The sequence below is a fragment of the Lithobates pipiens genome, unplaced genomic scaffold (genome assembly GCF_037356315.1).
Source record: "Lithobates pipiens isolate NorthernLeopardFrog02 unplaced genomic scaffold, aLitPip1_a1.2 Scaffold_22, whole genome shotgun sequence".
NCBI lineage: Eukaryota > Metazoa > Chordata > Amphibia > Anura > Ranidae > Lithobates > Lithobates pipiens.
The window spans coordinates 10,494,341-10,626,666 of record NW_027507784.1 but is presented as its reverse complement, the minus strand read 5'-3'; the positions used below and the strand labels follow the sequence as shown (position 1 = coordinate 10,626,666).

The 132,326-nt window shown below is 44.6% G+C and overlaps 1 protein-coding gene across 2 annotated transcripts; it reads left to right on the top strand.

The window, feature by feature from the left end:
* The first annotated feature begins 30,641 nt into the window (after positions 1–30,641).
* On the top strand, positions 30,642–131,014 carry LOC144000364 (uromodulin-like). 2 transcript variants are annotated; one of them, XM_077494158.1, is made up of 18 exons: positions 30,642–30,797; positions 36,148–36,177; positions 44,324–44,467; positions 59,060–59,319; positions 60,457–60,582; positions 75,296–75,485; positions 92,624–92,800; positions 100,567–100,581; positions 106,077–106,904; positions 107,002–107,115; positions 112,713–112,915; positions 114,852–115,006; positions 117,128–117,376; positions 119,076–119,238; positions 121,445–121,523; positions 125,278–125,298; positions 125,718–125,738; positions 130,020–131,014. In XM_077494158.1, the coding sequence occupies exons 1-18, from the start codon at positions 30,734–30,736 to the stop codon at positions 130,082–130,084; spliced, it is 2,904 nt and encodes a 967-aa protein (XP_077350284.1). In that variant the 5' UTR covers positions 30,642–30,733; the 3' UTR covers positions 130,085–131,014. The 2 variants fall into 2 exon arrangements, with proteins under 2 accessions (XP_077350284.1, XP_077350285.1); XM_077494159.1 differs by lacking the exon at positions 100,567–100,581.
* The last annotated feature ends 1,312 nt before the right edge of the window (positions 131,015–132,326 follow it).

The following is a 132,326-nucleotide window of genomic DNA, read 5'->3' as shown; positions in this document are numbered from 1 at the left end:
TGGGTCCGACGGATATTCCGACGGAAACAGTCCGATGCATACCACACACAGTCGGATTATCCGACAAACCAGTCCGATAGGACACATTCCCACGGATTCTCCGACCGTGTGTACAAGGGCTTAGACTTTAACGCAGTGATGGACGAAGTATTGGACGGATTCTCGTCACAGCCTATTGGCGGCACACCCTTTCATGTGGCCCATTCCCTTTTGCTAAACTGATGTATGAACTTGGCTTGTGAGATGTATGGAGGGACAAAAATCCCAACCTACAATGCTTTTCATGCTATTCGGTCTCATACAAAGATTAGTCACCCATAGAGCTGGGTCTGGGAAATCCGGATGCACAGGGTAGGATTGTCTCTGCAGTTTATGCTCCCCGGAATATTTCTGACCACCCCCCACTTATCATTGGAATTAGTCTCTCTGAGGTTTTTAAAGGTTAAACTTTGGATAGTTAATCCCTTTTGGTTCACATTATTCCCATCACTAGATCCCATCCCAAAAGTGGTTGCAGAATTTTTACAATTCAACCGAGGTACAGCTAGCCCCACGGTGGTGTGGGATGCCCTCGAGGCTCATATGCGAGCACTTATCATTAGACAGATTTCAGCCATAAAAAACGAAGGAATGGGAGATTCTTGTGCTAGTGAAGCAGAAGTCATGTATGTAAAAGCACCTACAGCAGACTCGGAGTGTAGAAGGTTAGAAGCCCAGTCATTGAATCAACAGGTGTCTATCAATGCAGCTCAAAATAAAATATTCTTCATCAAACACAATTATTTTAATGAAAGGGGAAAACACAGGCCATTTACTTGCAGTGATAGCTCCAGCACAGCAGGGTAAAACGCATATAGACACCATACAAACCCCACTTGGTGACACAGTCAGGGATCAGTACCAAATTGCTTCAGTGTATACGAACTTCTTTAAGCATGTATATACTTCTAAAGTGAACCCTATGGAGGAAGTACAAGCAGTATAGTGATACCCTTTGTCCCCTCAATGAGGCATCCGAGACTGGTTGTCTATCTGTGTCCATGGGTGAGGCTGTCATAGTGGTGCTCCCTAAACTGGTTAAGGACCCTCTGCAGCCTGACTCCTACAGACCCATCTCGCTACACAACACAGATGCCAAGCTATTGGCCCGAGTACTGGCAACTAGATTGGCAAAGATTATTTCTGGACTGGTACATACTGACCGGTCTTGCTTCATCCCATCACAATATATGGCATTGAATGTTAGGAAGCTCTTCCTGAATATTCAAGTCCCAGTAGAGAAACTGGGAAACAGACATTGTTTTCTCTCAACACTGCGAAAGCCTTCAATGGCGTGGAGTGGAAGTACCTGTGGGCAGTCCTGAAAAGATTTGGAATGGGAGAAGGGTTTATTTCCTGGGTAAGACTTCTACATGCAGCACCAAAAGCAAGGATAAGAATTAATGATTCCCTATCAGAGGCCTTTCCATTATTTTGGGGCACTAGGCAGGGGTGCCCGTTGTCACCCCTGCTCTTTGCCCTGGCATTGGAGCCCCTTGCGGCTATGATAAGGGCAGCACCAGATATTGTGGGGCTCAGGCGGGGACAAAGTAAAGACAAGATTTCACTTTATACCGATGAGGTGCTGTTGTATCTGGGTGACACTGCAGGTTCTCTAACAGCTGTGATGCAGCTCATCGAGCGGTTTGGCGAATACTCAATACTGGTTTTGTCATTAATTAATTGGCACAAATCGGTTCTCCTCCTGCTAGATACATTACCTGCAGCTCTGCCTGACTGTGTGTCCCACATACAGGTAGTCACATCTTTTAGGTATCTGGGCATTGTAGTAACAAGGGACCCTAAGGACTATATAAATTTTAATCTGAAGCCGCTATTACAGAAATTCAAACATAAGTGTGAGGCTTGGTGCAAATTACTACTGATGGTTAACTCCAAATAAAACACCAGGAATGAATGGCCTCCCAGATGAGTGGTATGGCATGTATACCGAAAGCCTAGCACCTAAATTACTGGAAATGTACAAGGATGCATATGATAGCGGTATAATTCCCAAGTCTATGAGAGAGGCACTGATAGTGCTGATTCCTAAGCCGCAAAAGGACCATGACCTATGTGAATCATACAGGCCAATATCCCTTATTAATGTTGATGCAAAAATGTTAGCGAAAATTTCTGGCCAAGTGATTAAATAAGGTGATCGCCTCTGTTATCCACCATTATCAGACAGGCTTCATTCCTGAGAGGTCGACTGCCATAAATTTGCGTCACCTCTTCACTATTGTGCAGTTGGAAGACCCCAACCCGGACACTCGGGTGGTGGTGTCACTTGATACGCACAAAGTGTTCGACTCTATAGAATGGCCATACCTAATAGCGGTCCTTGAGCAGTTGGGTTTCGGCCCTAGATTTATAACATGGGTTAAACTTTTATATGCAGAACCAAGAGCCAGACTTAGGGTTAACAATACTATTACAAACCCATTTAACATAGCTAGGGGCACACGGCAAGGGTGCCCCTTTGTTTGCCATGGTTATAGAGCCACTGGTGAGCGGATGAAAATATCAGGGGTTGTAGGGTTTAGAGGGAAGAGAAAACCTCTCTATACGCCAATGACATGTTCCTGTATCTGGATGAGGCAGAGGGCTCGTTGACCACTGCCCTGGACAGAATCTTAGAATTCTGGAAATATTCTGGATTCAAAGTAAAGTGGAAGAAATCCGTAATTTTCCCCTTTCACTCTGATTATGCCCCGAGATTGCCCCCAGAGGTCCCACTGAAGATAGTCTCCAAGTTTCGTTACTTGGGGGGGTCAAGATCCAGCTGCCATTAAGTACATACATATCCAATAATCTGTCTCCCCTAAAGCGACATCTAAAGGAAAGTGCGCAAGTATGGGCTAAGCTGCCTCTCTGCCTCCTTGGGCGAATTAACATGTTCAAAATGATTTACCTGAAATTTGTACCTTCCTACTCGCCAAATTGTTTCCGCAATTGTGGTGAAAAGGGCACCCATCTACATATTTGGTGGACCTGTCCGGTGGTACAATGTTTTTGGGCAAATATTTTACAAATTCTATCCACTTTGATTCGTGAACCATTGGACCCTGACCCAACCCTAGCCCTCTTAAACTCCTATCCAAATTCCTACACTAAAGCGCAAATGTGCCTCTCTCTGCAATTCACTACGGCCGCCAAACAAACGATCGCCAAGGTCTGGAAAACCCTCACCTTACACGTTGCTGAAGTTAAAAATAGGGTTACACAAGCAATGATCCACAGCAGAATTGAAGCGACTGTTCAAGACACTATTCCCCGGCACTCTAAAATCTGGCAGCCATGGGTTGACCACTTTTTACCACCAAATTTTGATTGGAACCTGTTGGAACCATAGACACATATATCCCCCTACACAGCCGCTGGCTGCTGGTCCCTGAATATTTAATGTGAGCCGGCCGACCCCCCACCTCACCCCCCTCTCTTCCCCTCCCCTCTATTCTCTCCCCCCCTCTCTTCTCCGGTTCTCTCCTTCTTCTCCTTCTCCTTTTACTCCAACTTCCTCACCTTTTACCTTACTGTTTCTTTCCCTCTTGTACTCCCATGCTGTTTATGGCCACCTCCGAGGTGACATGTGGCTACACTAGTTATGGTCTAATTATCATGAGACTTCTCACAAGCTGAATGCTAGCTACCCTGTTCAGTTGAACACGATAGTGTCCTAACCCCAACGTGCACCACACATTTCTGGATGTACGATTTGGAGTGAAGACCTGGTATCGGTTAGGTTACAGATTTATCTACCCAGTACTATTATACTGTTTTATTATATGATAACCTGACTTGGTTTGGAGTACATTTTGTTCTCATTTCTTTTATCTTGTACAAGACAAACTGTTGATTTTTCTGTACTTTCTGTATTTGTTACCAATAAAAAATTTTGAATGCAAAATGATTTACCTGCCCAGGTTTCTATACCTGTTCTGGCATTCCCTGATTTATATCCCTAAGAAATGGTTTATAGGCATCAATAACATACTCTCCTCCTTTATTTGGGGACCTAAGCCAGCTAGGGTATCCCTGGAAACACTTTATTTGCTGATAAGGTCGGGAGGATTAGCATTACCAAACTTGCAGTGTTACTACTGGGCAGCCCAATTGACACATGTGCATTGGTGGGGCTTCCCGCAAATGAATATCACCTCAGGGGCAACCGAGGCGGCTCAGGTCCATTCATTTTAAGTGCTGATCAATGTCCTTTATAGGAATGGTCCATATCCAGAGCAGGGGGTGGATATATTGAAATTGTCACACAAAATACTTGATGTGTGTAATGCTAGAACAAGCGGCACTAGCCTGGTTGACTTTCCTAATGCCCCACTGTGGTATAATTCCCAGCTTAAAGAGATAGCCAAGGTACCTAATATGGATATGGGCATCCCCTATTACCCTATAGTTTGTCTATTAAAAAGTATTAAGCAGAGAATAATGCCGCGTACACACGACCGGACATTTTCGATGGAGTAGGTCAGACGGTCTTTCCGACAGACTTTTGATGGAGGTCCAACGGACTTTCCGAACTAACGAACTTGTCCACACACGAATGTACTAAGCCCAGTAGAAAGTCCATTAATTTTGAACGTGATGACTTGAACGGGACTAAACAAGGAAGTTCAATAGCCAGTAGCCAATAGCTGCCCTAGGATCGTATTTGGTCGGACCAGCACACAGCAGATGAATGGTTTTCCCGATTTTTAGTCCATCGGACTTGAGTCCGTCGAATAGATTTGAAACATGTTCTATTTCTAGGTCCATCTGATTTTTTTTTTAAACGGTCGGACTAGCCCATACATGATTGGATTGTCGGACGGACCGATCCAGTTGGACCTAGTCTGCCGGAAAGTCCGGTCATGTTACGTGGCATAAGAATAAATGGCTTCCTTTCCAGCACACCTGTATGGCAGAATAGATTTTACATGGAGATAGCCAAACTCAGTGGTCACACATGGCGGGAGGCAGCAGGAGTCAAATATCTGTATCAAATTTTTTGATAATTAAAGACTTAAATCTTACGCAAAGAGGAATTTCTGCTATTGGGGAATTTTTCTTATGAGTATATTCAGCTGCGTTGCCCTATTAGATGTCAGAGGAACTATTTGTCTCTGCGTCTAGCGATGTCCTCTTTTTTTGCAATCTATATATGAGGAAACAGAAAAAAAGGGTATTATCTCTAGAACCTATACACAGCCGCTAACTCATCTACAGGCCCCTGATCGTCTTCCTTTCTGAAAAAAGTGGGAAAGAGACATCGGCCCTATTGACAGAGAGAAAAATGGGAACGAATACTTGAAGCTGGACCCTTAGTGTCAGTGTCTGAGGCACAAAAAATCATTGCATCTGTTTATATTACATAGAGTATATAGGACTCCGGTAAAACGGCACGACTGGGGTAGAAGAGATTCATCCATGTGCCCTAGATGTCAGGCTCACCCAGGAGACCTTATCCATATGTTGTGGAGATGTCCCAAACTTGTTAGATATTGGAGCAGTGTAAAAAATTGTGTAGAGAGTAGTAAAAACTACATACTCTACATTTCCTAGTAAAATACATTTTACTCTAGTATTCTACTATACTCACAGGGGCATTTCTGAATGAATAGCAAAGTCGTTGTGTAATATGTGAATCAGTATCCCTTCATCTAAAGGGTGTGTAGCGGAGATATGTATGTCTTCTTCCAAGGCCGCATTTCCAACGTACTTTCAGGAGTAGAAATTGAAGAATCCTTTGTTCGTTCAATACTTCGACAATAGTTGTTTTATTGTTCAGAAAGATAAGCAAAGACAAGACTGACATCTGGTAACATATGGCATGGTGTTGGCTTCTAAGGTAGAACTTCTGGTGTTACATTTTCCAAAGTGTAGAGTTCCTTCTCTTCCCACCGATCTACCCTCACTCTCATAATCCTACTCCATTCTTATGCTGTTTCATGATGTTGAGGGTGGCACAGTGGTGTAGTGGTTAGCACTCTCGCCTAGCAGTAAAAAGGGTCGCTGGTTCGTATCCCAACCATGACAATACCTGCCTGGAGTTTGCATGTTCTCCCTGTGCCCGCGTGGGTTTCCTCCCACACTCCAAAGACATGCAGGTAGGTTAATTGGCTTCTGTCCAAAAATTGGCCCTAGTATATGAATGGGGACCTTGGATTGTGGGCTCCTTGAGGGTAGGGACCGATGTGAGTGTGCACTGTACAGGGATGGGGACAATTGTAGACACTCACTCAGGTTGAACTTGATGGACTGGTGTCTTTATTCAACCTTACTAACTATGCAACTATGTTATGTCAGCATATCCTAATAACACCCATATTTGCATATATACCTAATATGGTTCAGTCTATAGATAAGTAGCATAACTCCACCCATTGTCCTGACATAGTGACTCAAATATAGATGTACCTACTCAGCAAAACCACTCCTCCCTGTACTCTGTGTTGTTCTGTGACCTTCCGAGACCATCCCTTATTACCATACATATAACTTATATTTTCAGAAACGTTTATCATTTAAAATATTAATTAACTCAAAAACTTCTAACAAGCAGCGTCATCACGGTCATTAGAAATGTATGTCAGGTTCAGCTGTCATTGGATCCATTGATATTCTTACTGGGAAGTCTAGGCAAGGAATTCTATTCTCCTCTTGTTTATTCTGCTCTTCTTAGGCAACTTTGTTTGGCTAGAAAACTCATAGCGAGGTATTGGTTATCTACCCAGGCTCCGACAAGTAAGCAATAGGTCCAAGCAGGGCTGGACTGGGACAAACAATTGGCCCTGGACTTCATCCAGACCAGCCCACTTTAATTTTGCAAACAAGCACAAAAACAGTATATAAAACTATACGTAATTGGGCAAAAAAACATAAGTAGCATAACATAAGGAGTCCTCACTAACCTCTTTTATTATTTCACTTATTCTCCTCTGAATTTTTCTCATCTTTCTCACATCACTGCGTGAAGTTGAGGGCAAGCCATTACTTTGTCACTGAAACCGGCCCACTGAGCCATCGGCCCACCGGGAAACTCCCTGTAGTCCCAATGGCCAGTACATGCCTGGATCCAAGCAGTTAATAACATTCTTATTCATGAAAGAAATACCTATTATCATAGGAAATCTCCTACGAAGTTTGAAAAGACCTGGCAATGCTGGTTGGATGCACCAGGGGTCGCTCCTCCACACCTTGTTCTCAACAGGTTACTGCAATGTTAATGGGTTTAGAAAGTTGGATTTAAGACATATTAATATTCTACGACCAAGCTACTTTTATTGTTGTGTACATGGGTATGGTGTAATATTCCAGAAGAATACATTGTTATTGTTTGTTTGTACTGTTCTTTCTCAGTTGTCAGCAAAAGGCAACATAGCAGGTCGTACTCTAAATTTATTTAAGACAAAGTATACAGATGATGTGAACACTCCTAGTCTTTGTACATTGTTTCTATTTGTGTATATGGATTGTATCTCTATACCCCCTTCCCACCGAGTGTAAGCAGATGTGCGGCCTCGGCTTTTCGGGGGTTATACTGGATGATGCCCGCAGCTGCAGGCATCATCCCAGTACCGTTTTTTTAGAGCGGCCGATCGGCTATCAAGGGATAACAACCGATGCGGCTAAAAGCCGCTCGGCTGTTATCCCGGAGGAGCGGGAGGGGACATCCCCTCCTCCCGCCGCCTCCTGCCGCTTTGAACGGGCCTCCAGTCCCACCGGGAGACCCGATCCATGATCCACCACTTACGATGGCTAGGAACTTACTGGCACAAAGCTGGAAATGGCTTTCTTCCAGTCTCATGATTGTAAACACGGAAGTGACGTCACAACGTCACTTCCTGTTTACTTGCCTGCCAATGACGCCAATTTTAAAAAAAATATACAGTATTCAGAATTGCTGAAAATGGCAATCCGAATACTTTGAAGTACAAAGGAGGGATTGGGGGGTCTTTTAGAAATACATAAACATAAAGAGTACCTGTCACCACCTATTACTATCACAAGGGGGTGTTTACATTCCTTGTGACAGCAATAAAAGTGATCAATTTTTTTTTTAACACAATTTAATAATATAAAAATAAATAAAATAAATAAGATTTTTTTTTTAAAGCTGCCCTGTCGCCGCGAGCTCGCGCAGCAAAGAAAACACATACAGAAGTCGCACCCGCATATGTAAACGGTGTTCAAATCTCACATGTGAGGTATTGCCACGATTGTCAGAGCGAGAGCAATAATTCTAGCACTAGACCTCCTTTGTAACTCTAATCGAGTAACCGTAAAAAAAAAAAAAAATGAAAGCATCGCCTATGGAGATTTTTAGGTACCGTAGTTTGTCGCCATTCAATGAGTGCGTGCAATTATAAAGCGTGACATGTTTGGTATTTATTTACTTTCATCTTTCACATTATACAAAAAAACTGGGCTAATTTTACTGCTTATTTTTTTTAAATCCATGAAAGTGTCCCTTTTCCCAAAAGTTGCGCTTAAAACACCACTGCACAAATACCGTGTGTCATAAAATATTGCAACAATCACCATTTTATATTTTATTCTCTAGATTCTGTGCTAAAATATATATATATATATATATAATGTTTGGGGGCTCTAAGTAATTTTCTAGCAAAAAATACGGATTTTAACTTGTAAACACCAAATGTCAGAAATAGGCTTAGTCATGAAAGGGTTAAACCTGCATATCTGTATTGGAAGTGCCTTTGGCTTTGGTTTCAATAAAATATTACTTGATTAAAAAAAAAAAAAAACACAGGGAGATAGGTACTGTGGGCAGCACAAGGCTGCACCTAGTTTATAGTCTGAGAAACTGTGTCTAGTAAATGGCTAAGTTGGAAATGATTTATTTTCATGCTTCTTTTTTTGTTTTACTGTTCTTTTTCCATTGTATATAGTGTAAATAAACCACGCCTTTGATTTTTCAACTTCACTGCTCTTTGTTGTGCCTAATTTTATGTAGTGAACTCATCCAGGGGGGTCACACACACCCGCTGCCGATCTAACCCCCTCACAATATATATATATATATATATATATATATATATATATATATATATATATATATATATACACACATACACAATGCACACAGATGAAAACATAACGAAAACACATAAGATGTTCAAAAGTCCTGATCTGAAGCCCTCAAGGAAGGTCCTATAAATAACACCATTTAGTCCCGGAGGTAGTTTGTTCCAGTTGCCTCCTCTGGGGTCCGAAGGTACTACATTCAGAGCCCAGAAGAGGAGAGAAGAAACATGCTAGTTGTGTGAATTCACATAAGGCGGGGCTGGCTCTGGGGACTTCCATATTTTGATAACCCTCTTCACCTGCAGACCCCCACAACCACCACCCAGGGTTGTGGGGAAGAGGCCCTCGTCCCCATCAACATGGGGACAAGGTGCTTTTGGGTGGGAGGGGCAGAGCCCACCTCCCCGAAGCACCCCCTCATGTTGAGGGCATGTGGCCTGATATGGTTGGGGGGGTATTTGCTCACCCCCTCCCTTTCCTGACCTACCTGGCTACATGCTCGGCTGGGGTCTTTTTTTTTTTCATTGGGGGGGTGACCCCATGCTGTTTTTTTTTTTTAATTGCCAGTATGTTTTTTTTACATGTAACTGTCAGCAGGTAACCCCGCCTGCTTCTTAGCAGTCAGCTATTGGGGGGGGGGGGGCACACTGTTTCCGTCAAATACCGCAAGTGATACTGCCAGAAAAACCCTGGTGATAAATATCACATTTTTTTTTTTACTCTCTGTTCCATTTGTGAATTGAACTTAAGAGCTTACCACATGTTTTTTTGATGATACTTACCGGCACATTTCTCTTTTGCGCTAAATACAGCATAATCCCATTTTTTTTTTTTTTTTCTGAATTGGATTTTTTTACCAAATGCGATAATTTATGAAAATGAACCACGTGACCGCATTATCACACATGGTAGTGAATTGACCCCAATGTATCTACAAAAAATCCACTTTCAAAAATAATATTGCTCCGTTTACAAACAATGTACCCATAATAATTCATAAATCCAAAAATCGAAATACAAGTTCATAGCTCTTGTACACACGGTCGGAGATTCCGACAACCAAATCCGTCGGATTTTGTCCGAAACTGTTGCATACACACGGTCGGACAAAGTTGTCGGAAAATCCGATCTTTCAGAACGTGATGACGTTATTTCGTTACGACGGGACTACGTTCAGGCTAGTAGCCAATAGCTTTGGTGTAGGAATTTGATCTGAGCATGGATATTCCGACGGAAACAGTCCGATGGAGACCACACACAGTCGGAATATGCGACAAAACGCTCCGATCGGACACATTCCGCCGAAATCTTCGACCGTGTGTACAAGGGCTTAGTGTTCGCCTTCAAGTGCGATGTGTGCAAACATTTTATTTTAGTTTTTTTTATAAAAGACAATAAAATTGTAAAACAATCCTCTTTCCTTCAAAATTGTGATATCAAAACACCCAGGGTCCTTCACCTCTTCAGGTAAATGATTCACCACTTTACAAAAAAGAAAAATAAATACTTTTAAGAGGTGTCATACACTTACAATTAGGGGCACATTTTCTTCAGGCCGAAACACTTTAGTGGCACAGTTTTTTTTTGGAGTATAAACTATAGGATTGTAAAAGACCTGGGACACCTTTAAGTGCCTCAATGAGAGTAGTAATGCAGCACACTAAGGCCGCGTACACACGGGCGGACTGTTCGCCCAACTTTGTCCGCTGAACAGTGTTTCAGCGGACAGTCCGCTCGTGTGTGGGCTTCAGCGGACAGTTTCAGCGGACTGTCTGAAGAACAAAGTCTTACGGAATTTCCGTAAAACTGTCCGCTGAAACTTGGTTTCAGCGAACAGTCCGCCCGTGTGTGTGCCAGTCCGCTGTACTTTCGAAATGAGCGAACTGTTCCCTCCCGGAGAAAAGTCTGCCCATTTCGAGCGCGTCTCCAGGTAGGTGGGGCCCGCAAAGGAGTCGTTGCGGGCCCCGCCACCTGGTATGAACTTAAAGGGGAACCCCAACGCCGAAAAAAATCGGCGTGGGGGTTCCCCCAAAGTCCACAACAGACCCTTGTTCGAGCACGCTAGCCGGCCGGCCAGGAAAGGGGGGCGAGCGACCGCGCCCCCCCTCCTGAGCCGTACCAGGCCACGTGCCCTCAACATAGGGGGTGCCTAGGGGAAGGGGGGGCCGCGCGGCCCCCCCAAACCCCAAAGCACCTTGTTCCCATGTTGATGAGGACAAGGGCCTCTTCCCGACAACCCTGGCCGTTGGTTGTCGGGGTCTGCGGGCGGGGGGCTTATCGGAATCCGGGAGCCCCCTTTAATAAGGGGGCCCCCGGATACCGGCCCCCCCACCCTATGTGAATGAGTATGGGGTACAATGTACCCCTACCCATTCACCTGTAAAATAAAAGTACCCAAAAAAACACAACACACGAGATAAAATATTTTATTGCACAGCTCCGGGGGTCTTCCGTCTTCGGGGGTCTTCTCGCCGGACTCCTCTGCTATCTTCTTGTAGCTCTTTTGCTAGCGGAGGAGTTCGGCTTTCTTCTTCCCCGCCGCCGGCCTCTTCTCCCGACTTCGGGGGTCTTGTCCCTCTCTTCGGTTCTTCTGCCGGGCCACCACGCCTTCTTATAGCTCTTTTACAGGCAGTGGCCCGGTCTTCTGTCGCCGCTGTCGCCGCCTTCCGTTCTTCTTCTTCTTCTTCTTCTTCTTCTCCAGGAGATGTTGACACGACGCTCTCTCCGGCCGGAATGCCAGAGCCGCGCTGCGCTGCCACTTATATAGTGGCAATGGGGCGGTGTCGCATGGTATATGTCACATGGGTTGGTCACATGGTGACCCCGCCCCCTTACGATGTCATAGTCCCCATGTGACATCAACCCATGTGACCAACCCATGTGACATATACCATGTGACACTGCCCCATTGTCACTATATAAGTGGCAGCGCAGCGCGGCTCTGGCATTCCGGCCGGAGAGAGCGTCGTGTCAACATCTCCTGGAGAAGAAGAAGAAGAAGAACGGAAGGCGGCGACGGCGACAGCGGCGACAGAAGACCGGGCCACCACCTGTAAAAGAGCTATATGAAGGCGCGGTGGTCCGGCAGAAGAAACGAAGAGGGGGACAAGACCCCCGAAGTCGGGAGAAGAGGCCGGCGGCGGGGAGGAAGAAAGCCGGACTCCTCCGCTAGCAAAAGAGCTAAAAGAGATAGCGGAGGAGTCCGGCGAGAAGACCCCCGAAGACAGAAGACCCCCGGAGCTGTGCAATAAAATATTTTATCTCGTGTGTTGTGGTTTTTTTTGGGTACTTTTATTTTACAGGTGAATGGGTAGGGGTACATTGTACCTCATACTCATCCACATAGGGTGGGGGGCCGGTATCCGGGGGCCCCCTTATTAAAGGGGGCTCCCGGATTCCGATAAGTCCCCCGCCCGCAGACCCCGACAACCAACGGCCAGGGTTGTCGGGAAGAGGCCCTTGTCCTCATCAACATGGGGACAAGGTGCTTTGGGGTTTGGGGGGCCGCGCGGCCCCCCCTTCCCCAAGGCACCCCCCATGTTGAGGGCACGCGGACTGGTACGGCTCAGGAGGGGGGGCGCGCTCGCTCGCCCCCCTTTCCTGGCCGGCCGGCTAGCGTGCTCGAACAAGGGTCTGTTGTGTACTTTGGGGCAACCCCCACGCCGATTTTTTTTCGGCGTTTGGGTTCCCCTTTAAGTTCATTCCAGGCGGCGGAGCCCGCGACGTCTCCGTCGCGGGCCCCGCATACCTTGACACGCGCTCGAAATGAGCGGACTGTCCTCTGCGTGTGTGGGCGAGTCCGTTCATTTCAAAAGTTTGAGCGGACTGTTTGACGAACTTAGTTTGCCGTATTAGTCCGCTCAAAAAGTGCCGTGTGTGGGCAAGTTCGTTCATTCAAAAGTTTGAGCGGACTGTTTGACGAACTTAGTTTGGGCAGACAGTCTGCCCGTGTGTACGCGGCCTAAGCGTACCACGGTGAACAGTGAGGCCGCGTACACACGGGCGGACTGTCTGCCAAAACTAAGTTCGTCAAACAGTCCGCTCAAACTTTTGAATGAACGAACTTGCCCACACACGGCACTTTTTGAGCGGACTAATACGGCAAACTAAGTTCGTCAAACAGTCCGCTCAAACTTTTGAAATGAACGGACTCGCCCACACACGCAGAGGACAGTCCGCTCATTTCGAGCGCGTGTCAAGGTAGGCGGGGACCGCGACGGAGACGTCGCGGGCTCCGCCGCCTGGAATGAACTTAAAGGGGAACCCAAACGCAGAAAAAAAAATCGGCGTGGGGGTTCCCCCAAAGTACACAACAGACCCTTGTTCGAGCACGCTAGCCGGCCGGCCAGGAAAGGGGGGCGAGCGAGCGCGCGCCCCCTCCTGAGCCGTACCAGGCCGCGTGCCCTCAACATGGGGGGTGCCTTGGGGAAGGGGGGGCCGCGCGCCCCCCCCAAACCCCAAAGCACCTTGTCCCCATGTTGATGAGGACAAGGGCCTCTTCCCGACAACCCTGGCCGTTGGTTGTCGGGGTCTGCGGGCGGGGGGCTTATCGGAATCCGGGAGCCCCCTTTAATATTTTTTTCGGCGTTGGGGTTCCCCTTTAAGTCCATACCAGGTGGCGGGGCCAGCGAGGTATCCTTCGCGGGCCCCGCCTACCTGGAGACGCGCTCGAAATGACCAGACTTTTCTCCTGGAGGGAACAGTTCGCTCATTTCGAAAGTACAGCGGACTGGCACACACACGGGCGGACTGTCCGCTGAAACCAAGTTTCAGCGGACAGTTTTACGGAAATTCCGTAAGACTTTGTTCGTCAGACAGTCCGCTGAAACTGTCCGCTGAAGCCCACACACGAGCGGACTGTCCGCTGAAACACTGTTCAGCGGACAAAGTTTGGCGAACAGTCCGCCCGTGTGTACGCGGCCTGAGTGTTTACCAAATTGCATTGGGTGGAGCTGAAAGGGGCATTGTTAAATAAAACAAAAGCATTCTTGTACCCATAAAATCTGCTTCAATTAACCACGTAACAACCGGCCCATAGCTGAATGACGGCTACAGGAAGGTTGCTTAACTCTGAGAGGCCGTCATATGACGTCCTCACAGAATTCCGCTCTCACGTGCCCCCTGGGGAGCACACTCGAGAGCATCCGTGACCAACGGAGCGATCACTTGTAAACAAACCGATATAACCCCTTAATCTCACCCATATGGCTGGGCATATAAATTATAGATAAGGGATAACATCTTGTATAGTGGACACAGTACATCTAACGATATCTAATGAGGAGAGCAAAAAAGAAAGATTTACCATAGCTTTATCATAGAAATAAAAAGAGTGTATTGCAGAGTCTTTTCTCTGCTTTGTAATTTTTTTGCAAAAAGATTTAATACATATTACCTGATTCAAAAAAGAAGCAATAAGATGGAAATGGGATGGTAAAGAAAGAAAATAGAAAGAAAGCTACGGTAATTGTTTTGTATTATGGTCAGCAAGCTACCATATTTGTATTACTAAATGGGTCTTGATGACTGCCTTACTACTCCCCCCATGTTCTCTTTACGCCCCCCTCCCTACTGCGTACCGCACGGCAGGAGATTCCGTTTTCTTTTCCCGGCCGGCCGGAGAGAAAGGAAGTGAGCACTCAGCAAGTGCACTTCCTGTCAGTCTGGCCAGGAACAGGAAACTGAATCTCCTGTACCGTGCGGACTGCAGGAGGAAGGAAGAGGATCTCGGCCACGCTACAGGCTGCCTGCAGCTCACAGGGAACGGTGGCCGGCGGCACGGCTGGGGCCCCAGGCCAGCTCATGGCCCCAAGCAATTGCTTGTTTTGCCTGTCCTGTCACGATGGGCCTGAGTATCAGTCCCTAGAGCACTGGACAGTGTTAGTAGGGCAGCGGATGGTGTGTGGACATGTCAGTGGGGCAGTGGGCAGTGTCAGTAGAGCAGTGGGCAGTGTCAGTAGGGCAGAGGTCGGTGTCAGTAGGGCAGAGGTTGGTGTCAGTGGGCAGTATCAGAAGGGCAGAGGTTTATGTCAGTGGGGAAGTGGGCAGTGTCAGTAGGGCAGAGGTTGGTATCAGTAGGGCAGAGGCTGGGGGCAGTGATCGGTGTCAGTAGGGCAGTGGTTGGTCTCAGGAGGGCAGAGGTTGGTGTCAGTGGGCTAATGGGCGGTGTCAGTAGGGCAGAGGTTGGTGTCAGTGGGGCAGTGGGCGGTGTCAGTAGGTCAGAGGACAGTGTCAGTGGGTGGTGTCAGTAGGTCAGAGATTGGTGTCAGTGGGGCAGTGGACAGTGTCAGTATTTTTTCCAATCTATTTATTTTTACATTTCTAAAAGCCCCATTGTGGAGCTTTAGTGAAATATCAGGGGTTTAAATAGACTCCTGATAACAACTTTTTTCAGCCTCAGTTACACTGGACAGTGAATGAATAGGGCATGTTGAGGGCATGTGGCCTGGTGCGGTTCGGGGGGGGGCGCTTGTCCCCACCCCCTTTCCTGACCGGCCGGGCTGCATGCTCGGATAAGGGTCTGGTATGGACTTTGGGGGGACCCCCACACCGTTTTTTCGGCTTAGGGGGTTACCCTTAAAATCCATACCAGGTGACGGGGCTTGCAAGGTTTCAATCTCGCCGATGAAAGTGAGATTGAGATTGACTTCCTTCTCTAGTCTCATCGTACCTGGAGTCACGTTCAAAATGAATGGACTTTAGTCCGTGTGTGGGCAAGTTCGTTCATTTGGAAAGTCCATCGGACCTAGTCCACTGGAAAGTCCGTTCAGGTGTGTGCAAGTCTGCTCGTTCGGAAAGTCCAGCGGACCTCCACTGCAAAGTCCGACGGATTGTCCGCCGGACCAAGTCTGCTGGGAAGTCTGATCGTGTGTACGTGGCATAACAGGTTTTCTTCTAGGATTGTCCTATATTTGGCTCCATCCATCTTCCCATCAACTCTGACCAGCTTCCCTGACATCAAAGAAGCAGCCCGTGATGTCATGGAAAAGAAAAAACAAAGAGAAGCCTTGTAAATTAAAGGGGTTGTAAAGGTAAATGTTTTTTTCACCTTAATGCATTCTATGTACCTGCGGGAGGAAGCAGAGACAGCCGCCGAGGGACCCCAGAAGAGCAGGTTCGGGGGTACTCTGTGCAAAACAAGCTGCACAGTGGAGGTAAGTATAACATGTTTGTTATTTTAAGAAAATTTTTTTTTTACTTTACAATCCCTTTAAGCACATTCCACAGCCCGGCCGGGACTCCAGAGAAGCAGCATGGCTCCGGCTCCCGTTCCTCACAGCAAAGGAATGCAGGCTGATCAGCGTGAAGGAGGAGGGATGAGGGAGTGAGCACATTTCAACAGGCAGCCTCACAGCTCTGACCCAGCTAATGCAGATATCAACAGTCCACTAAGGCAAAGAAGAAAACTTTCTGATGCTGAAAGTTATGTAAGTGACTCTCACCCAAATCTACTACATTCACAAGCAATCCTTATAATGAAAGGCTTAATGCATTCCCCGCTTCTTTTTTTACTTTTACTGAAACCCACAATGACTTAGTGGATTCACATGTAGATCTGGATGGTGAAATTAATCATCTAGAATCGAAAGGTTTCCAATTTAGAGGAAAGATCCAGACGCAACAATATAAAATTCAGAGGCGTCCCTGAAAATAAAATAAAAATTCTAATCTGGAATTTTTTTTATACTGAATGATGTCTGATCTGATACCTACAATATCTCATTGAGAACTGGAAATAGATGGAGAGCACAGGATGCCTAAGCCCCTTCCACTTCCTGGAAAAGTTGCCTAGGGATGTAATTGCGAAAATACCTTTTTATCATGTGAAAGATCGTTTGATGCAACTTGCGAGACAACATTCTCCGCTACCAGATCCTTATGTAGGCATTCAGCTATACTCGGATTTGTCGCAAGCAACCATTTTGAATTTAATAACCAAAATCCTCCACCGCTATAACATTGTGTATAAAGGGGGGTTTCCCACTAAACTGATAGTAGAGAGGGATAGCATCTCCTACTCTATTTACTCGCTAGAATTTTCCACAAGTAGAGCTTTCTTTTGGTGGTATTTGATCACCTCTGGATTATATTGTTTGCAATATAAGCGAAAAAATTAAAATTTTGAAAAAACAAAAAACAAATTTACTACTTTTTGTTCTAAAAAAAAATACAATAAACACAAATTTAGTCATACATGTAGGCCTACATGTATTCAGCCACATGTCTTGGGTAAAAAAAAAAAATCGGGGGGCGGGGCCTGGACGGAGACCGTGATGGACGCCTAACTGGTGAGCTCCTGCGTTCCGGGGATACTTTACCTGCCCATACGGGAGCCTACCTCCTTTCCCTGCTATGCACAGGTCTACCAGGAGCTCGTCCACCTCCCGCACCCCTAAGGAGTCCAAGACCGCACAGGGGAGGCACATCCCGGATATTTTCCGGTCGCAGCGATACCAGGCCCACGAGCCTTCGCGGGCCCAATCCCCGACCTCGCCTGACGGACCCTTGCCTGCCCACATGCCTGGGACATCTGTACCTGGCTCTGGGGGAGCCCAGCCTCCGAGCCTCCTTGACCTGGAAAAAGTCGCTCAAGACATTAAATGCACGGTGACTGCAGCAATCGCGGACCTTAAGGCGGACCTGTTGGCAGTTGCCCACCGCATGGACAGTGTGGAGCAGACCACCCAGACCCACGCAGCGGCCATTCGCCAAGTGCAATCCGCATATGATTCCCAGCTTTCTCAGGTCTTCGAGCTGCATAGACACGTCGAGGACCTGGACAACCGTGGACGGCGGCACAACATACGGGTCCGGGGTGTCCCCGAAACCATCGAGCCGGACGCCATTCAACCGACCCTGTGCGCCATATTCAATGACCTCATGGAGTGCCCTGCGGACTCCCCCATTGACATGGAAAGGGCTCATCGTGCCCTCCGCCCCCCACCCAGGGACTCCGAGCCACCCAGGGACATCATCTGTGCTATTGTCAATTTTCCTTTGAAGGAAGAAATTCTTCGAAAGGCGCGCATGAAGGGCCGTATTATGTTTAATGGGGCAGACGTGAAACTCTTTCAGGATCTCTCACAGATCACTCTCCAGAACAGGAAGGCGCTCCGTCCGCTACTAGAGGCCCTACGCTCCAGGAATATCCAATACCGCTGGAGGTTCCCTTTTGGCTTATCTGCTTCCGCCAGAGGGCGCTCTGCCCTTCTCCGCACCCCAGAGGACCTTCCAGCCTTTTGCGACCAACTTGACTTGCCACTTATCGAGCTTCCGGACTGGTATACGACCTTCTTTCCGACGGAACCCTGGCGTCCTGTGTCTCTTAATCCATCACCGAAAGCCGCACGTCAACGTTCTCGACATCGTCGTCCGGATCCGAGGTCTCCTAACGATCGTCCGTTGTGCCATGAACTGCGCCAACGAAGCCCCTCACCCCCGTTAGCACGAGGCGGGGCCCTGGAGGACTGAGCGGAGCTGTAGCTGTTGGAGTCCCGCTCTGAGTGAGTACCCTGCCCCGCTTTCCCCCCTGCCCCCCCCCCCCGAGACTTCTTTGCCTACCTTGCCTACTTTCCCTCCCCATGCTTCCTCAACCACTTACCTTTTGCAACCATCCACCATGCTCTGTTGTGATCTTCACGGCCCTCATGTGTTACCTCGGCCGCCCCTCACCTCACTGTTTCGGCACTCCTCACCCCCGGAGTGAGGGTCTCTCTCTCTGATAAGACTCCCTCTAGCCCAGCTATCGTCTGGACACGGACTCTCCCAGCCTGGAATTCACCGATTATCTACCGTATTTGCTTCTAACCCCCGGTGACTGTTACCCTCCCTGTTCCGAATTTCCCACCTGAAGACCCCTTCATCAGTTGGATGGGTGAGAGGTCGACACGGACTTATGCTTGCAATGTTCGCTCTTCTTTTATCTGTCATTATTTGTCATTGTCTAGATGTGTGGGGGGAAGAGGGGAGGGAAAGAGAAGATTTTGGGTTTCTTTTTTCTCCTTTTATTTCTTTCTCTCTTTTTGTGCTGATAACCTGCCCCCCGAGGCTGTTTTCTTTTTTTTGTACTTGCTGCCCTTCCCCTCCTTTCCATTCCCCTCCCTCCCCCTCCTATCCTCCTTCCCTCCCCTCCCTCCCACCTCTCCCCCCCCTCCCTCTCACCTCCCCCCCCCTCCCTCTCAATTTCCCACCTCCCAATTTCCCCCCCTCCAACCTTCCCCCCCCAATCCTAACCCCCTTGTCACCCCTTGACCAAGTTCAAAGCACACTTTATGTTCCTGCAGGAGACGCATTTTCGTTCTGACGCTATCCCTAAACTCTCGAACCATATCTATAAGACGGCCTTCCATGCCACCAATCCTGCAGCAAAAACGAAGGGTGTGTCCGTCCTTGTCTCCAGGCACGCTAACTTTCATCTTGCCGACTCCCTGATAGACCCGGAGGGCAGGTATGTCTTTCTTAAGGGCACTTACGCTTCTACACCGATTACGTTGGCCAACATCTATTGCCCTAACGAACATCAGGTTACCTTTTTCCGCACGACCTGCGCCCTTTTGTCCTCCTTCCAGAGCGGACTGCTTCTTCTAGCCGGGGACTTTAACGTCCCTCTGAATCCCCTACTTGATACGTCCACTGGGACGTCCTCGCTGACTTACAAAGCCCTTCGCCAGATTAAATCACAGCTCCAAGCTCTATCACTTCACGACGCCTGGCGTACTCTCCACCCCTCCTCCAAGGACTATACCTTCTACTCGGCCCCCCACCAAAAATATTCCAGAATAGATTTTTTCTTTTTGTCCCAGAGAGACCTCCCTCTCCTTCAGCACTCATCCATTGAGCCCGTGTTCCTCTCTGACCATCACCCTATCACCATCACACTTTCCTTCCCCGATTCCTGTCCCAAAACTAAAATTTGGCGCTTTAACCCATCCTTGCTCAAAGACTCCCTCGCTCTAGAGCGTATTCGCTCGAGTATCCGACTGTTCTTCCAGGAGAACTCGGGGTCCGTTGCTTCCCCGGTTTCTCTCTGGGAGGCCCACAAATGCGTGATTAGGGGGAGCTGATGGCTCTATCCTCCCAAGCCAAAAAACTACACCAGGAGCGCGTGTCTTCCCTTCTGACAAGGCTGAAGACGTTGGAAACGTCTCACAAACTATCTCAGGCCCAGGCTACCCTCCAAGAGCTGATACACACCCGTACTTTGCTCACAGATGAGCTGGGCAAACGTACCAAGAGGCGCTATGTACTAGGCCAAAGGGTCTTCTACGAACACGGCAACAAGTGTGGCCGCCTCCTGGCTCCTTAGGCTCAATCAGCTAAATTATCTCCCACTGTTCATAACCTGCGGCATCCCTCGGGATCCTTGCTTACCAAAAACGAAGATATTGCGAAGGAATTCGAAAAATTTTATACCAAACTTTACAACCTCCAGCCTCCTCCCCATTCCCAGACCGCACGAGCAGCCCGGGATGCTCTCATCGTGGGTTTTCTTTCATCACACAGCCCCAGGCCCATCTCTCCTCTGTGTGCTCAATCCTTGGAGGCACGGCTCTCCCCCCTTGAACTAGATACCGCGCTGAAGCAGATGAAGGTCGGCAAAAGCCCGGGACCGGATGGCTTTTCCCTCCAATACTACAAATCCTTCCTGGACACCCTCTCCCCTCACCTCCTACTCACTTTCAATGCCCTCGCAGACCCCCAGGTGCGATCAGACCAGATGCTAAAGGCCCACATAGCCGTAATACCAAAGGAGGGCAAGGATTCCCTCCTGGCAGCAAACTATAGGCCAATTTCACTGTTGAATGTCGATATCAAAATTTATGCCAAAATCTTAGCCAACAGACTGCTTCCCTTGATCCCTAGTCTAATACCCAATGACCAGGTGGGCTTTGTCCCGGGCAGGGAGGCCCGGGACAACACCATCCGCGCCTTGAACCTTCACCATTGGCTCACTTCTTCCAAAACTCCTGGCTTTCTTCTCTCCCTAGACGCCGAGAAGGCGTTCGATAGAGTGGCCTGGTACTACATGCGCGCAGTCTTAGCAGCGGTGGGCCTAGGTGACCGCATGCTAGCCTCTATAATGGCCTACTGCGGCGGTGAGGGTCAACGGCCACCTATCGGACGCCTTCCCTATTAGCAACGGCACTTGTCAGGGTTGCCCCCTCTCCCCACTGATATACATCCTTACTCTGGAGCCCCTCTTGAATAAACTTAGAACAAACCCGGATATCAGGGGGATCTTGATGAAGGAGAGGGAGCTCAAGGTTTCGGCCTTTGCAGACGACATCTTGCTCTCCCTGACCGCGCCGCGCATTTCTCTCCCATCACTACTTCGAGACTTGGAGGTTTTTGGTCAGATTTCCAACCTGAAGATCAACTACTCCAAGTCCCAAGCCCTAAGTGTCACCCTGCCCCCCCAGGAAGTGTCCCACTGCCAGGCAGCGTTTCCCTTTCATTGGGAACGCACCGCTATCTCGTACCTGGGCATCAAAATCCCTCACCACCTTTCTGACCTTTATTCCCTTAACTTCCACGCGGCTCTGGCCCACACCCAAACCTATCTTAAAGACTGGAACCACCTCAACGTGTCTTGGTTCGGACGAGCGGCCTTACTTAAAATGATCGTCTTGCCTCGTTTCTTATATCTGATCCAGACCATCCCTATGGCCTTGCCCTGCAGTTTCTTTTCCTTCTATCGGAAGGTCTGCTCGTCCTTTCTGTGGAGAGACTCCCCCCGAGGATCAAGTATTCCAGACTCACGCTGCCCAAATCTAAAGGGGGGATTGCCCTCCCGGACCTATACAAGTACTACGTCGCCTGCCACCTTACTAGGATAGCGGACTGGAATATCCACTCTCTGGACAAATTGTGGGTCTCTCTAGAAAACGCCTTCTCTCCTGTTCCTATTCATCTCCTCCCCTGGTTGCTCCCGAAACAATGGCCCCAATCTCTTGCCGCACACCCATTTATCCACACTTCTTTGATGCTATGCAGAAAAACTTCCGCCTCCGCTCCTATTGCGCCGTCCCCAGGCCCCTTAACCACACTGGATCCAATCCTGACTTTCCTCCTGGAAATTCACCCACCTTTCTTCGACAGGACTGGCCCTTTGAGGATGTCCTGGCCCTCCACTTTTTCCCGGGGGGTAAAATCGCCTCCTTAGACACTCTTCGTAGCCTCCCGAATGCTTCTTCCTTCTCGTTTTGGACGTACCGTCAGGTTCGCCATTTCCTCTCTACCCGGGCCCCCTTGGAAGACTGGATAAGACCACTCACCCCGTTTGAAGACTTATGCAACCGTAAGATGCCCCAAAAACACCTTGTCTCCCTCCTATATGCCCTCATCTCGGACCCGGGTGTCCTGACCCTTTCCCCTTCGCAATCCTCCTGGCACAGGGATTTGCTGACTCCTCTAACACCGACGGAATGGACTAGAGTCCATGAATACGCTCACGGCGGTTCGCTGAATGTTGCCATCCAGGAGAACGGTTACAAAATTCTAACCAGATGGTATAGAACCCCCTCCCGCCTTCATAAATTCTCCCCTACTACTCCGAATGTCTGTTGGAGATGCAACGCTGATGTTGGGACAATGCTCCATATTTGGTGGGCGTGTCCAAACATCCAACCCTTTTGGAGGGAAGTTCACAGACTCATTTTAGCCGTTACCACTTTCGATCTTGATTACACTCCGGCACAATTTCTCCTCCATCACACCTCCCTCTCTCTGAGAGCCTATTTTAAATCCCTGGCCATGCATATGGTTAACGCTGCAAGGTTGTGTGTTCCCAGGCATTGGCGGACCGCCCGTGCCCCTTCTTTGGCCGAATGGTTCGCGACCATTTCCAGGATTGCTGGCATGGAAGAGTTGATCCACATCTCCCAAGAGAGATTCGAGAAATACTCCTGTACGTGGGCCTGTTGGTCTCACTTCACTACTACTCCTGAATTTAAACAACACGTTCCTCCTGATTGAAGGCTGACCCTCACTTGGATCCCTGCCACTTGTTCACTATTCCCCCTGGGCCCCTGGGGCAGAGGGCCACGCCCCCTCCTCCTCTCCTTTTCTTCTCCCTCGCCCCCCCTCCTTTCCCCCCTCTTTCCCTCTCCTCTTTTTGCTTTCCCTCTCCCCCCTCTCCCCCCTTCTTTTTCCCTCCCATCCTTGCCCCCCCCCCTCCCCCCCTCCTTACCCCATTACCCCTCCCCTGCTGGCACGACTACTGCCCGGTTTTTGACGCCTAGTTTTGCCCTAGCCTTATGCCCGGTTATCTACTCTGGGGTATCTCGGGCGGGCGCGGGTAGCCACCCGAGTTGTTCCCCTCCCGCAGCTGTGAAGCTATCATAGTTAGACTTAACGTAGTGCCGATATAGTGATTGGAACAGTCTTTAAGCCTATTCTTTTGCCTGGTACCTTCAGGAGGATCCTGTTGGCTCCTCCTCCACCGTGTTTTTTTTTTTTTCTTTTGTACGGCTAACCTCATGCTGTGTACCTGTTCATTTGTGATGACCTGTTCCTGTTAACTTTGTATTCTTCAATAAAATCTTTATGGAAAAAAAAAACAAAAACAATAAAGGACATATTTATTGGATTGCGCAAAAGTTATAGCATCTGCAAACTATGGTAGATTTTCTGGAATTTACACAGCTTTTAGTTTATGACTGCCTATCTCATTTATTGAGGTGCTAAAATGGCAGGGCAGTAGAAAACCTCCCCATATGACCACATTTTGGAAAGCAGACACCCCAAGGAAATTGCTGAGAGGCATGTTGAGCCCATTGATTATTTAATTTTTTTGTCACAAGTGATTGAAAATAAAAAATTACACAAAGTTGTCACCATATGATATATTGCTCACACATGCCATCATTTGAAATTACACCCCCAAATACATTCTGATGCTTCTCCTGAGTACGAAGATACAACACGTGTGGGACTTTTTGGGAGTCTAGCTGCGTACAGGACCCTGAAAACCAAGCACCACCTTCAGGATTTCTAAGGGCGTAAGTTTTTGATTTCACGCCCCACTACCTATCACAGTTTCGGAGGCCATGAAATGACAAGATAGCACAACCCCCCCCCCAAATGATCCTATTTTGGAAAGTAGACAATATTCCAAGCTATTTGAGAGGCATGATGACTATTTTGTAGATCTCGCTTTTTGTCACAAAGTTTTGAAAAATGAAAAAAAAAAATGTCTTTCTCAAAAGAGCTGCCAAATACTCACCATGCTCTTAGCAAATACCTTGGGGTGTCTACTTTCCAAAACACACTTACATTTCTCTGGTGCTGTGAGTGCACCAGACTGTAAACTGCATAAAAAAACATACTCCTTGGGGCCACAGGTAGCCATCCACCATATTATTAGTTTACCACAATCCTTGTGTGGTGCGCACTATGGCGTGACCTCAGACTGGCCCCTTCCCTACACGCTGCACCACGGGGGTCACGTGGCTTCCCCAGCAAATTTAATTTTGTGTGGTTTTACTCATCACTTCTCCCAGTATGTACCAATAGGTTTCGTTTTAAATTTGTACCTTTTTTTTATATGACAACAGAACTATACACATAAACCTCTTTCCAGTAAACATGTGCATTCATTTTCATCCAAATGCATTTTCATCCGAATTTCAGGTATTTTCATTATCGGTTTAACAAACCATAACGAACGTTCGGAATCAGAAAACCGAAAGATCCGACATAAACAAATGCTTTATTTTCTTTTTTGTTGTGACAACAGTTGGATATAGATAGGAGATTCGACATGATGCTGACAATAGCGATCTGTGTCCATGGAACCTGTGGCCGAATGTGCCTCACCTTATTCTACATAGAGTGAAAAGATTCACCATTATAGAGACAATAGCAAAAAAGGTTGAATGTGCCTAACCTAACTCTATGAGTCCAAGATTATTAAGAGAAAAGATTTGACATAAATATTCCACTAAGCAGTCGCCGCGAGCGCACATTTATGGTCAAATGCTTTGCCCATAGGCTATAGAAGGATTCTAATGTTGGTTGACTAGTAATAATAATAAATATAATTATTACTAGTGTCATACAACATTAGAATTCTACTATAGCTTGTAGGCGGAACATTTGACTGGAAATGTACGATTGCGGCCGTCGTACAGTTTAGCTGCTGTGTCGAATCCTCTTAGAACATTCGACAGACACAGACAACAGATTCCACCTTAATTATTTTGTATTTTTGGACGAATGCATTTTTTAATGAAACAAAATAATTAAAAACTAATTTCGGGAGTAAATAAATAAATGTATTTCTTGATCATACATCACAGGACACAGAAGCTTCATTACATAGTGGGTTATATAGGCACCTTCGGTGATTGGACACTGGCTAACCCCAATTAAGGAGAATCCCTCCCCTATATAACCCCTCCCATATGGGAGGCACCTCAGTTTTTTCGCCAGTGTCTAAGGTGGTTGGTCACGTAAAACATGTGCTATGAAGAAAGCTCTATGCAGGTCCCTGCAGGGGTCTAATGGCTATGATAACCGGATCCATATCTCGGGCCGATATTTGACTCCCAAGATGATATGGTACCCGGGCCTCGTCATCCGAAGAAACAAGGTTTTGCCTGTAAGTCCTCTCCTTTGGAAGACTGGGCTCTGGGAAAATCAGACTTGGTGTACTATTAAAACAGTGGCACGAAAGTTTCTGGCAGAGTCTTTTACAAGGTCCAGGTAAGAGGTTCCTCTGAGAAGGAACCCAAAAAATCCTGAAGGTTGGCACAACGCTACCCACCGCGATGGGTGAAGATTGGAAACTGTCTGTTTTCAGCAGTTCCTGCGGGGACAGGTAAGAGAAGTTAATCCTATATAAATCATATATTATGGATTTCTTCATGTGAGTAGTTATATTTCTTACCTAGTGTCCGCCACTAGAGGGAGTAAAGAGCAGCCTGGTGTATACTTACATGCCTTTCCAGGATACACGCTCAGTGAAGCCAGTCTCCGGATGACTCACATCCTCCGCTGCAGGCTGTGCCACAAAAAGGGCTAAAAGAGAGGTCCCACGTAGTCTGGGGGGGGGGTCCCGCGCAGCTCAGTAGGTGGTCCTCTTCCTCCTACCCCTGTGGGTATTCGGCCTTACGTGTGTGGTGTTGATGTACCTTGTGGGGTTGGGTTTAGATGGTTCTGCTGTGCATATGTGTTGGATGGTCGTCCATTTTTCTATATAATGTGTCATTATAGCCCTTTAATGAATTTTATCATATTTACAATATGTTTTTTGTTCTTTCTTTTTCTTTTTCCTTCTAGAATTGTTGTTTCTCTTTAATGGTCATACCTTATTTCCCCTGAGGAAGCCATTTTTATGGAGAAACATGTAGGGAAGAATTGACCGGATAGCACATTAAGGCCACTACCACTCTGGCCCGATACATCACAAATTCTGTGCTACCTGGACAAAGGAGAGAGCTAAACCCTTATATTATTCTAATTTATGTATTATGTTATTCTGTGATATTTGTTCATGAATTAATAAACTTTGTATAATGAATTTGCGTTTTTAAACTACATTGTTTGTCAACTTTTTTTGAGGCACCGTGATAATCCCCTCACCTTTCTAAATCATTGCTTTTGTTGTAACCAATTTTTGGGATGGGGTGCCGTATCTGTAACGGACCCCTTGCCACATAACTTCCACAAAAAACCTTCCTTGATATCTATAACGTTTCCAATTGTTAATTGACAATTGTGTTTTTTGTAATTTCGACTGGTGACCGGCATTATGTTCGTATGTCATTCTGATGGTTCGTATGTCAATTTAATGGTTAAAATAATATTCTTCTATTTGTTAAAATTCCAGTTTTTCTTGGTCTTTTAATTGTTGTCCCTTGTTGGTAGACAATATATTGAATGTTTATTTTTAAACATCATATATTTCTTAATCCTTATCATGGGGATATTTTCGGATGTGTTAGTCATAGGGATGCTCATCATTTTTGGTGCAATCCCTTTGGATTCCACTAGGTGGCGCCAAAGCGGTCTACCTGACCCTTGTCCCTCTTAGTAGGGTTGCCTTTATTTTATTTAGGCTACATCCAATTGTGATATGCTATCTATTCTTGGTTTAGGTGTCCTTATTCGACTTGCCAATTGTTATTCATTAGGTACGGATGTTGTATAAATCCTTACGTCATTTCCGACAGTGGTTGTCTGATTTTGTGGTGACACTTCCAGGTTCAATGTTTTTACATCTCTTCCAGTTTGCCACCATCTTTTGAGTATCACTTCTGGTTGGCGTTCTCGCCGTACTGACATAATTTCCGGTGCAACCTCGGTTGCGCTATTTGACGGTCACTGAGCGTCCTCACCCTCAGATTTTGGTGCCAAAGTGGCCATTTAACTCGAGGGTGGAGGGGGGGGTATATAAACAGTCCATTTTTTTTGGTTCTCAATTGTGGTCCAGCATGGGAAGGAGAGAGATTTGTCTGTGAATTTCTGACCAAAGGTACCTTTACCATTGTTGAATAGTACCTTTGCTGTCTCTTTGGCTATTGGAATTTAATATTGATTGGGTTTATTATCTTTCAGATTCAGGGGTCATAATCTGACTTTTTGAAAGTTCAGAAATGAGTTCATCTTTTCTCTTTCATCGCCTTTATCCATTCCTTTGTGGAATTGGAGGTGAATAATCAACTTTCAAGCCTGTAATTAACCCTTTCTGGTTTAAATCTGATTGGGGATTGTTTGTTGCCCCATTGTCTAATTCTCCTCATAACTCCACCCTTTCGTTTTTTGGACCATTACCAGTAGCTGTACTCTAGACACATCCCCCTCTATGGCTTTTCCGGAGGATATGATTGTTCATATTCCCATGAGTCTGGAGCTTCAATTCATATGCAAATAGGTTTTAACATTCAGGTAATTATTGTGACCGTTCATGGCTTTGGTGTTATGCATTTTTCCAATCAATGAATGTCTTTTTAACTTATTAAATTTGTATTTGTACATCTTTGATGTTGCTGTGACTGTTGATTGTCCTATTTCTCAAAAAATGATGTAGTTCTCATTATGCCTGATATCAATTAAATCTCCTGAAGAAGCCAATTATCAAGGCAAAACATGTAGAAATGAAATCATTCAGCACATGTATCAGTACCGTAATATCAATATTTATTTTTTGTATGTCTGTTTTTATTGCTTGAATACATTTTCTAACTTAGCACCTTAAAAATCCCAAATACCTTTTCAAATTTAGCCTATACAAGACATGTTCAGTGCAGCCCACATTGCCTAAGCAACGTCCTTGCTCTCTGAGCTTCCGTTTGCCTGCTATTACGTATATTCAGTGTTTGACTTCCTGTGTTCTGGCTGTGCTTGCCTGCCACCCACCCTGACTTCCGTTTATTCCTGGATTTCCTTATATCTCTTGCATTTTGTAATCTGTAAACACGGGCGGGCTCCACAGCTGGGCATATCTAGGGGCCTCAACCTGGTTACAGCCTGCTGTAAGTCCATCCCCACCATCAAGGGCCCTAGTGAAGAGGCATGGTGAGACTCCCTGGGGAACCCCCAAGTTCGGCGATCCACACGGGCTCACTATCACAGACATCTGACAAATGGCCAACACACAATTTGGTGCCTCATATGTTAGACCTGTCCCTGGGTATGTACTGTATGACCCCCTGATTCCAGGAATTACACTTTTTTTTTCTTTATCAGCTCTAGTTTTTGAGATAATACTTTTCACTCTTTACTCAGTATGAAAGAAACATGTTCACATTTAGGCTGGGTTCACACCACAGCGATGCGGGAACGCCGCGAATCCGCGGCGTTTACCCGCATCGCATACCTCCCGCCGGCAGTTCACACTGCCCTATGCGAATGGCTGGGAGTGTCAATGCAATGTTAATGACACCCCCAGATCCGTCCGCATATCGCAGTGCGATCTGCACACTCGCACAGGAATCGGATCGCATGGTGTGAACCCCCATGCGATCCGATTCTGCTGCGGACCAAAAAAAGGGTCCTGTGCGAGTTTGCTGCAGGAGTGATGCGAATTCAGCCATACTATCTGTATGGCTGAACTCGCATCGCTACAGAGATCCGACGTGATTTGCACTGCAGTGCGGTGCGAATCACATCCGGATCTCCCCCCTGCAGCAGTGTGAACCCAGCCTTAAAGTAGAAGTAAACCCTCCTATCGTTTTCAGCCAAGGAAGCTGCTATCTTGGCCTTCCTTTAATCTTTAACTGCCCTGAAGCTGCACATGTGATCAGTTATGACACCGGCCATTGGATGGTTTGACAGTTTGGTTGAGAGCACAGCCAATGTGACAGTTAACATTTCCGGCATACCATGTTTTTTCAAACTGTTAGATCGATGGGTTTACTTCTGCTTTAAAAAAAGTGTAGAATTTGTACTTTATACTTGTCAATTGACTTATACACAGTACTGTAAAAACTAAATAAAAATATTTATAAAAAAAAAAAAAAAAAAGAAAAGTGTTTGCCCTTGTACACACGGTCAGACATTCTGCCAACCAAATCCGTCAGATTTTGTCCGTCGGATTTTCTCTGTCGGATTTTGTCCGAAACTGTTGCATACACATGGTCGGACTAAGTTGTCGAAAAATCCGATCACTCAGATTGTGATAACGTAATTTCGTTACGATGGGACTAAGTTCAGGCTAGTAGCCAATAGCTTTGATGTAGGAATTTGATCTGAGCATGCGTGGCACTTGGTCCGATCAAAATTCTCTACACATGATCGGAGTATGTCCGATCGAACCAGTTGGTCAGAAAATATTTCCAACAAGTTGGAAAATCGGGTCCGACGGATATTCCAACAGAATCAGTCCAATGCAGACCACACACAGTCCGATTATCTGACAAAACGGTACAGGACACATTCCAACGGATTCTCCGACCGTGTGTACAAGGGCTAACACTAAATCTGGCCATATATTGATCAAATCTTGGCCAGTTCACCTGGGAGATCGATTAAGATTTGAGCTATAGCTGCCAGCAGTGAGCATTGAATTCTGCTGGCCAGGAAGTCTCTTCACAGTCTTAACATAATATATATACATTTGACCATATCTAAGAAACTGGAGCTGATGCAGCCCATCCAATGAAATTTTCTGAATCAGTACCTCAAATAACCCCAAGGACAGGTCTAAAAATCAAGGCAGCAAGAATGTTTCTCTTTTGTTGGGCTGTGTAATCTGTGGATAGCCAGGCTACTCATCATTCATTCTGCAATAAATATCTGGGGTTATAGTATTAATGCATTGAAGAGCTTAACTGTAAAAATAAAGTTTGAATTTATGCTCATACTGCATACTGCGTATATAATATATGGCGATTCCCATTCATTAACTGCACCTTACAATAAAGAAAAAGGTCATTTACTGAAAATATGTATGTTATTTAACTTGAAGTCTCAAGGAGTGTTCAGTTATTCAATAAAAAAAAAGGTTTGTTGTAAAAATAGCCAACTATAAGGAAGTAAAATTTTACATATAAGGAATGTGTACCCAGAAGCATTTTATGTGTTTTCCTTCTGTGGAGAAACGTTATATAAGCACCGCAGCAAAGCTGACATCGCACTTGTGAAACAAACCATTGTTGGGAGAAGTTTGTGTTCATGAAGGATCGATAAAGAAAGGGGGATTCCAACAATGAGAAGCTGGAAGTCTCTTCTCTTCCTCCTGGTCCTGCTGTGTGTTCCTCATGGGATGGCTGGTGAGTAGATCCAGGTCAACTGATGTGGGTAGACCTGAGTGGGAGGTTTAGGACTGGTTTATAATCATAGTGAATGATGGAGGAGAGCAGACACCATATTGAGGACCTAGCTCAATTCCTCATTAATTAAAACATCTACATACCCAATAAGGAAGGTGGAGATCCTGCACTTAGAACATGTGAAAGGTGCATCACCATTCTCTCTTATATATAATTTGACGGTTTCCCAGAAAACTTAATACAATAACATATTCTGTATGAAAACACATAAACCAACCCAACGGATTTATTTAAATATATTAATAATATAAAAGAAAGTCTGAGCATGCAGTTGTCTTACAAGATAGTTCATAGCGTCTGGGGCCAAAGCAAAGGCAATTTTATAAAATACCTTCTTCAGCTCTGTGTATACAAAGAAAAAATGGGGAACCCAAGACCATAATGGAGACAGTATTACCATTACCTAAAATAAACCACAATGGCTCAAAAGCGATAAGGTACAGAGATGGACAAATTAAAGGTGAACAAAGCACCGGGACTAGAAGGTTTACACCTATGTGTCCTTAAAGAGCTGAACTCTGATTCAAAGCCATTTTTTTTCTAATTTTATAGTCTTTCAATGGCTGTCTTGGTACCAATAATTTGGCTCAAGGCCAGCGTGGTGCCTATATTAAAAAAATGGAGTGAAGTCTTTATCAAGTAACAACATGGGATGGCTGGTGAGTAGATCCAGGTCAACTGATGTGGGTAGACCTGAGTGGGAGGTTTAGGACTGGTCTATAATCCTAGTGAATGATGGAGGAGAGCAGACACCATATTGAGGACCTAGCTCAATTCCTCATTAATTAAAACATCTACATACCCAATAGGGAAGGTGGAGATCCTGCACTTAGAACATGTGAAAGGTGCATCACAATTCTCTCTTATATATAATTTGACGGGTTCCCAGAAAACTTAATACAATAACATATTCTGTATGAAAACACATAAACTAACAAAACGGATTTATTTAAATATATTAATAATATAAAAGAAAGTCTGAGCATGCAGTTGTCTTACAAGATAGTTCATAGCGTCTGGGGCCAAAGCAAAGGCAATTTTATAAAATACTTTCTTCAGCTCTGTGTATACAAAGAAAAATTAGGAACTCAAGACCATAATGGAGACAGTATTACCACTATCTAAAATAAACTACAATGGCTCAAAAGCGATAAGGTACAGAGATGGACAAATTAAAGGTGAACAAAGCACCGGGACTAGAAGGTTTACACCCATGTGTTCTTAAAGAGCTGAACTCTGATTCAAAGCCATTTTTTTTCTAATTTGATAATCTTTCAATGGCTGTCTTGGTACCAATAATTTGGCTCAAGGCCAGTGTGGTGCCTATATTTAAAAAAATGGAGTGAAGTCTTTATCAAGTAACAACAGACCAGTTAGTTTAAATACACATAACATATCAGTGCTCAAGTATTGAAGGATACAGATTTGGGACACTGGGCTGCAGAGTTTTCCTTCTCCAATACTGTTTAGAACTTACGGTGTGTAGGAATCACTCAAGGCCTCGCTGCTCTCTTCTGACTGAGGTTATCTTTGATACTATAGGAACAGAGAGAAAAGAGAACACACAAGCCCAGTTCAAAACCTGCTAACACCATTCAGTTGTTAACCTTTTTTATCGAAATGCTCACAAAAGAGGTAAAGCCATCACATCCTAGGTACAGGGGGCTTTCACATCCTCAGAGACTGAATGTATGATAAGACGACTTCTCCAATACATAAAGTGAAATGTAGAAGGTGAGGGCTTTCTAACACATTATGGTGTCAAGGTCAGACCTTCTTCCTCAGAACTAACTTCTATTGCCTGGAAGATACTCAAGATCTTGATTTTATAAAAAGGCTAATTGCTTCATTCAATGGGGGGGGTGTATAATGTAAAAGGGGGACTGTAAATGTAAATGGTCTGTGTAATATAATGGAGGGTCTGTGTAATGTAAATAGGGGCTGCGTAATGAGAAGGGGGGCTGTGTGATATAAAGGGGCTTTGGAATGTGCAATGGGGAGCTGTGGAATGTAAAGCGGGCTGTGCCATTTAATATTTACTGTAAATAGATACTGTTGTCTGTTTTGTTCAAACTTTGCTACATGCAGGGAGTGGCCCTTTTTTTTTTTCAGAGCAGATAAAAAAAAAGGATTTGGGGGGCCCCACGCTTTTTTTTTTTTTTTGCATGACGTTCCCCTTATAAATCCATACCCAGATTAGATGGGTCTGGTATTGCTTTTAGGGGAGATAATACACAGTTTTTTGTGTGAGTCCCTGTAAAAATCTATACCATATATAAAGTATGAGGTATGGATTTGGGGGTTATACTTTTTTTTTCCCAGCAAAGTGACAGAAAATAAAACATTTGCTGCTAATTTACTTTTTTCCAGTTCCAAGTTTTTTATGGCATGGAGACCCTCCAAAATGCATTCCAGACTCTCATCATTGATGGCGTGGGATTGGTTTGTATTCTTGGGGGATCTCTGCATGCATGAAAGTATATATTTTTTCTTTGCAAATTTCACTTTTGCAGTAGTACTTCGTATATCGTCCTGGGGATTTAAATGAGGTGAACGCGGTTATCCAACAATTGACAGAGTAAATGCAGTCTCAAAATGTATTACAATTGTCATGGGAACATAAACAACATGAATTATAGCCAAGCCACTGAAATGATACATACAGTAAAAAATGTCATTATGCATATCATGGTATAAAATGTAAATTGAAAAGTGCACAGGCATGAAAAGTATCCCAATGCGTTTCGCAAGACCAAGCTTGCTTTATCAGGGGTAGATGCGTGTGTAGTACATCTGTAGGGGGTATAATGAACCAATTAAGGCCCCATTCACACCTGAGCGTAGCGTTTTCAAGCAGAAAATCACGAGAATTTACAGCGATTTTGCTGCGTTTTTGGCGGCGGTTTTTACCGCGATTTCGCTGCGTTTTTTATGGCGTTTTGCCGCAATTTTGTGCAGGGCAAAAGGTCACCAATGTAAAAAGAAGAAAAATGCCCAAATCTGCTCGATTTGAGTGACAAAAAAAGGTCCGGAACTTGTTTGAGCTTCAGGCGTTCGGCTTCAGGTGACATGGAGTGGAGATGTGAACCATCTCCATTGAGAATAATAGATTTTTTTTTCCCCTCTAGCGTTTTGTAGCTTCAGGCTGCAAGCTAAAAAATGCTCAGGTGTGAATGGGGCCTAAGTATCAACACAGAGATAAGTGGGGTCCAAAATGCATGGCCCTATACTCACCAAAGGCTGGATCAGACTACCAAATGCTGAATACCCAGAGACGACAATAATGAGCATCCGGCTCGGGAGCTGAGGAGGCAGAGGAAAAATCAACCCATAAAGTATACAATATACTGAAAAAAAATATATATATATACATATGAACCAATGTTGTTCAAAACTAGATAGACTTGAAAACTCGGAGACAGTGAAATAAATAAGATGAATGTGTAATGGTGTGTGCTTGAATGAACCATGTGAGTGAACATAATAATGTGCGAGACAATGTATATGGCAGACCATGCTAAAGTTAAGTGCTCAAACGTGAAGGGAGTGAATGGATGATTAGCATCCATCAAGGACTCATTTTTGCCACCCCTGGGTATTCAGCATTTGGTAGTCTGATCCAGCCTTTGGTGAGTATAGGGCCATGTGTTTTGGACCCACTTATCTCTGTGTTGATACTTGTTTGGTTCATTATGCCCCCTACAGATGTACTACACATGCATCGACCCCTGATGAAGCGAGCATGGTCTTGCGAAATGCATTGGGGTACTTTTCATGCCTGTGTACTTTGCAATCTACATTTTATACCATGATACATGTAATGACTAGGGATGACCCGAACACCCTCCTGTATGGTTTGCAGCAGAACATGCAAAAAATTTGTTCGAACGTGCGAACACCGTTAAAGTCTATGGGACACGAACATGAAAAATCAAAAGTGATCATTTTAAAGGCTTATATGCGAGTTATTGTCATAAAAAGGGTTTGGGGACCCGGGTCCTGCCCCAGGGGACATGTATCAATTAAAAATGGCCGTTTTTTTCGGGAGCAGTGATTTTAATAATGCTTAAAGGGAAACAATAAAAGTGTAATATTCCTATAAATTTCATACCTGGGGGGTGTCTATAGTATGCCTGTAAAGGGGAGCATGTTTCTGTGTTTAGAACAGTCTGACAGCAAAATTACATTTCTAAAGGAAAAAAAGTCATTTAAAAGTACTTGTGGCTACAATGAATTTTCGGGTCTCGGCAATACAGATAAAAGCTCATTGATAAAAACAGCATGGAGATTCCCCCACAGGTGAACCCCTAAGTAAAAAAAAAAAAAAACAATGTGTGAGGGTCCCCCCAAATTCCATACCAGGCCCTTCAGGTCTGGTATGGATATTAAGGGGAACCCCATGCCAAAATGTAAAAAAAAAAAAATGGCGTGGGGGTCCCCCCAAAAATCCATACCACCAGACCCTTATCCAAGCGCGCAACCTGGCAGGCCACAGGAAAAGAGGGGGGACGAGAGAGCACCCCCCTGCTGAACCGTACCAGGCCACATGCCCTTAACATTGGGAGGGTGCTTTGGGGTAGCCTCCCCAAAGCACCTTGTCCCCATGTTGATGGGGAGAAGGGCCTCATCCCCACAAACCTTGCCCGGTGGTTGTGGGGGTCTGCAGGCGGGGGGCTTATCGGAATATGTATAATGTATTTAGTTGCATATATTGGTATGGAAGTGTTTTGCTGGGGACACCAGACCTTTTCCGTTTTGTCTAGTACTTTGTATACATTTTAGAGATGTACACCTTCCCTGGAAGGTTTATGGAATCCCCCAAGCAGGCTTGCATTTTAGCCTTGAAAATGGGAATAATTGATTTTACATTGACTTAAATGGGGTCTGAATTCAGCATTATTGTCACATGTTGGCCAAACATCCCATGAGCTACATTGAGCCCACCCCTGCTTACTAGGCATGAACGTTATCGAGGCTGAATTGACACAACCCATATACAGAGCCCACATCTCAACACCTTCATAACTCATCCATTTTCTTTTTGTAGGTCCAAAACATTGTGCAACTTGTTTAAAAATAAAAACATACCAGAGAAGGAAAAAAGTTATCTATCTATATATACTATATACAGTATATACTCTTATATTGTATACTATAATGTATATCTTATATATGCACTTACTATGGCGGGAGGGGAGTTGACTTTAAGCCAACAGAACAATTGAAGCTCCTTTTTGTAGAGAAGAATGCTTTGTGTGGATCTGATATGTTATTGTTTCCTTTTCTTCAGGTACTGATGGCCACCACTGTACACAGAGAGGTAAGTCACCAAGTGAGAAATCTCTAATAGAAGAACTCAATTAATTAATCCTTTTTTTTTTTTTTTTTTACATAATTTTATGTATTTTGGTTGAAGTAAGCAAAAATATCAACATTCTTCCTTTTTCACTTTTTGGGTACACAAACCAATCTATCTATAGACTATCTGGAGTCTATCTGGAGTAGGAATTGACCATTGCAGGGCTTACAAAGACATGTGATCTCATGAGAGCCTATCACTGGGGTTGATTTACTAAAGGAGTAGAGGAGTAGAGAATGCAAATAAATGTTCATTTAGTTTAGCGAATCAGGTGATGATGTCTTCACTTTAATCATCCAATCATGTGCAAGTACAATTATCTAAGGCACACTTTAATACAGTTATGGAATCACAAATACATTATTAATGTAGTTATTTTTAAAGCAAGCAGTGAAGGTACCTGAATTTAACTTGGCAAGAGTCTCTCTGAGTCCCCTGTACAGCAGAGCCCAGGTTGGGAGATGGAGAAGCAGCCCATAGAGCCAATCCAGTGCAGTGCATGGAGCATACTGATAGGAGGAGAGAGAAGAGTCACAGAGAGATTTGTGTGATGCTTCTCCTTCACTGTCCAGTCACGGTGGGCTCAATTCTCAAAGCGGTATCTACCACTCTAAGAACTGCGCTAAAATACCTGCTAGAGTTTTTTAAACTTTTTTTTCAATTCACATTTTTTTTTTTTTTTACTAAAAGTATGAGCTATTTTTGAAGAGATTTAGCATTTTAGTAGTGAAAACTAGCTGTATTTTATTGTCCAATAAAAGAGAAAAAATCCAACAGTGATGCCCATCAATGCCATCTATCAGTGCCCATCAATGCCATCTATCAGTGCCCATCAATGCCATCTATCAGTGCCCATCAATGCCACCTATCAGTGCCCATCAGTGCCGCCTTTCAGTGCCCATCAGTGCCGCCAGTCAATGCCCATCAGTGCGCCTATCAGTCCCTATCTGTGCTGCCTTATCAGTGCCCATCAGTGCCACCTCTGTTGTGCCCATCAGTGAAGGAGAATACTTACACATTTACATTTTATAACAGAAAGTGAGAAAAACTTTTTTTTCAAAATGTTCGGTATTTTCGGTGACCAAATACCACCAAAAGAAAGCTCTATGTGTGGGAACAAAATGATAAAATAATGTTGTTTGGGTACAGTGTTGCATGACCGGGCAATTGTCATTTAAAAAGCCACAGCACTGAAAATTGGCTTGGGCAGGAAGGGTGGACAGTGCCCGGTATTGAAGGGGTTAAAAAAAGGATTTTTCAAATGTTTGTGTGTTTACTTACTCTGGTGAATATTTAAAATGAGTCGGGGTCCTGTATACTTTTTACCTATTCACCGAGGGGCTAGATATTTGTGGACCCCTTATCTTTAACCATTTAAGGATCAGGATTTTTCTGGCACTTTTTGTTTACATGTAATAATGAGGTATTTTTTTGCTACAAAATGTTTTAATTACTATTTTTTTTTTCTACACTGTTGCTTTATTTTTCCTGACAGACTCCATGGCAGCAACGTGTGGGTTAAGTCCCGCCTCCACTACCCATAGGACACTACTCCCATAAATCTTTGCTCCCTGCCCCTGGCCGTGTTCTTTTTTTGTCCTCCTCCGAAGGACCCAGAGGTGGTCTTTCTACCTGAAGATTTATCATCCCCACGATCGAGGTCGGCCGGTCTGCGACTCTGGGTCTGGAAAGTCGCATTACTCCGCTAAGCCCTAGCTATTAGCAGGGTATGGAGTGGGCAGTGGAAGAGGCGCTGTCAAGAAGCCCATGTCCTGGCCACTGGCAGGCAGGCTGCGCATTGGTCGGATAGCCAGCTATTAGCAGGTGACCTGTTTTGCCCCCTGGAAAGTCCGGTGTCATCTTACCTTATCTTCGGCCGAGTGATCGATCGTGGTGGGAGTGGTGAGAGGTTCTAAAAGTTCTTTATGGCAGCAGTTTTTGTATTTTATTATCTGTCTTCGTTTGTTTCTGTTTGTTTGTATGTGCAGGCATGGCGGCTGGTTCTTCCGCGTTCCAGCCGCCGTTCTACTTCCGGGTTTGCGTTTTCAGCCGTACTGCGCATGCGCGAACGCGGTTGAGATCGAGACTTGGTTTCGCGCATGCGCAATAGCGGCAAATTGCCGCTGTTTCGCGCATGCCCACAGGCACGGCGGTGACGTCACAGGGGCGGGCTATTTAAATGTGGAATTTGTCTGCAAGCTTTGGGAATGCTTTCGGGCTGTTGCGGTGACTTCCCCCTGCCTCTGTGTTGCATCCACTGGTAAGTGGCATTCTGGGATAGGGAGGCTATCCCTTCCCTGTCCCTTGCACTGATCCCTTGTCATCTTTTCAGCGCGTATGGATATCGCTGAGGACATGGATTCCTTACCGCCTGTTTGTGGCCAGCCCTCTCATAAAAGGTATTTCTAATGATCTCCTGAAGGTCTGGTGGGGGAGGGGTATTTATCTGTTAGCTCTGTCCTGATGTCTTGTCTCTTGTGGTTTCTTGTCTTGTTCCTTTTTCAGCCCTTCCAGGTCAGAACAGCATCGCAGCTCTCATAGAGGGAGCGACTCCTCCAAGTCGCATCACCGGCACTCCTCTTCCAAATCTAAACATTATGGTTCCTCCTCAAGATCAGGACACCATAGTGAAGAAAGATCGCACTCCTCGAGGACTCAATCTAGTCACTCAGCTAGTGCCTGTTGGGGGTGCAGAGCTCTTGTACCGGCAGGAAAATCTTTATGCGACCCTTGCTACGCCAAGGCTTCCAATGAAAGGGGTGACGCGGATCAACAACTTAAAACCCTGGTGGAAAAAGTTGTTAAGGAGTCCCTCAGAAATATTGAGGGCCAGTCCTATGCTCCCCCGGCAGAGCCGCCACTTTCTCCAGGAAGGGAGACTCAGCTGCAGGATACTTGGGAATCCTCTGCGCATAGCCACCCCTCAGCTGCCATATCTGACAGTGACTCTGATGAAAGTGATCCCTGTGTGGGCTTTGATTTCGCTCTACTGCCTCCTCTGGTCAGAGCTGTTAAAGAGACACTGAACTGGGAAGATTCTGTGGCTGCTCCTTCCAAACAAAGAAAATTATTTAAGCAATTAAAGAAGGAACGGATTAATTTTCCTTTTATCTCTGAGCTAGGTGAGATTATCACAGATGAATGGGGCAAGGTGGAGAAGAAAAATTCCATGCTATCAAAGGTTTCGAAACTCTATCCTTTCAATGAAGAAGAGGTGAAGCATTTGGAGTCAGCGCCATTGGTAGACGCAGCAGTCATGAGGCTGGTGAAACATGTCACACTTCCCTTAGAGGATACTGTGTCTTTTAAGGACGTTCTGGACAGACGAATTGATGCTGATTTGAAGAGAGTGTATCTCACAGCAGGAATGGCCTGTAAGCCAGCGCTAGCTCTGGCCGCTATGTCCAAAGCAATGGAGATATGGACAGATAGTGTAGATGAGACACTTAGAAATATCTCTGAAGATACAGCTAAGAGCTCGCCTATCCAAGAGCTTAGGCTGGCCTCCGCCTTTCTTGGGGAGGCCTCTATCGACATTATACGCATGGTGGCTCGGGTGATGCTTTCTTCTGTTACGGCTAAACGGGCTCTTTGGCTCCGCCCCTGGCTGGCAGACCCAGCCTCAAAACAAGTATGGTGCCGCATCCCCTTTGAAGGGTCCTCCCTTTTCGGCAATAAGTTGGATGAGGCTATTACCCGAGCCACTGGTGGGAAGTCGGGGTTCCTCCCCCAGGACCGGCGTTTGCAAGCCCAGAGAAGGTCTTTTCCAAAGAGACAGTACCAGGAACGAGCCAGGGAAGCTCGCAGTTACAGACCAGGCCGTGAATTTTCCAGGTCCTGGAAATCAAGACAATCCTCTTTTAAAAAATCTACAAAAAGTGATTTGAAGGGAGAGAGGGAACCAACTAAATCCTTTTGAGGTTGGGCCCGCTCAGACAGGGCAGGTGGGGGCTCGTCTTTTCCACTTTCGCCATGTCTGGGCGGCCTCGATCCAAGACTTCTGGACCATCAAGACCGTCTCCTCAGGTCATGTTTGGACCTTCAAGGAATCTCCCAGACTCAGATGGGTCCCCACCTCTCTCCCGGCTTCAGACGAAAAAAGGCCAATTCTTCTAGCCTACGTGGAATCTTTGTTGGCTCAAGGCGCCATTATCCATGTTCCAGTCATTCAGCGAGGCATGGGAATCTACTCTCCTTTGTTTATGGTCCGGAAAAAGAGCGGGGCCTGGAGGCCGGTCATAGATCTAACTCACTTGAACAGTTTTATCAAAAAAGAAAAATTCAAGATGGAGTCTTTATCCACAATTCAACAATCTGTCCAAGCAGGGGACTGGATGGTCTCCATAGACCTCAAGGACGCCTATTTTCATGTCCCAGTTGCAGAAAATTACCAACAGTATCTCCGCTTCTCCGTGGGCGAAAGCCATTTTCAATTTACTTGCCTTCCCTTCGGGCTATCAACTTCTCCTCGTGTATTTTCAAAAGTACTGTTGGCAGTGGTAGCTCTTCTGAGAACCAAAGGGATTCGTCTACATCACTACCTAGATGACCTTCTGTTGTTGGCTCAAGACAAGGATCAACTTCTGGTACACAGAAAGCAGGTCATCTCCACCCTACAGGAATTCGGGTGGATCTTGAACTTGGAGAAGAGCCAGCTGGTCCCATCTCAGCGGCTGGTGTTCTTAGGGGCCCTTTTCAACACTGTCAGAGGCACCATCTCATTACCAGAAGAGAAGTTGTCAGTGGTCAGGGACAGAATCCGTCCAGCCCTCTCTGCCTCTCATCTCCAGGCTCTCCAGTGCTTGAAAATTATAGGCACTATGGTAGCGACAATCCCGATGGTGAGGTGGTCACAGTGGAAGATGAGGCCCTTTCAGAAGGGTTTCCTTCATCAATGGTCAGGCAGCAAAACCCAGCTGATTCGGATCACCTTATCCATGAGGAATTCCCTTCTGTGGTGGCTCCAACAGGAAAATCTCTGCAACTGCCATTCCATTCTCCCCATCTCATGGGTCACCATAACAACAGATGCCAGCAACAGGGGTTGGGGCGCCCACTGTCTGGCGGAAGTGGCTCAGGGCACCTGGATTCTCCCCTCCAGAGGGACGGTGTCGAACATCCTGGAGTTAAGGGCAGCCTTTCAAGCTCTGCTAGCCTTTCGGCATCTGATTTCAGGAGCCTCGGTCTCACTCAGGCTAGACAATACCACAGCAGTGGCGTACATAAGAAGGCAAGGGGGTACCCGAAGTCTATCCCTTCTCCAGGAGGTGGAACCGATCATGACCTGGGCTCAGAGGAACCTGAAGGATCTGACAGCATCTTATGTCCCAGGGATTCAGAACGTTCAGGCAGACTTTCTTTCCCGGATACTTCTGGACAACAACGAGTGGTCTCTCCACGAGGAAGTGTTCAACTGGATCCTGACAATGGGGTTCTCCCCAGAAGTCGACCTGTTTGCCTCCCCTTGCAACAAAAAACTGGAGAAGTATTATTCAAGGTACAGGGATCCTCAAGCCTACGGGGTGGATGCCTTGACAGAGAAATGGTGGTTCCACAAGGCCTATGCCTTTCCCCCAACTCCTATTATTCATCAGTTCCTGAGGAGACTCAGGTCAGAGACAGCAGAAGTGATAGCCATAATTCCCTATTGGCCCAACAGACCCTGGTTTCCGCTTCTGATGCTCCTCAGTGTCAGGGATCCAATTCCTTTACCATCCAGGCCAGACCTTCTGTCTCAAGGGTCGAGATTACATCCTTGCCCGGATCACCTGCGCCTAAAGGCTTGGTTTTTGAAAGGGGACGGTTGAAGGCTTTAGGCTGTCCTGAAGAAGTCATTCCCACTCTTCTTAGTGCTCGAAGAAGCAGTACTAACCGGGTATATGAGAGAATTTGGGCGAAGTTTGCAGATCACTTGTCTTCAAGGTCCAGTTCCTGTAATACCCTGACAGTCCGGGACGTCTTAAGCTTCTTGCAATCAGGATTGGATATCTCCCTTTCGGTTAGTTCTCTCCGGGTCCAGGTTTCAGCAATTTCAGCTTTTTCTGGAGTCGCATGGGCCAATCATCCCTTGGTCCAACAATTCTTCAAAGGAGCAGTCAGGCTTAGGCCACAAAGGAAGCCTAGATTCCCCAAATGGGACCTTCCATTGGTTCTAGATTTCTTCTCTCAACTTGACAGAACACTCTCAATCAGAGAATTAACCCTTAAAACATCTTTTCTGGTAGCCATAACTTCGGCGAAGAGAATCTCCGAAATTCAGTCTCTAGGTACAAAGGAACCTTTTCTCACCTTCTTTCCAGATAGGGTAGTCCTAATTCCGATGTTGGGGACAAACCCCAAGGTGACCTCTGTTTTCCATGAAAACCAGGAAATCACTCTTCCTACCTTCAATTCTGCTGGAAGTCAAGATCCACATCCACTCGATTTGGGAGTTACTCTAAAACAATATCTGGATATTACAGCTTCTTTTCGTCAATCTGACTTCCTCTTTGTACTATTTAACGGGAAAAGTAGAGGCGCCAAGGCCTCCGTTAGATCCATCGCTGCTTGGGTGGTTCAGGCAATTCAATGGGCTTATAGAGAGAAGGGCTTGGCTCCTCCTGAGGCGGTTACAGCTCACTCTACCAGAAGTCTCTCAACCTCATGGGCAGCTTCGCGCCACGTTGCACCTGATGTAATCTGCAGAGCGGCCTCCTGGTCTTCTATTCATACTTTCATGTCTCACTATTGTGTTGAGCCAGCTTCTTTATCCTCTGTTGATTTTGGTTTGAAAGTCCTGTCGGCCGACAGTGTTAAATAAATCTTTTGTTCAGCATTTTTGCCCACCCGGGTGTGTTTGGCGAGTTATTTCCCACACGTTGCTGCCATGGAGTCTGTCAGGAAAATGGAAAATTCCTATCAAAATACTTACCGTAATTTTCCTTTCCTGATGGACTCCATGGCAGCAGGAGTTCCCTCCCAAATGGCTGGAGTAGGCTAGTTACCGAACACGGCCAGGGGCAGGGAGCAAAGATTTATGGGAGTAGTGTCCTATGGGTAGTGGAGGCGGGACTTAACCCACACGTTGCTGCCATGGAGTCCATCAGGAAAGGAAAATTACGGTAAGTATTTTGATAGGAATTTTCCATTATTTTTTGGTCACACACATATTATATATATATATATTGCTTTTGTTGCTGTCACAAGCAATGCAATGTAAACATTCCTTGTGACAGCAATAGACATGTGACAGGTACCCTTTATGGAGGGATCTGCGGTCAATAAGTCCCCAAATCCCTCCTCTGCACCTAAAAGAATTCAAAACACCAAAATTGTTTTTTTAATGCTTTTAATTTTTTTTAGAATGGCGGCGATGACATCCGGGTAATCCAGATGTGATGTCAGGTCATCGCTTCTGGGTTACCATAGCAGGGAACCGATCAAAACCAATCCCGGCTTTGGGTGTCAGACTAGTCTTTGGATGTGCTGGCTGGTGGCTTGGACCTGAGCAAACCGTGGAAGGACATCCCATCCTACTGCTTGTAATAACGATCTAACCAACTAGTCACTCCAGTTGCTATTACAAGAGAACCAACTTCCGGCTCTAAAAAATGGCACGGGGGTGATGCCCGCAGCTGCATATCATCCCGCTACAACCACCTGAAGACCAATGGCATACCAGGTACATGACTGGGGCTTCCAGATTACAATAAGTCCCCCCACAACCCCATGACTGCTGTGCCAGACAAAAACATTTTTGCATTGGTGCAGAAGACAGTGCCCACCCCCCTCCCATGCCCCTTTTTACCAAACCTTTGCCTATTAGACTTGAAAATGGAGAAATTTGAAATGTCAGATTTAGCCCCGGAGTACAAATCAGTCAATAGGAAGATCATTTTATATAGAAATTGTCAGATCTCATCAACTTCTCTACTGCAGATCTGTCTAAGCAGTAAAAGAGAACATGTCACCGCCATCCTGACCTGACGTAAAACTCCATCAACATCCATTTTCCAAATTCATCACCAAAATAGACGGAGAGATTTTGTTACATTATTACCAGTGATCATTAATGTGTTTAATAAAATATCAATAGAACGTTGTTTTATCTGATCGATTTGTGTTACAGAGGGGACCTCACTTACTGTACTGATGGATGCATATATTACGTATTGGGGTCATTCATACTACTTGGAGAAAGCTCTGAATTCTCTACCAGGCAGATTCCCCTGTGTCACCCGGCAATATACTACAGTAACCCTGGACTATGGAGGTAAGTACAAACATCTGTACTTTACTTGTTTCAATGTAACATTTTCATTTCTAAGCAATGTTTCATTTTGTTGAAATGATTTCACTGGTATCTGTCTATGAGTGCAGTCAGGCTGACCATTGAGGTGAATTTCACAAAATGTCCATCTGACCTCAACCTGACATGGACTCCTTCACTCTCTGCACTGCACTGAGGCTCATCTCTTCCCCCTCCATCCCGGCACCAATGTTCCGGTTTTCATTTGCTGTTCCTGAACCTACACTCACTTTTTTTACTCTCCACCCCTGAATTCCATTACTTCCTGCACTCTACATGCAATGATCAGTGGGATGTCTAATGCCGCGTACACACGATCGCACATTCCGACAATCCATGGGATTTTTTCTAACAGATGTTGGCTCAAACTTGTCTTGCATACACACGGTGGCACAAAGTTGTCAGAATTTCTGAACGCCAAGAACATGGTGACGTACAACATGTACGACGAGCCGAGAAAAATGAAGTTCAATAGCCAGAGCGGCTCTTCTGCTTGATTCCAAGCATGTGTGGAACTTTGTGCGTCGGAATTGTGTACACACAATCGGAATTAACGCAAATGGATTTTGTTTGCAAGGCAGGGAGTGAGAACCAGCACACTGCTTAGTAAAACAGCACACAGTCAACACACAACATATTTTTAGGCACGAATATAACCTTTTAATCACTCTAGATGTTGACTCCTTCCCTGCCAGTGTCATTAGTACAGTGACAGTAAGTATTATTAGCACTGATCACTGTATTAGTGTCATTGGTGATGTCACTGGCAGTTAGTCTTTCCTCCCCTCATGTCAGTTAGTGTCAGATTGCCCGCCAGAGCTCTGTCAATGTAAAGCACATCCCTTAGTGAAAGCACCTCATAGCTCACACATAAACACTCATTAGGCACACATTTAACCCTTTGATGACCCTAGATGTTTAATCCACTCCCAGCCAGTGTCATTAGTACAGTGACAGTGCATATTTTTAGCGCTGATCACTGTATCAGTGTCACTGTTTTCCACAAATTGTCAGCTTGACCATTATACTATCGCAGTCCCGCTATAAGTCGCTGAATACCAGCATCATTAGCCTAAAAAAAAGACAAATAATAAATGAAAATTCTAGTATCTACTATATACCATACTTTTTAGATTTTATAACTTTCACCAAAACCAATCAATATACACTTATTGGGATTTTTTCTTTATTACCAAAGACATGAAGCAGAATACATTTTGGCCAAAATGAATGAAGACATTTTTTTGGATATATTTCAAAGCAGAAAGTAATGTTGTTTTTTTTTTGTTTTTTGTTTTTAATTTTGGGTCTTTCTTGTTTATATCGCAAACAAAACAAAAAAAAAAAAAAACAGTGCTGAACAAATACCACCACCATGTGTAACACATTTTACAGAGTGCAGTGGTCAGGCGTATGTAATGTACAGCACAACCTACAGAGTAGAATATGTAATGAGAAGCTCAGCTTATAGGGTGCAGTGATCAGGACTAGGGATGAGCCAAACACCCCCCGGTTCGGTTCACACCAGAACCTGCGAACAGGCCAAAAATTTGCGCGAACTTTAGAACACCATTAAAGTCTATGGGACTCAAACGTTCAAAATCAAAAGTGCTAATTTTAAAGGCTAATATGCAAGTTATTGTCCTAAATAGGTTTTGGGGACCTGGCTCCTGTCCAAAAAAAAGTTTTAAAAATGGCAGTTTTTTCGGGGCAGAAAAATTCGGTCTTAGGTACTGGTGCCACAACATTGCAACACCTCACAGAAACTCTAGTTGGAGAGCAGGAATGAGCCCTGCTGCAAAGTATTGGATCAAAAATTGTAATTACACACCCCTGTTAAACAGTAGTGGAAAAATTGGACCTTAGGCACTGGTGCTGGTGGCACGACACTGCAGCCCCTCACAGATACTCTAGTTGGAGTGCAAGAATGAGCCCTGTTGCAAAGTAATTCATCAAAAATTGTAATTACACTCCCCTGTTAAACAGGGGCTGAAAAATGGTGCCTCAGTCACTGGTGCCACAAGATAGCAAAACCTCACAGAAACTCCAGTTGGAGAGGAGAAATGAGCCCTGCTGCAAAGTATTGCATCAAAAATTGTAATTACACGCCCCTGGTAAACAGGGTCTGAAAAATTGGACCTTAGGCACTGGTGCTGGTGCCATGACACTGCAACCCCTCACAGATACTCTAGTTGGAGCGCAAGAATGAGCCCTACTGCAAAGTATTTCATCAAAAATTTTAATTACATGCCCCTGTTAAACAGGGGCTGAAAAATTGGGCCTTAGACACTGGTGCCACAACACCGCAACACCTCACAGAAACTCTAGTTGGAGAGCAAGAATGAGCCCTGCTGCAAAGTATTACATCAAAAACTGTAATTTCACACCCCTGTTAAACTGTAGTGGAAAAATTGGGCCTTAGCCACTGGTGGCGGCACCCAGAACCAAAAAACCAGAACCTTCTTTTAACTATCAGTAGGATCATTGAGGAGGAAGAGGACAGTCACTCAGCATCAGCATAGGCAGTCTTGAAGAGATCTAACATTTAAAAAAAAAATATTAGGTTACATCAGTTTCAGGTGCTTGGTAGCTGGTGGTGATCCAAGACTGATTCATCTTTATGAAGGTCAGTTGATGAACTGAGTTGGTGGATAGGCGCTCCCTGTGATCGGTTACAAAGCCTCCAGCAGCACTGAATGTGCATTCCAAAAGAACGCTGGATGCAGGACAGGCTAGTAGCTCAATTGCATACTGTGCAAGCTCTGGCTAGTGATCCATCCTCAAGACCCAGTAACCCAGATGATTTTCGCTGGGAACAGTGTCCAAGTCTGATCTTGCCCCTAGGTATTCCTGCACCATGTAAATCAGACACTGGAAATGGTTGCTGGAACCGATCATATGTTGGGGCTGCGGACTAAAAAATGTCACCTTCTCCACCGCTCCTTCTGTGACTGACCGAATCCTCAGCAACACCTTGTCCAGGACCAGGAATTTGTAACCTCCCAGTCCCTGGGAACGCATTGCACAGACCTTTCTGCAAGGCCTCCCGAAGACATCTCATCCTCTGCTCCCTCTGCGACGGCAAGATAAGGAACCCTTGTCCTGTGGATCAAGGAGAGTTGCTAGCCAGTAATGATCCCTCTCCTTGATCCGCTGAATACGAGGATCCTTCCGCAGGCTTTGCAGGATCAGGGAGGCCATGCAGCGTAGGTTAGCTGAGGCATTCGGTCCGCAGTCCACTTGGTCACTATGAAAGACATGATCCGCAGCTACCTCCTTCCAGCCACGTGCGAGTCCACGAGTTTCTTGGAACTGTAAATCATCCCTAAAAGACTGCTGATGATGCTGAGTGCCAGGCTCTACCTCATTGCTGACACAATCCTCCTCCTCCTCTTCCTGTGGGCCAGCAGGAACACTGTCCAGATAAAGGGGGCCTTGAGAGGCAAGGAAGTCCTCCTCTTCCTGCCTCTGTTCTGCCTCAAGTGCCCTGTCTATTATTCCATGCAGCCTGTGCTCCAACAGGTGGACAAGAGGGACAGTGTCACTGATGCATGCACTGTCACTGCTCACCATCCTTGTGGTCTCCTGAAATGGTGACAAGACAGTGCATGCATCCCTGATCATGGCCCACTGGCGTGGAGAAAAAAAAACAAGCTCCCCTGACCCTGTCCTGGTGCCATAGTCGCACAGGTACTCATTGATGGCCCTCTGCTGCGTGTGCAGCCACTGCAGCATGGCCAACGTTGAGTTCCACCTGGTGGGCATGTCACAGATTAGACGGTTCTTGGGCAGGTTCAATTACTTTTGGAGGTCAGCCAGCCGAGCACTGGCATTATATGATCGGGGGAAATGCACACAGTTTCCTGGACACTTTCCTGGCCTGCCTCAGGACATCCTGTAAGCCCAGGTACCTGCCCAAGAACTGCTGCACCACCAAGTTAAGGACGTGAGCCACACAGGGCACATGGGTCAGTTGTCCCTGTCGGAGGGCAGAGAGGAGGTTGGTACCATTGTTGCAAACCACCATTCCTGGCTTAAGCTGGGATGGCATCAACCACCTCTCAGCCTGCCCCTGCAGAGATGACAGAATATCTGCCCCGGTGGGGCTCCTGTCCCCCAAACACACCAGAACAACACTGCATGGCATCTTTTTGCCTGCGTACTTTCGTAGCCCCTTGAACGCCTACGGAGCACCACTGGTTCCGAGGACAAAGCACAGGAGAAGGCCACGGAGGAAGAAGAAAAGGAGGGGGTGGAGGAGAGAGGTGTGTCACAATCACCAGTAGTAGCATTTTAGAGGTGTGGTGGCAGAACAAGCTCCAACACTACTGCACCTTGTCCTGCATCCTTCCCAGCTGCCAGAAGAGTCACCCAATGTGCTGTGTGACGTGTAATGTCCCTGTCCATGCCTGCTGGACCATGAGTCAGCGGTAATATGTACCTTACCGCTGGCTGCCCTGTCCAGCGAGGCATGACATTGCCTTCCACATGCCGATAGAGAGCCAGAATCGCTTTCCATGAAAAAAAGTGATGTTTGGGGACCTGCCACTGAGGAACCGCACATTGCACAAACTCATGGAAGGGGGCCGAGTCTACCAACTGAAAAGGCAGCAGTTGAAGTGCTAGCAATTTAGCCAAGCTAGCATTCAACCACTGGGCATGTGGATGGCTGGGAGTGAACTTCTTTTGAAGGTCCAGCAGCTGGGGTAGGGACATTTGCCTTGTACAATCGGACATCGGTGTACCACTAGCAGATTGCCCGCAAGTACTTGGCTGTGACTCACCTAATTCTACACCTTCATTCCTCTCAGTGCAGGTTTCAGAGAGGACTGAAGGTATAGTGGGGTTGGGGATCCCAGCTGATGAGGAGCAAGCAGATGTCCGATTTGGTCTTTGGTGTGGGTCTTTTAGGTATGCTTACCAACGAACTTCATGGCAGGTCGACATATGTCTGGTCAAGCATGTGGTGCCCAAGCAGATGATGTTTTGGCCACGCGAGATATGCTTGACATATGTTGCAAATAGCAGTGGTGTGATCTGATGCACTTATCTCAAAAAAGGCTCACACCAAAAAACTTTTGGAATAGCGCACATCGCCCTGCAGAGAGCGGTGTGATGCAGTCAGTGTGCTTCCCTTAAGCTGGCCCATGGAGCGCATCCTGCCTCGCTGGAGATGTGCCTCCTCCTGCTCCTCCCCCTCTCTCCTATCAGGCACCCACGTGGAGTCAGTGACCTCATCATCCACTCCCTCCTCCTCACTGGTGCAAACCTGGCAGTATGCTGCAGCTGGGGGAACATGGCTGCCAGATTGCTGTCCTTCTTGGGCATCCCCTCTCTCTGGGCTCAGGTTACTGCCTTCCTCTAGCTGGGTATCATCATCAGAACCTTCAAAACGCTGGGCATACTCATGGAGCATGTACCCAACACTGTGCCCAAACAGTTCAGGGGACTCCTCAGGAGGAGGACATGGTGGGTCTAGGGAAGGAGTGACTGATGCCATTGAGACAAGGGAAAAGGCCGCATTGGCTGCTGCTTTGCCAGTACCCTGAGCCTGGGTCAGAGAGGATGAGGAGGATGAGGAGGGCTTGGTCATCCACTCTACCAAGTTTTCGGCATGTTGCGGCTCAACTCGTCCAGCTGCCGAAAATAAGGACAAGCGTGTCCCTTGGCCACATGCTGATGAGGATGCATCGTGTCCACGACCAGCACTGTTGCCTCTAGGTACAGAGCCTTCATGCTCTCTTTTATTGGCTCGTGACTTTCTGCCTCTCCTTGTTGGCTTTTCAGACATACTAATGGCCTGTAGGGAGATATAGCTGCACAAAGCTGGGACGTATATAATGATTATGCTGCAGCTAGCATAATCAACTGCCTGCCTGTAGTATTATTACCAGCAATTGGGGTAGCTTTAGGTGCACACTGTGCAGATGGCACAATACACTAACTGTAATTACTGCAGCTGCCTGCCTGCTGTATAGGATCTGAAGAACACCAGCAATTGGGGTAGCTTTAGGTGCACACTGTGCTGATGACACAATATACCTACTGTAATTACTGCAGCTGCCTGCCTGTGGTATAGGATCAAAAGAGCACCAGCAATTGCGGTAGCTTTAAATGCACACTGTGCAGATGACACAGTGCACCGACTGTAATTACTGCAGCTGCATGCGGTATAGGATCAGCAGAACACCAGTAATTGGGGTAGCTTTAGGTGCACACTGTGCAGATGGCACAATACACCGACTGTAATTGCTGCAGCTGCCTGCCTGCGGTATAGGATCAGCAGAACATCAGCAATTGGGGTAGCTTTAGGTGCACACTGTGCAGATGGCACAATACACCAACTGTAATTAAGGAAGCTGTCTGCCTGTGGTATAGGAGCAGAAGAACACCAGCAATTGGGGTAGCTTTAAGTGCAAACTGTGCAGATGACACAGTACACGACTGTAATTGCTGCAGCTGGCTGCAGTATAGGATCAGCAGAACACCAGCAATTGGGGTAGCTTCAGTTGTACACTGTGCAGATGGCACAATACACCGACTGTAATTACTGCAGCTGCCTGCCTACGGTATAGGATCAGCAGAACATCAGCAATTGGGGTAGATTTAGGTGCACACTGTGCAGATGGCACAATACACCAACTCTAATTACTGCAGCTGCCTGCCTGTGGTATAGGATCTGAAGAACGCCAGCAATTGAGGTAGGTTTAGGTGCACACTATGCAGATGACACAGTACACCGACTGTAATTACTGCAGCGGCCTGCCTGTGGTATAGGATCTGAAGAACACCAGCAATTGGGGTAGCTTTAGGTGCACACTGTGCAGATGACACAGTACACAGACTGTAATTACTGCAGCTGCCTGCCTGTGTTATAGGATCTGAAGAACACCAGCAATTGGGGTAGCTTTAGGTGCACATTGTGCAGATGACACAATAAACCAACTGTAATTACTGGAGCTTCCTGCGGTATAGGATCAGCAGAACACCAACAATTGGGGTAGCTTTAGCTGAACACTCTGCAGGTGGCACAATACACTGACTGTAATTGCTACAGCTGCCTGCCTGTGGTATAGGACAATCAGAACACCAGCATTTGGGGTAGCTTTAAGTGTACACTGTGCAGGTGGCACAATACACTAACTGTAATTGCTACAGCTGCTTGTGGTATAGGACCAGAAGAACACCAGCAATTGCGTTAGCTTTAAGTGTACACTGTGCTGGTGGCACAATGCACCGACTGTAATTGCTACAGCTGCCTGTGGTATAGGAGCAGCAAAACATCAGCAATTGCGGTAGCTTTAGGTGTACACTGTGCAGGTGGCACAATACACGGATTGTAACTGCTACAGCTGCCTGTGGTATAGGATCAGTATAACACCAGCAATTGTGGTAGCTTTAGGTGTACACTGTGCAGGTGGCACAATACACTGACTGTAACTGCTACAGCTGCCTGTGGTATAGGACCAGAAGAACACCAGCATATGCGGTAGCTTTAGGTGTACACTGTGCAGATGGCACAATACACCGACTGTAATTGCTACAGCAGCTGCCTGTGGTATAGGATCAGAAGAACACCAGCAATCGGGGTAGCTATAGGTGTACACTCTGCAGGTGGCACAATACACCGACTGTAATTGCAACAGCTTCAAAGGAAATTCAGACACTGTCTCTCCATCTAGCTCTCTCTCTTAGCTGACGCAACACAGTATGCAAGGCCGCCGCGCAGGCGGCCTTATATAGTGTGGGGGCATGTACTAAACCCCCTGAGCCATAATTGCCCACAGGCATCCTGCCTGTGGCCAATTATGGCTCTCTTCACTGACGGCGCTGTGATTGGACAAGCATGCGGGTCATAGTGCATGCTTGGCCAATCATCACCCAGCAATGCACTGCGACGCCGCAGTGAATTATGGGCCATGAGCGCCACTCAAATTTGCCACAAACACCCCATAATGTTCGGATTTCGCCGAACGGGCGAACAGACTCGAACACCCAGCTCATCCCTGATCAGGACTATGCAACATACAGTATAGAGTACAGCATTCATGAGTACAACATAAAGCACATCATACAGAGTGAGTACCCCTGGCGTCAAGTGTCACTTGCAGCAGTGAGGATCTGGTTATGAACAACGCTGGATAAGAGAATGATATGTACAACATTCCACACTGAATCTTTGTTTGGGCCAATCAAGTCACTGTCAATAGTGATGGACGAACTTCCGACGGGACGTTTCGCGAACGGCCGATAGTTCGTGAACCGGAACGTTCGCAGCGGGCCCTATTGACTTCAATGGGAGGCGAACTTCGCAAACCTACAGGTTAAATTTGCAGCCACAAAATAATTAATAGCTGTGCAAACATAGTTCCACCACATGGCCAATGACATAACACATGTATGAGGTGAATCTGGGATTGACAACTACAAGCATTCTTTTTTTATATGGGAAATTGTTGTGACAATTCAGGACTGTGGAGCGCATGAAGGCAATGGAGGAGAGGGAAGGTCAGGGACCAGGATAGGCAAAAAAGAGGGTGCAGGAGATGATCACCAGCAGCGTGACATACAGCAATGACACCTGCACTGTGATAGAGTGATCTGACAACAGCACCGTGATAGAGAGCACTGACATCAGCAGTGTGACATAAAGCACTCACACCAGCACCGTGATATACAGCACTGACAGCAGCACTGTGATAGAGAGCACTGACATCAGCAGCATGACATACAGCAATGACACCTGCACTGTGATTGAGTGATCTGACAACAGCACCGTGATAGAGAGCACTGACATCAGCAGCGTGACTTACAGCAATGACACCTGCACCGTGATTGAGTGATCTGACAGCAGCACCGTGATAGAGAGCACTGACATCAGCGGCGTGACATAAAGCACTAACACCAGCACTGTGATATACACCACTGACAGCAGCACCGTGATAGAGAGCACTGACATCAGCAGCGTGACATAAAGCACTCACACCAGCACCGTGATATACAGCACTGACAGCAGCACCGTGACAGAGAGCACTGACACCTGCACCGTAAGCAGCCCCAGGAGGAAGTCAGCATAGCACAGGGATGCTGGGAGCCCCTCATAATAAGAACCCCCAGGAGGAAGTCAGCACAGCACAGGGATATCATAAGCAGCCCCAGTAGAAATATGACACCGCTCAACCTCTTCAAAGAGGAGGGTAGGGGCATATAGTACGGTGTGCTTTTTTGGGACAAGGAAGTGAGCCAAATGAAGACAGAAGGTCTGTGTGCTTGATTAAAAAAAATTGTTTATAGACATATACATGGTCTACTGGTCACATGTGTTGAATTCCTCCGAGATCCATGCCTCATTCATTTTTAGAAATGTGAGGTAGTTAACACTGTCGTGAGCTAGGCGAGTACGCTTATCGGTCACGATCCCCCCTGCTGCGCTGAACGTCCTTTCGGACAGGACACTGAATGAGGGGCAAGCCAACAGTTCGATTGCAAATTGGGCAAGCTCTGGCCAGAGGTCAAGCCTGCCCACCCAGTAGTCCAGGGGTTCATCACTCCTCAGAGCGTCCACATCGGCCGTTAACCCGATGTAGTCGGACACCTGACAGTCTAGGCGTTGATGCTGGATCCGGATGACACCTGTCGATGGGTCGGCTGAAAGAATGACCTCATATCCGAAGTCACCAACACATCTTCAAACCGGCCTCTTATTGCAGGTGCTGTTGGATTGGTACCCACAACTCCTTCTCTGGGAGTGGGAATTGCTCCTCTGCCAGCGCACGCAAAAGCAGAATGCAGCATTTCTCGAAGCAAGGCCTGGAAGTGCTCCATTCTGCTAGCCCTCTGTGACGGCGGTAACATTTCCGCCATTTTGTGTTTGTACCGGGGGTCTAAGTACGTTGCCACCCAGTACTGGTCCTTGACCCTTATGCTTTTTATACGGGGGTCCCTATTAAAACACTGGAGCATGAAGGCCCCCATTTGCACTAAAGTGGAAGCGGTGTGGTGGCCTGGCTCCTGCTCATCATCCAGGATAATGTCGTCCTCTTCATTCTCCTCTCCCCATCCACGCACAACAGGGATCCCAGAAAGGTTTAAAGCATGCTCTTCTTGCTCCTCCTCATCCGCCCCGGCACCATCCTCCTCTGACTCCTCTTCAGACTCCTGTTGTTGACTTGTCTCAGATAGAGTACCCCCCCTGGGAATTCATCTAGCATTGCGACTTCCTCATCTTCCCGCTCCTGCTCCTCCACAGCTTGATCAATGACACAACGCAATGCATGCTCCATAAAGAAGGCATAAGGTACCATGTCACTGATGGCGCCATGGCTGCGACTGACCAGTTTGGTGATCTCCTCAAATGGGCGCAGAAGTCTGCATGCGTCGCGCATGAGCAGCCACTGGCGCGGTGAAAAAAACCCCAGCTCTCCAGAACCGGTTCTGCCGCAGAGTTCATAGAGGTAGACGTTAACTGCACGTTTCTGGTGGAGCAGCCTATCAAGCATATAGAAGGTTGAGTTCCATCCCGTCGGGCAATCGCAAATAAGACGTCTGACCGGCAGATTGTGTCGCCGCTGAATGTCAGCAAGGCGAGCCATGGCCGTGTAAGATCTTCTGAAATGGGCCGAGACTTTCCTTGCCTGCCGCAAGATGTCCTGGACCCCAGGGTATTTGACAAGGAATCGCTGCACGACCAAGTTTAAGACGTGTGCCATGCATGGCACATGCGTGATTTTGCCCTGTTTCAATGCGCTAAGCAGATTGGCACCGTTGTCACACACCACTTTACCAACTGTCAAATTGAGCGGTGTTAGCCACTGATCTGCCTGTGAACGCAAAGCTGAAAGGAGTGCCGGGCCGGTGTGGCTCTTGGCTTCCAGGCACAACAGACGCAGCACGGCATGGCAACGTCTCACCTGGCATGTCGAATAGGTTCTGGGGAGCTTGGGCGGCGCAGCGGAAGAGACGCTAGCAGCGGAAAAGGAGGAGTCAGCTGAGGAGGAGAGGGAGGAGGATGGAGTAGGAGGAGGAGGAGAAGAAGATTCAGGCCTGCATGCAATCCATGGCGGTAAAACCAAATCTACACGGGTGCCACGGGTTACATGCTTGACTGCCGTCAGAAGGTTCACCCAGTGGGCAGTAAAAGTGATATACCTTCCCTGCCCGTGTTTGCTAGACCACGTGTCTGTTGTCAGATGTATCTTGGCACCGACACTGTGTGCCAGAGATACATTCACTTGCCGCTGAACATGGCCATATAGCTCTGGGATGCCCTTCTCTGAGAAATACTTCCTTCCTGGGACCTTCCATTGTGGTGTTCCAATGGCCACAAATTTGCGAAAGGCCTCAGAGTCCACCAGTTTATATGGCAGTAGTTGGCGGGCTATGAGTTCTGACAAGCCAGCCGTCAACCGTTGGGCAAGAGGGTTATCTGGTGTCATCATTTTTTTACACTTGAACATTATGCCCACGGAAGCCAGCCTTTTTGCAGAAAAACGTGAGCTTGGTGTGATGGAAGGTGGAGTGGAGGACAATTGTGAGGAGAGAGGAGAGGGAGAAGTAGAAGACGAGGCTGGACGGTGAGAGCCTGCAGTGTGGCTTTGTGTGTTCTGTTGCTCCCACTCAGCTCGGTGATGGCTGCCCATGTGCCTTCTTAAGGCGGTCGTCCCTAGGTGAGTGTTGGGCTTACCGCGACTAATGCGTTGACTGCAAAGATTGCAGATGGCAACGCTATTGTCAGCAGCGGACTTGTTAAAAAAAAACCACACTGCGGAGCCATGTGCCGGTGTTCTGGGAGCGCCAGTTGTGACCGTACATGGTCGATGACTCGCTCCTGATACATTTGCTGTCTGCTATGTCCCTGCTGTGCAATGTAAGTTATTCCTGCTTCTCCTCCCTATCTGCTGGTCCATATCTCCCTCTGAACTCCCCTCCTCTTCCTCTCTTGTGGGCACCCACGTGACATCACTAGACACGTCATCATCAACGTCACCTTCCCAATCCCCACCGCTATAAGTAGAGATCTCCAAGTAGGCAGCAACACTGGGGACCAACCTCCTCCTTGGGCTGTTCTGGGTACTGTGGTCAGACTGCTGAGTAGCGGTTGTTGCTACCTCCTCTTCCTGATCCAATACCAAGAGTGGCTGCGCATCAGAAATGTCCTCTTGATATGGATCGGAAAATAATTCCTGTGACTCAGGCGGAAGGTATGTGGTGGTAGTGGTGGTGGTGGTGGTGGTGTTGTTGGTGGTAGTGTCTTTGGGGGTGCACATAGCAGAGAGTGAAGAAGTGGATGCAAAACGAGAGGATGAGGAGGGTGCAGAAGAGTAAGGCTGAGCGAGCCACTCAACCAAGTCTGCTGCGTCCTTTAAAGTAATTGAACGCGCCTTCTGCAACTTCCCACTTTAGCTCAAGCCTGTTGCTCCTGCCCTACCCCTACCACCCCTGCGGAAGGGCCTGCCTCTTCCTCTGCCTGTCATTTTTTAAATGACCCTGTGACAAAACTCTCAGCAGTAGTGCAGCGGTCAGCAGTAGTGCACCTCAACCCTATGTATTGTGGACCGATACCAGTCCTTATGGAATGGCAAACTGTACGTCACTCAACCCTATGTACTGTAGCACCCTAGACAGACCAAGTTACCAGTCCTTATAAGGACTTTTGTGGACCAAGTAGGTTGTGTGTGAGTGATTAGCAGACTGTACGTCAGTCCCTATACCGATGAAGGACTGCTGCAGTATAGGGCAGCGGTCAGCAGTAGTACACCTCAACCCTATGTATTGTGGACCGATACCAGTCCTTATAGAATGGCAGACTGTATCTCACTCAACCCTATGTACTGTAGTACCCTATACCTTTCCAGTCCTTATAAGAACTTTTGTGGACCAAGTAGGTTGCGTGTGAGTGATTAGCAGACTGTACGTCAGTCCCTATACCAATGAAGGGCTGCTGCAGTATAGGGCAGTGGTCAGCAGTAGTGCACCTCAACCCTATGTATTGTGGACCGATACCAGTCCTTATGGAATGGCAAACTGTACGTCACTCAACCCTATGTACTGTAGCACCCTAGACAGACCAAGTTACCAGTCCTTATAAGGACTTTTGTGGACCAAGTAGGTTGTGTGTGAGTGATTAGCAGACTGTACGTCAGTCCCTATACCGATGAAGGACTGCTGCAGTATAGGGCAGCGGTCAGCAGTAGTACACCTCAACCCTATGTATTGTGGACCGATACCAGTCCTTATAGAATGGCAGACTGTATCTCACTCAACCCTATGTACTGTAGTACCCTATACCTTTCCAGTCCTTATAAGAACTTTTGTGGACCAAGTAGGTTGCGTGTGAGTGATTAGCAGACTGTACGTCAGTCCCTATACCAATGAAGGGCTGCTGCAGTATAGGGCAGTGGTCAGCAGTAGTGCACCTCAACCCTATGTATTGTGGACCGATACCAGTGCTTATGGAATGGCAGACTGTACCTCACTCAACCCTATGTACTGTAATACCCCATACCTTACCAGTCCTTATAAGGAGCTTTGTGGAACAAGTGGGTTGTGAATGATTAGCAGACTGCAGCAGAAGGGCAGCAGTCAAGTATAATATTCTTTATATATTTGGAAGAAAGAATATTATACGTGTACAAGCCTATTACCATACCACTGATGCCAGTCCTGAAAAGAACCTTTGTGGAACTAATAGTAACAGCTACTGATTAAACTGACCCTCACTGCCTCACACACTGCTTCCTGCCTGTCCCTATATAAACTGACAAAACAGAGGCTACTGCAACAATAACTGGAATAGCACTTTTGTGGACCTGATAGTAACATCTAATGATGATGACTAAACTGACTGTCCCTGCAGCACACAGCGCCCTGTCCCTTTCGCTAAACTGACAAAAGACACTCAGGCTGCTGCAACAATCAGTAGCACAGCAAACCTATATACACCTAACACCTATTCCAGTCCTGAAAAGAACTTTTGTGTACCAAATAGCTAGCGATTTGGGTCACTGCAATCTCTCCCTGCTCCACACAGCAACCTCTCCCTATAGTGACAGAAGAAAGAATGTAAAATGGCTGCCAGATCGGGTGTATTTATAGGTTAGGGGGAATGTCCAAGTGTCCATGTGCTGTAATGTCTCAATTGGCTGTCCTGTACCCCATGATGAATGTGTCATCATAGGTTAAAGTTCTTTTACACAGTAAACACGGAAGTCCGCCGTGCAAACGGCGCCAATAGTCCGCCGAACGGGCGGACCGCGAACAGCCAAAATTTGCCGCGAAACGACTGCCGGGCTAACTGTTCGGCCATCACTAACTGTCAATACTTAGCAGTTATGGAGAAGTGATCTAGCCTGAACATGGGTATAACTGGGATCTGTACGTGATTTTATTTTCTGAGCAGAGCTGATATTAATAAGTTACATTGCTAAGCTCAGAAGTTGAGGATATCAAGACTTTGTTGGGTGGTTTTGTTCTCTTACTATTTCTTATACTACTATTAATGTTTATAACTTTATTTTCAGCATTCAGTTTATACTTTTCAATAAAATATTTTTTCAGAAACCAATGAAACTATCACCAATGACAAAAGTGTTTTCTTACAAAACATATCAAGAAACTATTGGGATGACACTACTAATACTTACTATAACCATCTATCAAACTGCAATCAGTCCCTCCTCTATGGGCTGAAGAGAGCTCTGCAGATCTCCCCCGCTGAGTCCATCATTTGGGTTTATACAGTTGGCTCCATGACAGATTACAATGACACTCAGCTCCTGTCTGATGTTCATACATTGCTGGAGGAAAAGAAGTCACAAGTAAGAGTCTTATATTGTCTATGTATAGTCATGGCCAAAAATATTGGTACCCCTGCATTTCTGTCAGATAATGCACCACTTCACCCAGAGAACTGTTGCAATTATAAATGTTTAGGCATTTTCATGTTTATTTTTTGTGTTTGTATCGTTATGACACAAAAAAGTGGAGAAACAAAAATCCTAATCTGACACATTCCACGCAAAGCTCCAAAAATGGACTGGACAGAATTATTGGCACCTTTTTTTTTCCATGTCTCAATTTAATATTTAGCAGCACAACCCATGGACAAAATCAATGGCTTCCTGTAACCATGAGTTTCCTACACCTCTCTACTGGAATTGTGGAACTTTCGCCGACTGCTCCAGGTCTCTCAGATTGGAAGGATTCCTTTTCCCAACTGTTGTTTTGAGATCTCTCCACAGGAGCTCTATGGGAATTAGATCTGGACTCATAGCTGGCCAGTTCAGTACTCTCCAGCACTTTGTCTTAAAGTGGTTGCAAACCCTTTACAACCACTTTTACGTGTAAGCCCAGATTAAGGCTTACCTGTACGTGCTCAAAATATCTCCTAAACACAGGAACATCAAGATATCTGGAGATGGACCTGTAACCTTGAGGTTGTCCACAATGTTCTACAATTTTTGTTCTCAAATCCTCAGATAATTTTTTTCTGCTCTTTCTCTAATCCATGTGGCACACAGAGACAGACAACAGAAAGGTTGAGTACATTTTTCACCATTTTAACTAATTTCCGGTGTGATTTATATATTCTCAGACCCTGTTAAGTGATAAGAGAGAGTTTAATTATATTATACATTATAATTATAAATCACAAGAGCATCACACATTTGGAATGCAATTATTTCTTACAATTTTGATAAGAGGTCAATAATTCTGTCCAGTCCATTTTTGGAATTTTGTGTGGAATGTGTCAGATTTGGCTTTTTGTTTCTCTACTTTTTTGTATGATTCCAATACAAATCAACGGAATAAACATGATAACATCTAAACATTTGTAATTGCAACAATTTTCTGGGATAAGTGGTGCATTATCTGACAGAAATTCAGGGGTGCCAATATTTTTGGCCATGGTTGTATCTCTAAACCATAGGTAAACATCTTATATTTCTCTACAGGTTTATTTTCTGTGGTATCCATGGTGGAGTTGTATGCAGAATTCTTCCCATCATGACATATTTATTAACATTTCATCTCTAAGTTATGGAGAAGTGATTCCTCTGTATTATATTGATTATTATAAGGTAAGAATCATAAAATAATCATAGTTTAAGTGAAGGCAGAAATATTTTGATGGTGGATACTTTATATATGAGGCTCAGTTTCAATTATACCGAATACATCTGTAGACGGCTTTAGAAGTGATAATGAGTAGTGATGGACGAACTTCCGACGGGACGTTTCGCGAACGCGAAACGCGAACGGACACAAACGTTCGCGAAAACGACCGTTCGCCGCGGGCTCCATTGACTTCAATGGGAGGCGAATTTCGCAAACCTTTAGGTCGAATTTGCGGCCACGGGGTAATTATTAGGGGGTAGCACGTAGTCCCACCACCTGGACAATAGCATAATACATGTATGAGGTGAATTTGGGATCGATAACTACAAGCATTTTTTTTTTATTTGGGAAATTGTTCTGACAATTCAGGACTATGGAGCTAATGAAGGCAATGGAGGAGAGGGAAGGTCAGGGACCAGGGTAGGCAAACAAGAGGGTGCAGGAGATACAGAGCACTGACAGCAGCACCGTAATACAGAGCACTGACATCAGCACCGTGACATACAGCGCTGACAGCAGCTCCGTGACATACAGCGCTGACAGCAGCTCCGTGACATACAGCGCTGACAGCAGCTCCGTGACATACAGCGCTGACAGCAGCTCCGTGACATACAGCGCTGACAGCAGCTCCGTGACATACAGCGCTGACAGCAGCACCGTGACATACAGCGCTGACAGCAGCTCCGTGACATACAGCGCTGACAGCAGCTCCGTGACATACAGCGCTGACAGCAGCTCCGTGACATACAGCACTGACAGCAGCTCCGTGACATACAGCGCTGACAGCAGCTCCGTGACATACAGCGCTGACAGCAGCACCGTGACATACAGCGCTGACAGCAGCTCCGTGACATACAGCGCTGACAGCAGCTCCGTGACATACAGCGCTGACAGCAGCTCCGTGACATACAGCGCTGACAGCAGCTCCGTGACATACAGCGCTGACAGCAGCTCCGTGACATACAGCGCTGACAGCAGCTCCGTGACATACAGCGCTGACAGCAGCTCCGTGACATACAGCGCTGACAGCAGCTCCGTGACATACAGCGCTGACAGCAGCTCCGTGACATACAGCGCTGACAGCAGCTCCGTGACATACAGCGCTGACAGCAGCACCGTAAGCAGCCCCAGGAGGAAGTCAGCACAGCACAGGGATGGTGTGATCCCCTCATAATAAGAACCCCCAGGAGGAAGTCAGCACAGCACAGGGATGGTGGGAGCCCCTCATAATAAGAACACCCAGGAGGAAGTCAGCACAGCACAGGGATGGTGGGAACCCCTCATAATAAGCAGCCCCAGTAGAAATATGACACCGCTCAACCTCTTCAAAGAGGAGGGTAGGGGCATATAGTACGGTGTGCTTTTTTGGGTCAGGGAAGTGAGCCAAATGAATTAAGAAGGTCTGTGTGCTTGATTCCAAAAATTGTTTATAGACATATACATGGTCTACTGATCACATGTGTTGAATTCCTCCGAGATCCATGCCTCATTCATTTTTAGAAATGTGAGGTAGTTAACACTGTGGTGAGCTAGGCGAGTACGCTTATCGGTCACAATCCCCCCTGCTGCGCTGAACGTCCTTTCGGACAGGACACTGGATGAGGGGCAAGCCAACAGTTCGATTGCAAATTGGGCAAGCTCTGGCCAGAGGTCAAGCCTGCCCACCCAGTAGTCTAGGGGTTCATCACTCCTCAGAGCGTCCACATCGGCCGTTAACCCAATGTAGTCGGACACCTGACGGTCTAGGCGTTCCCTGATGCTGGATCCGGATGACACCTGTCGATGGGTCGGCTGAAAGAATGACCTCATATCCGAAGTCACCAACACATCTTCAAACCGGCCTCTTCTTGCAGGCGCTGTTGGATTGGTACCCGCAAATCCTTCTCTGGGAGTGGGAATTGCTCCTCTGCCAGCGCACGCAAAAGCAGAATGCAGCATTTCTCGAAGCAAGGCCTGGAAGTGCTGCATTCTGACAGCCCTCTGCGACGGCGGTAACATTTCCGCCATTTTGTGTTTGTACCGGGGGTCTAAGTACGTTGCCACCCAGTACTGGTCCTTGACCCTCATGCTTTTTATACGGGGGTCCCTATTAAAACACTGGAGCATGAAGGCCCCCATTTGCACTAAAGTGGAAGCGGTGTGGTGGCCTGGCTCCTGCTCATCATCCAGGATAATGTCGTCCTCTTCATTCTCCTCTCCCCATCCTCGCACAACAGGGATCCCAGAAAGGTTTAAAGCATGCTCTTCTTGCTCCTGCTCATCCGCCCCGGCACCATCCTCCTCTGACTCCTCATCAGACTCCTGTTGTTGACTTGTCTCAGATAGAGTAGCCCCCCCTGGGAATTCATCCAGCATTGCGACTTCCTCATCTTCCCGCTCCTGCTCCTCCACAGCCTGATCAATGACACGACGCAATGCACGCTCCAGAAAGAAGGCATAAGGTACCATGTCACTGATGGCGCCATGGCTGCGACTGACCAGTTTGGTGATCTCCTCAAATGGCCGCAGAAGTCTGCATGTGTCGCGCATGAGCAGCCACTGGCGCGGTGAAAAAAAACCCAGCTCCCCAGAACCGTTTCTTTCGCAGAGTTCATACAGGTAGACGTTAACTGCACGTTTCTGCTGGAGCAGCCTATCAAGCATATAGAAGGTTGAGTTCCATCGCGTCGGGCAATCGCAAATAAGACGTCTGACCGGCAGATGGTGTCGCCGCTGAATGTCAGCAAGGCGAGCCATGGCCGTGTAAGATCTTCTGAAATGGGCCGAGATTTTCCTTGCCTGCCGCAAGATGTCCTGGACCCCAGGGTATTTGACAAGGAATCGCTGCACGACCAAGTTTAAGACGTGTGCCATGCACGGCACGTGCGTGATTTTGCCCTGTTTCAATGCGCTAAGCAGATTGGCACCGTTGTCACACACCACTTTACCAACTGTCAAATTGAGCGGTGTTAGCCACTCATCTGCCTGTGAACGCAAAGCTGAAAGGAGTGCCGGGCCAGTGTGGCTCTTTGCTTCCAGGCACAACAGACGCAGCACGGCATGGCAACGTCTCACCTGGCATGTGGAATAGGTTCTGGGGAGCTTGGGCGGTGCAGTGGAAGAGACGCTAGCAGCGGAAAAGGAGGAGGCAGCTGAGGAGGAGAGGGAGGAGGATGGAGTAGGAGGAGGAGAAGAAGAGTCAGGCCTGCATGCAATCCGTGGCGGTAAAACCAAATCTACACGGGTGCCACGGGTTACATGCTTGACGGCCGTCAGAAGGTTCACCCAGTGGGCAGTAAAACTGATATACCTTCCCTGCCCGTGTTTGCTAGACCACGTGTCTGTGGTCAGATGTATCTTGGCACCGACACTGTGTGCCAGAGATACATTCACTTGCCGCTGAACATGGCCATATAGCTCTGGGATGCCCTTCTCTGAGAAATACTTCCTTCCTGGGACCTTCCATTGTGGTGTTCCAATGGCCACAAATTTGCGAAAGGCCTCCGAGTCCACCAGTTTATATGGCAGTAGTTGGCGGGCTATGAGTTCTGACAAGCCAGCCGCCAACCGTTGGGCAAGAGGGTTATCCGGCGTCATCATTTTTTTACGCTCAAACATTAGGCCCACGGAAGCCTGCCTTTTTGCAGAAAAATGTGAGCTTGGCGTGATGGAAGGTGGAGTGGAGGACAATTGTGAGGAGAGAGGAGAAGGAGAAGTAGAAGACGAGGCTGGACGGTGAGAGCCTGCAGTGTGGCTTTGTGTGTTCCGTTGCTCCCACTGGGCTCGGTGATGGCTGCTCATGTGCCTTCTTAAGGCGGTCGTCCCTAGGTGAGTATTGGGCTTACCGCGACTAACGCGTTGACTGCAAAGATTGCAGATGGCAACGCTATTGTCAGCAGCGGACACGTTAAAAAAAGCCCACACTGCGGAGCCATGTGCCGGTGTCCTGGGAGCGCCAGATGTGACCGTACATGGTCGATGACTCGCTCCTGATACATTTGCAGTCTGCTTTGTCCCTGCTGTGCAATGTAAGTCATTGCTGCTTCTCCTCCCTATCTGCTGGTCCATATCTCCCTCTGAACTCCCCTCCTCTTCCTCTCTTGTGGGCACCCACGTGACATCACTAGACACGTCATCATCAACGTCACCTTCCCCACCGCTATAAGTAGAGTAGGCAGCAACACCGGGGACCAACCTCCTCCTTGGGCTGATCTGGGTACTGGCGTCAGACTGCTGAGTAGCGCTTGTTGCTACCTCCTCTTCCTGATCCAATACCAAGAGTGGCTGCGCATCAGAAATGTCCTCTTGATATGGATCGGAAAATAATTCCAGTGACTCAAGCGGAAGGTATGTGGTGGTGGTGGTGGTGGTCGTGTTGTTGGTGGTAGTGTCTTTGGGGGTGCACATAGCAGAGAGTGAAGAAGAGGGTGCAGATCGAGAGGATGAGGAGGGTGCAGAAGAGTAAGGCTGAGCGAGCCACTCAACCAAGTCTGGTGCATCCTTTAAAGTAATTGAACGCACCTTCTGCAACTTCCCACTTTGGCTCAAGCCTGTTGCTCCTGCCCTACCCCTACCACCCCTGCGGAAGGGCCTGCCTCTTCCTCTGCATGTCATTTTTTAAATGACCCTGTGACAAAACTCTTAGTCCCTATACCGCTGAAGGACTGCTGCAGTATAGGTGAGCGGTCAGCAGTGGTGCACGTCAACCCTATCTATTGTGGACCTATAGCGGTCCTTACAGAACAGCAGACTGTACCGCACTCAAGCCTATGTACCGTAGCACCCTATACCAAGTTACCAGTCCTTATAAGAACTTTTGTGGACCAAGCAGGTTGTGTATTAGTGTTTAGCAGACTGTACGTCAGTCCCTATACCGCTGAAGGACTGCTGCAGTATAGGGCAGCGGTCAGCAGTGGTGCACGTCAACCCTATCTATTGTGGACCGATAGCGGTCCTTACAGAACAGCAGACTGTACCGCACTCAAGCCTATGTACCGTAGCACCCTATACCAAGTTACCAGTCCTTATAAGAACTTTTGTGGAACAAGCAGGTTGTGTGTTAGTGATTAGCAGACTGTACGTCAGTCCCTATACCGCTGAAGGACTGCTGCAGTATAGGGCAGCGGTCAGCAGTAGTGCACGGCAACCCTATGTATTGTGGACCGATAGCGGTCCTTACAGAACAGCAGACTGTAACGCACTCAGGCCTATGTACCGTAGCACCCTATACCAAGTTACCAGTCCTTATAAGAACTTTTGTGGACCAAGCAGGTTGTGTATTAGTGTTTAGCAGACTGTACGTCAGTCCCTATACCGCTGAAGGACTGCTGCAGTATAGGGCAGCGGTCAGCAGTGGTGCACGTCAACCCTATCTATTGTGGACCGATAGCGGTCCTTACAGAACAGCAGACTGTACCGCACTCAAGCCTATGTACCGTAGCACCCTATACCAAGTTACCAGTCCTTATAAGAACTTTTGTGGACCAAGCAGGTTGTGTGTTAGTGTTTAGCAGACTGTGCGTCAGTCCCTATACCGCTGAAGGACTGCTGCAGTATAGGGCAGCGGTCAGCAGTAGTGCACGGCAACCCTATGTATTGTGGACCGATAGCGGTCCTTACAGAACAGCAGACTGTAACGCACTCAGGCCTATGTACCGTAGCACCCTATACCAAGTTACCAGTCCTTATAAGAACTTTTGTGGACCAAGCAGGTTGTGTGTTAGTGATTAGCAGACTGTACGTCAGTCCCTATACCAATGAAGGACTGCTGCAGTATAGGGCAGCGGTCAGCAGTAGTGCACGGCAACCCTATGTATTGTGGACCGATAGCGGTCCTTACAGAACAGCAGACTGTACTGCACTCAGGCCTATGTACCGTAGCACCCTATACCAAGTTACCAGTCCTTATAAAAACTTTTGTGGACCAAGCAGGTTGTGTGTTAGTGTTTAGCAGACTGTGCGTCAGTCCCTATACCGCTGAAGGACTGCTGCAGTATAGGGCAGCGGTCAGCAGTAGTGCACGGCAACCCTATGTATTGTGGACCGATAGCGGTCCTTACAGAACAGCAGACTGTAACGCACTCAGGCCTATGTACCGTAGCACCCTATACCAAGTTACCAGTCCTTATAAGAACTTTTGTGGACCAAGCAGGTTGTGTGTTAGTGATTAGCAGACTGTACGTCAGTCCCTATACCAATGAAGGACTGCTGCAGTATAGGGCAGCGGTCAGCAGTAGTGCACGGCAACCCTATGTATTGTGGACCGATAGCGGTCCTTACAGAACAGCAGACTGTACTGCACTCAGGCCTATGTACCGTAGCACCCTATACCAAGTTACCAGTCCTTATAAGAACTTTTGTGGACCAAGCAGGTTGTGTGTTAGTGATTAGCAGACTGTACGTCAGTCCCTATACCAATGAAGGACTGCTGCAGTATAGGGCAGCGGTCAGCAGTAGTGCACGGCAACCCTATGTATTGTGGACCGATAGCGGTCCTTACAGAACAGCAGACTGTACTGCACTCAGGCCTATGTACCGTAGCACCCTATACCAAGTTACCAGTCCTTATAAGAACTTTTGTGGACCAAGCAGGTTGTGTATTAGTGTTTAGCAGACTGTGCGTCAGTCCCTATACCGCTGAAGGACTGCTGCAGTATAGGGCAGCGGTCAGCAGTAGTGCACGGCAACCCTATGTATTGTGGACCGATAGCGGTCCTTACAGAACAGCAGACTGTACCGCACCCAAGCCTATGTACCGTAGCACCCTAGACAGACCAAGTTACCAGTCCTGATAAAGAGCTTTGTGGAACAAGTGAGTTGTGAATGATTAGCAGACTGCAGCAGAAGGGCAGCAGTCAAGTATAATATTCTTTCTATATTTGGAAGAAAGAATATTATACGTGTACAAGCCTATTACCGTACCACTGATACCAGTCCTGAAAAGAACCTTTGTGGAACTAATAGTAACAGCAAGTCTTTAAAATTATCCTCACTGCCTGACACACTGCTTCCTGCCTGTCCCTATACAAATTGGCAAAAAAGAGTAGGCTGGAACGATTAGCTGGAACAGCTCTTTTGTGGACCTGATAGTAACAGCTAATGATGATGATGATGATGATGATGAAGAAAGACTAATCTGGCTGAGCTGTCCCTAAAATAGCAGCATACAGCGCTCTGTCCCTTTATCTAAACTGACAAAAGAAACTCAGGCTGCTGACCTAACACCTATACCAGTCCTGAAAAGAACTTTTGTGTACCAAATAGCTAGCGTTTTCTCTGTCCCTACTCCACACAGGATCCTTTCCCTACAGTGACAGAAGAAAGAATGTAAAATGGCCACCGGATCGGGTGTATTTATAGGTTAGGGGGAATGTCCAAGTGTCCATGAGCTGTCATGTCTCAATTGGTTGTCCTGTAACACATGATAAACGTGTCACGAAAGGTTAAAGTTCTTGTATACATTAAACACGTAAGTCCGCCGGGGCGAACGACGGAAAAAGGCGTTCGAACCCGCGGACGGCGAAAGTCGGAAATTCGCCGCGAAACGACCGCCGGGCGAACCGTTCGGCCATCACTAATAATGAGAAGTGAACAATGATCTGAACTTCCATGGGTTCAGTTCAGTAGGGGTTCAGTGAACCTTAAAGAAGTTCAGATGCCAAACCTCCACCTGAACCCCATTCAAATCAATGGAAGCCAAATCCATTGAGTGTCAAAAATATCTCGGGGATAGACACTTCCTTGGGGAAGATGTGCCAGTGCACTGGTAACACAGGTGAGCAGCTGGAGGGATCCAAAAGCCAATAACAAAGAGCCCCCCAACGGAACTTGCATGCTTTGGTAGCAATGGAGGAGGGGCTCTGAAGAATCTATGAGCTATTAGACTTCTGTCCTGCTACCCTCACACCCATCCTGAGGGCCTTTTACCCGGCTGCAGAACATTTGCTAAGCTACTTCTGCCTCATCAGGTATGGTCTCTCTGATCTGCCAATTGAGAAAAGCAGAGAATGTATTATAAATAATGATATATCCTAGACATGTCCAGGAACAAAAGAGTTGACTGTGAGCTTAAAATGAGGAATTGTAGATGAAAATGCAGACTGGAATTCTGATAAATGTGTAGTAGCAGATGGTAGCATTGCATGAAGAGATCCCCAATAATCTGTGATGATTTTCCTTTTCAAAGCATTGAATTTCTTAATGTGAAAGATGCCAATAAATGTAACACTGACTATATAATACATTCAGCAAATCTGGCAGAGGCCGGACATTTAGAAGGCGTGATTCTAATGTATTTCTCTTAAAGTAGTATTAAAAGTTTGGCTTAAAAAAATAACACACATATTATACTTACCTGCTATTATCGGGTCCCCCACCAGTGCTCCTGGCTCCTCCCCCTTAATTAATATCCTCAATAGCAAGCCGCTTGCTATGGGGGCACTGGTGAGTACTAGCTCCTGGACCCTGCTCTATGCGTCCATAGGCCCCACCCCCTCCCTCTCCTCATTGGCTCACTTCCTGTGATTGAGAGCAGTGGGAGCCAAATCTGTCTCAGTCAATGAGGAGAGGGAGTCCTGGGACAGCCAGGGCTCCTGTGCACATTGCTGGATCAAGAAGGAACTCAGGTGAGTTTTAGGGGGGCTGTGGGTGGAGCAGCACACAGAAGGTTTTTTAACTTCATGCATACAGATAAAAAAACCTTCAGCCTTTACATCCACTTTAAACCACAGGAGATGAGGAAATGATATGTTTTTATCTATATAATCTCAATGTTTGCTAAATCTCTCAGTTATAGGGATGAGCTAGGTGTTTGAGTCAAACGCATGTTTGACTCGAACACCGGGTGTTCGCCCGTTTGGCAAAGCCAGAACTTTATGGGCTGTTCGTGCCACATTCGTGTGGCGCTCACAGCCCACAATGCACTATTGCACTGATGACTGGCCAAGCATGCACTATGACCCGCATGCTTGGCCAATCACAGCGTTGGCAGCGAGGAGAGCCATAATTGGCCACAGGCAGGATGCCCGTGGCCGATTATAGCTCAGGGGGTTTAGTACATGCCCCACACTATATAAGGCCACCTGCACGGTGGCCTTGCATACTGTGTTGCGAGTGACTCAGAGACAGAAAGGCAGAGAGAGTGTCTAAATTTCTTTTGAACCTAGTGCCTATACCACAGGCAGCTGTAGCAGTTACAGTCGGTGTATTGTGCCCCCTGCACAGTGTACACCTAAAGCTACCACAATTGCTAGTGTTATACTGATCCTATACCACAGGCAGCTGTAGCAGTTACAATCCGTGTATTGTGCCACCTGCACAGTGTACACCTAAAGCTACCGCAATTGCTGATGTTTTGCTGGTCCTATACCACAGGCAGCTGTAGCAATTACAGTCGGTGTATTGTGCCCCCTGCACAGTGTACACTTGAAGCTACCCCAATTGCTGGTGTTGTTCTGCTCCCATACCACAGGCAGCTGCAATAATTACAGTTGGTGTATTGTACCCCCAGCACAGTGTACACCTGAAGCTACCCCAATTGCTGGTGTTGTTCTGGTCCTATATCACAGGCAGCTGCAGCAGTTACAGTCAGTGTATTGTGCCCCCTACACAGTGTTCACCTGAAGCTACCCCCAATTGCTTGTGTTGTTCTAGTCCTATACCACAGGCAGCTGCAGCAGTTACAGTAGGTGTATTATGCCACCTGCACAGTATATATCTGAAGCTACCCCCAATTTCTGGTGTTCTTCTAGTCCTATACCACAGGCAGCTTCAGCAGTTAGTCGGTGTATTGTGCCACCTGCACAGTGTACACCTGAAGCTACCCCCAATTGCTTGTGCTGTTTTGGTCCTATACCAAAAGCAGCTTCAGCAGTTACAGTCAGTGTATTGTGCCCCCTGCACAGTGTTTACCTGAAGCTCCCCCAATTGCTGGTGTTGTTCTAGTCCTATACCAAAGGCAGCTGCAGCAGTTACAGTCAGTGTATAGTGCCACTGCTACCTGCATGGTGTACACCTGAAGCTACCCCTAATTGCTTGTGTTGTTCTAGTCCTATACCACAGGCAGCTGTAGCAGTTACAGTCGGTTTATTGTGCCACCTGTACGGTGTACACCTGAAGCTACCCCAATTGCTGGTGTTCTCATCTCCCTGCAGGCTATTAGTTTGTCAGGAAGGCCAACAAGGAGAGGCAGACAGTCATGAGCCAATAAAAGAGGGCAAGTGGGCTCTGTGTCTAGAGGAAAGAGTGCTGGTCATGGACGCGGTGCATTGTCATCAGCACATGGCCATGGGACACGCCTGTCCTTATTATTGGCAGTTGGACGTTTTGAGCCGCAATATGCCGAAGACTTGGTAGAGTGGATGACCAAGCCCTCCTCATCCTCCTCCTCCTCTCTCACCCAGGCTCAGGGTACTGGCAAAGCAACTTCCAAAGTGGCCTCTTTCCTCATCTCAATGGCATCAATCACTCCTTCCCTAGACCCACCATGTCCTCCAGAGGAGTCCCCCAAACTGTTTGAGCACAGTGTTGGGTACATGCTCCAGGAGGATGCCCAGTGTTTTAAAGGCTCTGATGATGATACCCAGCTAGAGAAAGGCAGTAGCATGAGCCCAGAGAGAGGGGATGCCCAAGAAGGACAGCAATCTGGCAGTCATGTTCCACCAGCTGCAGCATACTGCCAGGTTTGCTCCAGTGATGAGGAGGGAGGGGATGATAAATTCACTGACTCCACATGGGTGCCTGATAGGAGAGAGGAGGAGGCACATCTCCAACGAGGCAGGATGCCCTCCAGGGGCCAGCTTAAGGGCAGCACACTGAATGAATCACACCACAGGGCTCCACCTGTGCTGGGCGCTGTCTCTGCGCATTATTCCAAAAGTTCATGGGTGTGGACCTTTTTTGAGATGAGTGCATCAGATTGCACTGCTGCTATTTTCAACATATGTCTTAAACGTATCTCCCGTGGCTAAAACATCAGCCGCTTGGGCACCACATGCTTGACCAGACATATGTTGACCTGCCATGCAGTTCATTGGCACGCATACCTTAAAGACCCACACCAAAGAACAAAGCCTACCTCTTCTTACTCCTCATCAGCTGGGATCTCCAACCCCACTATACCTTTATTGGTATCCTGCACTGAGAGGAATGAAGATGTAGAATTAGGTGTATCACAGCCAAGTACTTACGGGCACTCTGCTAGCAGTACACCGACGTCCGATTGTACCAGGAAAATTTCTCTGCCCCAGCTGCTAGACTGTCGAAAGAAGTTCACTCCCAGCCATCCACATGCCCAGCGGTTTAATGCTAGCTTGGCTAAATTTCTAGCACTTCAACTGCTGCCTTTTCAGTTGGTAGACTCAGAGCCCTTCTGTGAGTTTGTGCAGTGTGAGATTCCTCAGTGGCAGGTTCCCAAACACCACTTTTTCTCACGGAAGGTGATTCCGGCTCTCTACCGGCATGTGGAAGGCAATGTCCATGACTCGCTGGACAGGGCGGTCAGTGGTAAGGTGCATATTTCCACTGACTGATGGTCCAGCAGACAGGGATGTTTCTATCTTTCATGGCGCATTGGGTGACTCTTTTGGCAGCTGGTTGACGCCATGCCAGCTTAAGCCTGGAATGGTGGTTTGCAACAATGGCACCAACCTCCTCTCCAACCTCCGACAGGGACAACTGACTCATGTGCCCTGTGTGGCTCACATGCTTAACTTGGTAGTGCAGCGGTTCTTAGGCAGGTTCCCGGGCTTACAGGATGCTCTGAGGCAGGCCAGGAAAGTCTGTGTTCATTTTCGCCGGTCATATAAAGCCAGTGCTCAGCTGGCTGAGCTCCAAAAGGAATTGAACCTGCCCAAGAACCGCCTTATCTGTGACATGCCCACCAGGTGGAACTAAATGTTGTCCATGCTGCAGCAGCTGCACACGCAGCAGAGGCCCATCAATAAGTACCTGTGCGACTACTGCAACAGGACAGGGTCAGGGGAGCTCGGTTTTTTCCCATGCCAGTGGGCCATGATCAGGGATGCATGCACTGTCCTGTCAACATTTGAGGAGGCCACGAGGATGGTGAGCAGTGACAGTGCATGCATAAGTGACACTGTACCTCTTGTCCACCTGTTGGAGCACACGCTGCATGGAATAATGGACAGGGTACTTGAGGCTGAACAGAGGCAGGAAGAGGAGGACTTCCTTGCCAGCATAGAGGTGGAGCCTGGCACTCAGCATCAGCAGCAGTCTTTTAGGGATGATTTACAGTCCCAAGAAACATGTGGACTTAAACGTGGCTGGAAGCAGGTGGCTACAGATCATGTCATCCGTAGTGACCCAGAGGACTCCGGACCGAATGCCTCAGCTAACCTAGGTTGCATGGCCTCCCCGATCCTGCAAAGCTTGCGGAAGGATCCTCGTATGCAGCGGATCAAGGAGAGGGATCATTACTGGCTGGCAACTCTCCTTCATCCACATTACAAGGGTAAGGTTGCGGACTTTATCCTGCCATCGCAGAGAGAGCAGACAATGAGACATCTCCGGGAGGCCTTGCAGAAAGGTCTGTGCAACGCATTCCCAGAGACTGGGAGGTTACAAATTCCAGGTCCTGGGCAACGTGTTGCTGAGGCTTCGGTCAGTCACAGAAGCAGCGGTGGAGAAGGTGGTCTGATAAGCCCCCCGCCTGTAGACCCTCACAACCACCAGCCAGGGTTGTGGGGATGAGGCCCTTGTCCTCATCAACATGGTGGCAAGGTGCTTTGAGGGGTCACAGACCCCCAAAACATCCTCCCAATGTTGAGGGCATGTGGCCTGGTACGGTTCAGGGGAAGGGGGGGCACTCTCGTCCCCCCCTCTTTTCCTGCAGCCTGCCAGGTTGCCTGCTCAGATAAAGGGTCTGGTATGGATTTTTAGGGGGAACTCCAGGCCATTTCTTTTTAATTTGGCGTGGAGTTCCTCTTAAAATCCATACCAGACCTGAAGGGTCTGGTATGGATATTTAGGGGGAATCCCAAGCCATTTTTTTTTTATTTGACGCTGGGTTCCCCTTAATATCCATACCAGACCTGAAGGGCCTGGTGATTAAATTTGAATTTGGAACCCCACGCTTTTTTTTTTTTTATCAATGACTTTCAATGAGTGTTCTCTGTATTACGGGGAGCCGACAATTCATTATAGCCACGAGTGATTTTAAATGACTTTTTTTCCTGCAGAAATGACACTTTGTGCAGGGACAGTTTTAAGTACAGGAAACATGTGCCCCTTCACAGGCATACTATACACACCCCCCAGGTACGAAATTTAAAGGAATATTACAGTTTTATTGTTTCACTTTAAGCATTATTAAAATCACTGCTCCCGAAAAACCCTTTTTAGAACAATAACTTGCATATTAGCCTTTAAAATTAGTACTTTAGATTTTGAACGTTTGAGTCCCATAGACTTTAATAGGGTTCTAAAGTTCACACGAAGTTTAGGTCTGTTCGCAGGTTCTGGTGCGAACCGAACCAGGGGGGTGTTCAGCTCATCCTTAATCCTGACTATGGAAATGCCCAACCCAGCATTCCTTGGTGGTTCCCAGATCAGTATATGGAGCTCCAAGGTCTGGGCTAATCCAGAGTCATCTCAATAGTGACCACTGGACAAATTCTTGTTGGATAATCCACCAATTATCATAACTCAGTGGTATCTTTAGCCCTTGATGTATTAAAGGGGTTGTAAAGTGAAATGGATATTTTATAGATAGGCAACTCCTATCCTCATATTGATTAGTGGTTCCAAATTAATAATAATTACTGCAGTAGGGAATAGACACAAAAGATACGCTCAGCATCTTTCCAAATAACAGTTCTCCTTTTATTATGACGCATTTGAAGGTTTTTATACACATGATTACGTAGGCATCACATTAATATTACAATTGTACGTTTATTGTAACAAGGGGCGTTAAATAGGCAGGCTAATTCTAATCAGGACTCGAAAGAATGCAAAACATGTACTGAAAACATTATTAGTGCTGTACAGTGAGGGCATTGTGCAATACATATAAAATAGAATACAATTTTATACAGAACCTACAAATTTCCATTACATAAAGAGATTTTTTTTTTTTAAATAACAAAAATGTTATACTTACCGTTTTGCACAGAGTGGCCCTGAACCTGCTCTTCTGGGTTCCCTCGGTGGCTGTCTCTGCTTCTCCCCGCAAGTACTTCTCATGTTCATGCGAGCTCCCTCACATGGTGATAAGAACTTGCAAGCGCCCTCCCGTGATACAGCCAGAGGCTATAGCCGCTCACTGTATCACTGGGCCCTGCCCCCGGCAAGCCACTTCATTGGATGTGATTGACAGCAGAGTGAGCCAATAGCTGCGCTGCTTTCAATCCATCCACTCCAGCCAATCAATGGCCAGGCTGAAGGGCGAAGAGGACATCAGGGGCGAGTGCAGGACTTTCGAGGGGTCAGGTAAGTAAAACAGGGGGCTGGGGGGGCCGGAACTGTCAGATGTTTTTTCAACTTAATGCATAGAATGCATTAAGGTGAAAAAACTTTTACCTTTACAACCCCTATAAGATATACTGCTACATCTGGATGTATATAGGAAATAAATGGAGGTTTTAATTATAGCGAAGGGTTTGTTCCCATAAATGTAATCCTTTATAAATGTTATGTGTTTTTTTAAATAATATTTTCTTTCTCTCTTATTTATGGCAGTTATATCACTCATTGGCATTACTGTTATCTAAACCTCTAAATTCATCTGTGCCCCTACTGAACATCAACAAAAATGTCACTGACACCAATGCTGACAAATATAATGACACGTTTAATGTTCCAACTTCCTTATCATATTTACTGATCACAGGAGATGAGACATTCAGTATTAATTTTACTGATCCGAATGGTAAGTTCATGACTGTCGATTTACAGTAAGAGTTTCTGAATGTATAGACGGCATCATTTCCAACAACTGTAAGCCCTTTGTATACACGGTCGGAGATTCCGACGAAATGTGTCCTATCGGACCGTTTTGTCAGATAATCCGACTGTCCGACTGACAAAATCCGTCGGACAAAAGCCAACGTATTTGGTTGGCACAGAATGTCCGACCGTGTGTACAGGGGCTAAGAGGATAAAACTGATGTCCACCATTTTTACAATAAAATTAAAATAAATCCTTACTACCAAAATTCACACAGAGTGTCCTCTGAGTCAGCGGGTTTCACATTATTTAAAAAGTCAAACTCAAACTTAATATAAGAGAATTATTTTCTTCTTCACAGAAAATGGAGCTGTGAATACATTTAATGCATTGCTGACCCTGCATCCTGCTCATTCCAAGGGTTTTTGTTGATGGCCTTTGATGTTGTGTTGATTGTGTCCGATCAGTTTGAAAAAAACTTCTGAGATCCTTCAGAATCCAATGATAGGTACATTGGAACTGAAGCTGACCTACTTCTCACCCCACATGTGGCCTGCTTCAATCAGGTATTGCATTGTCATAGACTTGTATAAAGATGCAAAAACCCATTGAAAAAAAAAAAAAAAAAAAAAGTCCAATAACACAGGTGCTTATAGATTCCAGGAATATTCTACACTTTTCTCTACATGTATTTGTGCAAAATATTTTCCATCCGCTGTGTGCTTGGCAGGGTGTACAGTATATGAATTTCCTGTGAAGGATTTGCCATTAATATGCCCACAACTTGTAATTTCTTCCTCTTTCAAATATCTGGGAGTCACCATGACCGCATCCCCTCTGTCATATATAGCGGGCAATATTGCTCCATTACTGATAAAATTTCAAATTCAAAGGGTTTGGTGTAAACTTCCCCTTTCAGTAATAGGCCGCCTAAATTTAATTAACATGGTCTGGATGCCACAACTTTTATATTTTTTACATCATTTCCCAGTTTGGATCCTTCTGAAGAACTTTATTAAGATTAATAAGATATTTAGAAATTAGATTTTGGGAAATAAGACCCCCCATATCAAACTAGATATCCTACAATATCCAAAGAAAACTAGAGGATTTATTAGAGGATTTATCCTACAATATCCAAAGAAAACTAGAGGATTTATTTTCTTGCTGCTCAATTGCAGCATCTAGTACAGTGGGTATCGGAGGCCTCAACTGCTCCCTCATTTCACTTAGTCTCTTTTGGTTTCCAAGGATGCCAGCTGCTATTTACTCTAAAGGGGGCATCGGGGCACTCTTCCTTTTCTAATATACCCACCCTGGTACTTATATATAAGCTGTAGGAATCTGTTAAAAGGATAATGAGGGTTTCCTCTCTAACTAAATTTACCCCTATATGGGGCAATGAAAGGCTACTGGAGATATCGACCCTCCAGGGTTTTCAGCGATGGGAACAGTCAGCAGGGCTGGACTGGGACAAAAATTTGGCCCTGGACTTCATCATGACTGGCCCACTTTAATTTTGAGTGTCTCCATCAGCACTTCCCCTTACATCAGAGTGTCCTCCCTTTCCTCCCCCTCCCACATGTACTCCGTTTTGAAGGCAGGTTCTCGTTCCTCTCTCCAGTCATGTGATAAGTGACAAGTGATAAGGGGAGAGAGAATGGAACGTCTGCCAGCTGTCTATCTCCCCCTGCAGGCTGGAGGAAGCAGAAGGCCTAATGCTTTCTCCAGCAAGTGACGGCTGCTGCTCCACCTAACAGGAGTAAAATCACGATCACTCACTGTCAGAGAGGAGCGGCACCAGGACTGCACCTGACTGGCCCACTGAGCCATCGGCCCACCGGGAAACTCCCTGTAGTCCCAATGGCCAGTACATGCCTGACAGTCAGGGATCTTTACCCTCTCTCTCTTTATGAGAGGTGTGTACTTAAATCTTTTCATCAGTTAGTAAGGGAATTTTCTTTGAACCCTAGATGGTTCTGTCAATTTTTGCAGCTGCAACATGGCTTATATGCCAAATGTTCTTCTTCTCCTGTTTTGTTTCCCCCGGTCACAGTCTTGGAAAGAGAGGTTCAGGCATCCGCTACCAAAGGCCTGATATCCCCATATAAGTCTCTATTACAGTGTACTTATAATACGTTTCATTTTCCATCTAGAGAGAAATGGAAGCACAATACTGGTCCTATCTCTCATTGTGTCTGGGATAGGATTCTTCGGGCTCTTCCTCTTGTATCTGTCACAGATCAGCTGCGGAGCCGATCTGTGTCTAACCTTTACTGCTGTGATCGGCTGGCACCTGTTGTTCCACTAGCTTGTGTTCAGCTCTGCTGTACTCTGCAGCTATGGGTGTCAGCGGCTCCATCTGTTGCTTAATTATATCATTCCTTCCTGCTACTTCCTATTATTGATACATTTCCTATGGTGATGCCCAAAACGCAGAGGTATTGAGCAGGGCTTCTGGGTACACGTAATGGGAACCTTAGTTTTGAATCTTTCAGTGGATCCTTTAATATGTCTACTGGGCTATCTTGATAAGGTGGTTTACTGTTGCACGAGTGCTCTTTGTGGCTAAGAGACAAATTGCCATTAGGTGGACCTCCCCTCACCCTCCAACTATATCTTATTAGATATTTGATCTGAATAGATGCGTCTCCTATGAGAGGCATGTTTTCTTTATGTGAAATACATCTAAGAGGTTTGATACTATTTGGAGTATTAGTTATACTTATTAGATATTTGATCTGAATAGATGTGTCTCCTATGAGAGGCATGTTTTCTTTATGTGAAATACATCTAAGAGGTTTGATACCATATGGATACGGGACTGAGTTAGGAGATACATTTGCCAGAATACAGACGTATTTTTAGGTTAAAAGGATTTTGTATTGGGGGCGTGGCCAGCCAGCGGAGCGGATGGTTGTACATTAGAGGAGCTCCGCTTCATCCCAGGCTTCGGCGGCGAAATACACCGACTGCAACCCTCGTTTCAGCCCCGAAACAGCACGACTACCTGCGGGTGACAACAGAGATGCCGACTAGAAAGAGAAAAGAGGCAGGCAGACCGGGCAAAATGCTAAACTTTTTCGGCCACCAGCGTCCGCTCTCCATCCAAGATAGTGCCGACCATCCCGGCCGCGCACGAGGCCTGTCACACCAGAGTGGGAGAACTGCAAGCCCAGCTAGCGGAGCGAGTACCCCGTCCTTACAACCCTCACCATGCCCATCGCCGCCCTCGGCTTCCTCGAGCCCGGCGAAAAGCAAGATGAAGACATCGGTCACTGCGACTGACCTGCGGGAGGTAAGCGATCACAACTCCTCATTAGATGACACCAGGGAGCTGCAGGACTCCATTACTGAGTTCCCAACTTTGAACCAACCGGTAATGGACACCACGCTTAAGGACATGTTAGTGTCCCTCCGCTCTACGTTACATGCGGACATTATATCTATGGCACAGCAATTTAAATCTGAAGTGACCGCGGTTGCTAAGAGGGTCTCACATATAGAAGTGAAAATGGGCGAATTTGCTACCACTTTTAATGACCTAGTGGACACTCATAATGACCGTGATGACGAAATTGCAAATATGAAAGCTAAAATCGCAGACCTTGAGGACAGGTCGAGACGCAATAACATTAAGGTGCGGGGAATTCCTGAGTCGATTGCCCCTCAGGAGCTGAGAGGTTATTTTGTTAACATAATGCGTGTGGCGCTCCCAGACACTCCTGCAGAGAAACTGGTGGTGGACCGTATCCACAGATTGCCAAGGCCCAAAAACATCCCGTCCCACCTGCCTAGAGACACTATCGTTCGAATACACTTTTATCACGTAAAGGAAAGCTTTGTGATGGTGACGAGACAGAAGGAAAATCAGCTTACTGAATTTAAAGAATTGTCTTTCTTCACAGACCTCTCGGCCTACACCATGCAGCAACGTAGGCAATTGGCTACCATCACGAAGCCCTTGAATAACCACCGTATCCCCTACAGATGGATACATCCAGCCAAACTGCTTGTAACCTACGACGGGGAATCGCACCTGATTAAGAATGTTGAGGAGGGCATCCGCCTTCTGGATTCATGGCCGATTCTTGGCCCACCGCCTATGGACCAGGAGAATACAGGGTCTACTCCATCCACACGACCTAGTCTGACAGCTGAAACAGGGTGAATATAATCTACTTGCCTTTAAATTGGCCGCCTGAATGCCTGGGAAAGATGGCTTAAAGTAACTTGTTTAAGTTTTAGTAGTTTGGTTTACACTACTGACCACTCTCGACCCCCGAGAGTTTGCGGTTCACACCGGCACAGATTCACCTGGAATCACAACATATTTTTTATCTTTGTGTTTTCCTTTTTCTTTTTATTTGTTTGGTCTGACTCCCTCAGTTTGGTCCTCCATCTATATTCCCTTCTTTTGCAGTCTCCAGTTTGTCCCTTTTTTTTTTTTTTTTTTTGGAGAGAAAGTTGCTGCTACGGTCATCCTCTGCCCTGACCCACACGACCGCTTACATCACAACTGGTTGAACGTCCCTGAGCAAAGAACACGAGTCTGAGTATCAACACAGGGTAACGTACCATGACTTTTTCTATTGCTTCACTGAACGTTAAAGGCCTTAATAGCCCCCAGAAACGCCAATTGGCATGGAGGGAAGCTGCAACTCTACGCTGCGACATCATATGCTTCCAAGAGACACACTTTATGCTGGATAAACATCCTCCCTTCTCCAATCGCAAATTCCCACATGTGTTCCTGGCATCGGGTCCCAAAAAGAAAGCAGGAGTAGCGATTGCTATTAAGGATTCTATCTCGTTCACACACATAGACACCTTCCTAGACCCCTCGGGGAGATTTCTAATTCTTATTTGTGAAATAGATCAACAGAAATATACTATTGTCAATGTGTACCTCCCCAATGTTCATCAACTTAAGTTTATGCGGAAAATTTGGAAGAAGGTTTCTGGGTTGAGACAGGGCTATGTCCTTATCTGCGGTGACTTTAATGCGGTCCCTGGGGGTGAGCTGGATGTATCCGGCCCCCAGAGGAAAAAGTCCCATAGACCCAACCTCAGGAACTTTCTATCCACTTCTGATCTACACGATGCTTGGCGTTGTCAGCATGCTTCTGAAAAGGATTTTACCTTTTTTTCCAACGTTCACCATACTTACTCTCGTAAAGATTTCTTTTTGGTAGACACATTTTTACTGCAAAAGATAGTACGATCTGATATACATACTATTACTTGGTCGGATCATGCTCCGGTGTCCCTGAGGGTGGGGGGCCATGGTGCCAAGACGAGAGCGAACAGATGGCGGAATGATATTTCTATCATTTCTCAGCCTACAAACTTGAAATTTATACGGGACAAATTGGCGGAATTCTTTGAGATCAATGCTCCATCGGTGTCGGACCCCTTCACCCTTTGGGGCGCCCACAAGGTTTATATAAGAGTTATACTGATCCAATTAAGTGCACAAATTAAACGGCGGTGGACGGAGTGGCTCAACTCTCTGCTGAAGGACATACACACCCTGGAAGTGTCTAACAAACAACTGTCTACGCAGAGGACGAGGGACGCCTTGTTCTCTGCACGACAAGAGCTACGTGCGCTCCTGGTCTCCCAACAGGTGAACCATTTTCGCATCTTGAAATCTAACAACTACCGTTATAATAATAGAGCAGGAAAGTTACTAGCTAACCAGCTCAAAGATACATTTTCCCATCAGAGGATTGGCAGCCTGCTCAATCCTGTCACTCAGCAGAGTACAAGTACACAGCAAGTACACAATCCAAAAGACATTGCTGATGCTTTCAGTGATTATTATGAGTCCCTCTATAACCTTAGGGAAGACCCGAGCACGCATCAACCCTCAGACATTCTAATTTCGAAGTTTTTAGAGGAGGTTGACCTTCCCAAAATCTCCCAAGATGAACTAGGTGAGCTAAACCTACCTTTCACAATCCCTGAAATTCAATCAGTGCTTAAAGGTATACCTCACAACAAGGCACCAGGCCCAGATGGCTATTCGTCAGAATATTACCAGTTATATCAGCTTGAGCTATCCCCATACCTTAAACAGATTTTTGATGCCGCGATGTCCGCCGCCGCCTTTCCAAAGGAGATGCTGACGGCCTCAATTATTACCATTCCTAAAGCAGGTAAAGATACTTCCATGCCACAGAACTATAGACCGATATCTTTACTGAATGTCGATGTTAAAGTATATGCTAAACTAGTGGCCAATAGGCTAGCAAAACTTCTACCCAGTCTTATTAATCACGATCAAGTGGGTTTTGTTCTGGGTCGACAGGCTCATGATGCCACTAGGAGACTGATTAATCTGGTTCATACAGCGGAGCGGTCGGGGAAGCCTTCTCTGCTTCTGTCACTAGATGCGGAGAAGGCCTTCGACCGCATTCATTGGGGGTATATGACTCAAGTTCTACAAAAGTTTGGATTGATGGGGGGGATACGGAGAGCCATTTTGGCGCTCTATTCCTCCCCATCTGCGTTTGTGTTTGCAGAGGGGATGTTCTCTAAGAATTTTACTATAACAAATGGCACTAGGCAGGGGTGCCTGTTGTCCCCGATCGTCTTCGCCATGGTGATGGAACCCGTGGCGGAGATGATCAGGAGGCATCCCGGAATTCAAGGCATCTCGGCTCGAGGGGTGCAACACAAGATCTCACTTTTTGCGGATGACGTCATTTTGACATTGTCCAATCCCTACCAATCTATGACGGCAGCTCAGGAGGTACTGACTAATTTCAGTAAAGTAGCATTTTATAAGATTAATGAAAGTAAGTCATGTATCTTAGGATTGGGAATTGATGCCCATCTACAGGCAAACTTACAAAGAGACTTTCCGTATCCTTGGTCCTCTGACTATATCCAATATCTAGGCACTCACATAACCCCTACCACAACTATTTCACGCGAACTTTCCTCCAATGCTGGAAGCTCTCCATGGTGAAATAACCAAACTCCAGAAGCACTTTTTGTCCTGGCACGGTCGTTTAGCAGCCTATAAAATGCTGCTACTCCCCAAATTAACATACTTATTTAGAGCCTTACCGATAATTATTCCCCCCTCCTTTTTTAAGACCCTTCAAAAACAAATGTTAAATTTCATTTGGGCAGGGAAAAAGGCGAGATTTTCGTCTAATATGCAGGGCAAAAATAAACAAGTGGGGGGGTATAGGAATCCCGGTTCTCCAAGACTATGCCACCGCAGCCGTACTGGACCAGATAAGAAGCTGGATCTCCCCAACAGAACCCAAGCCTTGGTGCCAACTAGAGCAATCATGGGTACACCCTAGGACATTGAACTCTCTTTTATTGGCTTTTAGTGCTGACCAATCCCACATTGAGGTAGACCACCCCACCATACAAGCCTCTCTGCAATCGTGGAGCAGGTTCCTAGCGTTGTCGCGCAATGTTGACAGACTAACGACAGTCCCCATTCCTGTGAAGTCACTCCAATGGTTGATACCCAATATCTCCTTGAATATATGGCTCACCAAAGGGATTACTCTGGTCCAGGAGCTCATAGTAGGAGATCGTATTCTTTCCTTCCACGACTGTTGTACTAACTTTAACATCCCCCCGACTGATTTTTTGACCTATTCTCAAATTGCGTCCTGGTGGCGTCAATCGGGCTCCACTAACTCCCTAATCCCTTCGGGGGCGTGGGAGTGTTTAAATTTGACCAGCCCCAAACCCAGAGGCATCACTATATTGTACGACCTCCTGAATAATAAATCTTCTTTTGTTAAATTTGGTCATTTGGTGAAATGGGAATCAGATCTCGGGAAACAATTTACGGATAGACAATGGTTATCAGCAATTAAAGACAATATCCGTTTCTCAAGGTGTTCAAACTATTGGGAACTGGCGATTAAACTCACAGCCAGATGGCACCTTACCCCCTATATTATGGCTACATTTTCAGAGGGACAATCCAATCTTTGCTGGAGAGGGTGTGGTCAGGTGGGCACACTTATACACATGTGGTGGGCATGCCCACACTTGCGGAGCTTCTGGAATGAGGCTTTCAGGAGTTCTTAATAGGTCATCTCCCGAAAAAGCATTGCTGAGTATAGATATGTCGGTCTATCCCCTACCATTGAGAGCCACAGCTATGAACATCATATTAGCAGCGAGGTCCCTGATAGTACAAAGTTGGAAATCGGGGGACATACCTACTATGCGGGAACTGATCACAAAGGTCACTATCATTTCGGCATATGAAATTTTTTTAGCATACCGAGATGGTACAGGTGCGAAATACAGGGCATATTGGTCTGCCTGGAACTGCCGGTTCCAGGATAATGGATGAATTGTATGACTGCGACTAATAGTATGAATAATTTGGTGTAGACTGCCTCAATTCCATGTACATTCTCCCTCCCCCCCCCTCTCTTTTGGTCTTTCCCTTCTTTCCGTGTTCCAAAATGTTGAAGTTTTACATCTCTTGTCCTAAAGTGTTGTGAATGCTACTCGGAATAACTGGATCTCATCTCCAGCACGTGTTATGCAATACAATAGAAGGTCAGCTCTTGGATGAGTTCTATGGTTTACTTTTTTCTTCCTTTTCTTTTTTTGTTACTAATTTCACAGGATACAGTTTGCAAAGAACGGTATTTGTTTATGTGCTGTCAATCCTACGACTTCTATGTGTACGATATTATAATATTGTGTCATTGTGTCCTGGCACTTCTGTATTTATGTTTTTTCCCCCTTTTCTTATTAATAAAAATCTATTTGAGTAAAAAGGATTTTGTATTAACTTGATAATGGAGTGGGGAAAGGGGTGGGTTAAAATTGCCCCCCCCCCCCTCTTTTTTTCTCTTTTTGTTGGGCTTTGTGTATAATTTTGATGTTTTGATTTAATGTTATGTTTGTGTATATGTTGTTGTGGTATAAAAAATTAAAATAAATTCTGATTTAAAAAAAATAAACTCATATCATGATACTGAATGTGATAACTCAAAATGTTTTATGATAGCGATGAAAGCGATATCTTATTTGAAAAGGAACGTTTATTGAGCATGTAAAATACATAGGACAACAGAAACACATGTAGGGTGCAACATGCACCAAATATACGGATAAAACAGCTGTTAACAGTAGGATGGACTGGGAAAATAATCCTTTGTTTACAAGCATAATAGTACATTTACAAGAGTAGTATGGTGTGTTCAGGGAGGGGGGGAAAAGAGGACCGCAGAAAGTGGGGGTCACAGGCAAATACACGGCCCAGGTTGCATGAGGTTGCTCATAAGGGGGGAACATGGGACCATCAGCCAAGGATGGGGATCCCCCCATCAGCTACAGGGGTCGACTGGTCTCATCGGACAGGCCCTTGATAGTTTAGGGGGTGGAGTGGCTACAGGTTACACTTGGTCTGTACATGTATCAGAGTCTCCCACCCACTTGTCCCATATCTTGGCAAATTTGCCCGGGCATCCTCTATGCTTATACAGCAATTTTTTATAGGGGAGAGTAGCGTTGACAGCCGCCTTCCATTTCCAGACAGTAGGGGAGGTCGAGCTCATCCAGGTGCGGGCTATCAGCAGCCTGGCAAGAAATAGTCTCTTGCAGGAAAGTAGTCAGAATCCTTGTCTCCTCGGGTACAAGGAGAATTCCTAACAAACATTGGTGGGGGCAGAGTGTCAGCAGGGAGCCCATTTGGTCATGGGGGAATTCAACAATCTGTTTCCAGTAAGCCTGCAGCTCGGGACATGACCATATGAGATGGTAGAATGGGGCCTGGGGATCATCACATTTAGGGCATGCCGGATCATAGCCTGGCCTAAATTTGGACAGCCGACTGGGGGTTAGATATGACCTGTGGAGCATGTAAAGGTGTGTGAGTCTGTCTGTAAGTTTAGGGGAAACCAACTTAAGAGCATCTAGTGCACTGTCCCAGTCCGCGTCCTCGATAGCCCCCATGTCCACCTCCCATCTAGCCTTAAGTCGATATGCACACGCCCCCGGCGTGAGTAAGTTGTTGTAGAAGAAAGAAATCATCTGCTTAGGGTTGTCCCCCAGGACCACGGTCAGGATCGGGAGCGCTCAAGTCTGGGGATAAGGGATCCGAATTGGGAGTTAAGGGCATGGCGGAGCTGAAGGTATCGGAAGAGCACTCGGTTGGGGAGGTCGAATTCGTCTTTGAGGGCTTGGAAGGGTCTAATAATTCCGTTGGTGATGACCTGGGACAGAAAAATAACGCCCATGGCCAACCATAAAGAGCGGCCAGGGACGGTAAATAGTTCGGGGAGCAAGGGGTTATCCCAAAGGGGGGTGTGGGAGTGGAACCTGGGGGCCCCAGTAATGGAAGTGGCCTGCTGCCAGACCAAACAATGGTGGGACAACATGTCACTCCCCAGGGCGGGTAGTCCCTGAGGGCCGCGCATAAGGAGACAGAACGGATGTTTGACCTGGCCGAGTGCAGGGAACACGCCAAGGTGGTGTAGCGATCTCTGTCAGCCTGATTAAAATAATAGAAGTGGGACAGTTGGAAGGCTAGATAGTAATAGTACAGGTCTGGTAAGGCAGTGCCGCCCAGGTGAGAAGGACATTTCAGAGCGCTCCATGAGAGCTTGTGTCGGGATGAGCCCCAAATAAACGTGTTTAAGAGGGGCTCCAGAGATTTAAAGGTTCTAAGTGGGACGCGCAGGGGAGCGTGCCAGAACATATAGAGCAGTTTGGGGAGGAGGATCATCTTGACCATATTTACACGGCCCATCACCCCAAGGGGGAGACGGGACCATGCCTGAGTTTTGTGTTTAAGAAGGGCAAACAAGGGTTCTATGTTTAAGGTGGCATAGTCAGTCAATGATCGTGAGCATTGTACTCCCAGATACTTTATCAGACTTGCTCTGACCAGGGGTAGTGCCGCCTGGTCATCAGACGGGGCTCTCCGATCCAGGGGGAGGATCTGGGACTTGGACCAATTGATCCGTAGCCCAGAATATTCCCCAAACTGCTCTATCAGTCGCAGGGCCACCATCAAAGGGGGACCCGAATCCTCTAGGTACAACAACATATCGTCTGCATATAGACTTTGGCCGCGTACACACGAGAGGATTGTCCGCCCAACTTAGTTCATCAGACAGTCTGACAGACAGTCCGTCGTACTTTTGAATGAACGGACTTGACCACACGCGATGAACGAACAGTCCGCTGAAAACTTGCGCGATGACGTGTACAGCACGTACAACGGGACTAGAAATTCGACGTGCAATACACTGCAATGCAACCTTCGGCCGTGTAAATCCTTTCTGAGCATGCGCCATACTTAGTCCGTCCAACTTGCCTACTCACGAGCGGACTGTCCGCTGAAACCAAGTTTGGACGGACAAAATTACGGAAATTCCGAAAGACTTGGTTCGGCAGACTGTCTGCTGAAAAAGTCAGCTGAAGCCCACACACGAGCGGATTGTCCGCTGAAACACGTTTCAGCGGACTAAGTTGGACGGACAATCCTCTCGTGTGTACGCGGCCTTAGGGTTTCCGTCAAAGGGGCCCGACCGCAGGCCTCTAATGTACGGGTGATCGCGAATAGCAATGGCCAATGGTTCAACTGCCAATGCATATAAAAGGGGGGATATTGGGCATCCTTGGCGAGTTCCCCGGGACAGGGGGAAGGAGTCTGATATCCTACCGTTGACCTGAATCTGAGCAGTGGGAGCGCTATACAGAAGCTGACGCCATTTAATAAAATTAGGACCAAAACCAAAATTGGTCAGACATTCCCATAGATAACACCATTCAACGGAGTCAAACGCCTTTGCGGCGTCGAGACTCACCACCACCCATGAGCCAATGTTGTCATGAGTGGCCTGCAGATTCATAAAGAGCCTGCGGAGATTAAAGGCAGTGTTCTTGTTAGGCATGAACCCCGTCTGATCAGGGTGTATCAGGCTGAGGATAACTTTATTAAGTCGCAAGGCCAAGATTTTAGCTAGGATTTTGACGTCCAGCTGCAGGAGGGAAATTGGGCGGTATGACTCCGGGTAGCAAGGGTCCTTACCAGGCTTGCGTATAAGTACAATGAGGGCTTCACTCATGGAGGCAGGGAGGGACATCGTGTCGAACATGTGAGTGTAAAGTGTGTGCAGTTCTGGGATTAGTGTTTCTTGGAAATAAGTGTAGAATTCTAGGGGCAGCCGGTCCGAGCCCAGCGCCTTGGAGGATGGGAGGGAGGCAAGTGCCTCGGCAATACAATCAGGGGAGATGGGGCCTCCAGGAGGGATCTCTGATCTTGGCTGATAGAGGGGAACTTAATGGTGTGGAGAAATTGAGTAAGGTCAGCGTGCGAGTGTCGCGATATGGAGGTGTACAGGGTGGAGTAGAACAGTCTAAACTCCTGCAGTACCAGGTCAGGGTCAGAAATCATGTCACCGGTTTCGTTGCGGAGCTGAACCACGACCGGGGGGCTGTAGTCCAGCTGGACCATGTAGGCTAGCAGTTTACCCGCTCGCTGTTCAAAAATACGCTGTCTACTGAAAAATAGCCCCTGTTTCGCTTTCTCGTAGTGTAAATGGTCTCTCAACCGGGACTGGAGACGAAGCTGGGTGGCGTGTTCCAGTGAAGGGTCTGCCACAAATTGTTGTTCAAGGGACTGCAGGCGCTCCTCAGCCTGTGCCAGTGCCTGCCTAGAGGTGGCCTTGTATCTGTTGATGCGGGTGGACAAGAGCAACCTAGCGTGGAGCTTAAATGTCTCCCAAACTGACCCAGTGGATGCAGACCCCGAGTTCGCGCGAAGGAAGTAAGCCACTTTCCTCTGTAGTTCCTCCGAACCCAGGATAACCATGAACCAGAAGGGGTTCAGTCTCCATATGCGGGGGGTACAGTCGATGGCAGTCGCAACGTCAGCCAGTATGGGGAGTGATCCGACAGCACTCTGGCATCGAATCCAACCTCCAATAATTCGGGTAGCAGGGGAGGGGAGAGCAGGGCCATGTCTATGCGGGACATGGCTCGGCGTGAGGGGGTAAAGCAGGAGAAGGCCTTAGTGGTCGGATGTTTATGTCTCCAGGAGTCTGTCATGGCCAGTTTTGCTGCAAACCTACCAAACCTAGTGGTATGAGGAAGGGGGGACAGTTGGTCAGTTGTGCCGAGTCTGTCGAGGCTGGGGTTAAGGGTCATGTTAAAGTCCCCTCTCCAGATTACAGGTACTGTGGGGAATTTGGTCATAAAGGTGAGACCCTCTTGCAGGGCCTGAAATTGAAAGGGTGGTGGTATGTAGAAGGCCATGATAAGCAGCGTCAGACCACTCACGGTGGCATGTAGAAACAGAAATCTACCGTGTGGGTCTGAGCACAGGTCGTGCAGCTGGAACTGCAAAGTTTTGGCAATTAAAATGGCTACTCCTCGTGAATGAGAGGTGTAAGGGGCACTGTACATCCAGCCAACCCAGGGTTTTCTGAGCGCCCTTTGGGATTGGCCTGTGAGGTGAGTCTCGACAAGGATTGAGATGTCCACTCCCAGGCGTTTAAGGTGGGTAAGGACCGCCAATCGCTTGGGTTTAGCTCCAAGGCCCCTGACGTTCCAGGTTGCAAGTTTAAGCGCAGCCATGGATCTTGCAGATATGGGTAAATCCACTACCGACCCCCTTAATGGGAAGCTCGGGTGGGCATGGTAGAGAGACAGCCACGGGACCTCCCCCAGGTCATCACCCACAAAAACAAGAACACACCATTAGTAAAGCTACAGCTGTAAATAACACAGTACATGACATAGATAACCTTGATAACATTAATAACAGTGCCTACACTGGACCAGCGGGGCAGAACATCAGAACGGTCCCTTGCCGCAGCCACGGTAGTGACTGCTGGCCAGGGAAACATAGCATTAGTGGGCGCAATTATAACAAACTGCAGAGCAAACAGTACAACAAATTGCAGGGTATACATTTTCCAGGGCAAGAGTCAGCTGGTCGTCTGTGAGACCAAAAGGGAACATATCATGGGGGGCACTCAGGGGAAGAGGGGCAAAACAAGGTAGGCGAAGGACCGCACCCGAGGGGGTGGTGGGTGGGCACAGAAGCAAGGGGTCCAAGCAACCACAGGGGGACCTCCGTATGTGCTAGCAGGAAGGGACAGGAAAAGGGGGGAAGGAGGGCAAAAGTAGAGTGGAGCAAGAGCAAAGGCACAAAACCCCCAGTATGATCCACGTCACCCCAATACGGACATCCAATACAGAGAGAGCGGAGAAGGATGCGCCCACCGTCCACCACCCGATCAGCAATGCAGAGGAGAAAAACATTTGGGGGAGTAATAAAAACTGTGTATCCGGGGGACAGAAGGGGTACGATGGTAGGCAACACATGAGTCAGCAGCATAGCGTTCTCCCGGACAGAGGGTGCTCACAGTGGTAGGGGCGGCAGTTCAGGGGATCGGTGGAAAAGGGGGGATACGGCGGGGGAGGAAGGCAGGGGCAGGGATCAGTCACGGTTGTTGAGGTAAGTAGGTATGCGCTCCCCAGGGGCTGCGATGGTCATCATTGAGCAGGGCCCCGCTCCTCTCCCTGTTCCAGCCACGATGAGGCAGCGGCAGGGTCTTCGAAAAAAATATGTCTTGCCCTCGCGGGTCACACGGAGCCGAGCAGGAAACAGCATTGCATATGGTAGATGGCGAACGTGCAGCTGACGCTTGACCTCAGTGAATTGCGCTCGCCTCCACTGGACCTCCGCCGAAAAATCCGGGAACACCGCCACCGTAACGTTGTCGACCGGTATATTTCCCCGTTCACGGGTGAGATGAAGCACTGTATCCTGGTCTCTGTAGTTAAGTAGCTTAGCAATAAATGTCCACGGAGGTGTGTCGGCTGGCGGGGGACGAGCTGCCAGGCGGTGTGTCCATTCAATCACAAATGTGGAGGAGAAGGATTCCCTGCCAAAGGTTTTAATGAGGAGGTTTTCCAAGTAGGTGGGGGGGTCGGAGCCCTCCGAGCGCTCCAGGAGGCCCACGAAGCGGAGATTGCACCTGCGGAGTCTATTTTCCATGTCGTCCTGTTTATGGAGGACGACACTGAGTTGGTGTTGTAGGCGCTCCACTGAAGTCTGTAGAGGAGGAATGTCCGCCTCCAAGTGGCCCACTCGCCGTTCGGCCTCGGACACCCTATCCCTCAGTTTCTGCAAGTCATGCCGAATATGGGAGATGTCTACTTTAACCTCCTCTATCTTGGTAGTAAGGGCGGTTTGGCAGGAGGATACGGCCTTGAGAATCTTGTCGGTGTCGTTAGCAGGAAGCTCCTCTGCGGTACGAGCAGGGCCACCATCTTCCTCCGCCACGTCTTGGTCCTCATGGCGGAACTTAGCCAGCTTGGCGACCACCTCGGAGGGTCTTTTGGTCGGGCGACATGGGGGGCAGAGTGAGCACAAGGTCCCCGGGCTTCATTGCGGTAAGTTTCAATGGAAAATGGAAAATTCCCAAAGGATGAGATAGAAGGATAAGGTCTCAGACGGAGCTCTCACTCAACACGTCCTACACCATGAAGCTCCAGACCACGCCCCGATGAAAGCGATATCTTAAATGTGTTAATGGTGCTCCAGGTGAGCAGAGACGAGGTGAAAAAGCCACAAAAGAGATCCTTCTAAGTGTAGTATTTAGATTAACATATATGGAAAGGATAGCAGAAAGTGAAATAAGGGCATAATCCCATTCATAGGGTTTCTGGAAACCCATCCTAGATTCAAACTACCTAATTTAGCACATGTGGAGAATATGACTATCTTCATGCAGAGTGTGGATGGGCAAACTCAACACTCATCAGGGACTTCCATTGTGTTAGGCTATTATCAGATCCAGTGAACAATGGTAAAGGTGTTGAGTCCCCAAATTATAACTAAATTGTGGTCAGCAGAGGTGGCTATTAAATAAAAAGGTGCTTATGAAAAGATTCTTCAGGAAGGTCAGTAATTATTGAGCATAAGACTAGGTTAAACACAATTGCATGTCCCACTGAAAGGTGCCCTATGGTCTTTGGACTGACTATCACCAGAGACCAAGGTCTCTGCCATAGACTTGTGATGTACATTTGATCGTTACTGAGGGACGTAGATAAATTTAAATGAGCTAACATACGGTACCAGGTTCTCTCAGCCGATCCAGCGATACCGTATGTGTGTTGATCTAGGTTGCGTCCTTCAACTAAGCCTCCAGGCTCCTTCAGAGAAGCCAGCCTTGTGCACGGCCTTCTCCTGAAGAGTCCTTCCCTGGGGTTCTTCAGTTGCTTGGCCTCTCCCTTCAGATGAGATGGCACTAGACCACCCTTGCTCAGTAGGCCCCGAAATCCAGTCAGGCCTGTCCCTGCATTTGCATCGCCTCGGACCAGCCGGCCCCGAGACTTGGGATGCATGGTTCCGCATCCCAGGCCAGGAGGGCCATGGGGCTGGGTCAGGAGGACCACCAGAACCGAACAGACAGAAAATAAAGATGGAACCCCACACCACGTGGCATCGGTACCTTAAATACCACCTCCCAGAATGCACAGCAGGAAACACTCCCACTGTGCTGGTTCCGAGAAAACAATGGCATTCAATACACCCAGCTAGTCTGTGTTTCTACTCTTGCCGGCGGTGACAGCAACACCTGCAGTCAAGGAGAACCCAGTGCAACCGAGCTGGACTGGTACTGAAACCAGAAATTTAGAGAAATAGTCCTGAAACCCAACTGTGGTTTCAGACAAATTAACTTTTCAAAAAAACATAGCGCCTGCTCGTTAGGAGCTAGCTCTACACATATATTGAATATAACTGTGATATTATCATGCTTCTTATAGCATCACACAAAGATTGAATTGTTATAACCATGTTGTAGGTACTTTTGAGTGCTCTGCTGTTCTGTCTGGGAACCAGAAAGGGTTGGAGCAGAAACAGGAGAAAGAGACCAATAAAATGGAAGACATGGAGAACAAGAAACGGCTTCACTAGCTTTTAGCTTTCCTACTACTAACCCCAGAAACAATTGAGTACTGACATTTGAGTCTGTCACACATGCACCAATACGGCTACAAAACATAACATAACAAAATACATTTATTAGCCTTGTTTTCAATGTATAATTGTAATTAAATTGTATCTAATTACTTATCCTTTATCATTTTAGGAAACACATTTAAATTTGAAAAAAATCCATATTATTACTACTATTACTACTATTACTATTACTACTATGATCCTGCTATTCTAAGTTCTCATTTGGTAAAAAGTCCGGCTGCGGGATCCTGGATTCTGAATGCTCAGGGGAATACATCACTTTCTGTTCAGATATTGGGATTCACTGGTAAGTTTTATCACCTTGCAGTATATGAATAATTCTGGCTCTGACAGGTCCTCTCCTATGACTTGTCTAATAAGTCCTTCTCAGTATTTGGATAATGTTAAATTCAGATCAGACTTAAAGCGGGATTCCACCCTAAAGTGGAACCTCCGCTGATCGGATCCCTCCCCCCCTCTGGTGTCACAATTGACACCTTTCAGGGGGGAGGGGGGTGGAGATACCTGTCAAAGACAGGTATTTTCACCCACTTCCGGGCATAGACTCCCGTGGGAGTTTACGCCATTTCCTGCCCTGCCGCGCTGTCTGCTGGGACATACACGGGTCCCAGTGACAGCGCGGAGATTTCCTATTGCACGGCGCGGCTCGCGCATGAGCAGTAGGGAACCGGGAAGTGAAGCCGATTTGCTTCACTTCCTGATTCCCTCACCTAGAATGGTGGCGGCAACAGCCGAGAGCCGATCGATCGATCAGCCTCGGCTGCCGGCATCGCTGGAACGCGGGACAGGTGAGTGTCCATTTATTAAAAGTCAGCAGCTGTAGTATTTATAGCTGCTGGCTTTTAATATTTTTTTTTTTTTGGTGGAATCCCTCTTTAATGGATTTGTTAAATTTGGGTAATAACGAATCCGGATTGTGGTGTGTTTTTTGGCATTTCAGACTCCAAAACATCTTCTGGGAGACATGTGACCTCCATTGAGCCAATCTTTTTACTTTAATCCTGTAAAGTGTTCTATCCCCCCCTCTGGTATGAAGGGGAGCCCCCTCCGAGAGCTCATATTTCCCTATTGTGGTTGAGGGAGAAGGAATGGAGAGATTGTTGTGGTAACATAGAGTAGAAGAGCTTTTTATAGCAGTTGGCTACAGTGAGGGCAGTGCAGACTAATGTTAGTGTTCTCTTTTAATTTGTACAAAAAGAAGCAGATTCATTTTTTCAGTGTATCCTCTTAACAGCACAAACATCATATCAGTCTGTGACGTTGACTATTGGCAGTCAGTGTGGACTGTTGTGGTCTATTGGCTTGCCAATTGTCAACTGGTACAGTTTTTTATTTTATTGCCTCAGACTAATTTATACATCCATGCCTACTGCTATTGTTATCTGCCCCAAGGCTCCTGCCACCTTCCAGGCCCTCTCACCTAGTAATATCTAAGTATCCTTGCCATTATTTTTGGAATAAAGTCTAAAAATGCATTACTCTTACATTGCTTCCTGCTCTATTCCTTACTGCTGTTGTCTGAGACCGCCAAATGCTGTTATCCCCCCAAATTCATTGTAATACTTTTTTTTTTACTACATTGTTAAAGTATACGAGATTCCCAAGTTACTAGGAGCTACTGCTTGTTTTTTCAGTTTTTTTTTTTTATTTATCCAGACTTCATCCCAATTTTTAGAGTTTTTGGACCCACGTTCTTGTTATGCTGAACTGTCAGGAACTTCACAATCAATTTTGGAAATGTGATGAAGGTTGTTCAGCCAATTGTTTGTTGTTGTTGTTGTTGCCCTTTCTCTGTACCCAAGTATCATACAACTCTCTATAAAAAAAGTATTTTTTCGTATCAGTGGATGTTATATTTAGTAAGAAGCAAGATTTGGAATTTTTAATTTTCTGAAATTCCTGCAAAAAAAGAGCAATAAGTGAAAATGTTAGCTTTCAATAATAATAAAAATACCTTATCAGCGATGCACAGCCGAAGCTCATTTTGGCTGTACTTTTCCTGTGGATTATAGGAGTGTATTTCATTCTGCACTCCTGTGACTTGTTTTCAGTTGTCAGTGGACTGAAGCTTGTTGTCAGCTGACATCACAAAGCAGGTCCAGGATAAGGAAAGATCACGACCATATAGTCAGGATCCACCCACATGCCTGGACCAGCATCCGGCTCAGCCTCTCAACAAGCCACCGACAGCCTGAGCTAGTCATTCCAGCCCTCTCCACAGCTCAGCGCTCCAGTGAATGGTGTGCAGAGCGGAGATCCAGTGCCTGACAGTTAACGGCTTTCTACTCACCGAGCTCTGAGAACTGAGCCATCAGTGGAATTTGATTGCTCGATTCTCAGTCATAGAAAGGGAAGGCCAGGCTAGATTTCAAAGCAGCTAGGCTCCTGTAGATGTCAATGGAAGCCAATTGCAGCAGACTAAGTGTGGCAATACATCAAAGGAACACACACTTTAGTACTGGCAGCAGACAGATATAGATAAATAGGTGCATTGTAGCAACATGGATAAGTCAGCCTCATACAGATCCATCAATCCCTCAGATCCTCGGCTAGGACAGGGTGGGTTCAACAGCAGCTAGGTGTCCTCATAGGGACAAGGGAAATAGTAATATCCAACATTTATGCCCCTAACATCCCCACGAAACAGTTCTTCAACACGCTAACCACTTGGCTCCTGCGCTACCCTCTACTTCCCCAGGTCGTTGGGGGGGATTTTAACTCTGTGTTTCACCCACTAGATGACAAATCCCCGCAACAACGACTTACCCCGTCCCCGACTCCAACCAATGCCACAGTGCTAGCAGCAACAATGGAATCCCTTCGTCTCCTTGACGTATGGCGGTTGCATCACCCGACTGATAGGGAATTCTCCTTCTACTCACATCCACACAATGTTTTCACCAGGATTGATTACATATTCTGCTCACACAATCTACTTCCCTTAATCCCAGAAGTGGAGATCCACGATATTGCTGTCTCCGACCATGCTCCCATTTCTGTATCTCTAGAGACCCCTGATATCCACCCAAATCCCAAAATTTGGCGTTTCCCCTCCTTCCTCCAACACAACGCGGATTTCCAAACCTACATCGCAAAAGAATGGCGACTATACGCACAAACAAATGCGGACCATGCTGATAACCCAAATCTGTTATGGGATGCTGAGAAAGCTTTCCTTCGGGGACGCATCATTTCGTATGCATCTTCCTTAAAAAAAAACGCACACCTCAACTACAACACCTCCAGTTCCAGACTTCATCAGGCTCAACGAACACTCTACACCCATGACACACATGAAAACCGGACTGCTTGGCAAATAGCCAAACAGTCGTTTGACACATGGGCTGACACCCTGCAATCAATCAAGAGAGCACACTTTGATGCCACTCTCCACAAATTTGGGAATAAAGCTGGTAAACTGCTAGCAAGGGTCCATACCGCCTGACTATTATCCCCGCTATCCGGGAGCCGGATGGCTCCATCACGACTACGCAAAAAGGCATTAATTCGGCCATGCTGCGCTATTATTCGGCATTGTATGCTGCCAACCCCATCGACAAGCCCACGGCACACGACTTCCTAGACAGAGTGACTCTGACCCAAATATCCCCCTCGCAACTGGACACTCTTAATGCCCCCATCTCTCTTGCGGAAATAACCAACACGATCCGTACTCTAACCTCCTCTAAAGCACCCGGCCCAGATGGTCTAACGGGCAAATTCTATAAATCCCTGAACCCTCTCCTAGCACCCACACTCGAAAAGGTTTACCAACACATATGGTCGGGTGGCCCCTATCTACCCACGGGCAACCAGGCAATAGTAAAGCTACTAGAAAAGAAGGGGAAGGATATTACAGAACCTTGCTCATATAGGCCCATTCTAAATCTCGATGTCAAAATCCTTTCCAAAATAGTAGCCACGAGACTAGCTAACAACATCCCTTCTCTGATCCATCCTGCCCAGTCAGGCTTTGTGAAGGGCAGAACGGCAACGATCAACATCAGAAAAGTGATGATGGCACTAAAACATGGGGACTTTGCTATTATTACTCTCGATGCCGAAAAGGCTTTTGACAACGTGAGTATCGAATGGCTTTCTATGGTTCTAAACAAAATGGGATTCACTGGCTCCTTTCTCCATCTCATAAATTCTATGTACACATCACCGGCAGACAGATTGGTAGCAGCCGGCCTTCTTTCAAATGAGTTTCGTCTACATAAAGGCACGAGACAAGGCTGCCCTCTATCCCCTCTCCTCTTTAATTTGGCCCTGGAACCACTTTCTAGATATTTGCTAACAGTGGCCCTCGATCCATGGCATTAAAATAGGGGAGCAGGAATTGAAGACGTCTCTTTTTGCGGACGACGTCCTCATCTTCTCCGCCAATCCCTCCGCAGACATGCCCACGATAAAATACACCTTTGATCAATTCAGAAAATGTTCTGGATTACGCATAAACTATTCCAAAAGCGAGATATTGCCCCTCGGTCCCCTCCCACCTCGGGCTTGGGCTCAAAAATCCATCTTCACGATAGCAACATCGCATATCACCTACCTAGGAATCAAGATAGGGAAACTCCCTTCCTCTCTTTACCATCTGAACTATCCCCCCCTCTTTGCCAAGATTACCCTGGAACTAGAAAACTGGATGGATCTGCCCCTCTCGCTCCTGTGAAGATGCAACTTGGTAAAAATGGTCAGTTTCGCATGCCTGCTGGACCCTCTCCAAACGATACCTTTACTTATCAGACACAAGGATATCAAAACTTTGAATTCTGTAATATCAAAATTTCTTTGGCGAAACAAAAGACCACGCATAGCCTTTTTAAAACTCCATCTTCCCAGGACCGAAGCTGGTATTAGTCTTCCAAACCTTAGATTGTACAACCTGGCTTGTCTTTTGCGGGTGAGCCTGGATTGGATTACCCAAAAATCCCAGTGTTCCAACTACCAGCTGGAAACTGCAATGGTCCATCCCTATTCCCTTACAGCCCTTCTTCACTGCAAATGGAAATCTCTACCAACACCGCATCAGCACAATCTCTTGTTGAGAGACATCGCTATTGCCTGGAGGGAGGTGAGGAAAAGTCTCCCACTCTCTCCATTTATCTCCAAATTCCTCCCGATACAAGGAAACCCGAGTTTTTCCCCGGGTCTGGAACACCAGCCCTATGATGTGTGGCGTCAGAAGGGTCTCGATACCTTTTTCTCCCTGTGTGATCCTGAATCCGGTCGGGTAGCATCATTCAGTTACCTAGCCGCCAAATTTTCTCTCCCAGATGCTTCTGCTTTCCACTATGGTCAATGTGTTAGCTTTCTTCAAAAAACCTGCAGGAACGAATCCACAAGATTCACGTCCTCATTCCTTGAGACACTCATACAAAAGGGCTCCTGCAAAATCTCCGACATATATAAACCTATTAAAAACGACCCCCTCTCTGGCTTCATCCTCAGTGTTAAATTGGGCAAAAGACTTTCCAGATGAAGACATAGTAGACAAGATCCTGCAAGGCCTCAACTCTGTTTACAACCTGGTTCCCAATGAATCTTGGAGGGAAACCCAGCTGAAAATCGCTCACCGTGCCCATATTCCCTTTCTCCCAACTTCCCAACTATGTTCAGCCTCACCCTCATTATGCCCACTGTGCCATCATCCCAAGCATTCTCTGCTTTTTGGGACCAAATCCTGGCATATATATTTCAGATTACATTGCTAAAGCTCCCCAAAGACCCGCTACTCCTTATCTTTGGGCACTGGGAGCCCACACTGCTTCCTTGGTCCACCGTTCCCAGTCCACCGGGTAAAGACTGGGCCTTGATCTGCCTCCTGCTAGCAAGAAGGGCCATACTAGCCAACTGGACCTCTGCATCTAAACCCTCCATCTCCCAGGTTAAAAGAGATCTCCTGCAGCTTCTTTTTCGTGACAAACTCAACGCCAATCTGGCGCACCAGAAAGCCTCACAACGCTTCCACAACAGATGGGACTCTTTTATTGTGGCGCAGCTCACTCCGCCAGAACGAGCACACCTCGATAAACTTACCTTTGTCTACAATGGATCTTGCCGAACATGACCCTCTCTACTACTGGATGACTACCTTCAATGGATGAACAGAATTGGGCCGCCCCCTCTTCCCCCCCCCTTTTCATAGCCTTCCCTTTGATTTGTAACATACCTTGTTCTCCTTCTGAGGTTAGTTCAGTGCCTTATTGTTAGCAGATCCATCCAGTTATGGCTTCCTCATGTTTCTCAGTTTTGTTAGGGAGAGGGTTACTCTCCACTTTTGATTTCAAATACTTGTGCCTATACAACATTGCGTGGCCCACCTTGATATTTTATCTGACTTGTACATTATACGAAAAACCCTTGTACCTGCTGATTATGTCACTATGTAATGCACTCTTTTTTCAATAAAATTTTATTCAAAAAAAAAAAAAAACAGCAGCTAGGTTCCTGTAGATGTCAATGGATATCTTGGAGAGCAAAGGAGGAGCAGAAGATGGCCAGTGGTGTAATGCACATGGCTTCAGAAGTAACATCAGGGATTGGAGGGAGTGGTTACCCATTTCAAGGTTGGCTGCCTATTTATCAAACCAATGGAGACAGAGACAAGGCTGGTTTATATACAGGAAGTTGACTACTGGTTCCAGCATGTAAATATGGCAAAACTTATTAAAATTACTAGAAGTCCACACCGATTCAGCTTGGCGGCATGCCATTAATCTGAAAATGCATGTGAAGTTGTATTTTGGATAAAATTCATAAAATGTCTTACATTCATTGTGCACATGGCATTATTTAGGTTGTACAAATTTTCAAATTCTTTTGACTTAAAAGAATGAAGCTCACCTATGTACTGCTTACAATCATTGCTTCAAAATACAACTTCACATGAATTTTTATTGGTTTGAGAAAGAAGTAACCTAACCTTAATACTATGCCCCCCTAAGCACATTAAATCACTTCCGGAGCCGCGTGCCTTCCACCACAGGCTGTCTTCTGTCCTCCTTTGGTCTCCAAGCCTTCTACCGATATCTACAGGAGCCTAGCTGCTGTGGAACCCAGTCTGGCCTTCCTGTTTCCAGAGAAGCTGAGAGTCTGATGGACCAGTGTGAGGCTGACTCATCCATGTTTCCACAAGCCCAGATGCTGGAATTCCTTTGAGGTAGATGTGAGAAGATTCCCCCCCAAAGGCTGACATATGTGTGTTTACAATCGCATGCCAGTTATTGCCATGTGTATCCTGTAGGTTGCCAATTGTCTACTTAAATAAATATTTTCAATAAGCACTACACTCAGATCTGCCCTCTGATGTCCATATTTGTTGCTCTAGAGAATCTTCAGTTTCTCAAGAAGTTCTGCATTAAAGTGTCTTGACAAAGCATAGAAGAAGGCACATCTAAGTGCAGTAATACACTTTTATGACAAGGAAGGGTTAAAAAAACACAGAACTGATAACGACGCAAAGTATGCAATAAAATAAAATACCATAAAATACAGTAAAATAAAGTATAAAAACTCACTGTAGTAAAGGTAGTTTTAGTTAGTAGTTTTTAAATGTAAGGAACCAGGAGTGTGGGAAATGGGTGGTCAGGTCAGGGATCTATGAGGACAAATTTTGGGTCTGGTGGACGAGTTCCTCATATTTAATATGCCTCTGTATGATGAGGATCTCAATCTATTTTCTGCTGCAGTTCTGCCCCAGTCATTGTTTGTCTTGTGTATCTTTACCTTTACCTTTACTACAGTGAGTTTTTTTTAGTTTATTTTTCTGTATTTTATGGTACTTTATTTCACTGCATACTGCCATCTAATGATCTGCCGGTCGAATGCAATGCTAACAACACATAGTACAGCATCATGTAGAGTATAATGTGAGCAATGTATTGTTGGCAAAGTGTAAATGATACTACTAATAATAACTAACTAATAACAAATAATTATTGTTGTCACAAAATATCACCTTAACTGGAATGATGATTTGCTAATTGCAAGAGAAGTATGCTGAGGAACACAATCTAATGTTCTTTTTTTTTACTTTTTTTGTAGAGTTGGACAAATCAGGTAAGCTCACCATATGATAGTATTGTGGTTTCTTTATATGTAAATATTACCTTCCTGTTATGTGTAGAGATCACCGGTCTATAGACGATATTCAATATGGTCACCACCCCCGAGATTTACAGAACAAAACTTCTGTTTTTACTTTAGCTTGTTTTATACAAAATGACATCAATCTTGGTGATACTTTTTCAGCTTTGGGGGTTTCCTGCTCACCCCAACATTATTAAGGGGCATTTTTTAGCAAATGTGTAATTACTAGATAATAAAGACATATCTGACACTGTGTCAGTTATCAAAGTCTGTGCAACAATTGCTATGATATTGGATTAAAGATTTGGAGCACCGCACCGGATTTGCATTCAGTGTACATAGTTAGTCTGGTTGAAAAAAGTCCTTCCGGTTCAGCCAATAGAAGGGGAGAAGATAAACTAAAAAACTCCCATTATATTCAATTGTACATTACAACAAACCTATATCCACTGTTGATGCAGAGGAAGCCAAAAAAAAAAACAGCAAAGAATGATCCAATTTGCTCCAGCAAGGGGAAAACAATTCCTTCCTGATCCCCTGACCATCAGCTTTACCTATGAACATGTTAAATATTAAAATGTTAAAATCCAAAACATGTAATGGACTCAACAGCCAAATGTGTTTCAAGGACCTCAGCTCACCCCCATCATCGGGGCTTAACGTGGTAGTAAACTACCGCATGCCAAAATACAAAGACAGATACAGGGATATGCGGCCCCATGGAAAAAATCCCAGTCCAGTGAGGGTGCAAATCTGCGTACTGTTGGTGTCAAGGGGTTTAGATGGTTAATGGAGGTTTAAAGATGTTTCACCAGAAGATACTGAAGTTCCTGCATGACCATACAGTGTGCATCGACTCTGCCTCAATGCTCCTGTTTGTGGTTTTCCTGGCTGTGGTACAGAATTGATAAATGTCCCTCATTGTTTCTGTGGAGTATTGTTGTAGGTACAGGAGTTATATTTGTGAATGGGATTAGGAGGGGGGTAGGTTGCGCTATGGAACACTCAGCTTAAAAATTGACAAATGTATAATATATACAAAATTGGGTAAGAGCAGCCTCTATTTTGTTTCCACCCGATTGGGTGGAAAAATGTTAAAGGGGACGACAAGGAATAGACCTGGCGCTATACCGTTTACTACTAGAAGCCTATCAATAAGAACTCAATTGCATATAGTTTTCAGCGTGCTGGCAGTTAAATGAAAAATAATGGGATGAAAACCATAAAGTGAGAAATGCTTATCCATATACCATAAATAGCTATAACAATATGCTGCTATTGGTAAAGTGCAAGTGCCAGGACCTACTAGTCATAATCGATGTTAATTCCCTATATACAAATATTAGGCAGAAGGACGGCCTCAATGCAGTTGAATAGGCCCTCCATAATAAATCTGAATTGAAACAAGAACAAATAGATTACATATTGGAAGGATTGGATCTGGCAATGAGCCATAACCACTTCTGGTATAAAGGGAAACATTACGTCCAAACAAAGGGAGTAGCTATGGGGGCAAAATACGCACCCAGCGTGGCAAACCTCTTCTTGGACCACTGGGAGGAAGAACAAATTTACGGAACATCTAGAAGGAACCTCAAAATTATAGAAGATATATAGATGATATTTTAATCATCTGGGGAGGGTCCCATGCAGAATTACAGTCTTTTTTAGAGGAAATAAATCACAATATCTATGGTATTACCTTCACAGGCAAATGGGATGACCAAAGTATAGATTACTTAGATTTACAAATCTTTAAAACTGAAGGATCCCTGGGTACAAGAACTTTCTTTAAAGCCACGGACCGAAACGGCTATATACCCACCTCAAGTTGCCACCACCCAAGATGGATTGGCAACATACCCAAAGGACAACTCTTAAGAGTATATAGGAATTGCACCAGGAAAGAGGACTTTGACACACAAGCAGAAGTCATCATCAGAAGGTTTATACACAAGGGGTACAAAGAGTCCTATTTAAGGGCCCTTAAAGAATCTGTAATGAAAATGGAGAGGAAAAAATTAATAGCAAATAAAACAACTCCTAAGAAAAAGGAAAATATAAAGACTGCCTTCCTCACTGGCTTCAACAGGCAACATAAAGAAATAGAAAGGATCATAAAGAAACATTGGCCTATTTTAAAAACAGATGAAGTGCTAAAACAAATATTGCCCAGCAACCCCGCTTTTATATATAAAAAAGCTCCTAATTTGAGAAGCAAATTAGTTAAGAATTCAATCGACCCCCCACGAGACATCAAGATTAACAAACACTTAAAAGGCTTTTTTAAATGCGGCCAATGTCTACCTTGCCGCAGGAGTAAAAAAAACCCACAGGAAGACCACCAAATTCTTTTCGACCACCAACGGAAGAGAATTCTCCATAAATGAGCTGATTTCTTTCAAAAGCACCCATGTGACATATGTCATAGAGTGCCCCTGTCACAAACAATATGTAGGAAGAACCACACGGGAACTACATGAAAGAATTAGGGAACACATTAAAAACATCAGAAAAGGATATGACAAACATAGTGTCTCTCGGCATTTTAGAGACTTTTCACAACCAAGACCCTAAACAAATGACTTTTTACGCCATCGACAAAATTAAGGGATATTGGAGAGGAGAAGACATGACCATCAAAATCTCACAGAATGAAACAAGGTGGATTTTTAATCTGGAAACTTTACATCCTGCAGGAATGAATATAGACCTGGACGTTAATTGTTTTTTAACTAATTTTTAATCTGCTAATAACATATTTAAAACTTTTCACCCAGGTCGAATGTAATACATTTAATAAACTAAAAATCACACACCTGCGCAATGAGGAATGAGGGTAACGGACATTACCTCATCCACCTTAGATGGGAAAACATTACTTCTGTAGTTCTTCCCATCTCAATCCCCCCACAGGCACATGGCTTAAGTTATTTTTCTTTATTTTATTTCTATATAGACAGTTCCAAACCCATCCCTTATATATAAATATTTATAGACATGATTCCCTACATATTTTCATACAAATCTTTATATCTTTACAATTTTGCATGTATTCCCAGTTGTCACATATAATTTCAGATTAGGTCAAATATCATCTATCCACAAATATGACATACATAGCAGCCAAACAAGGTGTATAACTATATAATAAACTTAGGGTGGTAAAAACTGTAGACTCTACCCTCACCAATAAATGAATGAGCAGTACATAGAATTGGGTCAAATGTTATCCATTCACAAATAAATATAACAATAAAATACTTCCGGTTAAAATTAAGATAGTAAACTAAGTAAAATAAGGCACTCTCAATTCTGTCCTTTCTATTCTCAGATTTCACATAGATTTTTACCCTCTTATATATTTTTTACATTTTTTATATTTATTTTTTATTTCTTATATTTCTATACACTCTTTATATATCTTTATATATTTTTATATTTTTTATATTTTTTATATTACCTATATACTTTCTATATCCCCCTTTGTTATATTCTTTTCACATTACTTTCATACCATTTTTTAACATCATCGTTCTCAACTATTTTTTAAAGGCCAAATCCCTTACACAACATTAAGGCTGAGTATTATTACTACCACATAGCAGCATTATTATTAATACATTTTTCCTTTTTATTTTTATCTCTAATTTTATTTATATTTTTATTTTTATTCTTCCTTCTTGTCCTAGTATAAAATAGGGTTCTCCCTGTCAGACCAATGAATCAGCGTAGTACGCATTTGCAGTAATAGGAATTCATTTCAGTTTACTATGCGTATACATAAGTCTTCCATGAATGAATGACCCTATAAACTAAAAACTAATGGGCATTCCAATTTACTGTTTTTAAGCCCATTATTCTAGTCCTATCCACACTGGCATCATATAAGAAGCCAGTATTAAATTTCCTGTTTAAACTTAATCACATTAATTTAACCATAAACATCCTCCTTGCTAGACTCCCCACCATAACTGCCCCCACACTCGTTTCCAGTTCTATTGATAATGTTTAATAAAGTTTATTTCTGGTATAGTTTCTTTGAAAAGCCTCGAGTGGGTTAAGTTGCAGTCCCAATTACAGGGGTGTAATGTCCATCACGCAGTACTAAATTATGAGGGCATTCCCTCACTAGAAATGGCGGCGATTGACCGCGCATGCGCGATAGGCACATTAAACCCTATATAAAGCAAAAGGAGTATGAAGATGGCCGCTCCAGATGACGTCTGAATGATGAAACGCGTAGGGCGTGGCCAGGCGACGTACACCTCTAGCATAGACGGCGAGGAAGCCGAGCGGGACTTTTAAAGCTGGTTTAAAGTTGTACTAACAACCGCAATTGAATTTTCTGCTTTTGTAAGTAGTTTTAATCTATTTTTGAATAAATTTGATTCTTTAAACGTTATCACACTATGGATGTGCCTCTCTTTTATCATACACAACGTGGCACACTACACTCAAGGAAAAAACGAGGGATCCCCAGCATTACATCTGAAGCAAGCCAGAGAGCGACACAATAGCTGATATTGTGAAGGCTAATCCACCCCGGATGGGGTCCTTTTTCCCGGTGAGAGCATAATATAGAAGTGACCACTGAACACGGGGAACAATATTGGAAATCATCACCCCCCCCCCCCCCCCTCCCTCACTCACGGAAGACTTCGTTACTTATTAGAGACTATTCACATGTTTAAAATGTTTTATTTTTTAATTTTTTGCACACGTCCCCACTTTTATGTTTTATGTATTATGTTATGTATTACAATATTAATCTGATTATATTTTGCACAAAGTTTTTGTAAACACTCAATAGATTAACCACAATCACTACATTCACTGGCAGTTTAAAGATAATATATCCTGCCTTATTTTATTTATATTTATATTTAATTTTATATTTAATTTATTTATTTCACAAATCTCTTTTCCTATTTATGGTTTATTTTTTATAGCATACAGATGCACTGGCACTTGCACTTTACCAATAGCAGCATACTGTTATAGCTATTTATGGTATATGGATAAGCATTTCTCACTTTATGGTTTTCATCCCATTATTTTTCATTTAATTGCCAGCACGCTGAAAACTATATGCAATTGAGTTCTTATTGATAGGCTTCTAGTAGTAAACGGTATAGCGCCAGGTCTATTCCTTGTCGTCCCCTTTAATATTTGTGAATGGGTCCCAAAACATTGAGGGACCTGACCCCTTTTTGTTACCACACTGATCCCATGACCCCCATTCTGGCCTTATGTCCACCTATTACTCTTCTTATCTGGTGCTGTGATACCTAATATACTAAGGAAAATACTAAGGATAGACTAAGGAAAATACTAAGGATATACTAAGGAAAATACTAAGGGTAGACTAAGGAAAATACTAAGGATATACTAAGGAAAATACTAAGGATATACTAAGGAAAATACTAAGGATATACTAAGGAAAGCACACTTTCTCTTTTTAGGAACTTGTTCAGATTCTGACTGCCACCCAAATGCCACTTGTTCGGAGTTTGGAGGATACGGGGAGTGCACATGTAAAGAGGGATTTGCTGGAGATGGAATATCTTGTAATGATATAGATGAATGTCAGGACTATTACACCAACAATTGTTATCATTATTATGGTGGTAGTTCCTGTGTGAACACTGTTGGATCTTACACCTGTGATTGTTACTCTGGATATGAATATAAAAAAGAATTTGGCTGTATTGATATTGATGAGTGTGCGGACAGCTCTCTGAATGACTGTGATCCAGTAGCTATATGTACAAATTATTATGATGGATCTTACAGATGTACTTGTCCCAATGGATATTACGGAGATGGAAGACACTGTGAGGTCAATGAATGCCAACAAGGAACACCGTGTGGTTCTAATAAAGAATGCATTAAGTCCATTGGATCATATTCCTGTACTGACCCTTGCTCCAACCACACCGTACTTAATGACCCCTGGCGCAGTACTTCTAATACATACAATTATAATTACTGGTATAACTGGTATCATTGTGACAATGGTCTGTCCGGTTGGTATCGGTTTAAAGGAGAATATGACCAGCAAATCCCTGAGCACTGCATACCACAATACAGCTGCGGGACTAATATCCCCATCTGGATGAACGGCTCCCACCCTACAGTCAGTGATGTCATTGTGAATCGTACAGCTTGTCCCAACTGGAGTGACGGATGTTGTACACAACCTTATGATATTTCTGTGAAAATGTGTCCGGGAGGATTTTATGTATATAAGCTACAAAGACCACCAAGCTGTGACTCCGCCTATTGTACAGGTAAGTATTTACACAAAGCATAATTCAGTATGTTGTCTTCAGTATGTTGTCTTCAGTATGTTGTCTTAAACATTCTTTGTGTTTCCTTCTCTCCTAGAATCTAGTTATAGCTGCTCAGGGGTGGACTGCGCTCCGGATGAGGAATGTAGAATTGTGGGCGGAGTTCCCGGCTGTTACTGTAAATCTGGGATACAAATAGGAAATCTAGCAGGTAATGTAGGTTATAAAACATGAGGATTTCTATTTAAAGGAAACTACAGAAGTCTTATAACTTTTCTAAGAGGTCTACCTATGAAGGATTTACTAGGGTATCAGCACAGTGAATCCTCTTTGCGGCCATTTTCCCTCTTGGTAGTCTATTGCATCCTTCTGACATGTCACTCACCCCATGTCACTAGTACAGTAATCTGTCCCACCACTTCAATCCCGGGCACTTCCACCCTTTTCCTGCCCGGACCAATTTAAAGCTTTCAGCGCTGTCACACTTTGAATGCAACTGCGTGTTCATGCAACACTGTTCCCGTATGAAATATTTAGCAAATTTTGAGACAGATAGAGCTTTATTTTGGTGGTATTTATTCACCACTGGGTTTTGTTATGCTTTGATCAATAAATGAAAAAATACTGCAGGGTTTTTTTTTTGTTTGTTTTTTTTTTTTCAAAATTCTATATTTTCTTAGTTTCTGTTATAACATTTTACAAATAAATAATATTTCTTCATAAATGGAGGCCAAAATGTATTCTGCTACATTTCTTTGGTAAACAAAAAATAATCAAAATCAGTGTAAATTGTGTCTAGTCTATAAGAAAGATTATGGAGTCCTCAAACTATGGCATATATCTACAAATCAATCAATCCTGATGTACTGACAGCCTATCCCTTGAGGCCCTAAAATGCCAGGACAGTACACATATCCCATCAAAATACCCCTTTTTGGAAAGTAAACAGTCCAAGGTATTTAGTAAGAGCCATGGGGAGTTTTTTGAAATTGTAATTTTTTCAATTTTTTTTGGAAAAATAAAGAAATTATTATTATTTTTTACATAATGTCACAAGTGCAGTACAGCATCATCATATAACTGGTATGGTGGAGATAAGGGACACTACTGGTGACAGTATGAAAAAAATAAAAAGTTTTTTTAATATATATACTGTATATAAAATTCCATAATATTTATTTTATTTGTATAATTTTTTTTTTTATTACTGTTTCATGATTTTGTTTTGTACACACTGTGATCATGTGATCAGAGAACTACAGAGTTAGGTGTTTTTTTTTTTTTTACACATTATGTTCCCTTATAACAGTGAATATCATTGATAAAAACAACATTTTTTACTGAATGAAATCCATTCAATCTGTGTGTATTGTTGTGATTAGCTGTGATTGGCCACAGATAATCACATGGTACAGATGGCCTGTGACTGGCCCTGTCTGTACAATTTGATCACTGTGACCAATCACAGCTAGCAACACAACAGCACACAATGAATGGCATTAATGAAAGTTGTATAAAAATAAAAAATAGGTTGCGCTAGGTTAAAAACAAATTGCAAAATACAGTAGCTGCTAGCACATATATGCTGGAATAACAACATAAGAATCACAAGAACAACAAGAATTACGTACAAGGTGCAGCGCTTAAAAAAAAGTATAAGAAATCAGATTATCAGTCCAATTTACATAATCATAGTTGGTCCATATAAGAACTCTGAATAGTGGTAATTATTAAGAAAAAAGAGGAAAGGAGTATCCAAAGAGGAGCCATCACCATCACCCGTTCACACTGCCTCTTACCCCTCAAAGTGGACCCCCCACCAAGGAAGGTCAATCAAGCCTGTTTAAAGTAATCCTGGGATGGTGTCACTGGATTGTGTCCCCGGCTTCTCCTTACGTTATTCATGATGAAACGCATGGGGCGAAGTTGTGACATGTGACGTCAGTGCGTACCAGGACGTAGGGGTCATCTTGTTGGTTGAAAAAATATTGGTTTCTCTGTATTGATGCTTGTATACATTTTTCCCAAATTGGCAAAGATACTGTGGGCAGTGGAGGAATATCTTGTGAAAGGGTTATGATGACGGCTCCTCTTTGGATACACCTATGCTCTTTTCTCTTAATAATCACCACTATTCAGCGTTCTTATATGGACCCACTACGATTGTGTAAATTGGATTGATAATCTGATTTCTTATATTTTTTAAGCACTGCACCTTGTCTGTAATTCATGTGATCTGCTGTGATTGGTCACAACAATGACATGGTACTGGCAGCGGCCCGGAACATTGATCGGTCATCGGCTGTTGTGTTTGAGGCATGTTGTGGGTAGGATGTCATATGACGTCAATCCAGAATGAGAGCGCTCCCACCTAACCGTCATTTGTCTATAAGCTGGGTGGGAAGAAGCTAAGGAACCAGAGGGCTTCTAAAGCTGCAAAAAATGAAAAATCAGGGCTCTATATAATTCAAGTATTCTAAGAAGATACTGGTGGAGAATCAGTGGCAAGAAAAATAACACGGGTAGCAAAGTATTGGAGCTGGAAAAAGACCCCCCCCAGTTTTCTTTAGAAAATGTGAATAGGACAGAGAGCTGATTTATCTTCCTAGACCCTGAAGTATGGGATGTAGCCGGTCCCCCTGAAGCACATTGGTTTATTGTTATTTTTTTTTAAGTTAAACTATTTTGATTTAAAAATTCTATGGTGTGGGGTTTTCTTTCACCCTTGGGTTCATAGATTTCTTCCAAGGGGTCACCGCAGACCATTCTTATTTTAAGAGAAGACTATTTGGAGTCATTGCTTTCTTTCAAACACAAACTTTTTTTCCCAATAGCCCCATTTGGAGCCAATTACAGATCCAGTGCCTTGCATCCAAACCCTTTCTAAATATGTGAAGACCACAGACAAAATTACTAGCTGGAGCTCTCCATACTCTGCTGGAGATGATTAAAAACAAGTTAAACTAATTGTATTATTATTTATCTTTAGTGTAATAAAATGCAGTAGCTCAGGGTGGGAACAATTTCAGCTCAACCAGGCAAAACAGGAAGCAAAATTTCAGCTCAAAATTTTTACAAACATTTGATAAATGGAATAGAAGTGTACTAGTCTGGTATCTTTGGGGAGGGGATTATGCACACTTTTTAGTTTTGACAAATAATAAAAAAAAGAAATACTGTTTTAAACTAAACATGTTTTGACTTATAAGAAGTCCATCTCCTTTCTTTGGATCAGTTTCTGTGCCTTTGTTGAGCCCCTTAGATATTAGGTCCGGGCTGTACTGAGAACATTGCTTTCTGTCCAAATCCTCATTAATTCATAACACGTCTATGTTCTAAGCCACACCCCCAGCCGTTCTGCTGCCAAATACCAAATCCTCAGTGGCCAATAAAGCCTGGGGCATTTTACACTTGAATGGCAAGGGGCGGGGCATAGCATTAAGAGGAGGTGGAGCATAGTGGTAACTTGTGCAAAGGTCACATCCTCTATAAACCCAAAGTTTTGTCTCTAATTTGAAGTATAATAAATGTACTTCCATGCTCAGTGCCGGCACTCCAGCGGCAGTGTTACCTTAGTTCACAACTGGCTCAGTTTAATCCAAGAACTTGTTTTTCTTCTTTTTTTATATTGATTCATATCAATTTATGAATACAAAATTGTGAATGTCCCATTCCCCCAAATATACGGATTACTATGGCCATGGGTGACTAGTACTGTCTCATGTCATTGAGCTCTAAGAGGGTTCTTCAAGATTAAGGATCTCCAAACTACGGCCCTCCAGCTGTTGTAGAACTACATGTCCCATGAGGCAATGCAAAACTCTGACATTCACAGACATGGCTGGGCATGATGGGAATTGTAGTTCCTGAACAACTGGAGGGCCGTAGTTTGGAAACCCCTGTTCTAGATGAAATCTCTATATAAAATGCCCCAACCCTTTCAAAATCAGTTCAGGTGTTAATGGACACCATTATTCTTTATAGTGCTGGTCTTCAAGGATGACATGAGGAAATTGCAAAAATGTGTTCCATATGTCACTTTCCTTCTGGAATAGGGTCGCTAATACATTTTACCCCCCCCCCCCCCCCTTCAGTGCACAGGTAAAAGGTATTTTTAACCACTTGCTTACTGGGCACTTAAACCCCCCTCAGTCCCAGACCAATTTTCAGCTTTCAGCGCTGATGCACTTTGAATGACAATTGCGCGGGCATACAACACTGTACCCAAATGAAATTTTTATAATTTTCTTCCCACAAATAGAGCTTTCTTTTGGTGGTATTTAGTTACAGCTCAGAGTTTTATTTTTTGCTAAACAAACAAAAAAAGATGCAAAAAAAAAATAAAAAATCATGTTTTAATAGTTTGTTATAAAATTTTGCAAACGGTCATTTTTCTCCTTCATTGAAGTGCGCTGATTAGGCGGCACTGATAGGCTGCACTGGTGGGCACTGATGGGCTGCATTGGTGGGCACTGATAGGCTGCACTGGTGGGCACTGATAGGCTGCACTGGTGGGCACTGATAGGCATAGTTAAGGCGGCACTAATAGGCACAGATAAGGCGGCACCGATGGGCACAGATAAGGCGGCACTGGTGGGCAAAGATGGGCACAGATAAGATGGCACGGATGGGTGGCACGGATGGGTGGCACGGATGGGTGGCACGGATGGGCACTGATAGGTACCACTGATAGATGGGACTGATGGGCACTGATAGGTGGCACTGATAGGTGGCTCTGATAGGTGGCACTGCTGGGCACTGATGGGCGGCACTGCTGGGCACTGATGGGCGGCACTGGGGTGAAGCACCTTTGAGGCAGATTGTGGGCACTGCTGGGTGGCACTGACTGGGGCACTTACTTTTAATAAGTGGGGCACTGCAGGGGGCAGGTGGTCGCTAGCAGTGCTGGCCGTGATCGGGACTGATGTCCCGATCACGGCCGCCGGTGATCGGCTTTTTTTTTTTCTGACAGCGCGAGGAGGAATAATAGCCGATTACCGGCTCCGTTATATCACATGATCAGCTGTCATTGGCTGACAGCTGATCACGTGATAAGGGGTTGGGATCGACCCCTTGCACGGATCGGTGATCAGGCGAGTCTCATGGACTCGCCGATCACAGGGGGCGCGCAGGCCGCTCGTACACGGGACAACGTCAATAGACGTAGTCCCGGAAAAGGAGATCCGCGCTGTAGCCGTCAATTGACTATAGCGCGGATCTCAAGTGGTTAAATGCATACAACCCCCATTCACTAATTTACTCAATGTAATCAACATATTTAAAGGATAAGTTCACCTTTTTACATTTCAACCTGTAAGTCATTGCACCCACATTAGAATGCAGGTGCAACGCCTGGATCCTGAAGACAATCTCAGTATACTGTCTTCCCATACATTGTACAGGGAGGCAGATACTGAATGACAGGAAGGATCAATGACTTACCTGGAGCACTAACCAATGCCAGGGTAGTTCACTGAGAACTAAAAGCCATCAGCTGCAATGGATGACAATAGTTGTAGTTCTTCCATTCACAGAAATATGTGAATGAATGGTGCGGCCGGGTGACAGCAACATGTGGGAAGAAGAACCCCAGCTTGCTGTTACAGGGGAGGCAGCAGATCAGGGAGAGGCTGCAGGAGTGAGAACCTGTTACATGTTCCCAAAGGTGAACTTATCCCCTAACCAATCCTTTGTGAGTGAAACAGATGAGTCAGTTTGATGACACAGTCGATCTTATATTATATTATATTATATATTTTATATCATATTGACATCATATATCAATATTCTTCTTCTTTCTACTTGAAGATGACCTTACACCACAAGTCACCTGTGGTCTGGGGAATATAGAAGTGCGGTTCAGCAAATGTCTTGTGGAGAAGTGGGGATATAACATCTCATCCATCCATCTGAGAGATTATTCATGCCAAGGATTCATTGAAAGACGTGATAAAAGTTACTTCACTTTGATCACATGGCCAGCAGGTGGCAGTTGTGGGGGATCCAGTTGGGTACGTAGATGATCATTATCATGTTATCTATTGATGTTGTGTTCATGAAATGTTTGCATTGCCTTTGTCCCCATTTGTTTTAGCCCAGGCTTGTCACTTCTCATCACAATTAAATGGGCATTTGATGTTTACAAAACAAACGCCCAGTCTTGTACTGAGTGTGAATGAAAACATGTTCATCTCCGTATCCTTATATCACCTTCTCTAATGCCCCATACACACGATCAGAAATTCCATCAGAAAAAATGTGGACGTTTTTTCAGACGGAATTCCGCTCAAGTGTGCCTTGCATACACATGGTCACACAAAAGTTCGCTGAACTTACGACCGCCAAGAACCCAGTATCGTACAACACTACAACGAGCCGAGAAAATGGAGTTCAATGGTTCCGAGCATGCGTCAAATTGTTTCTGAGCATTTCCGATCGTAACTTTTTCCGACCGAAAAATTGAGAACCTGCTCTCAATCTTTTGCTGGCTGGAATTCAGCCAGGAAAAGTCCGATGGAGCGCACACACGGTCGCATTTTACGACCAAAAACTCACATCAGTCCTTTGCTGGCTGAATTTCCAGTCGTTTGTACGGGGCATAAGTGTATTCACTGAGTGGTGCTCAATATCCAACTCATTCATGGAGAAGTCAGTTCATAAAAATGTTTTAATAATGGACTCTGAGAAGGTGATATAAGGATATGGAATTACTATTTTGTTATTCAAACTAAGTACATCAATGGGCATGCTACTCTTATGTTACTTTTTTTTTATCAGTTTATGATTATGTATGTGAATTCGTTAACTCATTTTAACACATCTGATATGTAATCAAACATTAACCCGTCTGTATTTTAATAAGAGACAACAAGGACTGAATTTAATAAACATAAAGGATGTACCTGACATGTTTCAAATATACAACAGACTTCCTGAAGTAATCAGATAGTAGAAAACACTAAGGGGGTAATTAGATAAAGCAAGTAAACCCCGGAATAGTCACCTACCCAACATCCTTTCTTCCCAGTCTCCGTCTAATCCAAAGGCTACATTCTGATGAATACTAATGTGAAATTTAAATCCTCATTTGATAAATGTATATTTGTGATCAGAAGGTTTGATGCTGAGTATGTCCTAGCAGACTTGCCCGTTTCTCAATACGAATCCATAAAATGATTTGTAAATCACAAATGTTTAGAAGAGATCGGGGATCAGCAGATGTAACAATATGACTGAGCTCTGGATTTCCCCTTAAAGAACAGGAAACCCAAATAGTTGTAGAAGGTGACTCCGTCCAGGAGGTGAATGATCTCTATGGTGGAGGATACAACAGGGACAAGCAGAGAGTGATCAGTAATCCAATCATTGGTCACTTTATTGATAAGTTAACACATATTGTTGCCTTTCTTTGACTAAAATGGCTGCTTACACCATGTGGCAGGCTGCAGAAGAAATGTGCTGGATACATGACTATATTATATAATAAGTCCTATTTCCTAAGAGAATTGTTGCCTGGAATTGTTCTTTTTTTTTTTCGCAAACATTTTTTATTGAAAATATTCAATTTACAATCCTCAAACAGAAAGAGGTAGATTTACAAAGCTTGTACCCAACCCGCTACTAATGTTTCCTTTTACTGTATTGATATTATGTCTTTGTACCTAATATCATGCGGGTTTTAATCACATTAACATATATGTAAATAGGTAATTATTACCAAATTATTCATTTATAGTGGAAGCATTTATGAGTAATTTAGATTTACCTGTGACTATAATCAATTGATCTGTATAGAAGATCTACAATAAAATATAGAAAAAGAAAAAGAAAAGAACAAGGAAAGAAAAAGAAAATAGAAATAAAATAAAGAAAAACATCCTTTACATTAGTAATACAATTGTTGTTTGTAATTTTTCTTTAATGTTTACTATAAATGTTATTTTACAGAATAATGGAAGCGTTATCAGATATACAAATACTGTATACCTAGCATCATATTCTGACGGAGTGATTGTAAGAGACGGGATCCCCATTGACTTTTATTGTGATTATCCATCAGACATGGAGATCAACCTTCTAACCGCTATCAGCTCCTACATAGTGTGAGTCGCTTTTCCTTACCATTCAGGTGTAGCGCTGAATGAGATGAGATTGCCTGCAGATGTTGTAACCAAACCAACTGGTGTCCAGTCCTGTAGAAATGTATTTCCTTTGTTTATATAGTACCAACATACTCCAGAGTGATGTACACATCAGGCTCCACTTTATACATCAGCATTACAGTCACCCTACCAGTCGCACAGGCAGATATATAACAAATCTAGGGGGTGATGTGATAAAATTCAAATTAATATGTTATTGAACATCGAAAATCAGCTGAAGGGATCCGGTCCTGTCATATTAGTAAATACAAACTCCATTTGGTCAGTGTCCCTGGTTTATCACCCACATAGGTGTGCGCACAGGGTATGCCAGGTGTGCCTGGCACACCCTTATCACCCTGTGCTGAGCAGATTCCCCCTGCTGCTTGGCTGCAGAGAAAGACGCTGGGAAATCTCTGTCCTCAGTCCATCTCTCTGTCTCCAAAGTGAGATATTAGGGGTTTGTTTAGACACATAATATTTCACCAAAGCCCCCCAATGGGGCTCCTAAATTGTAAAAAATAATAATAATACAAAAAACTGTAAAAACATCAAACTCATGCTCTACTGACCTTGTCCACTGCTCTACAAACACCCATTTCCCTACAGCCCTATACAGTATATATAAAGTATATACACATGTTTGTGTGTTTGAGCTTTAGGGTGCACACACTAATGCAATAGGCTGCGCACACCTATGATCACCACACTGCCTTAGGCTGGGAGGCTGCAGATGTAGAATGAGCAGCAAATTAGTGCCGGTATGAAGTATAAGAAGAGTCAGCTGTATATGGTCCTTTGTGTAACCCGGGCGGTAGGCTGTTCTACTCATGACACCAGACCCTTTCCTAGATCTGGCATGAAAATAATACACAAATAAATGCAGCAGAAAGAGCCCCTTGTGTAAACCTTTACATTGTACTGTGCATATATCAATATTGTGTGACTATTCACTTGAATTATCCAATCATGTGCAGAAAAATCAAAAAAGGAACTTGATTTTCACATGATTGAATAATTGAAGTGAATATTCACACAATGTATTGTGTGAGAGTTCTGAACTAATTTAGTAAATCAATCTCTATCTTCCTACCATGCACTCCCTCGTAGAATCAGATGAGGTCGGTTACAAACCTTCTAAAAGTGAGATGGGATTTTAATTTATTATTTTAACCTTTTCACTGCCAGGCCCTGCATTCCACTTTTAAACATAACTGGCCAGACCATTTTTGCAATTTTTTCTATTGCTTTTTTATTTTCCCTTACAACTTTCAGAGTTTGTAAAAGACCCCCCCTCCAAAAAAAAAAAAACATATATATTTTTTGAAAGCACATGACCTGTAGAATAAAAATAAGCTGCTACTGATTTTTAAGGCACCACGATATGTGCGCAATTGTTTATTAAAACAATATTTTTGCTAAAAGTACACTAAAATCATTATTAGTGGATTCATACATTGCAAAGTTAAAAAATTGCATTGAGTTAATAAACAAATATTTGTAAATTTTGGCAAAATTAGCCATTTTGCCATGTTGTGAAAATCGAACATACGCAAATGTGTAAATATCCAAATTTCTCTAAAAGTCTAGAGGTTTTCATTTTTCACTTAAAGCTTTCAGAGTTTGTTAAAATTCCTCCAAACCATATATTTTTTGAGAGCACATGACCTGTAGTATAAAGAGAAGGGGCTCCTGATTTTAACACCCTGCTATATTTGCGCAAATATTTATCAAAACATTATAGTGGCTTAAAATATTCTAAAATCATTATTTATATATATATATATATATATATATATATATATATATATATATATATATATATATATACACACATACATATATATATTATTTTTTTCAAAATTTGAAAATATTATTGTTTATAGCAGAAAAAGTAAATAAACGCAGAGGTGATCAAATACCAACAAAAGAAAGCTCTATTTGTGGGGCGGGGGGGAGACATACATTTTATTTGGGTACAGTGTCGCATGACTGCACAATTGTCAGTTAAATAGCCTGGTCATGAAGGGGGGTAAATCTTCTGGAGGTAAAGTGATTAATAATGATTATATTCTATTACAGCTCGGCTACTATCACTGTGGCTGGAACAGCAAATTTCACAATAAAGATGGGTCTATTCCAAGATTCCGGCTACACCACCCCGTATACCGCTTCCCAGGTGTGGCTGAGCTCCTCCTCCATCCTATATGTCGGTGTCATTGTAACCGGAGCTACGGCCTCATCTCCATTTGTGCTCGTCATGAAAAACTGCTACGCCACCCCAACAGCTAACAGCACCTCCGGCCCCAGATATGATATCCTTACAAACCAGTAAGTTCATTATCATGTGTTGTATATTATTCTTCACAAATGATAAGACGTTTTGTCATTTCATCAGATTTCCTGTGTTGCCAAATAAATGCAGAGCAACCGATCAGATCTGCAACCAGGAAAATATGAATATTCCATTGCAGGAATAGACAAATCAGCAGAAAACCCGTATTCCTTAGATATACCTGAGTGATGAGGGCCACAGGATTCCCATCATCATTTTATCGGTGAAATGGTTGGTTGCTACTCCCTGCTCTTGACATCATTAATACAATAGCCCTACACAAGGTTACAATGCAGAAAATGCAACAGTTGGTTTTCCTACTGAGCATTTGAAGTGAGTGAAGAATGACAGTGGAGGGACAGTGGAGTGTAGGTATGGGTGGGAAATGTTCTCCAACTTGATTTAGTCATGAAATTAGTCGTTTCAGTTTTACGGGAATTTGCTAAAATTGACCTTTTTGTTTTTTGTCTAACTTATTTTTTTCCCTTTTATTGGTTGAACTGGATGGACTTGTGTCCTTTTTCAACCAGACTTATTATGTAACTATGCTATGTTCCCAAAAGTATTGGGACACCTGCCTTTACAAGCACATGAACTTCAGTGGCATTCCAGTCATAGTCCATAGGGTTCAATTGAGTTGGCCCGCCCTTTGCAGCTATAACAGCTTAAACTCTTCTGGGAAGGCCGCCCACAAGGCTTAGGAGTGTTTTTTCAGAATTTGACCATTCTTCCAGAAGCGCATTTGTGACGCCAGCACTGATGGAGGGCAAGAAGGCCTGACTCGTAGTCGCTGCTCGAATTCATCCCAAAGGTGTTCTACCAGTTGAAGCCAATCATGTTCCTCTACCTCAAATGTGCACATCCACACTATATTGCCAAAAGTCTTGGTTGTTATATGAAAGATAAGGGCTAATGTAATACAGAACTCACACATTTAATTTAGTATAGAAACATCATATATTATCGCACAATAGGCAAAGAAAATACTTGTTTAATGTCTGCTGCCAGGTCATGAGCAAAATTGCCTAATTTTAACCGCAATTTTAGCCAAAATTGTCAATTTTTTTGCCAGAATTTTGCCTACCGGAGAAAAGCATTGAAATGATTGTGGGGATGACATTTTTGTGGTTTAAGGCTATTTTAGGGTGTCTTTAAAGACATTTAGGGACTTTCAATTTGAATAAAGCCTAAGCATTTTTTTGTTTTTTTTTTCTAGCCCTTTTACTGTTTTTGCAAATCTGAAAATGGCAAATTAAAAAGAGTGTCAAATATACCCAATAAAGTGGTCAGTGAGTGTATATTGCTATTCAGACTTCAAGTTGACAAAAAAAAAAATAAGAAAAACGAGAAAAAAAAAATAAACTGACAAATAATGAAGTCAAAATATACAAGGAAAGTTCCAAATGATTTTGCACATTGCTGTTTGTGTTTAGTTTTTCTTTCTTTATTTCATTATAAAATGAAGGATCATAAACACTAATATTAATTTAAAAAAAATAACAAAAATTAACATCCTCTAAAAATAGTTTTTCTTTTAATGTATACAACTATGCTTGGTATATCTCTGTACTGCTTGTTCAAAAAAAATATTTTTAAACTAAATCTTTGAAAAAAAAATAAATGGATATTATTCACATTAATATCTTGATATTGTTGAAAATATTCTAATCCTTTGTCTGATGATAATGCTTTTAGATGTCCCAACAAGAATGACCCGACTCTCTCTGTGCTGGAAAATGGAGTGTCCCTTAGAGGTCGCTTTTCCCTTCAAGTGTTCAAATTTCTGGGAGGATTCAGTCAGGTTTATTTACACTGTCAGGTCGGCTTTTGTGACACCTCCACCAATGGCTGCTCAGCTGTGAGTATGGATTGATAACATACAATTCTTTATTTTAAAGTTGGAATTTCAGGAAAACACATTAATTCCAAGTTGAAACTGATAGATGTGAACTGTTTCTCTTGAAAAGGGATTTTGTTAATCTGTTTGGCTAATCTTGTGGTTTAGAATTCCCTGCCACACTGCACAGCCAGAAAGATAACTCTGTTTCCTGCTTCAGCGATACAACTTCCTTTGTTACCATCCTGCTGATTGGACAAGGAGTTACCATAGTGAGGATGATGGTTATTTATCTAATGAACAGGTTAGAGATAGAGGTCTCTAGAAATCTGAACCAGAAATTAAGACTAGCGCCCTCTGGACATGTTTATTTGTTTATTTATTAACTATGGTGAATGTCCCCCAGGGCAGTGCCCCGCTATCCATACCCTTTGTTTGAAAATGTCTTGCCTATAAGCCTTGAAAATGGAAAGATTTGATTTTCAAGACGTGCCTCTTAATGACTACAATGGGTTCACAATAACATTCACAATTTGCATTTAAAATAGAATCCAAGAACATTGACCCTCCACTAGAGGCATCAGATTAAGCTGTGATATTAATAGTCATTACTGAACTTCCTTTTTAGAAAATCCAGAATGATTTGCAATATCCATTTCAAATTTGTAATTATTATTTAATGTTTTAGTACAAGAAGAAGTTTTATAGATTATTAAAAAAATCTATTTTTCAATATATGGTAATTTTTATATGATCATAAAGATAACTTTAACCTAAAGCCTAATGCCGCGTACACACGATCAGACTTTTCAGCAGACTAGGTCTGGCGGACCGGAATCCATCCGAAAATTTGTGTGTGGGCTCCAGCAGACTTTTTTTTCCCCAAAAGTCCAAAGGACCTAAAAATAAAACATGTTTCAAATCTATCCGACGGACTCAAGTACGACGGACTAAAAATCGGGAAAACAGTTCATCTGTGTGCTAGTCAAACGGACCAGATACGACGCAAGGGCAGCTATTGGCTTCTGGCTATTGAACTTCTTTGTTTAGTCCCATTTACGTCATCACGTTCAAAACTAACGGACTTTAGAATAGACTTAGTCCGGTCATGTGTGGCCAAGTCCGTTCATTCAGAAAGTCCGTCTGACCTCCGCCGAAAGTCCGTCAGGAAGACCGTCGGACCTAGTCCGTTGAAAAGTCCGGTCGTGTGTACGTGGCATTAGAGGTTTCTATGAACACAATCAGGGGAAGTCATAAAGTGTCCAAGGCACTTCTTAGCCCTTGTACACACGGTTGGAGAATCCGTCGGAATGTGTCCTATCGGACCGTTTTGTCGGATAATCTGACTGTGTGTGGTATGCATCTGACTGATTCCGTCTGAATATCCGTCGGACCCAATTTTCCAACTTGTTGGAAATATTTTCCGACCAACTGGTTCGATCGGACATACTCCGATCATGTGTAGAGAATTTTGATCGGACCAAGTGCCACGCATGCTCAGATCAAATTCCTACATCAAAGCTATTGGCTACTAGCCTGAACATAGTCCCATCGTAACGAAATTAGGTCATCACGTTCTGAATGATCGGATTTTTCGACAACTTAGTCCGACCGTGTGTATGCAACAGTTTCGGACACAATCCGTCGGACAAAATCCGTCGGACAAAATCCTACGGATTTGGTTGTCGAAATGTCCGACCCGTGTGTACAAGGACTTAGAATTCTGATGTGCCTCCACATGACATGTAGGTGTACAGCAACAAAGAACTTTGTATTTTGAGGTGATGGAGCCTGATGGGGATTCGCAAATACTAGTTATCCATTAGATCTGCTCCACTTGTGATTGACAGCAGGCAGTGGGTGGATCCTTAGCCCATTGACAGCCTGCTATTGGCTACAGAATTCATCCACTCTCTGCTGTCAATTACAAGGAGAGAACGGACCTGATGGAGAACTCGTGTCTCAGCTTCCCTATTGTGTTCCACCCACTATAACATCATTGGTAGCCAGGAGAATGCTGGCTGAGGACATTTTGTGAAATTACCTTTAACATTAAAACTTTTTTTCATAAAGTTGGAAAAACTATTTATAATCATAAAAAACAGAAAAGTTTGACTTCATTTAGAACAGTAAACTGTTTTCTATGTACAGTCGATAGTAATATGAATCTAAACATCTCTATTATTGTTTCTGGTTAATAATTGAATGGCCCATTTTCTGATTTTAGGGTTGTCCTGCTATGAGATCTGCTTCCATTGACAATATTAATGTGACAAATATAACTATTGGACCCATATACCAGAAAGGTAAGACCTATTTTTTATAAGGATTTGTTTTTGGAAATATCTGATGTATCCCAGACATTTGACGTTGTATATGTAGTTCCCAAAACAATGCTTATCAAAAGGGGGTTTTATTTGTACAGTACGGGACACGGGGTCTTCAGTCATTGCACTGGGTATTGTGCATTTACCTTCAGGTGATTGGATACTGGTAAAAAAAGAGACAGGGACATCCTTCTATATAAAACCTCCCACTCCCAGATAGCCAAAGTTTTTCACTAGTGTTGGTTTGGAGAAACTTCCTTTTCCGATGGAGCTTTTCTCATCCTGATCATTCTTCTGATAGTATTTATTGCTGCACCATAGCCACTGCAACTACTTTTGCAGCAAGGGTGGTTACATTTTCTTTGTTGTTCAGCAGCTCCTGTCTCAAGGAGTTATTACCCCTGTACTAAAAGAAGAAAATTTACAGAGATTCTGCACAGACCTCTTTACAGTTGGCAAACCAAATGGAGGAATTTGTTCCAATCTGGATCTAAAGACTCTCAATGCGTTCAGAAGGTCCACATGGAGACTGCCAGGCCAGTAATTGCCTCCTTCTTCTGGGAGACTTTTTGCTTCAGTAGGCATTCAGGCAGCCTACTTACACCTTCCTATCTATCCTCCCCATCAATGTTATCTGATTTTTGCAGTGGGCGATCAGCGTTACCAATTTATCACTCTACACTTTTACCTGTCCTTGGTTTTCACAAAGGTGCTTGCCACAGTCTTAGCTCTGCCCTGTGTTCAGGGAATTCATGTGGTGGCTTATCTATATGATCTCTTGTTAAAGAATCTGTCTTCCGTATTCCTGTCAGCTAACATCCAGTGGACAATGGAGATTCTGCAAAGCCTTGCCTCGATCCTCAGTCTATGAAAGTCATTGCTGGAATCTCTTCACAAACGTTAGCCTGATGTTAGACATGGCCCAGTCCAGGACCTTCCTGCCCTGGGATAAACGTCTGTCTTGCTTTGTGCCTGCATGATTTTCCTGGATTTAAAGGTTGCCCCTTTGAGGCAGTGCCATATGTCTACTTTCGCCCAGACTATTGCAACTCACCATTTCATCAGCATGGAACAAAGGGGGACTAACCCTATGCATCTGACCCCAAGCCCACACTCTCCCTTTAGTTTGGGGTTTCCAACCCAATGCCGGAGTCACTTCTACAGTAGGCTTTTATGTTACATCCACATAAAAGTTCATAAAACATCCACTGAGCTGGAGGACCTGACTTGTGTACTATGGACCCGTGGTGGCTGGTTGAATTTTCTTTTGGGGGGTGGCAAACAACCACATCCCAGGAGGCCAACACTACCACTCCCCCGGGTGGCCGTCAGTCCTTTACTTACCCAATCTAGGGATTTAGGTTGTGGGCAGTGATGTCCTCTCCTTTTTTACGGGGTGCAGGCAGTGGCTCCGGTGTCTGCTCCTCCAGCAGTTTCCTCCACCGTGTGCCTCCTCTCTCTTCCGCCCAAGTGCTAGGCATCCAATAGGATTGCCTGACGCTTTGACCAATTGGGAAACAGGTCTCACATCCTGATGAGTAATTAATGATACCGCACTGTGGACTCTGACATGAGTGATTAAAGTGAACTTGAGTAAAGTGCAAATGCAAAAAAGTAGCAGTGTGAATCTCAAAAACGGATGAACAAGGTCTATAATAAAGCGCAAATCCAAATGACCTAACTGGAAATCTTGAAAAGTGACATATAATGCATGAAACATACACAGGTGGGTTGGTGCTAAAGTGCAAAGTTCAGATGATGCCGTGTGAGACACTGCATAGCAGGGAGAAAAGCAAAACTTAGCACATGGTGATATTGCAAAACATTAAAATGAATATAAATCAAACAAAAAATCCAATGAGCCACCACTGGGCTCAAATACACAAGTGTAGACCAGTCCCAAAGAATATAACATACTATTTCAGCTCCTGTGCAAGATAAAGTAAAAGTCCAAAACTGATGATTGTGTGATATTCCCTTCACCGTGAACCGTGAAACAAAGCTGGCCGATGTCTGGCCAATCCGCTGTAGAGGCACCTAAATGTGCACTAGCCCCTCACCTTACTGCTGTAAGGTTACAGCATGAACTGGATCTGATTCCACAAACAGGGGTCTTCAGAGGGTCCCTATATGGATGGATGCAGCAATGGATTCTTAGAGTGGGTGGGTACAGCCTCCTCTCCAGTTAGCTCGATCAGGGTGATAAAGGTGAAAGAAAGATCCCAAATAGCACAATACCGCTTAAAACTTAGGTTTATTAAACGTGCACAGAGTTGGTACACTCACTTGGATTTAAAAAAATCTCAGGTAGCACTCCACGAGCTTATACGTTTGCGTCACTTACGGTTTCCACCTATTGCTCTAATACCAACGCGTAACGTTACATCACATGACTTCATCAGGGTATCAGATCATAGAAAGGAAATATATTATCCTCTTATATTGTAATGAAGGATGATGGGCACTCCGTAGTACAGTAACACAGGCACAGTGGAAGATAACTGTGCCGGATACAGTGCAGAGACAGAGCCTGAGCTGACAAGCTGATTAACCGCTTGTTATACCGCTGTGAGCAGAGACTCGGTACACAATCCCACCATTGGGAATGGGCGGGGCTACAGCAAGAAACCTTCTATGTGTTATGCTCTGCTGTATCTGCCGGTCAGTTCAGGCTCCGTATTTACATTGCATCCAACGCTGTTCTCTCCCACTGTGCCTGTGTCACTGTACGACAGAGTGCTGATCGTTATTTGTTACAATGTGGATGTTATGTTTCCTTTCTATTACAGTTGCTAGATACGGACATTTTCCCGCGTCATCTTTTATGCTCTGAGTCTGCTGAGCCTTACTTTTGGATGTCCCAACATAATGACCAAAGATTCTGTGTCCTGTTCTGTACGACTAACACAATGACATGTTTGACTTACCAGTAAAATCCATTCATGGGAGTACCGAAAGGGACACGTACCCCCCCCTCTTCTGAACTCCCCTTTTTCTTTGTTACAAAACTGAAAAACTATTCTTGAGTGGGAGGAGCTAAAAAGGACGAAGTCTCTGAAAACATCCCTTTTTTATCCAATCACATAAAAGTAGAGGCATAATAGCCAATGTAATAAATAATTATTCTGTGTCTCAAAATGCACTCCAAGAAAAAGACTTTACCAGTATGTCAAAAATATAATTTTCCCTCCTCGTATAATTACTGTATTAGACGCAGAATATTCAGGCATTTTTCTCACATCACAACCCACATATTTTATTTGCACTATTTCTACATGACAAATCTTTTATATTTATCAATGGCAATCAACGGACTAAAACAATGGCTACAATTTTAAAATGATTTTTTTTTTTTTTTTTTTTTTTTTATCAAAACTTTTTTTATTAAAACAAGCTCACATAGAAAGTACACAAACTTTTCAAGGTACAGTCTTCTGAATATAGAATTTTAAAACATCTTGTTGATGTAGAAGTAATGACATGCTGTTCTGTTTTTTTTTTTTCATATCTATTCCTTTATTTGTAACAAATTGGATGTGACACCTACAGTCGGCATCATTTCAGTAGCGGGTACAATCTGATAAACTAGAAGTAATTCATAAAAAAAGAACAATAACGCTTTATAATTCTAAAAATCAAAAATTAAGTTAATAATTAAGTTAATAACAAAAATAATAAAAATTTAATTGTAAAAATGATGTTAATAATAGTTGTATTTTTATTTCACTTTCAGCTGATGTGTCGTCTGTTGGAGGTGAGCTTGTTTTTTTTTTTTTTATATAATTATCTGTAATTGAATTTTATGGTGCATCACACATGAACAAAGTATACAATAGAATTATGTAGACATTTTCTGATTGGTTGGTGGTAAACCTACATGTCTTAAAGCTTAAGGAGTTAGTTTCATCCATGTGGAGAGTAGCTGCTCTCATTTTCGGCACCCAGATAGAAAAAGGGGAGATTTTAGAAACATAAAAATTTCCCCCCAGGATGATTGTTTAATAGAAATAAATGCAAATGTGTGTTAATATTTGTACTTACCGTCATAGAAGCTTTGGGAGCCAATCAAGGCTCCACCGTATATATATATATATATATATTACAGAACAAAGATGATGAATAACGTAGTTTTGCTATAAAATAAATCAATTTTTATTTGTATTTCATTTCCAGCTAATCTGTCTTCTGGTGGAGGTAAGAGAGGAAATTAAATATTGTAATGAATTGTATTTAGTCAAAGTGGATACAAACTTGGCTGACTGGTGGAGTAACTAATTGGGATTAAAAATGACTAAATAATTGGGCTGAGTCCCTATTCCGGGGATGATGTGTTCCTTTCAAACTTTCTTTTAAATTAGGTGGAATTTCAGAAATGTGGAGGTTGTTTTCTCTGTATAGAGGGATCAGGGTTATTCATTCTATGGGAAAACCTAAGTGTCTTAGAATAAGTCTAATATTAACTCTGCGCCCGTGGAAAATACAATTTTCTGGTTGGTAAGTACAGTTGCTAATAAGGAAGGTAGAGATACTATACAGATATTTAGGAGGTCCAGTACTGAATGTTCTAAACAACTATGATCAAAATAAAATACAATAACTCTAAATTCACACCGGTGAAAAATTATTCATTGAGTAACAAATGTGCTCACAGTATTAATAAAATACACAAATCCTCCTCATTACCTTCTTAGAAAATATTCTCCTCAGAACTTTCATGTGCAAATGTGCTACCAATAGAGATGTGCGCAATGAAAAAAAATTCTCTAGTTTCGGATTCATTTTTTAAGTTCGTCATTTCGTTTTGTCAAAAACATTATGATTTGTTTTTGGACTTTTTTGTATATTCAGATTCTTTTCAAATATTTTGATTTGTTTAATATTTTCTGAGTTTGTTTTATATATTTAGATTCATTTTGTATATTCGGATTTGTTTTGTATATTTAAATTCAGATCACCCAACCCACAAAGGGAAATGAAATTAACTGATTTCTACAATATTCAAAGAAACAAATAGAAAAATAATGTAAAATAATTCCGGATTAATTTGTTATGTTCATTTGTTTTAAAGAGAAATGGAAGGAGCTGATTGGATGAGATCTGAAAGAATGAATGGAACAAAATGTATTTCAGATTCATTTATTAGGTTATGATTCTGATGGATCCACCACCATCCAACATCCATGTGTTTCCATTTCATATGTAGAGCATTTTTTATTATTATGAAAAATGTTAATGCAAAATAAAAATTAGATGGAACCGAAAAAACAAATTGAGCAAAATTATTTTCGGATTTATTTTTTTATGTTGTTATTTTTTTATTGGAAGCTTCAAACATTAACAAAAGGCCCAAACTATTGCATCATGTCATCCAAATGAAACACATTAATGAATTGGTTCATTATAATTCATTTTGGATTTGTTGGAATTCATTACTATTGTGAGTTGGAGATTCTTCTACTTTGGAATCTCTGAGTAATAATAATTGAATAATGATTTTTTCAGAATTTTGATTTGTAATGAAAGGAATTACACATATCTATCTACCACCTAAATAGTTTATTAGTTTGCACTTTTTATGTGATTGCACATATGTACATAAACCTTTTGGGACGCATAGTCTATAAGAAGGTAATGAGGATTTGTGTATTTATTTATACTATGAGCACAAGGTATCAATGTTAAAAGAAAAAAGATGGGATTGCGCTATGGAATAATGATGGGTAAGATCTGCCTCTACTTCATACGCCCCTCCCCCCCAGTTGGGTGGGGCTTATTGAAGTATGAAAAGAAGATTGGGTAGCATTGGCGATATACCTTTAAATCAAATCAAATCAAATCATATGTTTAACACAAAAACATCTGAAATTCTTTGTGCTGTGATATCACTACTTTGTGATGTGCTTAAAGGGTATTTCCATGTGCTATTGAAATATTAATGTACATGGCCTAATGAAGGCCCCGTGTCTGTGTACTACTTTAAACTTTAAGTGCCACTTCCTCCTATGTGTTTAGCCTATGTATGAGAAAAAATATATATATACCGGTGTATATATATATATATATATATATATATATATATATATATATATATATATATATATATATATATATATATATATATATATATATATATATATATATATATATATATATATATATAAATATATATGTATATATATATATATATATATATATATATATATATATATATATTGATGGGTGTAAAAATTCCCTAATATTACGTATCATTAATCAACATTTTTGTATCCAATACCAAACCACCAGGTGATTACGCTATAATACATAAAAAACATGAAAAATATAAAAAATATATTTAAATTAACAAGTGAATTATGATGTGCAAAAAGTCCAAATCCTCCAATGTTCTTTCCTATTGGTATGAAGATATAAACAAGTGATTTATAATGTGCAAACAGTTCACATCCAATATTCTTTCCAAATGGTGACTTGTGCAGACTGCCAGAACAAATTCCCGGTGCGCTTTGGTGAAATCAAATTATATTGCGCTCACCAGATCCTTACCCCTACTGGGGTAAAGTCGCCTCCACAGTGTCAGCCCCTGTGCCGCTCTCTGGCGCTTCCCCGGGAATCTGGTTTGTTATCCACTGGTAAAGGTCTCATTCATATATTCCATGAAAGAAAAGGAAATCTATGGTGTAGTATGTCTTTATAGTTCGTTTATTGAAAAAAGGAAAGCTACTCACATATCACAAGTTATGTAATCCCAATGATAAAACTCCCACCGCCGGCAGCTGCGGCTTACTATAGAGAGGTCACGTCCTTATGGCCACGCCCTACCGGTTTTGTCATACAGACATCATCAGGAGTGGCCATATTGGTGCACTTCTCCATTTATATAGGGTGCAGTGTTCCGCGCATGTGCAGAGTTAGCCTGCGCCATCTTTGTAAAGGGAACTGCCCAATGATACGAGTTTGCTCGGTTTCCCGAGCCTGTGTTTACTTCCCCTGTACACCTGCATTTCCAGGAACTTACAGGGCCAATCACCACCTTTTGTTCTAAGGGAATGAATATATGCTGTTTATTGCGCATAATTAGTGGCTATCCCGTGTTGTTAAAGGGGAAAACTTACCCTATGGGCACAATAGATTGAAAGTTTGGAACTCTGCATCCGTATATAATTTTACTTTTAATACTAAATAGTTAGCACCAGTGCCTCTGCAGAGTCACGGGTTTACAATGCTTAATTGTCTTTAATACTTCAGCAATAAAAATGGAAGAAGTGGGGGTCATTTTCCCTAGATCACTCTTTCCCAAAAAGTTTGGATGTTCTTTTAAAATCTGGGCCCTAAATAATGAACTTTAAATCCACTATATACTTTGTGGGATAGGTCAAATGCCATTCAGACATAATAAGATTAATATTTTATTTCATACTCTGCGCTAAAAGTAATTTCTAAGTGCAATATATTTGTGCTGCATACACCGCAAGGGTCAAACTAGTACCCAAAATGTATGGATAATTCAAACAGTGGGTGGTGTTGCGCTCCTAGCAATAGATTTTGTAAAATCAGCATACACAATTATCATTCATGCGGAAAGAGTTAATTCATATAAGATAAATAATCACCAGTTTTAACTCTCGCAATAAAGTGCTAACGTGAAAAAAATAAAAAAATTGTATTATTATTATTATTTTTTTACACACAGTTGTTTTTTTTATCCCTCTGCAAGGAGACAGAGAGACAATGTATCTTTCCTCTCCATTCACAGAGAAAGACTACACAGGGGTGGGCTTTACAGTGACTGATCCATGTGAATGCCAATTGGAGGCTATCACAGCGATCAGGTGACCTGGAATTGGGAGTTCCAGGTCCCAGTGGTTAGTACATGACCTGGAGATCACAGTGAGATCCCGGTCTCTGAGAGAGCCCTATATGGCGCACTCCCAGCACAAAGACAGAAAAGCATATATGCAGCCCCACAGAAAAAAAATCCCAGTCCAGACAGCAATGAGGGTCCTCACTGTGCAATATTTCTCATCCTGATTCTTCCCCCAGGCAAGTACAGGGAACCAGAGACGGGCACTCGCTAGCAAAGCAGTTGTCTCCCTGATAGTTGCTTGTTGGTTGGATGTGTATTGAGGGGGAACCCTCTCTGACATCACAACTAACATTACAGGGCACCTAGGAAGATGGGACAGAGTACTTCTTCTACTTTACCCATCAAGAACTGTAAATATCTTATGGTGCCCATGGGCAATAGAGTTGGGTGGGATGTCCTCATATAATCTTCCTCTCCCAGGCACATTATTCTGTAGTAAAGCTCTTACATTTGAATAGTTGGATTTGGTATACACAGACTGCTGGGGGGAGGTGTCTCTGTACAGTTTCCCGATAATGTCCTACTGGGGAGAATAGTGTACAGATTGGATGACTGTTACATAATGTTTAGGATTTATTTTTTAATGACCATTTATGTTTTTTGTCTTCCAGGCGCTGCTGTACCAACTGCAAAGCTTTTCATCTCCGCCATTGTTTTCCTGTTACTATTGTACTAGTATTGGGCGGCATTCACATCTGAGCAGAGCGACTTTCAGGCGTTTTTAATTGAGGGTTGTTACAAGTGTATTACAAGCGTTTTACAGCTTCAGATGTTTTTGTTTAGCCAATAGGAAGCACTAGCGGGGGAGGAGAGGTGGAGGAGATTAGGGATGGAGAGCTGCTGTTTGAGTAGAAAACAAGGGACAAAATGCTGATAAAACGCTCATGTTGCTCTTGCACTGAATTTTCAGGCGTTCCCATTGAAGTCTATGAGGCCCAATCTGCCAAAAAGAAGCTCATGTACTTTTCTGAGCGGCGGGCGTTTTGCTTCAGGCGACAGAACGCTCAGATGTGAACAGGGGCCATAGAAATGAATGGGATTTGCCTCGGTGAGAATTTTAGAGCTACAAGCAGAAAATCACTCATCAGTGTGAATTGGTATCAGATTTGTAGATCGGTGTAATTATACATGGGGAAGGGTTCTACAAATACTCCAAGCAAAGCGCGATCTTCTACTGCAGACAAAGTCTCGGCAAGATGGTAAATATCGGGAGAACTTCTACAGTCCGAGTTCCCGGCATATCATTTAAATCTTATGAGACTTAAAACATGAAAACATTAATAAATTCGTGAGAAGTCTGCTGACCGGCATAGCAAGGAGAAGGAGAAAAGACAAAAGGCAGGTCAAAAATTTGGAAACATCTACAAGACTAAAAACTTGCCCAAAGTAGGAGGTTTCTCCAAGGTATGATTTATAGCTAGGATCAATAGGAGATATATACAGTATATGGGGTTAAGGGGAATATTTTTGATTACATTTTATGTGAATTTTTTCTATAACGTATTATTAAAACTATCACTAATCACTATTATCTTAGTATAAAAACAAATTTGGAAATGCTTTTCAATAAATATCACAAAGATATAATAAATGGTGTCTAAAAGCATTTGTGTTGGGTTGTCTTTTTTTGACAAAGGTTTACCATGGGATCCTCCCAGATAACTGATATGTATAGTCCACAACTATAATATATACAAGATCAAAAATTAAACAACATGGTACTTTTAAGGTGCCAAAGTAATGATACAGAAGGCAAAGAAGGTATAATTAAAACCATTTTATTTATTTCACAAAAAAAAATGCATACCGTATTTATCGGCATATAACACACACTTTTTTCCCCTTAAAAGCAGGGGAAAATCGTGGGTGTGTGTTATACGCCAATCCCCCGAAATTCTGAGCCTCTGGGCGGCTTTCAGCCGCCATCGGCTCTTCAAGGCGACTTTCGGCCGCCTTCGGCCATTATTGGCGGCTTTCGGCCATCTTCGGCCGTTCTCGGCAACTTTCGGCCGTTCTCGGCAGCTTTCAGCCGCCTTTGGCTCTTCTCAGCAGTTTTCAGCCACCTTTGGCTCTTCTCGGCGGCCGAAAGCTGCCGAGAATGGCTGAAGGCGGCCGAAAGCTGGCGAGAAGAGCCGAAGGCCTGCCGAGAACTACCGCACGCCGCCGAGATACACATCCGGCTCTGTATCGGTGGCGGCATTTTAAAAAAATAAAAAAATAAATAGCAAAATAAATAGAGAAGGCTGCAATGGGGACAACACTGCATAAGGCTGCAATGGGGGACAAGACTGCAATGGGGGACAAGGCTGCATAAGGCTGCAATGGTGGACAAGGCTGCATAAGGCTGCAATGGTGGACAAGGCTGCATAAGGCTGCAATGGTGGACAAGGCTGCATAAGGCTGCAATGGTGGACAAGGCTGCATAAGGCTGCAATGGTGGACAAGGCTGCAGATGACACTGATGGGCATATAAATGTAAGTTTTTTTTTTTCCCCTTAAACTTCCCTCCTAAAAGTTTTTTTTTTTCCTTAAAATTCCCTCCTAAACTTGGGGTGCGTGTTATACGCCAGCGTGTGTTATATGCCGATAAATACGGTAATTTAAAGCAGTATGACCTACTAACATTTAAGTATATAAGGCAATGCAGCATATACACTGGTTTAATTATTTGAATATTCCCAACTGGGCTGACATCAATCAGACTAGAAATCGAAATCGAAAATTGGATATGCTTTTCCTTATTTGAAAATTCAGATGTATCAAGAATTTGTGAATTACTTGAGTGAAACATTGAAACAAATCCAAAATAACAAAACAATTTGGCCAAAATTTGAATTTAAATTTAATTTGAATCAAATTCAAAAATAAATTTGAATACAAGAATATAATAAAATGGAATAGAAATAAAGGAAAAGAAT

Bases quoted from the DNA above. Each gene is read 5' to 3' on its own strand.
- LOC144000364 (XM_077494158.1), top strand. From the start codon at position 30,734: ATGAGAAGCTGGAAGTCTCTTCTCTTCCTCCTGGTCCTGCTGTGTGTT. The intron at 60,583-75,295 runs GTAAGAATCATA...TATTTATGGCAG, and splicing joins ATTATATTGATTATTATAAG to TTATATCACTCATTGGCATT. The intron at 106,905-107,001 runs GTAAGTATTTAC...CTTCTCTCCTAG, and splicing joins TGACTCCGCCTATTGTACAG to AATCTAGTTATAGCTGCTCA.